The 144,179-nt window shown below is 43.5% G+C and overlaps 1 pseudogene; it reads right to left on the bottom strand.

The window, feature by feature from the left end:
* Positions 1-18,895: 18,895 nt before the first annotated feature.
* Positions 18,896-19,013, bottom strand: LOC126426881 (5S ribosomal RNA; annotated as a pseudogene).
* Positions 19,014-144,179: the final 125,166 nt, after the last annotated feature.

Consider the following 144,179-nt stretch of genomic DNA (forward strand, 5'->3'; position numbering starts at 1 on the left):
GAACAGCACTAACCGTGATTACAGTGTAAAAAGCTAGTTTTTAATCGCTGTAGACAACTGACGCACGACAGAAGCTGTCCGTCAGGTGACTGAAACAACTGTTAGCACTAAACGGCTCGAAATTTTTTCCATTGCCGAACGCGACCCAATTTCGCCGATCACATCCGAAATATTCAGTAGCCTACGTTTGAAGCGATCCCGAATTATTAAAAGTGCCGCGCCGTCGTTTGCTGGTTTTACGGGGTATTACTGTACTGTGATACTAGCAAACTCACTCATTAGAATCTATAGCGCACTTTCCGTTGACCTCGACTTATAAAATTGCGAGGAAGCAATAATTCACAGTACAAGTAAAGGAAGAAATCAGAAAATTATTAATTAGTAATTACGTCACAGGAAAAAAATATCTCTTTTGTTTTTGTTTTTCGATTTCAGACTTAAAATTAAAACATTGGAAGTCTTGGAATCCACGGAACCGATTTCTTGGCAGTATTAATGTTGATAAAAGGCAAAAGTCACCAAGATTCCCGGTTCCCGGGATTGATTAACTGTCTATATCCACAGTTAAGTTTGTGCGTAACTCTCAGCACGTGAGTGCTAATCGCATTTGGACAATTTTACTTTTGTAAACTTAATATTGAAACTGAAGACCAAAAGGTGGACTAAGTAAAGAAATTATGCTACCGTGGAAGTAAAATGCTACAAGATACACTTCCAAGTAGGGCTGAAAAGCAAACTAGCACAGGAAAAGAGGGCATTCTTGGGCGAAGGAAGTTTGCTAGTATCAAACACCGGCCTTATTTTGGGGAAGAAATTTCTGATCATGAACGTTTGGAACACAGCACCAGATGGAAGTGAATCGTGGACATCTACATCTACACTCATGTTCATAAATTAAGGATAATGCTGATATATGGTGAAACAACGCTCTGGTGGGCGGTTTGAGGGTTTAAATAACTTCGGGGTATGACAATGTGGTGCATTTGACCTGCGGTCGTCGCACGGTGGCGCTGGCAGCAGTTCACATACGCAGAGGTGTGTTGGTGCATGTCAGAGTACGGTGCAGCGAGTAAGTGTGCAGACGTTTTCAGACGGGATAATGGTGACTATGTGTTGAAAATGGCTCAAAGAACACATATTGATGACGTTAAGACCGGCAGAATACTAGGGCGACTGGAGGCTGGTCAAACACAGCAGGTTGTAGCATGGGCTCTCCGTGTGCCACAAAATGTGATACAAGATTATGGCAACGATTCCAGCATACAGGAAACGTGTCCAGGCGCTACAGTACGGGACGTCCACAGTGAAGACCGATATATCAGCAACAGTGCCGGCAGAGGGCCACGGAGTACTGCAGGTAGCCTTGCTCGGGACCTTACCGCAGCCACTGGAACAGTTGTCTGCAGACACACAGTCTACAGACGACTGAACAGACATGGTTTATTCGCTCGGAGACCTGCAAGGTGCATTCCACCGAACCCTGGTCGCAGGAGAGCCCGTAAAGCCTGGTGTCAAGAACACAGTACATGGCCATTGGAACAGTGTGTGGTCCCAGGTCATGTTCACGGACGAGTCCAGGTATTGTCTGAACAGTGATTCTCACCGGGTTTTTATCTGGCGTGAATCAGGAACCAGATTTCAACAATGTCCTTGAAAGGGACCTGTATGGAGGTCGTAGTTTGATGGTGTGGGGTGAGATTATGATTGGTGCACGTACAGCCCTGCATGTCTTTGACAGAGGACCTGTAACAGGTCAGGTGTATCGGGACGTCATTTTGCACCAGTATGTCCACCTTTTCAGGGATGCAGTGGGTCCCACCTTCCTCCTGATGGATGATAACGCATGGCCCCACCGAGCTGCCTTCGTGGAGGAGTATCTTGAAACGGAAGACATCAGGCGAATGGAGTGGCCTGTCTGTTCTCCAGACCTAAACCTCATCGAGCATGTCTGGGATGCTCTCGGTCGACGTATCGCTGCACGTTTTCAAACCCCTACGACACTTCAGAAGCTCCGACAGGCACTGGTGCAAGAATGGGAGGCTGTACCCCAGCAGCCGCTCGACCACCTGATCCAGAGTATGCCAACCCGTTGTGAGGCCTGTGTAAGTGTGCATGATTATCATATCCCATACTGATGTCGGCATGCATGTGCAGGAAACAGTGGCGTTTTGTAGCACATGTGTTTCGGGACGGTTTTCTCAACTTATCACCAATACTGTGGGCTTACAGATCTCTGTCGTGTGTGTTCCGTATGTTCCTATGCTATTAGCGCCAGTTTTGTGTAGTGCCACGTTGTGTGGCACCACATTCTGCAATTATCATTAATTTATGAGCATGAGTGTACATCAGTACTCCGCAAGGGTCCTGACGGTGAGGCGGAGAGGGTTACCACTGTCTCATCTTCTCTATTCCTTTCGCGCATGGCGCGTGGGAAGAATTAACTGTCGGTAAGCCACTGTGTTACCCTATGGACTGCGGGAAAACCGGAAATGTAGAGAATCGGAGCGTATCAGATGTGGTGCTGTCGATGGATGTTGAAAATTAGGTGAGGTGATAAGAAGTGACGAGATTCTGCATCTACATCTACATCTACATTGATACTCCGCAAGCCACCCAACGGTGTGTGGCGGAGGGCACTTTACGTGCCACTGTCATTACCTCCCTTTCCTGTTCCAGTCGCGTATGGTTCGCGGGAAGAACGACTGTCTGAAAGCCTCCGTGCGCGCTCTAATCTCTCTAATTTTACATTCGTGATCTCCTCGGGAGGTATAAGTAGGGGGAAGCAATATATTCAATACCTCATCCACAAACGCACCCTCTCGAAATCTGGCGAGCAAGCTACACCGCGATGCAGAGCGCCTCTCTTGCAGAGTCTGCCACTTGAGTTTATTAAACATCTCCGTAACGCTATCACGATTACCAAATAACCCTGTGACGAAACGCGCCGCTCTTCTTTGGATCTTCTCTATCTCCTCCGTCAGACCGATCTGGTACGGATCCCACACTGATGAGCAATACTCAAGTATAGGTCGAACGAGTGTTTTGTAAGCCACCTCCTTTGTTGATGGACTATATTTTCTAAGCACTCTCCCAATGAATCTCAACCTGGTACCCGCCTTACCAACCATTAATTTTATATGATCATTCCACTTCAAATCGTTCCGCACGCATACTCCCAGATATTTTACAGAAGTAACTGCTACCAGTGTTTGTTCCGCTATCATATAATCATACAATAAAGGATCCTTCTTTCTATGTATTCGCAATACATTACATTTGTCTATGTTAAGGGTCAGTTGCCACTCCCTGCACCAAGTGCCTATCCGCTGCAGATCTTCCTGCATTTCGCTACAATTTTCTAATGCTGCAACTTCTCTGTATACTACAGCATCATCCGCGAAAAGCCGCATGGAACTTCCGACACTATCTACTAAGTCATTTATATATATTGTGAAAAGCAATGGTCCCATAACACTCCCCTGTGGCACGCCAGAGGTTACTTTAACGTCTGTAGACGTCTCTCCATTGATAACAACATGCTGTGTTCTGTTTGCTAAAAACTCTTCAATCCAGCCACACAGCTGGTCTGATATTCCGTAGGCTCTTACTTTGTTTATCAGGCGACAGTGCGGAACTGTATCGAACGCCTTCCGGAAGTCAAGAAAAATAGCATCTACCTGGGAGCCTGTATCTAATATTTTCTGGGTCTCATGAACAAATAAGGCGAGTTGGGTCTCACACGATCGCTGTTTCCGGAATCCATGTTGATTCCTACATAGTAGATTCTGGGTTTCCAGAAATGACATGATACGCGAGCAAAAAACATGTTCTAAAATTCTACAAGAGATCGACGTAAGAGATATAGGTCTATAGTTTTGCGCATCTGCTCGACGACCTTTCTTGAAGACTGGGACTATCTGTGCTCTTTTCTAATCATTTGGAACCCTCCGTTCCTCTAGAGACTTGCGGTACACGGCTGTTAGAAGGGAGGCAAGTTCTTTCGCGTACTCTGTGTAGAATCGAATTGGTATCCCGTCAGCTCCAGTGGACTTTCCTCTATTAAGTGATTCCAGTTGCTTTTCTATTCCTTGGACACTTATTTCGATGTCAGCCATTTTTTCGTTTGTGCGAGGATTTAGAGAAGGAACTGCAGTGCGGTCTTCCTCTGTGAAACAGCTTTGGAAAAAGGTGTTTAGTATTTCAGCTTTACGCGTGTCATCCTCTGTTTCAATGCCATCATCATCCCGTAGTGTCTGGATATGCTGTTTCGAGCCACTTACTGATTTAACGTAAGACCAGAACTTCCTAGGATTTTCTGTCAAGTCGGTACATAGAATTTCACTTTCGAATTCAATGAACGCTTCACGCATAGCCCTCCTTACGCTAACTTTGACATCGTTTAGCTTCTGTTTGTCTGAGAGGTTTTGGCTGCGTTTAAACTTGGAGTGGAGCTCTCTTTGCTTTCGCAGTAGTTTCCTAACTTTGTTGTTGTACCACGGTGGGTTTTTCCCGTCCCTCACAGTTTTACTCGGCACGTACCTGTCTAAAACGCATTTTACGATTGCCTTGAACTTTTTCCATAAACACTCAACATTGTCAGTGTCGGAACAGAAATTTTCGTTTTGATCTGTTAAGTAGTCTGAAATCTGCCTTCTATTACTCTTGCTAAACAGATAAACCTTCCTCCCTTTTTTTATATTCCTATTAACTTCCATATTCAGGGATGCTGCAACGGCCTTATGATCACTGATTCCCTGTTCTGTACATACAGAGTCGAAAAGTTCGGGTCTGTTTGTTATCAGTAGGTCCAAGATGTTATCTCCACGAGTCGGTTCTCTGTTTAATTGCTCGAGGTAATTTTCGGATAGTGCACTCAGAATAATGTCACTCGATGCTCTGTCCCTACCACCCGTCCTAAACATCTGAGTGTCCCAGTCTATATCTGGTAAATTGAAATCTCCACCTAAGACTATAACATGTTGAGAAAATTTATGTGAAATGTATTCCAAATTTTCTCTCAGTTGTTCTGCCACTAATGCTGCTGAGTCGGGAGGTCGGTAAAAGGAGCCAATTATTAACCTAGTTCGGTTGTTGAGTGTAACCTCCACCCATAATAATTCACAGGAACCATCCACTTCTACTTCACTACAGGATAAACTACTACTAACAGCGACGAACACTCCACCACCGGTTGCATGCAATCTATCCTTTCTAAACACCGTCTGTTCCTTTGTAAAAATTTCGGCAGAATTTATCTCTGGCTTAAGCCAGCTTTCTGTACCTATAACGGTTTCAGCTTCGGTGCTTTCTATCAGCGCTTGAAGTTCCGGTACTTTACCAACGCAGCTTCGACAGTTGACAATTGCAATACCGATTGCTGCTTGGTCCCCGCATGTCCTGACTTTGCCCCGCACCCGTTGAGGCTGTTGCCCTTTCTGTACTTTCCCAAGGCCATCTAACCTAAAAAACCGCCCAGCCCACGCCACACAACCCCTGCTACCCGTGTAGCCCCATGTTGCGTGTAGTGGACTCCTGACCTATCCAGCGGAACCCGAAACCCCACCACCCTATGGCGCAAGTCGAGGAATCTGCAGCCCACACGGTCGCAGAACCGTCTCAGCCTCTGATTCAGACCCTCCACTCGGCTCTGTACCAAAGGTCCGTAGTCAGTCCTGTCGACGATACTGCAGATGGTGAGCTCTGCTTTCATCCCGCTAGCGAGACTGGCAGTCTTCACCAAATCAGATAGCCGCCGGAAGCCAGAGAGGATTTCCTCCGATCCATAGCGACACACATCATTGGTGCCGACATGAGCGACCACCTGCAGATGGGTGCACCCTGTACCCTTCATGGCATCCGGAAGGACCCTTTCCACATCTGGAATGACTCCCCCCGGTATGCACACGAAGTGCACATTGGTTTTCTTCCCCTCTCTTGCCGCCATTTCCCTAAGGGGCCCCATTACGCGCCTGACGTTGGAGCTCCCAACTACCAGTAAGCCCACCCTCTGCAACTGCCCGGATCTTGCAGACTGAGGGGCAACCTCTGGAACAGGACAAGCAGCCATGTCAGGCCGAAGATCAGTATCAGCCTGAGACAGAGCCTGAAACCGGTTCGTCAGACAAACTGGAGAGGCTTTCCGTTCAGCCCTCCGGAATGTCTTTCGCCCCCTGCCACACCTTGAAACGACCTCCCACTCTACCACAGGTGAGGGATCAGCCTCAAGCCGGGCAGTATCCCGGGCAACCACAGTCGTAGTCCGATCAGGGGATGCGTGGGACGAGCTGGCCGTCCCCGACAAACCCCCATCCGGACCCCCACAGTGATGCCCATTGGCAACAGCCTCAAGCTGTGTGACCGAAGCCAACACTGCTTGAAGCTGGGAGCGAAGGGATGCCAACTCAGCCTGCATCCGAACACAGCAGTTGCAGTCCTTATCCATGCTAAAAACTGTTTTGCAAAGAACGTCGGAACTAATCTACGGAGAGCGCAAACAAATCGACAAAATTTAAACGGTTATTAAAATACAAGATTGCCTAGTAAATGCAGTAATGCTGCTACTTGCGCACTGCTGACACTGCTCGGCGGCGGAAGGAGACTAAGCGAAATTACACTATTCAGGTACTAAAACGCGATGCTACACTCTCAAATACTATAATACGCCCGAAATTTATGAATTAAACAATGCAAGTACCAAAAACACGCAAAGAAATTAAGAATTAAACTATGTAACAAATGAGTGAGCTAGGAGTATACGACTTGCTGCTCAGCTGCTTATCCAACGGTGGCAGGGAGCACATTGACTGTGACCAACCGACACTGGCCATTCAAAACAAAAACAGTAGACAAACGACTACGCGAATTTACAATATTCAGGTACTAAATCGCGATTCTACAACTCTCAAATACTATAATACGCCCGAAATTTATGAATTAAACAATGCAAGTACCAAAAACACGCAAAGAAATTAAGAATTAAACTATGTAACAAATGAGTGAGCTAGGAGTATACGACTTGCTGCTCAGCTGCTTATCCAACGGTGGCAGGGAGCACATTGACTGTGACCAACCGACACTGGCCGTTCAAAACAAAAACAGTAGACAAACGACTACGCGAATTTACACTATTCAGGTACTAAAACGCGATGCTACAACTCTCAAATACTATAATACGCCCGAAATTTATGAATTAAACAATGCAAGTACCAAAAACACGCAACGAAATTAAGAATTAAACTATGTAACAAATGAGTGAGCTAGGAGTATACGACTTGCTGCTCAGCTGCTTATCCAACGGCGGCAGGGAGCACACTCTCCCCAGAATAGGCGAGGAGACGAAGGTGTGGAAAACATTTACAAGAAGAAGGAACACGACGATGGGACATTTGTTTAGACATCAGAAAATAGCTTCCACACTATTTGACGGAACTGTAGAGGGCAAAAAGTGTAAGGGAAGACAGAGATTGGAATATATCAAACAAATAACTGAGGATGTTCGTTGGAACTGTTACTCCGAGATGAGTTTGACACAGGAGAGAATGTGGCAGGCTGCATTAAGCTAGTCAGAAGATTGACGAACTTCTCGCCCCCTTTCTTATTTTTATTTATTTCAAAGCCAGATGTTTTACTCTCCGCTGTCTTATTTCTTTGCTACCTTCGTCTTCTAGTATTTACTTTCCTACACGATTCTTTCAATTTACGTCCAATTAGTACATAACACGAACTTAGCACTTGCTTTTATAGCACTGCATTTAAGCTCCTAAGAACGCGATTCGTAACAGACAAGAAAGGAAAGGCAGGAACTTCCCTTCGACAAGGAGATCATTAGAAATGAACCACGAACTCGAATCGAAGGAAAGATAGAGGAGGAATTCGTCCGTTATTTTTATTCTTTAACCAACGTGGCATTTGTCTTAAGTGATTCAAGGAATGACGGTCTGCTGGGTCCGGTGTGCTAACTACTACGTCCTCTCGCTCCATGTATAGCTGGCCATACACGAATATTAACATTAAGTACATACTGTTTACAACGCAACACAATTAATTATTACAAGCGCTCTGCATTGTGCCTACATTTATTAAAGGTTTAAACAAATACATACACACACACACACAATCGCGCGCGCGGTAACTACTCGTAAGTAGTGATTATAGAAGATTGTTCGATTATCATAAATCTAATACACTTGGGCAAGTAAAATACGTTCTTCCGGGTTTGTATCTGCTCTGTTTCCATCACGGACATTTTAACTGCTGATGAATACCGTTAACGTAAAAATTTTGGTGCTATTCAGATGACTTCCAAATTTCCGCATGTAATTCTTTTTAAAAGCTAGGAAATTCTAATAGTTTTTATTGTTATCATCAACGAGATTATATAGCACGTCGGTGCTGCTATTATCGCAGGGATCTGACAGACAGCTGATAGCTGACAATCAAATGCTAAATCACGCTCGATTTTTGTAGTTAGTTCACTTTGCATTGAACATGCTAATCTCTGTCGCTGATGTTCAAATTACACGTTCTGCGAGTAGTGGACAGTAAACTCATAACACAGATTGCCAGGTATAATTCGTAGCATAAAGGCAGACATTAAATCGAGGACTTTGTTCGAATCTCCAATAATTATTTCCAACAGAACCGAGAGCAGAGAGTTGAAATGTGTAAAGCAGCAAGAGAATTGATCATGAATGGCACTAATCTATTTATATGGAAAAAACATATTTGGCGTGAGGAATGGAGAAAAGGAACTGCATCAGATGAAATTATTGTGTACAGTCGCAACTACCAGTTATTTTTCGTTTATCTAAAAACTGTTTTTTTGGCTATTATTGTGGCTATTTGACTATTATTTGGCTATACTGCTCAGTCTTCGTGCGATATCAGCCATCTTTATGCTGGAGACATTATGATATATAGTTAATTGTTTCATCGTTCTTCTCTTAACGTTTTCTTTACAAAGATTGCACATATGTTCGCAATCTACAACTACAGAGTTCACGGATACTGAATGTATTTCAAAACCATGTCTAGATCCGAGGATGGACTTGAACCATCGCCCGCCACTGTCGAAAGCAAAGATGCTTCCTCGAAATAACACCGAACGAGGTGTACTAATAGTAGTAGTGATAGCAGCAATAGTTTTGTTCACCCGTGGATTACCTTTACAAGGATAGTGTACGTATCGAAATATTACAGTTTACAGTTCAAGAACTAGAAAACGTAACACTTATATACGATCATTTACATCCTCTCAGGTTTAGTTTGACAATCAAGTAGCAAGCAGTCGCCGTGGCATTTTACTAGGAATCATCCTGGAACTGGACTGAAGTAATTAGGGAAACACAGGACACTAAATTAGGATGCCAGGATTGAAATTAAAGCCTTCATCCTTCCGAATAAGAGGCCAGTCCGTCAACAACAGCGCAACTTCATTTGGTTTATTCGTAGTAGACAATACTGTCGTGTTTAAACATTCTTGCAAAGAAATTACTACATTATCTTAAAAACCTGTATTGCTCTGTCCAGACACTTCTCAGTGCCTAACAATGGGTCCGCTACAGACACTATGTACACGTTATTTCATAATGTAGAAAGCTATTGCTACAGTGTTCATTTATTTGTCAGCACCACTCACACCAAACGCGCCACCGTCAGCTAACATCGTGACGATGATGTTCGGCTTCCATTTTGTGTACCACAACTTTCCATTTGCGTCCCGGAGTGAAATGTTGAGCTCAGAAAGAGGATGCAATATTACTGTTAGCCTTTACTGAGCTTCACTGTAGTTGTTTTCTTTTTTTAAACTGTCATAATGCAAAATATACCCTCACGGTATAGTTAAAATCCCTGATGTTTTTAACTTATCTTTACAAGGAACCCTATTACAATTTTTGATTATTATTCTTATGGCGCCATGTCGCATTGATTAAGACGCTATACCTTATTTCGGAAGATCGTAGTTCAAGCCACTGTCTAATCATCCACACTTAGGTATTCCTTGGTTTCCCTATACATATTAACTCGAATGACAGGGTGGTTCCTTTGAAAAGTATACGTACATTTTCTTTCCCCATCATTATCGTGTCCGGGTTTATCCACTTTTTTCGAAGACCTAGTGGTCGATGGACCTTTAAGCTCTGGCCTTCTTTTCTTCCTTCGCTTGAGACTGCGGTGGCCGGCAACTAAAACTTCATGTGAATCTTGCAGAAAATAAACAGACAACGAGTCTGATGGCACACAGCTTAAAGTACTTGTTCAGAGAAATTAACAGATAAATTATGGCCAGTAGTGACTGTGAACAATAAAGCGCGTCACTGGAAGTATGACTGCCGATTTCCACAAAGAAAATTTTAGAAACATGGTTAACTTTGCATATTTCCATTCCTTAAAGTCACAGGTAAGGACAGTATGGGGTAATCTTATTTTTCGCGCAAAATACGTGTTGAGCTTAAAAATGTTGTAATAACGTGTGCACCCTCAAGTCTTCCATAGACAACTACTTAAGAAGTAACGGGAACTAAAACAGTCTGAAAACGTGTTGTCTTACGAAATTTTCTATTAACAAGCCATGACACTTTAAGAAAAAAGATAGTGTTTATAACTTAATAATAAGAAGACAAATGCCGTCCTACCTTCACAATATAATCTTGCTGTAGCCCAACGAGGAGCAAACATTCGACGTTCTGCAGCGAACAGCAAAACTTACAGAAATAAAGAATGCTTTTATTTTCGTGAGCTTCTTCTTTCATGCTTATCGTAGAAAATAACGTCGCTCCACCATGAAACACATCAGTTGCGTGGAGTGGCACAATGGAAGCAAAAGTAGAGATTTCCATGCAGTGTAACACAAAGCCCTTCGCAGTTCACGCATAAAATGGTTCAATTTTATTATATTTAAGAAAAATAATAATCATCTATTAAAAAAGGATCTACGTTTTGAATTTGGTCTGAGATTCTCAAACCTTCATATCTTCCGTCACTCAAGAAGCAAACTCTGCACAAAATCTCAGCAGCGTTATCGAAAATTCAGAAGGTTTGAATAATGAGGTCTGACTGCTCTGAAATTTTGTGCCTTATTGTAATATTGTATATTATTACTAATACTTACATTCAAATCCCTGTTTGACAATGCTTATTACATTCAACTGTTCTAGATATTTTCATTCCGTCACTGCATTGTTGCAAATCCGAGCCAATGAAGAAGACGGTTAACTTCAAAGTAGCAAAGAATGTAGTATGCACAATTTTCTAAGGCGAATGCCCAGAAAAACGTAAGTTTATCTGGAACTCTTTGGTGTCAAAAGCGCAGGCCCACGACTCGGAACTGTTCCCTGTTAACAGTGCATTTCGTAGAGACGTCTGTTACAAAGTACGTGTCTTGGGACGAGGGGTGATGCAAGATATATCCAGAGGCCTCTTAGAACTATCTGGCTTGATCTGGATTTTTAGGATAAATTTTATTAATAAGCCATCAGAAGATGCGAGAGCCATTCTGAAAGTTTTGGCACTTCATGAGCTGCTGTTGATTGTTTCAACATCGAGAAGGTGGTCAATAGTGGTGGTCGTGCAGTTTTCAGCTTGCTACACCTATTGAGTGCGTCACTAGTACTTCATCTGTTTCTCTATGAGCGTCATTTAGTCTGAAGCACTAACCATGTTGATTCAGGTGCAAATGAGTATTTATAACAATTTCAATAGGCTTTTGGCGACCCTCCTCCTTGTAACGTTTCTATAAAAAAATTTGTCTGTATGTGCGATTACTGAATGTTTCGTTTTCCAAAACTTTCACCTCGTGTATGCTGATCGTTTGTTGGTCCTGTATTGCGCTTACGAACAATGACGTGAAGTAAAACTTTAAATTTGATGAAATGCAGAATTTGAAATAATGAAAATGCGTCTAATTAACTGCCAGAAGAAACTAATTGAGTGCTCAATGAAAACTATATATATAATTGAAACTCAGTACGGAAGTACATTATGAAAGTTGCGTGACATGAAGTGCAATGTTTGACTTGGAATAATCACAAAAATAAATTATTCTTTACTCAGAAAACAAATTACTGTATGACATTACCAACACTGTTCAATGAAAATTAATTTGCTTGCTTAACACAGCACCTGATAATTCTGACTACGTATCGTTTCCTCATAAGAATGCAACGTGAGATTCGCGCCGAAATAAAAGTGACTTACCTCTTGCTCAGCATGCTATTTTGTGTCTGATGTACTGCCGTTCTCGAAAGCAAATACAAATCAGCAGATGCGCCAGCTAAAGAAAGAATCTACTCCAATTGGTTTTTGCCGGAAACAGTCTGTTGCTGCGTGTGGCGTAAGGTGCAAAGCAAAATATTCAATATTTTACTAAAAATTATGGAGGTGGGTTTTACTTTAAAGAAAACCGATCTTGAAAAATTCTGACTTTGACAAAATGGACTGCACAACATAAGAAGACTCTAACAATTGCGAAATTCTCTCATTACAAAAATTACAGACATCTCAATCAATTGCGTAATTTGTGAAATAATGGATAAATATTATTAGCTATCTGAGAGATAAAGATTCCCTTCAATTAATAGTTTTTGTCAAACAAACATCCTATTCTTGCTCGTGCATAGGTTACCTTTAAAAATCCCTACAAAAATTTTCTCCAATAGTACAATACGAGTTTCCATCTTCATGATAAAGTATTCCAGACAGTTTCTCCTGGACTCACAAATAACAAATCTCATTCTCATAAAAACTCAACTGTTCCCTACTATGCCTAAAATAAGAGCGCCCCAGCGCTACACAATTGACTGACTAGTAAATCAACTACCGACAAAACTAAACACAGAGTCAAGGTTTATATTCGCTACTGGTACACTGCGGTCGTTCATCCTTGTCTCAGTACAGTAAGGGTGAATTATTTATAATAGTAGAAAACATATTGAAGCCTTCGAACCTTCCAGAGCAACATTCTGCCGCTACTTTAATGAGCTACTTTGAACACGGAAGTCAATTGGGACGACCGTTACTGGCCGCTGCTGAAGAAAACAAACTTCGAGCGATAGTTACAGAGTCCCTTCGCACCTGTCAAGAAACTGAGTGCACTCTTGGGAGCGAATCGGGTTAAAATTCATCTGATTTCACACTTTCTAACGAGTGAAGGGAAAAAATTGCGCATTGGTTTCTTCCAGTCACTATCAGAAATATTCGATTCCCGGCTGTTAGATGAAGCATTTAATATCGTCGTTGCAGATGAAGCTGGCTGTAGCGATTCGACCCTGAGTCGTAATGGTAGTCACGCCCCTGTGTGTTCCCTAACGAGACTCGTCTGGGAACAGTCAGTAAAACTGGGCTTGTGAGGGAAGCAAGGGTGTGCACATTTATTACGGCAAATGATCACTTTGCTAATATCGTTCTGAATGAAGATTTACAGCACTTTCAGTTTTGAGCTCTGTAGTTTGCCTGCTCATATTCTTGGAATAATGTCCGCGTGGAATCATGATCTGTCACGAGAGCACATCAGTTATAATGAAATCTTTGCTTGAGGAGTCCCTTCTTGATGTATTTCATACTTTGTCTTGCTTTTTGCGATTTGTCCCTGTTCCTTAAAGCGAAAAAAGCGATACGATTGTCGATTTGAGTTTCCAGAATCCGCTGTCTCTGTGTGTTTTGTGGAGACCCTTCCAATATGAATTTCGCCAACGGATCGTCAAGTACACAATTTCATCGTAGATTTCGCCATAATATTTGCTCTCATCTAATTCCTTTCCTTCTAATTAACTGGTGTACTTGTTTTAATGTAGATTGATCTTTGATCTGGGAAACTGAGGTAAATGATTAGCATATCTCTCCGTCTAAAGTGTTGCAGAGTCACCTTTCATTGTTTTAACATAGATAAATACTTCATTTGGCTAACTGATTTCGTTAATTTTTTTCACATTTTCTTTCCAATTATTCCAAGTTTTTTTTCCGTTACTTTCCTTTGGGCGTCAGGTTAGGTCTCCACTGGAAATCAACATGAGAGTAAATGCACGGCGAAATTCTACTCCAATTTAAATCACTGCAACTAAGTTGACTGTAAATGCGCATTGAAAATAAAAATAAAAAAAAACTATTTCTGTGAAACAATTTTTTTTAATATGAGAAACATATTTGACGCAGTTTATGACAAAGTTAATTGCGTAACTTGGAACAGTAGTAAATAGTTTAATACAGTTTTGTCAAATGTAGACATGATTGCAAATCGTGAACTTCCGGATTGAAAACCTTCCAAAAGTACGTCCTACCCTCAAAAATAAATATAGTTTGAGTACCTATAGGCAGAGTAAGTAAAAATGATATAATATTGTTTGCATCTACGACAGTCAATAAGTTTAATGATTCTAAACATTATTTAATTTGCAGAATGAAATTTTCACTTTGCGGCGGAGTGTGCGCTGTTATGAAACTTACTGGCAGATTAAAAACTAGGTTGGAAGCGACAAGGTGCTGTTGGAATTGAAGCTGTGAGGAGGGGCCGTGAGTCGTGATTGGGTAGCTCAGTCACAGTCTACAACAGGCACTGGCGCAAATATTATGCGACTTTTATTCCTATACTCAAGTTATAAACTTAATAATAATAAAAAAGTCGAGATAGCACTATCCCGCGATAGGCAAGGTCTCGAGTTCGAGTCTCGGTCCGGTACACAGTTTAAATCTGCAAGGAAGTTACATTATTAATTTTTAATGCAGGGTTCTCAGCATTGTTCAAATATCACACAGGTCTTTTGCGTACTTTCTTATCCACATTTACTTTTCTGCAGTTTTGTAAAACAGGATCAGATTGCTGTAATTCACTAAATATCACTTCTTTCTCTATATTTTAACGCCTTATATTTAATGTAAAATGCATTTTCAGTGTAGCATAACAATGATGTACGCGTTCTTGTCCCTAAATGACATGTCTTTGTATTATGTCACTCTATCGCAGCATCTTGGACAATGATATACTGTGTAACCGGTCTTCATTTCTTTTCATATGTTGTAAGTGAATTAAAACATGTGGTGCCCATTGGTGATTTGTTTTGTGGCCCAACGAAAGTGTGTAATAATGAGAACAAGTACACACGCACGCCGGTATGTGTGTCTGTGTGTGTGTGTTTGTGTGTGTGGGTGGCAGTGAGTGTGAAAAAATGAACAACAAGAAGAATATAATTCGTTAGAGAAAAACTGTAAAAACAAACGATTCAGGCGGACATTTCACATATGTTGCATTCCAACATAAGTCTGTAGTGCAAGCATCATTACTACAGATTTGCAAGTGTGGATTATTGTTTATCCTACGGCATCTCACCTACAAACCGACGTAACATGTATTTTGAGCAAAGGAGGCAGTCTGTCTGATTTTTCTATAAAGTAAACCAAAACCAGTTTGTGGCTGGTTACTGCTGTACACCGTCAACAAACAGTTTAACTTTCAAAATGCGCTGGTAAACTTTTTGAGCGAGATACCGTTCATTCATAAAGGCCGCCGAAATGCTTGGAGCACAAGGTAGAGAAGACGACAGGAGAAATAACTCCCGCTTATGAGCGACAGGAGAATGTGGTTCACGAGTTGCAGCCGCCAAGGTCGCCTCTGTTTGTTGTGAGATGAAACAGCGCCGAGGCCCTGGGTGTAGTCCAGTGTCAAGGCAGACCTGGAGCACCGCACGGCGCTGTTTAAAAGGCGGCCAAAAAGCGCCGGCCCTCAAATAAGAAGGGGAGCTTCCTCGCGGAAAATTTACTCAGCGGCCGCGCAGAAAGGCATTAGCACGGCCCCCTTAAACAAGAACCGGGGCGCCGGAATGTTTATTTACTCGAGCAATAAATTAGTCGGATGGCCGCGGAAACGTGAATGAAATACGCAGCGGGCCGCAGCGCCCATCTCGGGCGGTTTTATTTTTATTTCTGTTGCTTCCGCTGAAAGCGGCGAGGGGACCAATTAAATAAAATATACAAAGGAAGGCCAAGTACCGACAAAGGTACCGAAGTGAACAGTGAATTACTGCTGTGTTCTCGTCGTAAATGTTCTCGCTGCACTTGTCGCGTTAATTCTCTGTGATATCCGAAATTCCGACAGTGTCCACCTTTCTCCTCATAGGGGAAGAAAGTAACTGTCGAAGAGCTTGAGAATCACACAGATGCAAATATCTTTGAAGTGAGCATTTAGATGCGAAGAGCAGGATTTTTGTCGCCAATACACGATGACTCCAAAAGCTGCGTGATTAAGAGGCAGCGCAATGGATGTCATTAAGTGCTCTTCGATTTTTAATTGTCGGCGGTGGCTCGCGTCCGGAGTCGGCATTGCGGTTGACTATAGTTTCGGAGGCGTTTTTTTACAAGCACTGAGTGTTTGTGCACTGCATTATCTTCACTGGGAAAAGGACTGTGCTGGGCTGCTGGAGAGAGGAAGGTTCAAATCAAATGGTTCTGAGCACTATGGGACTTAACATCTGGGGTCATCAGTCCCCTAGAACTTAGAACTACTTAAACCTAAGGACATCACACAGATCCATGCCCGAGGCAGGATTCGAACCTGCGACCGTAGCGATCGCGCGGTTCCAGACTGAAGCTCCTAGAACCGCTCGGCCACAACGGCCGGCGAGGAAGGAGTATACTTTATTTGTTTTGGAACAATTTACTTACGGATGGATTTGACTTAGTATATTTATTACACCGATACAAAACACTCATGTGGCATCGACTCGACTAATGTCTGAACTAGTTCAAATGGCTCTAAGCACTATAGGACTTAACATCTGAGGTCATCAGTCCCCTAGACTTAGAAACTACTTAAACCGAACTAACCTAAGGACATCACACACATCCATGCCCGAGTCATGATTCGAACCTGCGGCCGTAGCAGCAGCGCGGTTCCAGTCTGAAGCGCGTAGAACCGCTCCGCCACAACGGCCCCGGCTCCGAAGTAGTGCTGGAGGCAACTGGCAGCATGAATGCTGCAAGGCTGTCCATAAATCCATAAGAGTACGAGGGGTTGGAGATCTCTTCTGAACATCACTTTGCAAAGCAACGCAGATATACTCAATAATGTTCATGTCTGGGGAGTTTGGTGGTCAACGGAAGTGTTTAAACTCAGAAGAGTGTTACTGGAGCCAGTGTGCAGCAACTCTGGACGCGTGGGATGTCGGATTCCCCTACTGTAATTGCCCTAGTCCGTCGGAATGCGCTATGGACATGAAGGGGTGCAGGTGATCAGACACGTGTCACCAGTCAGAGTCGTATCTAGACATACCAGAGGTCCACATCATTCCAACTGCACACGCCCCACACCATTATAGAGCCTCCACCAGCTTGAACAGTCCCTTGCTGACATGCAGGGTCCATGTATTCATGAGGTTGTCTCCATACCCATGCAATTCCATCCACTCGATACAATTTGAAACCAGACTCGTCCGACCAAGCAACATGTTTCCAGTTATTAACAATCCAATGTCGATGTTGACGGGCTCAAGCGAGGCATAAAGCTTTGTGTCGTTCAGTCATCAAGGGTACACAAGTGGTCCTTCGGCTCCAAAGGCCAACATCGATGATATTTCGTTGAATGGTTCGCACGTTGACACTTGTTGATGGCCCAGCGTTGAAATCTGCAGCAATTTGGGGAAGGGTTGCACTACTGTCAAGTTGAACGATTCTCTTCAGTCGTCACTGGTCCCGTTCTTGAGGGATCTTCTACCGGATTCCTGACATTCACGGTACATTCGTGAAATGGTCGTACGGGAATATCCCCACTTCATCGAATCTCGGCCGCTGATTACCGCGTAGTTGAGCGCCACACAAACGAATCATCATCATCATCATCGCTACCTCGGAGATACTGTGTCCCATTGCTCGTGCGCTGACTTTAACACCACACTCAAACTCACTCAGATCTTGATAATCTGCAATTGTTGCAACAGTAACCGATCTAACAATTGCGCAAGACGTTTGTTATCTTATATAGGCGTTGCCGACCGCAGCGCCGTATCCTGCCTGTTTACATACCTCTGTTTTTAAATACGAATGCCTATGCCAGTTTCTTTGGCGCTTGAGTGCGTATACCCATATATTCTGTGTCGACGCTGTAAATTCATTTTAATATATGCTCTCTATTCAGAGATAGTCGATAGTTACATAGACATAAAGACACAGGCTATCGATAAGGTACCGAGTCTTTGACGACAGTAGAAGATAACTGAATAGTATCACCATTAATTAACTTAAATCAAAAATATTTAACAGATCATTTTTACTGTGAACCAATAAAATGTCATTCACAACATTAGCATCCAGGCGACTTACTCTTAGCTGCACGTTCCAGGGGTTGACGCTGTCTTTGCATGTTCTTTCCAGTACCCAAGAATGTCAGTTTCTGTCTCTGCATCCTTTTCAGCAGCTACGATTGAGAGATACAACAGTATTTCGCGGTCTTCTTCCACATTGTCCTGACATCTCGCATACCTCTAGGATTTCAATGGAGGCGATGGTTTCGATGGACCTGATGTACTTTCGTGTGTACCATGAGTAACCCGATAGAATGGAATCGTAATTTGTAATGGCATTCACTCATAACCATGCTTCAGAACCTTACAACAAAAATCGCATGGAGTTGTTCACTCAAGTGAACTCTTTACACACATAGCACCAACCTCTTTGAGAACATTGTCTGTCCCTTCAGCACTCAGCATCAGCAGCAATCCGTCTTCAGGCCACAAGTAACCCATCGCCACCATCCGACCGGCGTGTCATCCTCAGCGGAGACTGCGGATAGGAGGGGCGTGTGGTCAGCACACCGATCTCCCGGTCGTTATGATGGTTTTCTGTGACCGGAGCCTTACTATTCGGTGGAGTAGCTTCTCAGTTGGCATCGTGAGGCTGAGTGCACCACGAAAAAGGGCAACAGTGCATGGCCGTCCGAATGGCCACCCATGCAAGTGCCGCCCACGCCCAACAGTGCTTAACTTCGGTGATCTGACGGGAACCGGTGCAGCCACTGCGGCAAGGCCGTTGCCACTCAGCATCAAGACATCACGAAAAGAGGGACACAAAAATGTTGAGATCTTGTGGTACAAGTGCAGTTCAAACTTACCATTCTTTCTGTCCATGTAACTTGTGCATCTGATTTTAAGGACTACCATGGCATCACTATCTAATTCATTAAGTCTCAATTGATCGTTCAGTAGTTTACATAGCCAGAGAAGTATCTAATGAAGGGTTGGATAGCAGTCTCGTTCTAGATCATTACAAGCTTCTTTGAATGGGTAGATAAATTTATTTGGGGCCTGCTCATCTGTAATATGAAGTCTACTTATCTGTTTTTGTGGGAGCAACTACTTAACATTAATGAGAGTATCAAGTACTGAAACCATGTCTAACGAAGTGTTCCATTGGACTTCGACCTCGTGTTTGAGTAATTTTGTGAGACTCTTTGAAAGACCAACTTTCTTATAATAAGCCACTAGTTGCTTACACGAGTCTATTGTCTCTCCTACAAGCTAGTCCTGGCTGCGATGATAAACACTTCGACTTCAGAGTAAGTTTGAGCAAAGTGCTAAGACAATGACAGGTGCAAGGGACGTCTAGTGAAATCTTTCACAGCTGCCGCCATATTAGAGCATTGATCTTTTATGAAAGGTGCTGACTTCAGTAAATTCGTAAAAATTCGGGAAGTCTCTAAACGGCGAACAAGCTCCGATAAGACGTTAACTGCCCTTTTTTGCTTATCGGGAAATGGGGTGGTATGCAGTACTTCGCTCTCCATGTTCCTCGTTTCATTAATTGTGTTTACGGTCACTGTAGTGTAAGTTATTTTACGTGCATCACCCACCCCCATATCAGTTTCGGAAGAATTTCTTTTATTATAATTGCAGCAGTAACTCGTGGAAATAGCACCTTTTTAAGAGCATCTGCAATGGATTTTATTCGATTCTTAACCGTAGTCGGATGAGGTCTATGGCCTACATAACAGCTTTACAGCCCACTTCGGCTTCTGCAGGTAAGTGCTTGGACTCTCTTTTTTAAGCTGAGCCATGAACCTTACTGAATGAACTAAATCTTCGCAGCACTTGAGTGACACTTAATCACAAATAACGCACTTTTAATGTGTGATACTTCATTGTCTACCGCAATATCTACGTAAATATCTATTTTTTCAGTGGAATAATGTATTTTTAAAGAGAATCGATTAGACGTTTGTTTTTTTAGTGAGAATGAGATTTCTACATTTGCATCTACATCTACATCTACAGAAATTCTCCGCAAGCCACCGTACAGTACTTGGCGGAGGTTATCTTGTACCACAACTTGTCATTTCCCCTCCTGTTCCTCTGGCAAACGGAGCGATGGAGAAACGACTATCTGTACGCCTCCGTATGAGCCCTAATGTGTAGTATCTTACCTTTGTGGTCCTTCCGCGAAATGTATTTTGGCAACAGTAGAATCGTTCGGCAGTCAGCTTTAAAAGCCGGTTCTCTAAATTTTCTCAGTAGTGTTTCTCGAAATGAAAGTCATAAGCTATTGACTTGACATGTCCATTGGTGCTTTTTTAGTAAAACATTGTTTCATGATTCCGTCGCAATTACAACAGCAATATCATATTAGTGAGATGAATCTTTGAAAACTGTGCTCAGCTTTGGAAAAAAGACGCTAATTTCAACATGGTAACAAGAGAAGTGTAGATGTATTTCAAAACTCACCACAAATGACGCACTTCTGCACGCTTTAGTAAGGGAACGAGACGACGGTCATCTTGCTGGACGTGGCTCGGTTCCTTCTTGTGCGGAGACGTCGTGGCCAATAGGCAAGAGTTACCTCTGCATCATTGGCTCCGAGCCAGTGTGCCCGGATCGTCGTGTTCCCCAGTTCTCGACGGATAGCAGAGACACATGGTTTGAGTGGCAATGACCTTGGTTGGTTGTTGGTCGGCTGTCTGGTCAGACGACGTGTGTTTCGTCACCGACCATCCTTCGGGTTTGTGTGTGTGTGTGTGTGTTCGCCGGTGATTTGTTCTAGTTGTTCAACAGTGATTCGTTTTACGAGTGTTCGAGTTTCTTGTGGCAGTGTTTCGTGCAACACTGTGTATCTTGTGTCAGCTCGAACGAGCAATGCTTTAAATGCTGTAATGCTGTTTGCCGGTTGGAGTGGCCGAGCCGTTCTAGGCGCTTCAAAAAATGGTTCAAATGGCTCTGAGCACTATGGGACTTAACTGCTGAGGTCATCAGTCCCCTAGAACTTAGAACTACTTAAACCTAACTAACCTAAGGACATCACACACATCCATGCCCGAGGCAAGATTCGAACCTGCGACCGTAGCGGTCGCGCGGTTCCAGACTGTAGCGCGTAGAACCGCTCGGCCACTCCGGCCGGCCTAGGCGCTTCAGCCTGGAACAGCGTGACCGCTACGGTCGCAGGTTCGAATCCTGCCTCGGGCATGGTTGTGTGTGATGTCCTTAGGTTAGTTAGGTTTAATGAGTTCTAAGTTCTAGGCGACTGATGATCTCAGAAGTTAAGCCGCATAGTGCTCAGAGCCATTTGAAAGCGACTGCAGTAGCACCTTTCTCAGACTCATCATACCCGAAGACCTGTAGCAGGAAAGAGAGAGCAGACCTAACAGCAGCGCCTCGGTGTTTAAGGTATGCAGCCTTCAACATTGGAATGGTACTTGTTTTCTGATCTTTCAATGGACATCGCTTTCTTGTGTCTGTCCGTCTGCTCTGTACAAATTTTCCAGTTGATTTTAAAGTACCTTGCCAATTACCAAGATATTTGAAATATTACCTCGCTTTCTTGTATGGAGCGTAGTGAAGGGTACTTTGTATACCATTGCTGTTTCTTCCTTTTCTTATCCCCAGTCACGAATGGTTAGCAAAAAGAAGTTCTTCCAATTCATCGGTGGCATGAATCAGCAAACCAGTGTTTAATAGTATTGGTTGAAAACAGTCTCGGTTGCAAATTTGTTTTTTTTTATTTATCAACTACGCGTTTCGCCTTATTTAGGCATCTTCAGGCTGATCTTAATTTGGTATTTCTTAGGACGGTCCTTTAGGCAGTGTAGCTAAAGGGCATCGTCGATTACATCAGGCAAACATCGCCTTCGTTAACCTCAGTAAATACTTTCTAGATGGACGTGAGTGACTCCAAGAGCTGCATAACGCGTACACGTTCACAGGAGCAAAAAGAAGGGCTGCTGGTGAGCTTCAGTATGAACTAGATTCTCAAATTTTTTACCTTCACCTTTTCATGAGATATTCGAGATATATTGGTCGAGTCAGGTGAGAGAAACTGAAATAAACCTGAAATTTACCACATGTCTCTGTTGTAATCTCATCAAAATGTTTGAAATCGAATGAAAAATTTGACACACACACAAGACTAAATAGCAGGAAATAATTATTTAAATAAAAATGAATTGTTATTACACCTAAAATAATTTCTGCTAGCCTCATACAGATTTATAACCCTATACAGGGGTTATGTGTTATTGTGAATTTTTAATAGCTGTGAAAATACTTGTAAGATTTGAAACGAAACAGTTGGGGTAAATATAATACTTAAATGATGTACGAATAGTTAACCTCCTTTGTTTTACCCTACTTACAGAGTGTTTACTGTTATTAGTTCCGTGCGCCCCACGTTTTTCGTTTTAAATCTCACAACTATTTCCATAGCTATTAAAAATTCACAGTCACAAATTTTCAGGACTATCTGCATGAGGTTAGGAATCTGTAAAGAGCCAGGAGAAATTACCTTATACTTTTTTTCCGATTTGAAAATGTAGTATATTAAAAATTCATTTTTATTTAAAAAATTGTTTTTTTAGAGGTAACAGAGGGGTAGCTACCGCTATTCTAGGTTTCGTACTGGAATTTCGTGTATTGCCGAATCTGTATTGTAATGAAATACGCTGTGTTGGATTTGATAAATGGCTCCATAGTAAACCATGCGCATACATAGGGGCAGAAATCCATTCCAGTACGATTATGCCATAGGTGGTAAATCATTGGAAGCGGTAACGACCGTAAAATACTTAGGAGTTACTATCCGGAGCGATCTGAAGTGAAATGATCACATAAAACAAATAGTGGGAAAAGCAGGCGCCAGGTTGAGATTCATAGGAAGAATTCTAAGAAAATGTGACTCATCGACGAAAGAAGTAGCTTACAAAACGCTTGTTCGTCCGATTCTTGAGTATTGCTCATCAGTATGGGACCCTTACCAGGTTGGATTAATAGAAGAGATAGACATGATCCAGCGAAAAGCAGCGCGATTCGTCATGGGGACATTTAGTCAGCGCGAGAGCGTTACGGAGATGCTGAACAAGCTCCAGTGGCGGACACTTCAAGAAAGGCGTTACGCAATACGGAGAGGTTTATTATCGAAATTACGAGAGAGCACATTCCGGGAAGAGATGGGCAACATATTACTACCGCCCACATATATCTCGCGTAATGATCACAACGAAAAGATCCGAGAAATTAGAGCAAATACGGAGACTTACAAGCAGTCGTTCTTCCCACGCACAATTCGTGAATGGAACAGGGAAGGGGGGATCAGATAGTGGTACAATAAGTACCCTCCGCCACACACCGTAAGGTGGCTCGCGGAGTATAGATGTAGATGTAGATGTAGATAGTGAAAATGTCTCGAAAAGCATCCAATTCAGTGGTATTTCATAAAGCAAATTAGCGATTTTTCACACATAGCAAATATTTATATTTTTGTTTCTGGCATAATACTTTAAATGTTTGTTCGTCCTTAGGGGTATTAATCGCGCGTAATCATTCACCACGTCATAGAAACATTATCATCAATATAAAATACGCACAGTTGTTTGGAAAACTGATTGATATGAAAGGAGTGACTCAGACTATCAGGTATAAATGTTGTCTGTACGTACATGAACATTGCTCGCAGCAGACTGGCTGGACACTTGCTCACTGCCGAATTTATCCAACATTTTTCTCATCAACATATAGGCGTATAATCACATTAATTAGCCCGAAGCAGTTACGTCTTCATTGCGTCGTGACTTGATATTAATCAGCAATTGTTAATCTTCTATATTTTGTGACACATCTCTTCTTCTAATGCAAGCTCTCGCTTTCCACATTACAGTAGCGGGTAGCTGCGTATGAGCACTTGTTCAGTAGAAGAGACGTGTTTCACAGTAGCGAAAATGGATTAGTGCTTGTAGCTGTTGAGGTGTGTACTTTAGAGCCTATGTTTATTGGACTTCTTTTCTTGTTTTGGTCCATGCTATCGCCTCTCTAAATATGGAAAGCAAAGAGTTTCCATTAGAAGAGACTTGTGTCACAGCAGTGAAGGTGAACAAATGTTTGTAGCTTTTAACGTATGTACTATAGATCCGGTGTTTAAGAGACGATTTTTCTTGTGTTGGTTTGGTCCAAAGTAACTTCTCCTCCTTCGACGAATTTCTATTTCCACCGAAGAGCAGTGATGCGGGGGGGGGGGGGGGGATGAAACTCATATAGCGACTTCGGTAGCACCACCCTTGTTTGCTTTTCCAGGCCAGCCAGTTCACTTGGGGCGCTTCAAGTTTATCAACCCATCATCGCAACTGCTGATTGGATTATATAGGAGTTTCCATATTTGTCTGGGTTTCGTTCAAAACAGAACATGTTTTCATAGTACTGTGTTCCTGGTTATGACTTCACGTGTGTATTGTACACTTTGAATTGCATTGTGAATATGTTGCTCATATTCTGCTCGATTTTTGCCCGCATCCGTAATACTGTGAAGAGGGAACGATTCCAGACTTTTAAAAATATAAAACATATTCTGGTTTCGTCACATAGCGTTCTGTGGACATTTGTTCCTGCCGACGAATCCATGTATGAACTGATCGATAGAACTACGTTGCAAGTCTATTGCTTATATTCTATTTTAGTTTCGTTGGCATTCGCTTCTCGTACTTTCTTGCATTTAATGGAGAACTCCCATGTCAGCAACTCTTGACAGAATTGGTACTCAACTTTAGCACATATTGTCACGGAATGAGTATGTATTTCTGTTTGGAATGGTGTTGTTTCTTGTCACTGAGTATGCTTTGTAGCAGTAGTGACAGAGTTATTGTGCCAGGGAGTATTATGAAGCAGAATATTCTATACCGATGTGCATATTGGTACATGGGACTGTGTGTTGTAGTGTGAACGTACTTCCACCGTACTGAATGCTGCTGCATTTAGTAAACTCTAGTTGTACATGATTCGCTAGTAGATCCAACGATGAAAACTTGAGAGTGTGCGTTATGTGCTTTTAAAATTTTATTGGAATTTGAGGATGACTGTAGTACACTGATTTCCACTATAATGTGTTGTTTGGAGTACCTGTTAATAACGTGTGAACACATTTGTGTGACTACTGTTACGGTTTTAGTATTTGCAAGGAAGAATGCCTTAGTCACTAAGATTACAAAGCCTACCCAGTGGCAAGAAGGAACACCATTCAAAGCAGAAACACATGCTTATTCCGTGACAAGCTGTAATAAAGTTGAATACCAATTTTTTCAAAAGCTGCTCACATGGAGTTATCCATTAAATACGAGAAAGGAAGAGAAACGAATGGGAACTAAAATAGAGTACGAACAATATACTTACACCACATTTAAATCGAGCAGTTCACACACGAATTCGTAAGCAGGAACAAACGTAGGTGAGCGAACAGAACACTATGCGAGAAAACCAGATTCTTGGTAGAACACTTTCCCACGAAAACCAAAGCTCCCGAGTTCGAGTCTCGGTCCGGCACATAGTCTTAATCTTCCACTACGCTGCAGAGTGAAAATTTCATTCTGGCAGATTCTTGTTTACATGAAACGAAAACAAATATGGAATCATTTGCTCCACCAAATATTTCGGATGTATGCAAAAATAAGGCAATATACTCACTGTGCAATTCAGAGAGTGCAGTGCACACAAGAAATCGTAATCAGGAACACAATGTGATAAAAAAAGCTTCTGTGTCATGTCATGTCAGATGATTTTTAGGTTTTGATATGTGCTAAACCGCAATTATTTCCACTATATAATGGCCAAACGACCGAAATTGCAATTTGTGTTTTAAAAATAAATAATTTCACACTCAGAAGGCACCCACGACGTCATTTACAAAATTTTATGCCAATGTGAACCTCAATGACGAGAAGTTAATATTAGTTTTTGATTGAGATTTCTCGAATATACTGCTTTTCAAGGTCACAAAACCTTTCAGTTTCCAGGCATGTGCTTTACTACTAGACTACAAGGCCCGCTCATAAATTATAAATGAAAAATATCGTCATCTAAATGGCGTGTTTAGAATTAAAAATATGGATTTTTGCGCTAGATTTTCCGGTATTCAAAGTTTATCGCCAGGCCGCCAGGAGCACTGCTGTTGTGATTGGTGTGGTTAATTCATCCAATAATATAAATCTGTACCTAGCATTTGCCTTACCTTCTTACAGTTGGTGTCTTGTGGCGTACACTCGAGTACTCTCACAAGTGGAACGCCGTTACCCACAAGATGTCTATACGTGCCACTGATGAAGTGCCCATTTAGAACGAAAACAGAGGAAACGAGACGTACGGTATTTTTCACGTTTTCTGCCACGACGCTTTGCCGTAAAATCACCTTCCTCAGTGATGTCGCTATTTTCCATAGGGGTGTCTCTGGATTCGTCGCCTGCTATTTGAGTCTCTCCTCCCGTAGTCAAGACACTTTTTTTGGCAAGATACATGGCCTTTCAAGTCCTTTAATGTCACACCAGTAAATGCTGAAATCAAATAAAAGCAAGCAAATATACCGCGTGGTTAGCGTATTTGGCTAGTATCACCAAGGTTCGATTCCTGAGGGTTGCATCAAATTCTTTCCTCGTGATAAATTCTAGGACGTACACTCAGCGCTATAAGGTCAGCTGAAAAGCTGCTTGAATAGAGACACAGCGAAATTGGAAGAACAAGTCAGTGAAATAGCTTGCGTTATGTAAGGTTACACGCGATGTTTATCGATTAGCAGCAAATGCATCGGACCTTATTTTTTCGAGTTAGAGAGCGAGATAATCGGTGTATTCCGACTACGGATCGTAGTTTTCGCGAGATTCCAGCTCACTTGTATAGCATTTAGGTCTCTGATGTTACGACAGCAGTAGGCAGTGAATCATTTTTTTGCAAAGTCTCATCAGTGAATTAAGGGGAGAAGGCTGCTGCTCCTTGATTAATGTCAAAAGTTCGGCTTTCCTTGTTTGCATAGTTTTAATTTTTTCCCATTTTATCATGACTGTAGAAATTGCTGAAATTGCTGCCTAATAACGTACTTATCTGTATCCTCAATGAAATATTTATTTTATGTATCTTACATGTTCTAGTTTGAAGCAGATAAATGAATCCTGCTCCATTCGGTTGATGCGTTTGCTGCTGATAAATAAACATCATGTGTCACCTTGCCTAGTACAAGCCTTTCGACGTAATGCTTCTTTGTTGACTTTGGCATCAATGCGCTGCTTTTACTTTCAGGTACGTGCCTTTCCAATTGGCCTTCAAGGCTGAGTGGACTTACTTCCAGAACTTATCACAAAAAAAATTCAAGTGCTTGTTGGGAATCGAACCCTGAACTTCGGCGTTACTAGTAAAAAACGAAAACTCACTTTTTTTCTTCCTTCCTATATTTTTCTTTGCCGTTTCTCTTCTGCGGTTCTGTACGGGTGTCACATGGCATCTCTCAAATTCGAACGATGAGAACTTCGCTCTTCTTTTCCACAGAAGTGTAGCTAGTCCCCTGAACTAACATACGGGGCTACTGTTTCGGCACGGCTAGGCCACCCTATCACTATTGCTGTAGAAGTACGGACTCTAGCTTTTACTATTATGTTATTAGAAGACTCCGAAGGCCCTGTATTACGTCAAAAGCAGTTTATGATGACTGCAAGAGGAGAAATACTTTGACGGACGACTAAACTGAATTTATAACAGCATCAGCCAGCATCGTATCCTTCTTCCGTAATTTGCACCCGTTTGTCTTACTTAAGTTTCCCCACAAACATTTGCTTGAACCTTCCGTTTCCTTCTCTGTTGGCTCTGTCACACCAATCTCGATCTCATTGTCAATGAAATTAATGACGTTAACTAAAAGTTGTCGTGGCTTCCCACGATGGTGTTTTCCACGATAGCTTTCGTGATCACTTTTCACGCTCTTACTGCGAGGTAACAAAGCGCACTGCTTTGAAATAGAACGTGTCTTTACCTAGTCACAAGACAACGTTAGTTCTTGCAACGGCCGGATTACCACTTCGCCTTGCCCACTAATGTAATATTAAAGTTTCTGCGCAAACTGTAAACAACAGCTTCACACCAGCGTCCACTATTTCTATTTAATCTTGGCGACGTACGTTGAACATTAATGCTCTCTCCACAGACATTCCTACACTGTACTCGCATCTTTTTGGTTCCATCACGGTGTATATAATATGTGGAACATAGTACTGTCGAACCCCTCTTCCCTTCGGGAATAACAGCTGCCTGGGATGCTCTCAGGGTTGAAACTGCAGAGGGAAACGCAACCAGCCGACGCCGTCCGCGCCTTCGCTACTGCAGGCAGGCCTTGCTGCCAGTTATTGTCATCGCCTTCACTGAAAGACGTCGCAATTACTGCCAGCCCTCGTTGTCCGTCATCAACATCGCCTTCGCTACCAGACGTCGCTGTTAGTGTCAGTCCTCACTGCCCACCATGGCCATTGTTGTCAATTCTCGATGCTAGTCATCACATTCGCCATCGGTCCTATCCCTCGCTGCTGGACATCGCCAATGATCACCAAGCCACGTCTTCACTGTCAGTCTTCGCCCCTATCAACTAGTGACCACCGGCGCTACCTCCATTCAGCAATATATCAACCTGCAGATACGACATGCACAGTCATCTACTCGCACCTGTACTCCACCCCCACGTGCACGTTCTCCTTTACCCCCTACTCACTGTCCCCTCCTGCTCTTCTCTCTTTTGCCACCATCTCCGCTACTCGGATGACCCCTATCTGCCTTCCCAATCCCAGACACATTCTACGTCCTCAGAATTAATTAACAGCTGATTTGCAGATGTCATCACTCCAGCATATGCTGCGGCTCCATTCCACTGCCGCTGCCGCCACCACCGCGACAAGCGTCAAAACTGCACCAGCCAGCAGTGCTGTCAGTCCTTACTGCTGCTCAGTTGCCACCACTACCATCATGACACCTTGATCCAGAAGCAGAAGCGTCAGCCACACTTACTCCAGCAACAATCAAATCAGCACAAAAAACATATGCCGCAGATGTGGCTATATCAGCAACATTTGTATCAGCTTCAGCCCCACCAACTATTCGTAAGAAACTTAGAAAAGCTGTACATATTCTCTTCGCACTCCACAGTCAATATCCACTGACACCCCATCCGCAAAAGATCTCTGCAACCCATCTAGCACAGATGCCCCACTTATCTCTGACACCCAGCTACTGCCCCACAAGATCCACACACATTAGAACCTATGGAGCCAGCTCCCATTTCACCCCAGACATATCCTTCAACAGATTCCTTCATCCTATTACATCCTGATGTCAAATCCTCAACACTCAAAATAAAAACGTACCTTCCAAACCTCAACACATCACAACTAATACCCTCCCAAAGACTCTGTAATCATCAAATCCTCTGATCCTGATTTCCACACCCACCTACTGCAATGGGTACCTCCCATCACTTTTGGTCCACATATCTCCCTACACACACTATGTCCACCACGATCCAGATAAACCCAACCCCTCCCCCTACCCCCACCGATCCATACTACTGTGATGAAGGGGGCGGAGCCTGAGATCACAGTGGGGAAGAGGAGCAGGAGCTAAATTTCAATTCTGACTCCCAAATCCGAAAATCCTTCGAATTTATCTTCATTCTGGTCCTACATTCCTCATTTACATCTTTTCCGATGATCCCTTAACGAAAAATCACCTTCAGAATGGAGCCTTCATCTATCACCACAAACACAAAACTGAGCCTTCCCAATCCCAAGCCCAGCCCTACTATTGCCACACATCCCTCATATACAATGATCATTTAATCTCTGACGGCAAAAATTCTCCTACCTGCCCCCACTGAAAAGCCAACCACCTGTACCACACTGTCCCAACCTCCAGCCCGCCCACCTACAACACTTGCAACCAGGCCGATCCCACTTACTGCTATAAGTATACAGCCTTACCAAATCTGCACTGACCGTCCGAGTCCGCCCTGCTGACACACCACTCCACCCACTCATCTCCCTACATCCAACTCCTACTGCTGAGGACATTACCCGCTTTGTCACCACTGTCCTCAGAAACATCCACCCATTCGAGTGTTCATATATCCTCTTTCAGGTCGCAATAGCGCTCTGTATTTCATTTAAATGCCACTCCCACATATTCAGAAAACTACTCCCACTTTCTTTTTTTTCGGAGTAGACACCCTTGTCTATTACATTCTGTCCCGTCATTGAGTAGCTCCTCCAACCACACAGCAGCCTAGATCCCTTCCGTCACCACCCCTTTCACAACCACACTAACAAACTTTCTCCTTCTCCACAACTTCTCTGTGTCCACCTTTTGTTTCACTCTGCACCCCTTACCTGAAGCTGGTCATTAAGCAGGCGCCACATCAGCAGCACCTCCTGAATCTCGTCGCCTCTGAGCAGCTCGCCATGAAACGCCAACTCTACGGCATCAGTGTCATCCAGAAATTTTCAATACTTATATTTTGTTCACCTTTCTATGTTTTAAAACATTACGTTTTTATGCTCAAAACTGTATGCTGAAGAGCGGCTGCTTCGCTGGTTCCAGCCCGCCCCCACATGGGGAAATGAAATGACAATAAAAAAAAAAACTGCTGTACGGTCTCCCGGTTACAAGTCCCCAAATCCAAGCCTGTACGGCTGTTAAATTTGTTGATTCAAATTCTAATTTCCACATTTTCCATGATGTATGAGTACCAAAGCTTGTTGGCCTGCTGAGGCAAATTTTATCCTTATTTGCAAGCCTGTGGAGGCCGCAGCAGGTGTGGTTTCTTTTCTTTTTTTTATTTCTGTACTTGATGTGATAATACTGATGTGTTGTACTGCTTTCTTATTGTATACGTCCCGTCAACATGAATTTCTACGGTATTATCTGATTTCATAAATTCAACTTCGAAACTAACAGCTTTAAGACTGTAATGCCATTTCAGTCAAACTACATCTTAAATACTACTATGTATATATCACGCCCATTTAAACCAAAACGACTGTTTCCGAAGATAGAAATACTACGTCACTTTGTGTTATTGAATACATAAGTGTAAAATCCTCTTAAAATGTTATTATTGGAATCATGGTTTTCTCTGTATAGGGAATTAAATGTTTTTTGAAATCTGGTTTAACCTTGTTAAAAGTGTTTCCCGTTGCTGCTGATTAGACTAATCGTATTTACAAATCAAAACAAGAACTATGTTTACTCTAGTGCTTTTAATTAATTATAATACCTTTCTAGGTCTACAGGGCCATCGTCAGACAATAATTATCAAAGACACTAGCAAACTGGTGAAGGACTTGGTGTAATTTGTTACCAAAGGTTGCTGAGTTCTGAAACTCGCTGAGGAAACTCACCTTTGACATTGCAATGGTGGCGTAGCAGGACACATTACAAGAAAATGTGAAGGGAAATTGGTGTGGAGCGCTAGATTTGCGGAGGGTGATTCGTATCAGAATATGATATGGATTCACAATGTATTGCAATTTTTATGGAACTCGAAAGAAAGCTATTACTTACATGTTATAAATAGTGCATAAATGATCGGTTTATATAGATATTAAGAATCACACGTAAATGCCGAGAAGGTGTACGTATGGTAAAACATCAGAATATCAAACAGTGTAGAATGCGCTGAGAACAACAAAATGGATACAAAATAAAATGCACGAGTAGGTTGGGCTAACAGTCTGAGACGTGCAGAGAAACGAGGGAATTACGTGAGGCTCAAGACAGGGGAAGCACTAATCACTCTAGACATGTAATTTTATTTAATGTTGTTTAGAAGTTTTTCTCTTGATAATTTCAGGAATATAGTTTTTGCTCACCTTATTGGGACATTAGAAAAAGGTGCGGGATGGTACACTACTTCCAAGCTGTCAGAGGAAGTGCAGGGTGAACATACTTTCACTATAACATGATCCTCCGTTACTGCAGTATCATCAACGAGTCTTTTGTTATTTATTTTGAAATTTATATTAACATTTTCTCTACTTGTTGAGTGGATACTAGATTAACTCCTTTTTGTAGATCTTCTTACTTGTTACACTAACTGTGCTATCTGATGACAACGGACCAAATGTGCATATTATGCGTATCACCGACAATGCATCTATCAAGGATATTCGAAATTTACGCATGTAAAATAGTTATAAAAATCATAATCTTGTGAATTTAAATCAATATCTGTCAGACCCATGCATTAAATTGAGAGTCAACGGCCGTGTCAAGGTGGATACACCGGTTCCTGTCAAATCATCGAAGTTTGTCCGACGTAGGCAGTACTTGGATGGGTGACCATCCGGATACGCCGCGCACTGTCTGTTTTCCCTTTTTTCTTTATGGCAGAGGGAACAAGAGAGGTGGTGGCGTGAAGTTCCCGATCCCCAGTCTTTGCGCCAATGTCCTGGATTTAATTCCAAACTTCTCACTGTCCCATGAAGTGAGCACATCCGACACTGCTAATGGTGATCCATCCGTCGGGCAGTATACTACACTACACTACATATACGTTCTTTACAGTGACCCGCACTTAACAGGTGCGCTTAAGTACACAGTTCTTGTACGTCGGGAAATAAAGGTGCCTGCTGGCGCCAAAGATAGGGAAAAACCTTTTAACTTAAGTGGGTGAATCGGCCCTTCGGGGTCTCTCAACCGTTTTTGCCATGCGACATTATTAAAACAGGAAATGTATGTAATAGGTTTCACATTGTAAAGGCAGCAAGACGACTATCTTAATTTTCATACGAAAGACGTATGAAAATATACACAGACCATAAATTGTTCATCGTAAGAAAACTCTCGGTGCGATGGATTATGGCAGTATGTAGCTGTTTAGAGAGAAGTCAGAAGAGCGTCTAAGACGCGGGCCGATATTCGCCTGTTTCTTGCCGCTACCAACATTAGCATCCAATACCGTGTTCGGGAGGACGACGGTTCAAATCCACGTCCGGACATCCTGATTTCCCCAATAGGGTCAGGCAAATGCCAGGATGGTTCCTTTGACAGCGCACGTCCGACTTCCTTGCCCATCATTCCCTAATTCCAATCCGAGCTTGTACTCCGTCTTTTTGACCTCGTTGTCGACGGGATGTTAAATACTAATCTCCTCCTCCGCCGGCACGCTTTGCTAGTACGTTGGCAGTGTTGTCGGCATATGACTTCTGTGTAAACATCGCTCTGTGACTATTAACGCATACACAGGACATCCACTGCCCACTATTTGAAACTAATAACGTAATTTCGTTAACGAACGCGCATACGCACTAAATACAGCATCGCCTGATAGCTAGGGTTGACTAGGTTGGTTGCGGCGAGAACGCTGTCAGTATCGACCGAGGCCATTCGACTCCTATCGAAACAACTACTCCCGTCAGGCTCTGCGCCGAGAGGCTTCTTAGAGTGGAAAATTAGTACATCTTTTATATACAACACGCCAAACAACAAAATTATCAGGTATAAATGTAAACAGTGTATGGATATCTTGGCTCGGATGTCACACGGAGTAGGTTCACATGCCTGTTAGTTAGTAACATGTTGCATTAATCATTCTTCTGTCGAAACGATGTGAAAAGACCCATTTCGTAATACGTATATACACACTTAGTGTTAACATTAATGAACACATTATTTTTTAGTTATACTCAAACAACTGCACGTGAAAATAAGGTCATTATCGTTATTTAAAAATGTTTTACAGGCTACCAGTTTTTAAATGTAAATTTGCCCATAGAATAGAAGGGATGTCCAAAAGAAACGATTTTTGATTAGAGTTTCAACTTGCTTATCAACTTGTCAGACATTTTATGTTATTGGACAGATGATAAAAAAGTATTATCGCTGTTTATTGGCCTCCTTTCTGAGCTACTGATAGCTTTAATAACGGGTAATAAAGGTCATTTTTCCCTCTAGCGTTGAATGTATGGACATGACCGTTCGCATCAATTTGTATTGGATTATTTATGTCGAATATCGTTTGAGAATATGTGTATTGCGGCGACGCAGTTAAAATGCCTAACTCCTTGTAGAGGTACCTACCTGACGACCGCGGGTGAACACACATTATTCTTCCTGCTCTGAAAGAGTGTTCTTCCTCCCCGCACGCTGCTTCCTTTCCTTGCGCTCGTGTGAAAGTACTGTAGTATGTTTATTTTCGGAGGCCACACCTCTCGTATAACACCAAGGGAGACACCGAACTTAACGTCCCAGTCCGACGGATTACCATCTTCACTGTTACATGACCTCGCTTGATCAGATACTGTGGCGTGATTTGAAGTTTAATCCAGGCCATTGGCGCAAAGACTGATGATCAGGAACTTTACAGCGCCACCTCTCCTTCCCATGCTGGTCAAATACTGGCAGTGAAAATTCCGTTATTCACCAGCAGAGCTTGAAGGGGTGTACCTCCGAGCCGAGTGCCAACGCATGAGCGTGCATTGTAAGTAGCCTGTTTATATGTTTGTATGTTGGCAGCGCTATGCAGCGCTATAGACTGCATTAATATCATTGACAGCGCTGTTAGCCCCCGTGAGAGACTCTGTGGTTGGAAGTAGTCTCAGTCAGAAGTTAATAGTTAGCAGTGATGGAGGTTTGTAGTGTTAGCGCGAGCAGACGGTCTGGAGGTGTGTCCGTCATGGAGACTTAACATTGGTTAGGCATGGATTGTAAAATGTGGGTAATGGAATTATTGTCGATTATATAATTTTTGGAACTGGTTGTCACGGAAGATTATTTAATTTTTGGAACTGGATGTCACATGATTGAGATAAAATCTGCTAAATACATTGTTCGCTCTGCAAGAATATCTTTCCTTTGCTAACCACATGCCTATTAGTAGTTAGAGCCTACACTAGTTAGAATCTTTGTATTTAGTTGGCTGTATACTTGCTGTATCTGCTGTAGTTTGCGCCATGAAGATTTTCTGTGAGGTAAGTGTGTTATGAAAAAGAGTAGATTGTGTTAGGATTTCTCTTAATTCAGGCCATTCTTTTGTGTTAATTGTTTGAGCAGTCATATTGCATTATCTTTGTATATGTGGGTAATAAATGAACAAGATAAGTTTGAGTTGTATTTGGCAGGGTAAATTCTCTAGGTCAGTGTTTGAAAAGAAATGATAGAAACAAGTAAAGTATTCAGCAGTTTAAGTAAAAACGCAGAAGTTTCACCTTCTCAGTTATTTCAATTTAAGTAAAAATTTATATTTAGAAGTTTCAGCGTTAGCGACCTCGGCTACGGAAGCGGGTGAAGTATAACGAAATAAGCTTTGCGACTTTGTAGGGTAAACTATCATGAAGTAAGCCTTCAGACCTTGTAGGCAATTCGTAATGCAAAGACCGGCTAAACCCACGACAATTGACACAAACCAGTGGACAGGACGTGCAATATGACGGGCCGCTTCGTGACATACGTACGAGTCTTACACTACATTGCGCCTCTTGCAGTGGGGGACTAATGATACGTTATTGTGATGTAGGGTTCATGAAAGTAAACAGGGTAAGAAAATGAACTGCTGACGCATGTACTTAATTCTTCCAAAGCTAATTGTTCGGAAGCACAACAGGTGCATAAAATAAAGAAAAAACAGCCGTCAGGAGTTTTAAATAACATAGAAACGATTCTTTATATGAAGACGTACAGAAGAAAAAATGTAATAAGGACGAGGCTACACGTGCCTTAATGAATGTTTTAAACTTGAAGAACGAAATTACATCAACGATTTTATGACAGGGATACAAGATATAACTGGATCTTTGACTTATCACAACAGATTAAGTTCTTGCACTATGACGTAAGCAGTTTGAAGTGCTATCCTATTATCCATCTTCCGTATTACAGGAAACGGAGGGACTGATGACCCTGTAGTTCGGTTCCTTTATACCCCAAACCACCCAGCCAGGAATCGGTTATTAAATCAGTCATTATATTTATTCGCCATACGGCCACGTTAAACAATGAAAGCAAGCAACAATGTGTACTGAGATTCACACTCTCATCAGTTGACTTAACCGTAGATGAAGACTGTAGTAACCGCATTCAAGTTTTCGACCTAGGTGTAATAAGGAACGATAATTTTCTTGACTTGGACGTCTTCAGAAAGCCTACTACAGCAAATGTAATGATTTCAAACGAATCGTGACACCCGCGAACATATGGAAAAGATGCGTTCAGGGCGGCAAACGTAGCAATGTATGTAGAGAAGAGATTAAATGAATGATAAAAGTTAGACAACAGTGAATGACAGTTGCGGTATAAATGATGTGAATCGGCTTATAAAAAGGAGAAGGGGTTAAAAGCGGACTGTTACTGCGCCATTTTATGGTAAAAACTGAGAAATTGGCAAATATATTCAAAACTTACAAAATTAGATTTGCGTTCCAAGTGAGAAACTTGGTGAGACAGCTTGACCGGCCGAAGTGGCCGTGCGGTTAAAGGCGCTGCAGTCTGGAACCGCAAGACCGCTACGGTCGCAGGTTCGAATCCTGCCTCGGGCATGGATGTTTGTGATGTCCTTAGGTTAGTTAGGTTTAACTAGTTGTAAGTTCTAGGGGACTGATGACCTCAGCAGTTGAGTCCCATAGTGCTCAGAGCCATTTGAACCATTTTTGAACACAGCTTCAAACTCGAAATTTGTAAGGAGTACTGGTAACTTTAGTGTTATGACGTAGTGTTATTGTATTTCGTACTTACCTTTGGTTTTTGTAATTTACGAAGCTGAGCACGCTTTTTGGCGGGCGCACTCTCTTGCTTTCAACGTCAACAATGCTCGGGCGCTGCTGGTCATGCGTGGAGTTTAGCGCGTATGCCGCGTCGCGAGTAAGTCGTTAGCAGAATTTACTATGAAGTATGATTGTAAGTCTGAGAATATTGCTTTGTTTCGTAGGATAAAAGTATTTCAGTGATTTGATTTATGCGCAGGCAGGTGCGGGCGGTTGTTTGTGAAATTGGTGGTTGAAACAGTATTGTGTTTGTTAATTAGTAACTTCCACGGCGGAACATATTGCTATCAGTATATAATCGGAAAGGCTTCCGTGAAGAGTGATTACCTGTTCAACTAATGTAGAAACGCAAAATAGAAATGGTTTCTTCAGAATGGGTGTGAAGTAAGCTGAACTGTTGACACAAGAGTGGATAGGCCTAGACATAGTTTGGGAGTGTGTTACGTGGCAAGAGGATAATAAAACGAAATAACATTAATTTGTACTGTTATTACTTCAAAGTGACACTATTTCCATTATTAGTTGAGAATATTTTGCATGTAAAAAGAGATGTGTAGTCGTATAAGGCACACAGTCAGGTTTATTTGGTAACGAATCATGCTCCCATACTCGAGACCGATAGTCGCAATGTGGGACGGCGGGTTCATAATAAATAATAATTATGATATATATATATATATATATATATATATATATATATATATATATATAAAACCAGTCATAAGAAAACGGAGAAAATATTATTTGAAATATTAGAATATTGTTGAATTGCTGTAAATATTGGAATATTGTTCGCTGCCTTTTACGAGAGCCTGGGAACTATTTCTGACGTCATTCAGAAAGCGGTGGAGAACATACTGACCATAGTTCCCAGTCTGCAAGTCCACATTCTTGTCCAGCCCACTGAAAGAAATGTTTCTATTCTCTATTTTCTCAGCGGGATCAGGACTACGATTATGAATGAAGATTTTGAGCTCTAATTGATAGACATAGTTGTTAAAGTTTCACACGCTGAACATTGTAATATTCATTATGGTTATACTGACAATAAATCACTCTATCCTAAACAGCACTATGAGCAATTCAGAGGCAACCTCTACGGTAAGTTCCTATTAAATTGTCTTTCGGCCTGACTTCTGATAATCAAAGTAATTGCTCGCCACAAAAGTGGAAAATGATTGTCACAACTTGCCATGCAGATCTGTTAATATTACGGGCGGCATACTGACTGGTTTTAGTAACAGCCTGTCTCTGACGCCATCCGAGGCACAGCGGATCGTACAGTAGCTGGGTGCGCAGTGAAGGCTAGTCTTGCCTCTCGGGCTGTATTTATATAGCTATGTGGCGCAGTGGACGGCAAAGGGAACACCTGCAGTCATCCGCCTTATGCACACGGTAGCAGCCCCTAAATTGCCACTTTCTCGGACACATAATATTTTATAACACTGTTCTGTATTGATTTAGAATCTTCATAATTTTTGTGTGCATGTAGTTAAATTGGTTAAAATCACGTAAAAAGTATTAGCTCGCCTGCATTTAAACTTTGCCGTCTAAAATTTTCAGAACGGAACTGACGGTAGAACCTGACCTCTGAACTACAACTTTAAGAGACTTTGTATTTGTTATTATTTACATCGAGACCTTGAACCTTGTTATAGCTCCATTATTTAATAGGTATCAGCACGTGCTGTAACCAAAATTTTCTAGCATTAATATAATAGATACTTAATATACTACAAACAAGGGTGTTTTAGTTCCAAATTTAGTTTTCTGCAAATTACTCGAAAACTATTAGAGGTAGCTCAGTGGGGTTACATAATTAACGTTTTTATGTTGAACTGAAGCTTCAAACAGATTTCTAAGTGTAATATTAAGCGTCTTCAATATTTCTTTAAAACACAGATTCTGACCAGAATATTTTTTTAATCACGATGAGACTTGTACCAGTTAATTTTGACGTACATCTGCACATTATGACCAATTTTTGGGTTTCTAGCTTTGTTATTTAGCGCCACTTATTTTTTTCTTAAAACGATGTATTTAGGAAAAATATTGACCTTTTCATTCTGAGATTTGACAGTTTACAAATTAATATACTAAAGCATATGCTAACAAAGTTCGGAAAAGCAACTTCAACTTTTAATTCCATTCTTAAATTATGGTGCAATACTTGTGTGCTACGCACAGCCGCGTTGTGGTGACGTGGCGCTACTAGCAGTGAGCTAGGGTAAGTCCCGGCACATGCACTCGCCTCTCTTATCTCTCCCGTGATGCAGCGCTTGTTTCGCCACAGCAAGAGTAACTTAAATAATGCAAAAGGAGCGTTACGCATTGTGAAAGAGAAGAGCAGATTAGGACATGGGGCAGTCTATGACATACAATGCACATCATGCGACGCAAGATCCATTGGCCAGACTGGGAGAACATTTTCGAGGAGATTAAGGCTGCCATATCTAGGTGGAACCTGCTCGGGACACTCTGAGATGTAAGTAAAAATATATTTATTGTAATTACTTCAAACATTACTGACTTCGTATCATGTTTAGAAAGAACCGTCTTATCAGATCGTTATTCAAATGGGAAAAAATGGTTCAAATGGCTCTGAGCACTATGGGACTTAACAGCAGAGGTCATCAGTCCCATAGAACTTAGAACTACTTAAACCTAACTAACCTAAGGACATCACACACATCCATGCTCGAGGCAGGATTCGAACCTGCGACCGTAGCAGACGCGCGGTTCCAGACTGAAGCGCCTAGAACCGCTCGGTCACCACGGCCGGCTCAAATGGGAGCTACCCGATTCTTCCGTATGGTGTTGCTTAAATAATCTTGTCGGCATGTCGGGACAAAAAGGTCTATAAAAGTGACGGTCCGTAGATATCGTAACGGATGGAAAACCTAGTCGAGATATAAAAACACCGAGATACTTTTACGCTAGCTAGAACGCCAATTTCGAGAAAATGTCATAGACGAGGATGAAGAGGAACTCGATTGAAACGAACGTAAAGAGGAAAGACAACTAGCCCGGAAGTTCCAGCAGAGAATGGTCACCTTCTTCGAGACAGTCAGTGAGAGGACAGTCAGTGCAATTACCAGGCGAATCGGCAATGCTAAAGCCCTCGGTCCCGGCAGCATAAAACCTCTCTTCCTGAAAAACCTTTCCCAACCTGCCATCTCTCATCTTTCCGCCATCCTCAACAACTGCCTTAGAATAAATTACTTCCCTTCAGCCAGGAAGGTTGCTAAAGTCATTTCGATCCGCAAACCGAACAAAAATCACCTATTTCCCCAGAACTATAGGCCCATCTCCCTACTCAGTCATCTCTCCAAACTCCTAGAACTCCTAATCCAGAGCCCACTACAGCAATTCCTTGCAGCCAACAACATCCCAACTCCTGCACAGTTCGGATTTCGTGCTGGAGGTAGCACAATACAGCAAGGCCATTCGCCTGGTAGAGCACAAATGCACGCAGAAACACCAGGGCAGCAGAACCGGCGCTATTTTCCTCGACATCGAAAAGGCGTTCGACCTTGTTTGGCATGGCCGCCTATTGTATAAGATGTCTAAGTACAACTGGCCACTACGCATCCTAAAAATCGTCAAGTCCTTTCTGACCAAAAGGACGTTCTGCTCATCGATGGACGGAGCAGATAGCTCCAGAAACATTGCAGCTGGAGTGCTCCAAGGATACGTGCTTGGTCCCCTCCTGTATCTTCTATATAGCAATGATATACCCAAAGAATCTGATGGACAGATAGCCCTTTATGCAGACGACACTGCTAGGTGTAACAGTGGTCGAAACATCAATTATATAGTAGCCAGACTACAGCGCCATATGAACGGCGTTGTCAAATGGCGTAACAAATGGAAAGTGAAAATAAACGCAGAAAAATGCAAGGCAGTCCTCTTCACTACAAAGAGGAAGCCACCAATCAGAAGCATCCAAATAAATGACCAGGATCTGCCATGGAGATCAGTTACCTACTTAGGATTAAAAACTGACAGCGCATTAACGTTCAAGCAACACGTCTCACAGGCTTCCAACAAAGCACGTGCCAGATTGATTCAGTTATATCCACTAATAAAGGAGATTTTTCTATTAATTGAGGATTTTTGGTAATTCTTCTTTCTTGCTGCGCGTAGCTGTCGCTTGCTTGCGCATTGGAGGGAAACTGTCAAATTTGTGTATGCATACAGGAGAAAGTAACACTCATATCTTTGTTGTGACCAGACCCGTGACTATTGATTAAAGACATTGTGAAGTAATTAATTTTTGCTAATCAAACTATCCAAGGAAAAGAAATGTCTGAGTAAAGTTCATCAGTGTGTGAATCGTCAATTTTCAGAATACAGTAAATTAAAAGTTTTTATTGATTTCTTTCATTTTTTAAACCGCTTTAGGTTTGTTGACTAAACTCCTCCTGATCATTTAATTGCTATAAAAAAGACGAAGCGCAGCAGTTGTGTCAGTAGCTGCGACCGTGCCTTACACTCTGCATGGGCTGCAGTATTTATTTCTAATTATTTTATCATACTTCTGGATGCTGAATTTTTATGGACTTGCAGAGGCAAGACGAGGAAAGTTGTCTGTTGCGTGCAGAAGATTACACTATAATTGTCAGGAGATGTTAGAGAACATTTTAAAAATCGGATTGAGGTACAAGAGAACTGACTTTTCATGATTTAAAGTGAGAGTAATTAATTTCTGTTTTTTGTTCTCTATCAGAATACTAACATGTCCGTTAGTAGGAAGTTCCAGAAAATATTTAAATACTGACATGTCGCGATAACGGTTTTCATAATACAAGCTGTACAGCTACGTATCAGATTTTATGATAACAGTGATGAAGTTTCACTAGATATTCTAGCACTTTCTGGAGAAAGTAAGGATAACGATTATATTGTCAGAGACAGAGCTTTACACGTTTCCGTACGTCTTTTGCCATAATAACAGTTTTTGATAGGAAAACTTTTACCACCCTAAATAATAATAATTACCGATAATAAAACTTTCAAACTGGGCTCTCATTCGGAGAAATGTGTCCATCGCTAGTGTGATTTTGTTGAGAAGTAAATGCGAATGCATGAAGAATGAAGCTGTAGAATGTTAATAACGTTTGTTTTGTTAGTAAAGCTTTCAAGAGAGGTATTACTTTTCAGCACGCCATTGTAGCGTGTTGGTCCACCTTTGAAACGGAGTAAGCAGCGATTTCACTTTGCATGAATTACGACAAGTGGCTCAAATGGCTCTGAGCACTATGGGACTTAACATCTGAGTTCATCAGGCCCCTAGAACTTAGAATTACTTAAACCTAACTAACGTAAGGAGTTCACACACATCCATGCCCGAGGCAGGATTCGAATCTGCGACCGTAGCAGTCGCGCGGTTCCGGACTGAAGCGCCTAGAACCGAGTGGCCACCGCGGTCGGGTTTCGACAAGTCCTTGGTAGCTTTCAGAGGTATGTGGCAACAGATGACTACGCAAAAGTCACACAATCCCGGTAAATTAGGTGCCGGTGGTTTGGAGGCGCGGAACTGACCCCTGGTAGCATTTCATGTGTGTCCCATTGCATTCAGAAAAGTCGGATTTGGTGTCCAAGACGTCCACGTGAGTGCACAATCATACTTTTTAAGACAAGGTAGCACAATTCCGGACTTGTGTCACGCAGAGTTACCCTGCTGGAAGATGCTATCGTCAGCGGTCAAGACATCAAGCATGAAGGGAACGCAGGGTGGTCCGCAATAATGCTCACGTAGTCCACAACTGTCATGTGTCTCCCAGTACAACCACAGGTCCTGTGGAAGCCCAGGTGAACATCCCTCTTTCCACAACACTGTACATCGTGGCAGCCAATCAAGAAATTTTTTAGGGAACTGGTGTAAAAGAAAAAATTTGTTTCAAAGACCATAGTCAAGTCCTTACACGTTTTCCCCGAGATTAACTTCAGCTGTGCCTACGTGACTAAATCTGTATGTCTTTCATAACCGTTGCAGTTATGTTCTATTAAAGCTGTTGACAAGAGACGCCTTCAGGCCTCTGCTGAAATTGCTAGCGAATTCACGCTGTTGGCTTAGCCGGTAGTGCGTGTGGGAGGCAGGTCACGTGTGTGGACGTTGCCGGGTTCTGGAGAGCGGAACTCAGTTGCTCCCCTCTCTTGTGATCGAGACCTCGTGTAGAACAGATGTTTTTTTTCTTTTTTTTTTTGGGGGGGGGGGGGGGGGAGAGGGCGGCAGAGTCTCTGACTCTGCGCACCATGAGCGATCACAAACAGATTTTAACGTGAACCACCTCCCCTCCCGTTGCCCACTTTATTTAGTTTGTTCGTCCTAAACTGGTATACACCTGGTAACTTCCCACCATAGCTGCGCCTCGTGTATCCCGTACATTGAAATATATTCTCTTTATTTAACCCAATTTCCTGTTTATCATTTAACGTCAGTCATGGACGCCCACTCCCAAGTACCAACTGCGTGACCACCTGTATAATATCGCCGCCCCCCCCCCCCCCATGCATGCGTCCGTGGCACGCTGTGTTTTTCGAGCAGGCGTTCGTCTGGATGACGCGTATCCGGATACCAGCATCGACCTTGTGTGGCAAAAAACCGTAATTCACCTGACAAGACGATGCGTTTCCGTAGGTCCACAGCGAAAAAACGTGCAATATACAAGTACCAAAACGTTCAAGTCAAAACAAAGCACACTCTAATACAACATATCCTAGCCAACTGCAGGACCATATCAGCATTGCGTTGTGGTGCCGCTCTTAGACTACATTCAGCGAACCGATAGACGAGCTGCATATCGGCTAACTCTTCATCAGTGAACCTATGCATTATGCTGCGTCTTAAATTTGGAAATTTGTGGTAAGTCCTATGGGACCAAACTGCTCAGGTCATCGGTCCCTAGGATTACACACTACTTAATCTAACTTAAAGTAACTTACGCTAAAGACAACACACACACACACACATGCCAGAGGGAGGACTCGAACCTCATACGGGAGCAGCCGCTCCAACCGTGACAAGGCGCCCTCTAACCGCACGGCTGCCCCGCGCGGCTGCCTCGTCTTACAAATAACGCTGCCAGAAGAGACATTTATGACCAGAACTGAATGCAAGCTTGAGGGTGAAGGGTAAACATCAAGTACTGTGAGCAGAGATGCACTCTGCCAAAACTATGAGGCGGTAGTTTTGGTACACTAAATGAATGACGTGGTACACAGTAGAATTACGGATAGCATTGATAAAATTGGTAGGGTAAATGATTGTGTAAGAGAGAACATGGGAGTCAACGACTTATCTTTTTTTTCACATAGATGGAGCCATACATCCATCATTGTTAGCCGACTGTGTATTTTATTTCCTTACAGAATACAAATTAGGTCTTATATGCAATGAGAAATAGGCGATAGCATATCTTCTGTGCTTTTGTGTAACCATAGAAGCAAATACAGTTTACATGCACAAATATACAAAAATATGTATATAAGTATTTTTATTATTTTGTACTCGATAGAACGTTCTTCATCATGACCAAAGACAAGAGTTTTCGTGTTATTACCGATAAATACGAAAGTTGCTTATGAATAACAGAAGCATGTTTTACTTAAGTTCGGCAAAGTACTGAAGGGATGTTTGACATCTTTTTGTTTTGCGGTTCTTATATTTTACCTTTTTGTTGAGAAAATTACATTTTATAGCGCTGTTAATAAATCTGTATTGTTTTCTTTATTTTTACTACAACATACCTCTGTTTCACGTTAGAAATAAACAGTTTTCGAATAAAACGTGAACTGAACGTTGACAGTTGCAATTTTACTGCAAATACGGTTTACCTTGAGATAAGAGACAGGAGGATAGCTATATGGAATAAAAAAAGGTTCCTTACATTACCTGTCCCTTTATACATCCTCACTCAGTTTCTAGACGGTTCACCATTTCCAGTTTTTAGCGGTATCTAGTAAGCTACTGATCGCATATGTAAAGAAAGCGATCGTTACGAGGGAACGCCCGATCTGTATACAACACACACAACATACGAGTAAAGCGGGTACGACCTTAACTGAACAAAGCTACTGGGAGAGCTACTATAGTCTACGCTTATTTAGGGGAGTCTAAGGTAGCCTACGGTAGTTTGACAACTCTAGCCGTGAGTGAATGGAACAAGTTTATTTACAAGCGAGGCACACGCCGTATACCGTCAACATTTGCACTGTTGTACAGGCATTTTCAGGGCAGTACATGTTTAAAAATAAATTGGACGTTAGGAAGTCAAACGAAAAGCAAGCACTCTGTAACGAGCCGGCAGCGACCACGGGTCCCTTAGACCAAACATAGTCCTGGGGTAATCTTAAGCGCCAGAACGAAGAGGACGAACGCAAGACCAGAGAAGGCAGCGAGGAAACGTCAGCCAATAACCCGCTGGCAAGGACCGCGCCACGACAGGAGCTCCCTCAAGACGAAGTGAGTGTAACTGCCACTCCTGCTGGCCTCAGCTGGACACTAGTGCTCAGTAGCGGACGTTAGTGCTCAGGTCGTCTCAGTATACGGACATTAGTGGAATGTACTCGCGTAGCATAGAGCGGCGTAGTAGAGTGCTTAGTGATCCATATTCATTGCTTGTTTGGACTTTGTCTGTAGCGAAGACTATTACTGTTTGCATGTCACTTGCGTCACCGATGTAACTCCAAAGTCAACTATTGTCAAATCTGCTTTATTGAAATAAAACTATTAATGTTATTTGTTTGAATTGTGGTATAGAATTCCGGGAACGCAGCATCCTTCACGCACCCTATACGATACGAGTGGGCAGGATCCAACAAAAATACTCAGAAAATATTCTCGAACAGGCTCCGAAATTCTGTCGGTAGAACTCGGGTCCACCCTGTACTAGCTGTGTTGGAAGGAATCTAAAGCGTCTCCACGAAAGGAGGAACACATTAAAAATTACAAAATGTAATCTGCTGGCGGTATTTCTAAGAGATTCTTCTTGGAGAGAACAGATATTGCGAGCGGTAATTGCGGCCCTCTAAAAGCGTCTGCTAAGTTCAGAAGAAAGTCTTGCTCGGTGCCTCGTAAAGCAGACGTGAAAATAACAGAAAGCGGGAGAAAGTTTGTTAATTTAAAAATATTGCAGCGCAAGTTGGCGCAGCGCGGTCCTAGCGCGGCAGACTGCCGCCCGCAACTACCGACCGCAACCACGAGCTGTTGCACGAATATTTCTTTCTCGCGGGCTCTAAACGCTGTGTAAATTTCCCTCCAATTACCGCTCGAGCAGGGAATAACTTAAACGCTAAGTTTCGGGCCGCCAAGTGCGTACGTTTTCCGCTGGTTAATGAGTTTTCGACGAATGAAATAATTAGTGAGGTAAGAACTTTATACTCCATTACCAGTGGAATTTATGGGTACACGTAACACTTTTCGCACCGTTCAAACTACTTCTCGATAGTTTGGGTGTATTAATCAGCGCAACGGACTTGGAAATCTACTGTGTGTAAGGGATTATCGAGAACGGGAATTTGCCAGAATTAATGAAATATACCTACGAGAAGCACTGGCTGATACAGGTAGGGTTACTAATACGTTCAGGGACTGCGTTGATGGCCGGCCGAAGTGGCCGAGCGGTTGAAGGCGCTACAGTCTGGAACCGCACGACCGCTACTGTCGCAGGTTCGAATCCTGCCTCGGGCATGGGTGTGTGTGATGTCCTTAGGTTAGTTAGGTTTAAGTAGTTCTAAGTTCTAGGGGACTTATGACCACAGCAGTTGCGTCCCATAGTGCTCAGAGCCATTTGAACCATTTGAACTGCGTTGATGATATCGTTCCTTGTAGAAGAAGTAATCACTGAGCAATTGATCTCCGTTCAGAATGCACTAGGAAAGTATGAATTACCGTTGGTGCTTGGCAGAACCTGGTAATGATGGTCACAGAAAAGGAGAAAGCTTTCTCGTTGGTATGAACTAATCTTTTTCCTTCACGAATCTGTTTCCGGCAGAGCATCAGGTAAGAACGCGGATGAAATTAACGTATGGCAGACATCAATAGTAGTTATAGCTACGACTTTTAGGATAGAAGCATGATCTTTCAGATTTTATGGAGACAGAAATACGTAAATTGTAAAATCAGAACTGATCTTACAATTTGAATTATCCATTATATATGCAGCGGTGCCTTAGAGCCCAACCGACACCAGCGGCTGCTTGAGGCACTAAGTAAGATGCGGTATTTATACAGGATGTTTCCGTAAGAGCGTGCAAAATTGTAACAGGACATACAGAATGCTCCACTGAATAGTTTGAGGGAGAGAACCTGGGGTCGGAGATATAGCTTAAGCCGGCCACTGTGGCAAAGCTGTTCTAGGCGCTTCAGTCCGGAACCGCACTGCTGCTACGGTCTGAGGTTCGAATCCTGCCTCGGCCATGGTTTGTGTGATGTCCTTAGTTTAGTTAGGTTTAAGTAGTTCTAAGTCTAGGGGAGTGATCACCTCAGATGTTAAGTCCCACAGTGCTTAGAGCCATTTGAACCATTTGAATCCAGCTTAAGGAGATATGGAAGTAAACTTGTCTGCCGCTTTGTCTAGCATTACTGTTTCCAAGCCTTTTTACAACTAACATGCGTACAACAGCCCACCCGCTTACCCGAGCGGTCTAACGCACGGCTTTCCGGAGTGGGAAGGAGCGCCTGGTCCCCGGCACGAAGACGCCCGGCGGACTTGTGTCGAGGTCCGGTGAGCTGGCCAGTCTGTGGATGGTTTTTAGGTGGTTTTCCATCTGCCTCGGAGAATGCGGGCTGGTTCCTCTTATTCCGCCTAAGCTACACTATGTCGACGATTGCTGCGCAAACAAGTTCTCCACGTACGCGTACACCACCGTTACTCTACCACGCAAACATAGGGGTTACACTCGTCTGGTGTGAGACGTTCCTTGGGGGTCCACCGGGGGCCGAACCGCACAAAAACCCTGGGTTCGGTGTGGGGCGGCGGAAGGGTGAAGTGGACTACGGTAGTCGTCGTGGGGTTCTGGACCACAGCGGCTGCGTCGGGAACGGAGCCTCTGTCGTTTCTAGGTCCCCAGTTAACATACAATACAATACAACATGTGTACAAGTTTACACGTACTGTGCTGTTTATTTACATGTACATTCCTTATCTCCTGCAAGAAAACAAGAAGGACGAGCCTGATTACCAGGAAGTCATGATGTAGGTTTTGTTTACTTTACTTGTCCATAAGGTGACTATGTTGTATCGTATTTACATTCTCCCATGACAGAATGTGCTATGAATCAACGACAGACGTTGCAGCGGCCCACTTCAGCGTGGATTTCCGCAACGATCGCAGTGCTGTATTTCCTGGTCGCTAGATTAGAAGAGGAAGTCTATTACATGGCCTGCGAGATCACCTGACCTGAATCCCCTTGATTATTTCCTATGAGGATATCTAAAGTCACATGTCACATGAGGTCCCAGTCGATATGGAATTAGATGCCAGAATTGTAGCTGTCCGTGATGTCATTCTGAAAATGTCAGGGATATTTGTACGGGTGCATCACATGTCATGCTTGCATTGACGTTGATTGCAGTCAGTTTCAGCTGATTTTGTGAGGTACAGTATAAAAATGGTACATTCATGGTATGTGGGATTAACTGTAATCAATGTAAATGAAAAAGTACACAGTAATGTGATTTTATTCCTATTACCTGTTTAAGATGGCTGCTCTGGCCCCAGGTTCCCCCAGTGGAGCACCCTCTGTGTGCTGTTAAATTTTTGCGCGCTCTTGCGGAAACACCCTTTATACAGGGTGTCTCGGAAATGTTGCGACAAACATCGCGGGGTTGTAGAGGGTGTCGTGAGGAATAAATTGAGGATCGGAACACGTTTCCAGAAACCTCATCCAAGGACGTTACAGAGCGTCGAATGTATAGGCTCCGTCTGCCAGTGGCCCACCCCTTCGGCAGCAAACGTGACTTTGAACGCTGACGGACCGTAAGTGGAACGTCTCGCAGTATTATTTGTTGCTCAGTGATCTAGTTTGAGTGCCACGATCGCCAGTGGAGAAGATGGAGCTGGCTGCTGTGTAGAAAGGCCTTGTGCCACACTAATGCGATGCTCTGTTGCCTTGATGGATGACGGTTTTGGACACGGTTTTCCATCCACAGTTTGTTTTCCTATTCTATATCGAAAAGCATTGAAGATTTTTGAGAGTTCCAGGAGAAAAATAAACTGTATATGGAAACCTGTGTCCAAGGGCGTTATCCATCGAGGCAACAGAGCATCGCATTCATTGGGGACAAAACCTTTCTAAGCAGTAACTAGCTCTATCTTCTCAATAAATGGTCTCGAACTATTAACTCATTCTGACTAATAGTGTTGTAAATTACTAGAATGTAGACGTTCACGGCCGGAAATGTCATGTCCATTATAATTATCCAGGCTGTTATGCAGTGGTCGGTTGATGAATTCTGTGTCAATTCCCAACGTTTCGTCCCCGTCTGCGGAGGACATCTTCAAGGGGGTCTGTAGCTCGATGGAAGGTCCAACACACCCACTGGCTCGCTACTGACTGCCGCTAAATTCCGTGTCCGCGCGCTCCCGCGCCGAGGCCTGACGTCACATGTTTTGAAAACGTCAGTGCAATTGGCCGCTGTCCTCTGCCGTCGATCTCCGTTGCCATCACCCAGTAGCAATCCATATACCGTTTAATTTTCACGCCCTCCTCCTTTAGATTGAAATTATTAGGGTGTTTGGCGATTTCGATTGCCTCCCTGTAGAGACTTTCGTAAATCCGCTTGTGGCCGCTAGTACTTGTGTCTCCTCGAAACGAATATGTTGGTTACCTGGCTGGAAAGCATGCTCCGCAGCAGCTGATCGTTCCGTTTCTCCTCTTCTACAATTGCCGTTGGGCTCTTCCAAACGTTTTGAAACAGTTCTTTTAGTGGTACCCACATAAACATCTCCATAGCTGCATGGGATCCTATACACTCCAGCTTTTTCCAATGGTTTGCGAGCGTCTTTGGCAGGCTTAAGGTATTCCTGTATCTTCCTGGTGGGCTTGTAAATTACGGTAATATTCCGCTTCGTCAAGATCCTCCCTAGTCTTTCCGTTACATTTTTAACAAACGGCAAGAAAACTTTAGATTTTGCAGTAGCCTGTACGTCACTATGGTTTCTGCGTGGCTGTCTCAACTCACGTTTTATTTCGGCGGATGAATATCCGTTCTTCATTAGTGCATTGAGGAGATGTTCCATCTCAGCTTCAAGCAACTCAGGTTCACAAATATTTCTAGCTCTGTCCGCTAACGTCTTGATAACACCCAGCTTCTGTTGTGGGTGGTAGTTCGAATCGCGGTGCAAATAACGGTCTGTGTGCGTGGGTTTGCGGTATACTGACTGGCCCAAACTACCATTTTCTTTCTAAAAACAAGCACATCGAGAAAATGTAATTTGCTGTCTACCTCCTCCTCCATTGTAAACTGAATTCTCGAGTTTATGCTATTCAGATGTTCGTGGAAGCGGCTTCGTTCCTCCTTGCCATGTCTCCACAGCACAAACGTCTCATCCACGTATCGGAACCATACATTTGGTTTTTTGCTGGCAGTGCCTAAGGCCTGGTCTTCGAATTTCTCCATAAAGAAGTTTGCAATTACGGGACTTAGGGGGCTTCCTATAGCCACGCCATCCGTTTGTTCACAAAACTGTTCATTCCACTTGACGTATGTGGTCGTCAAACAACACTTAAACAGTTCTGAAATGTCGGCAGGAAAAATTCGATCCAGCTGTTCCAATACATCATTAACTGGAACAATGGTAAACAGCGATACCACATCGAAGCTGACCAATATGTCGTCCGGCTGGACCACTATGCCATTCAATCTGCGGATGAAATGTGTCGAATTCTTTATATAAGAGCCCGAACGGCCCACATGTGGTTTTAACTGCGTAGTCAAAAGCTTGGCTAACGAATAGGTGGGCGAACCAATGACACTTACAAGGGAACCTCCCCATCGCACCCCCCTCAGATTTTGTTATAAGCTGGCACAGTGGATAGGCCTTGAAAAACTGAACACAGATCAATCGAGAACACAAGAAGAAGTTGTGTGGAACTATGAAAAAAATAAGCAAAATACACGAACTGAGTAGTCCATGAGCAAGATAGGCAACATTACGGATATTGCGAGCTTAGGGGCGCCGTGGTCCCGTGGTTAGCGTGAGCAGTTCCGGAATAAGAGGCCCTTGGTTCAAGTCTTCCCTCGCGTGAAAAGTTTATTTTCGCAAAGTTATGATCCGTCCGTTCGTTCATTGACGTCTCTGTTCACTGCAATAAGTTTAGTGTATGTGTTTTGCGACCGCACCGCAAAACCGTGCGATTAGTAGACGAAAGGACGTGCCTCTCCAATGGACACCGAAAACATTTGCTCGCAAGGTCATAGGTCAACCGATTCCTCCACAGGAAAACACGTCTGATATATTCTATACGACACTTGTGACGGCATGTGCGTCACCTGACAGGAATATGTTGTCGACCCATCTAACTTGTACACTTGGGGAATGGGTAAAAACATTCTTCTACCTTGCCCGATTTTAGGTTTTCTTATGGATGTGATAATCACTCCCAAAAAAGTGATTAAAACATAAGAGTTTGTCACATAAACTGCAACAAATGAATGCAACAGTTTCACAGTCGCACAGTTTTCCCTGTGCTCTGTCAAAACATACGTTTTTCGCGTTTTCTAATTTTTCCGTGTGTAGACTGTCCAATCCTTCATGTGTCCAAGCAAATCTGAACGTGTCCTGGAATTTTGGAGAGCGAAGTTGATCATGTTTGAGTGCATGAACTTTGATAATTGTCTGAAAATAAAAAATTAAATTTCTCACTCGAGGGGGGATTGAACCACAGACCTCTCGCTCCCTAGCTGCTCACGCTCTCCATGGGACCAAGGCGCTCCTCAGTCCGCAAGTTCCTTGATGTTGCCTACCTTGCGCATGGCCTACTCAGTTTGTATATTTTGCTTATTTTTCTCATAGTTCCACACAACTTCTTCCTGTTTTCTCGATTGATCTGTGTTCAGTTTTTCAAGGCCCATCCACTGTGCCAACTTATAACTAAATCTGAGGGGGGTGCGTTGAGGAGGTTCCCTTGTTAGTATCGGTCTTAACGGCACATTTTCTTTATGAGTTTTGGGCAATCCATAAAGCCTCGGTGGTAGCGCAACCGAATTGCAGAGACCTTTCTGTACACTCTCTTCAATGGAGGACTTTTATATTAACCGCGACACAGTTCTAAGAACGTTGTTAGTGGGGTCCTTATTCAGCTTCCCATATGATTGCGGATCCAGGAGATCAGTAATTTTACTCTGACAGTCGGCCACATCCATAACCACGATTGTGCTTCCTTTGTCAGCTGGTAGAATCAAAATACTATCGTCGTCATTCAGGAGTTTTAAAGCTCTTCTCTCACCCACAGTTATATTACTCTTCGGCGGTTTTGCATTGGCTAATATTCTCACAGTTTCTATACGGATTTCTTTAGCTGTTACAGAATCCACACTGCGAATTCCTGCTTCTACACTGGCTATAATTTCTTCCGTGGGCACAAAACGCGGACTAATAGCAAAATTTTCTCCCTTGGCAAGCACAGATGTCTCATCGTCAGATAACGAACGTTTGAATAAATTGATAACGGTCCGGGAAACATCTAAATGCCGAACAGTCTGATTAGGTAGCAAATTATCAAACTTCTTCTTGTGACTACTAGATTTTGTCAACATCGCTTCCCCATGGTATCATGCAGTAGTCTATCAATTTTATCCCAGTTACCGCTGCACAGTTTATTACTGATAGTAATATGGAGAGACATTAACTTAAAGTTTGTGCTTGCCAAGTCCCGTCGGGTCTGCTGAATGCGCTCTCGTAGTAAGGCCTCCTCAGTCGGTTTGAAAATGCGTTGTGCCTTTCCCGAATAGAACAGTCGCTTTATCTTCAGAAACTTCGGTATAACGCCGACGGCTCTATATTTAAGTATCAGACGCCTCTACGGGGAGGAGATGTCAAGAGAAGTGCGGCGCCTGGAAGGACTCCAGGAGAAGGGAGTGTAGCTTTTTTGTTTCCTCACATTCCTGTCTCGTTGCAGAGAGGAAGAGATCAAATTAACAATAATCATAAATATTATTAGTTATCTGAGGGACAAAGAGTTCCTTCAATTAGTAGTTCTTACAAACAAATATTTCCTTCAAAATCTTCTGCATGAACATAAAAGAACGAGGAAGTATTATAAAAGAGTTTTCATATCCGTAATAAAGGTTTCCAGACAGCTTCCCCCAGATTCACAAAAAACAGATCTCAGTCTTTGTAAAACTCAGCTGCTCGATATTAAGCCTCAAATAAGAATGCCGCAACGCTGCACAACTGACTGACAAGCAAGTCAAACACAGATAAAGCTAAACAAAGAGTCAAGGATCATCACTACTCATGTTGTGCGCTCATTCATCTCTGTCACAGTACACTAAAGGCGAAATAACATGTGAGAACCTTGCAGCGTATTTACAGCGGAAACCTTAACGGTCCTATCACGTTTCTGCAAGGCACACTTTGTCTCTAATGAGTTGTTGATATCCAGATTTTCCGTACTAGATTTCCTCCGCCAAGAACATATTTGATATAGTGTTGGTTTGGTATAGTGTCGAACTCCTTTTGACAACGTGGATGAGACTTGGCTAGCGACCAGGGTTCTCGATTTGCAATGCAGATGAGGAAAATACACCCGTTCAGCTGTTACCGGAGGTTTTGCCGTGTACTACGCGCTTAACGATTTATTTGAGTGTCTACAGTTTGGCGATCGGCCCAACTCGGCGACAGCGCGGACAGGGAGCGAGGGGATTCCTCTCGCACTCAGACGGGGCGTTTCTCAGCGTCTGCTGATCCAGTTTGCATGCGAAATCTGAATCGGGAGTCAACGCGCTCGTCTACCGGGACCTCAGTATTCATGACATTCAGCGCTTCGGTCCAAATGAGGGTGATCTGAATTTCTTATGCTAAGCGAATTGAGCCACAAGATCTCGCCGGCCTAAACTGCGGGCAAGGACTATCCTTTTTTAATGGCGCTAGAGTCACTTCGGATCGACGCGCGTTTGTCTTCACGAGCCGCGGGTATCTGGGGCTATTTGTACTGCCTGGGAAAGAATAACAATGGCAATTTGTACCAGCCGGCATACATTTAAGGGAAAATAAAACATGAAGTACAGCCAAAGCACAGTCGCAGATGTGTACATTGATGTGTATTCTCAGACACGGGTCAAGAATTTATTTATTATACGTTTCCTTTCCTTTCTGGTGATATCACAGCGCGGGGTAGCCGCGCGGTCTCTGGCGCCTTGCTGAGGTTTGCGCGACTCCCCCCATCGGAGGTATGACTCCTCCCTCGGGCTTGCGTTTGTGCGTTGCGCTTAGCGTAAGTTAGCTTAAGTTAGATTAAGTTGTGTGTAAGCCTAGGGACCGATGTGCAGCTTGGTCCCATAGGAACTTACCACAAATTTCCCAATTTCCAATTTCTGGTGTTATCCCCTTAGTAGGCGTCCTCGAGTTATAAACCTTATCTTGTTTCTGTTGTTGGATGCACTTCCTACTGACCATGACGTGTCGCCCTTGCCTAAAGGACAGACTGTCGTGCACTTTGTTTTCTTATCTTGTTTTGTGTTTTTTGTATTGGTTTCCTGGACGTGAAATAGCGAATCAGACTAATTGAAAAGTGCGGTGCAAGCTGCCCAAAATGTACACTGAAGATGGTTGATATGAAAGACCGAAGGCCTTTCACATTTTATTTATTTTTTTAAAAACAGTACAAATGGCTCTGAGCACTATGGGACTTAACATCTGAGTCATCAGTCCCTTAGACTTAGAAACTACTTAAACCTAACTAACGTAAGAATATCACACACATCCAAGCCCGAGGCAGGATTCGAATCTGCGACCGTAGCAGCATCGCGGTTCCGGACTGAAACGCCTAGAACCGTCACAACGGCCGGCTTTGAAAACAGTTACATCAGTTCGAATTGTCCTTTAAGATTATTTATTTTCCGTTTTTCTTAATGTACTGAAAATGCATCTTATCTCTTTATCTCATAGCCTTTCTATTTACTTTGTTCCAATAATATACGAAACCAATACAGTGCCGGCTGGGGTGGCCGAGCGGTTCTAGGCGCTACAGTCTGGATCCGCGCGACCGCTACGGTCGCAGGTTCGAATCCTGCCTCGGGCATGGATGTATTTGATGTCCTTAGGTTAGTTAGGTTTACGGAGTTCGAAGTCTAGGGGACTGATGACCTCAGATGTTAAGTCCCATAGTGCTCAGAGCCATTTGAGTCAATACAGTACTCACTTGAATCGTCGTGTAAAACCATGTAAAACTCGGAAGTGTGGGAAGACCCTCATGCATATCAGCCCGCAATGCATCTAGATTCTAATGTATCCCAGTGATGCTTGGTACAAGACCCACATAAAACGATGTCGTGTCGTACTGTACTATTCGCTGCGTTCGCTGCGGTATCCCTCTCGGGATGAGTCGCTTAATTCGGAAGGACTTGCTTATTCGTGGTCCTGGAGCACCTCACCTTTACAATGTTTGAGTTTCTCAAGTATGACTGGAGATGACTGTGCGAGGTGTGTTTGGAATGTAGTGCCGTCTTGTTGCTGTTGTTGTTGTTGCTGATGATGATGATAATGAAAGGGAAGGGAAGGGTGAAATCTAGTGCTGCCACATAGGTTACCATACTTATAGAAGCAAACCGCCAATAAGTATTTCAATTACATCTAAAGTTGTTACATATTAGATTATTATGTGTATAATCCGATTGCCCTGTACATCAAAACGCAAGAAAATGGGGCAAACAAAAGGGAGTGCACAGTCTAAAAATGTGACTGAGAAAAATCCCAAAATGATAAAGCAAGAATACCTGGAGGACAAATGTTAGACTGAAAAAGCACGCCTGATTAGGGGTGTGATAGATGTCACCTGTGGGAAAATTAAAGAGACCTTTGTAGTAAAGAGCACTCAGTAACTGCATGATGATTAGACGGGTGGATCGAATGACTAATGAAGAGGTACTGAATAAACCTGGGGAAAAATGTATTTACGGCACAATCTGACTAAAAGAAGTGATTGGGTGACAGGTCAACCTCTGATGTACCAAGAAATAGACAGATAATGGAAGCAAGTGTGTGATGCGGGGCGGGGCAGAAGGTGGTGGCGCAAACAGGTAGAAGGAAACCAAATTTCGAATTTAGGAAGCAGGTTCAAATAGATATGGGTTGCTGTTGTTATCCAAAGATAGAGAGACTTGCACATTACAGATTCGCGTGAGGAGTTGCCTCAGACCAGTCTTCGAAACACACAACGCAAACCAACTTTCACGCAAGAACATCTAAGTCGTGTCTCGGCAACTGTTCTAAAGAATGGTGTTTATTTTTTGATGCAGCTATTTTAGACTTACCGTTCTCATTCAACATAATCCTACAGTTGAGAAAGTTTCGGCAAGTGCAGTTACTTTAGAAATAAGTATGATGCCACCGTGCTTGAATCTTCCATATGAGAACCAACGGTACAGCAGTCAGCCTGCATTGTCTAGACCCAGCAGATAGTCACGTATGGAACAGCACGAATGCCGTTTGGTACCGCGACAATGAGAGAAGACGAGTGGGATACTCAAATGTCGATATGGCTTGGAGGTATTATTTAGCAGACGACTTGCGACGGAGAGTCATGTGAAGATCCCAAACAAATTAAACACAAAGGTAGCTGGCTGAGGAAGACTTCGTTCTTCTGCTTTTCATGTCACCAACTTCAAGGTCGACTTGAAGGAAGAGCAGAAGCTACCGGGTGGTTATAATTAAAGTGCAGCTACTCGCAGAGGTCCAGTGTGGGTTGTAATTATCGTGTGGCATCAAAAATTGGTAAATATTCTAATGCGTTAATGCGGAACCGATATGCGCTGGAAGAAATTAGTTCCAGTTTTGGCCACCAGGTGCAAATCTGCTGAGAATTCAAACTGGACGTAGACAAATGTTTCCATATGTAATGGATCAAGAATGGGATGCGGGCAAAAAAGGTCAAACAAGTGAAAAAGGCATAACAGTGATTCTGTTATTAACCGATGTTTACACAGTTTTTCAACACGGGCAGCGGAGACATCGACGAGATTCTGTATAGCGGCAGATTTGCACATGGTGGCCAAAATTGGAACTAATTTTTTTTCAGCGTAAATCGGATCTGCATTAACGCATTATCATATCTACCACTGCCATACGATAATTACAACTCATTCTGGACCTCTGTGAGTAGCAGCATTTCCATTACAAGCACCCGATATGATGCACCCCCAGGGCAGTACTTGTTGTTATGCACTGAAATTAATACACTTTCGGTCAATAAAATTACAGCGCCAGAAAGACAGCATGCAACAAACGTCATATTGGCATGAAGACTTTTGGATAAGCAAATGATTATCTTTTCAGCTCAAACTCAGAGAGTAGATAGGAGTCACCCCATCTATATTCAGTATGAAGGGAAAGGGGCCGGCCGGTGTAGCCGAGCAGTTCCTGGCGCTTCACTCTGGAACCGCGCGACCGCTACGGTCGCAGGTTCGAATCCTGCCTCGGGCAAGAATGTGTGTGATGTCCTTAGGTTAGTTAGGTTTAAGTAGTTCTAAGTGTAGGGGACTAATGACCTCAGATGTTAATTCCCATAGTGCTTAGAGCCATTTGAACCATTCGACACATGTTCGATGATCTCAATACATCGCAAGTGCCAGTCGCGGTCAGAAAAGCGTTCAGTGTAGTTGTGAATGCTTTCTGTCGAAGCAATTGGGCAAATTATTGAACGTGGGCAAATTGTTGGTGCTCTTATGATGGATCCTTCCGTAACCAATGTAGCCGATGTGTTTGGTGTTTCAAGACACAACGTATCTAAGATTACACCACGTACAAGGAAATAGGAATAAACGTCATCTGTTAAGTCACAAGGCGGACGAAAATATGTGTTGATTGATTGTGACGGACTCTCACTGAAGAGGGCTCTGACGAAAAATAACAGGACGCAGCTGCAAAAGTCACTGCAGGACTGAATATTGCACTCGCGGACTCTGTCGGCAGAACAACACGAAGGGAGCTACATGAGAAGGGAATTGCCATCAAAGCCACACAGTCTGGACTACGGAGCACTGGAAGAAAATAATTTGGTCGGATGAGTTTTGTTTCGCATTGTTTCCAACTCCTGGTCGAGTTGAAGTGCCAAGATTGGAACAAGGCGGGGGTCGGTGATGATTTGGGCAGCTGTATAGTTGTATTCCATCGGCCTCAAGGTTGCTCTGCTTCGTTGCATTACTGCCAGGGATTGTGTGACAATTTTGTCTTATCAGGTTCATCTCACGGTACAATGTTTGTTGCCCAATAGTGAGGCTGTGTTCCACGACGCCAGGGTCCCTGTTCACACAGCTCACATTGTCCAGTACTGGTTTCGTGAGCATGAGAACGAATTTTCGCATTTCCCCTTGCCACCAGAGTCACCAGATCGCAAAATGATTGAGCCTTTGTTGTCTACCATACTTTGAAGATAAGTGTACATGAAAGTTGCCCACCTCCATCATAGTTATCTGAATATGCCGCTATACTGCAGGAAATATGGTAGAAGATTCCCTTGAAAACCATACAGGACCTGTATTTATTCACTCTGGGACGATTGGAAGCTGTTCTAAATACCGTGTTAGGCACGGTTATGTCTTTTGTTTGTGCTGTTTCCATATTTTTGTCCGCTCCTTGTATTATTAGCTCTGTTGTACGGTATCGCACTGCCACCTCATGTACTTGTTTGTAGAAAACAGTATATCCTTATGGAGTACGCGGCAACGTCTGGAGAACCACGGACTGTCAGTACGGCGACCACTGTTGCAGCATAGCTTGATGAGGTCGAAGAGACAGGAGTGCCAACAGTGGTGCGCGGAACAACTAGGATGCGGGAGTGACACTATGTCATCATATCAGATGAGCTCCAGTTTCGCGTATAGCACCACGAAGGACATATTCCTGTGTGGAGGCCCCGAGAAGGAATGTTGCCAGATTCCATTTGTCATCGTCATACGGGATCAATACCTGGCGTGATAGTATGAGATGTTACTGAGTGGACAACACGATCACCTATGGCAGCTTACGGAAGGTGTTCGTCTGTTGTTTTCGCCAGCACTTTCTCCAGACGTGACACCCATCGAAAACATAATGCGTTGCTGAGAAAACGGCACACCGCCATTCGCAAGTCACTATGATTGAAGATCTCTTGCACAGACTTGAAGCAACGCGGAATAACGCACTGCTATTTCTCATCCGAGGTCGCCCAGATTAGAGCTGTTGTGACAGCCTGTGCACTAAATTTCACATGATGTGTACCACCAAATTATAAATTAAATAATAAATGCTCCCTAACATACTGTAGACATACTATAAGTAAAATTCCGCTCTCTACTTTCTTTCCTGGTGTGTAATTTTAACAACCAGCAGTGTAGCTCTGTGCCCCACCCAACCATGGCCTGCTCTTGCTGCAGCCGCTGGAAGGGTGACGTCATTTTGCACTGGATGCACATCGCTTCTTGGGGGCGGTCTGTGTAGTAAGGCAACCAGCACTGATGTACACCGATGTGACAAAAGTCATGGGATAGCGATATGATCACATTCAGAAGGCGGGAGAATAGCGTACCGGTATAAAAGGGCAGTGTATTGGCGAAGCTGACATTTGTACTCAGATGAGTCACATAAAAATTTTTCCGACGTGATTGTGGCCGCGCGATGTCAATTAACAGTCTCTGAACGTGGAATGATAGTTGGAGCTAGAAGCATGACACATTACATGTCGGAAATCGTTAGGGAGTTCAATAATCCGAGATGCACAGTGTCAAGAGAGTACCGAGAATACTAAAATTCAGGCCTCTCACCATGGACAACGCGCGGCCGATGGTCTTCATTTAACGGCGGAGAGCACTGGCGTTTGTGTAGAGTTGTCAGTGATAACAAACAACATGCGTGAATAAATATAGAAATCGATGTGGGACGTACGACGAACGTATCCGTTACGACAGTGCCACGAAACTTGGTATTAATGGCCTATGGCAGCAGACGATTAATTGGGTGCCTTTGCTAATAACACGACATCGTATGTAGTGCTCCTCCAGGGCTCGCGACCATATCGGTTGAGCCCTAGACGACTGGAAAACCATGGCCTAGTCAGAGGAGTCCCGATTTCATTTGGTAAGAGCTGGTAGTAAGGTTCGAGTGCGGTGCAGTCCTCACGAAGCCACGGACCCAAATGGTCAAGAATGCAGTGTGAAAGCTGGTGATGGTTCCATGATGCTGTGTGGAATGGACTGGGTGCTCTGTTGAAGCTGAACCGATCATTGACTGAAAGTGCTTATGTTCGGCTGCTTGGAGACCATCTGAAGCCATTCATGGACTTCATGTTCCCATACAACGATGGAATTTTTATGGATGACAATGTGCCATGTCACGGGGTCGTAATAGTTCGCGCATGGTTGAACAACATCCTGGACAATCTGAGCGAATGATTTGGCCACCCAGATCGCCCGACATGAATCCCATGGAACATAATGACGGGTCAGTTCGTCCATAAAATCCTGCACGGTCAACACGTTTGCAATTGTGGACGGCTGTAGAGGCAGCATGGCTGAGTATTTCTGTAGGGGACTGCTAACAAGTTGTTGAGTCCATGACGCGTCGAGTTGCTGAACTGAACCGGGCAAAAGCAGGACTGACACGACATGAGAGGCATCCCATGAGCTTTGTCACCCCACTGTGTCGCTAACATCTCGTTACAAGAGGCAGCAATCGTAGCGGTCACACTGACAAGTACATCGGAGGGCAGGTCACGAATGAGTCCCGACTGAGATAGAAAAGCGACATCAGGCGACAAGCAAGAAACCATTAGCATCCATCAAATATCTGTGAAACATACGCTTTCAGTTTTGGCAGTGTCATCTTGGAGTGAGCGATAGTTGTTCTTTCGATTACCGGACGGATGTGATAACTTCCTATGTAAAACCGTGACGATGCAGGTCTGTACAGGAGAAATCCTTACAGCTTGTGCACATCATTAGATTTTAACCCACTGTCCGATAACGCTTGACAGTTCAGGTGTCACCATACAAAAGAATTCAGCAAACTAATCAAAAACACAATTCAGCGCTTGGGGTTATAAGCTAGACCTCCCGATGTGAATTTTATAGGAAATGTTCGAAACGTGCTCAAATGGCGTTCGCAGTTCTAATCGTAGCGTATGGTGCAAGAGGTATCCCCTGCCATGCACGTGAAAGTGATTTGCAGACTTTAATTATCGAGATAGATTTAATTTTCATTTATTGTTGTCGTATAAGATCCTTGGGGTCATCCTGAAGCACGTCGTTTCCCAGATGTGCAGTGAGAGATTGCAGCAGCTCTCCAGACTTTAATGTAGCAACGAATCAGTTAGCTAATTAGTGTTGTAATGTGACACAGGGGAATTAATGAGTGTTGAATGACGTGCCTCTTAATCCCTGTAAATTTTAGAAATAGGTCTCAGTAATGAAGCTCATAACTTGAAGCAGTTAATCATGTTTGATATTGATAATTAGTAAACTCCCTTTGTAAGTAGTCTGTTTATATCCAGAATGAGATTTTCACTCTGCAGCGGAGTGTGCGCTGATATGAAACTTCCTGGCAGATTAAAACTGTGTGCCGGGCCGAGACTCGAGCTCGGGACCTTTGCCTTTCGCGAGCAAGCCAGGAAGTTTCATATGAGCGCACACTCCGCTGCAGAGTGAAAATCTCATTCTGGAAACATCCCCCAGGCTGTGGCTAAGCCATGTCTCCGCAATATCCTTTCTTTCAGGAGTGCTAGTTCTGCAAGGTTCGCAGGAGAGCTTCTGTAAAGTTTGGAAGGTAGGAGACGAAGTACTGGCAGAAGTAAAGCTGTGAGGACGGGGCGTGAGTCGTGCTTGGGCAGCTCAGTTGGTAGAGCACTTGCCCGCGAAAGGCAAAGGTCCCGAGTTCGAGTCTCGGCCCGGCACACAGTTTTAATCTGCCAGGAAGTTTCAGCCTGTTTATATGTTTGTATGTTGGTAGCGCTATACACTGCATTAATATTACTGACAGCGCTCTGAGCCTTCGGTAACAGACTCTGTGGTCAGAAGGACTTGCAGTTAGAAGTTAATAGCAGTGATGAAGGTTAGGAGTGTGAGCGCGAGCGGACGGTTTGGACGCGTGTCCTTCATGGAGATTTAGTGTTGATTGGAAAGGGATTCTAAAATGATGATTGATGCATCTGCTAATGTTTCGGAAATGGAATTATTGACGATTATATAATTTTGGAACTGGATGCCACATGATTAAGGTAAAATCTGATCAATACATTTTTTGCTCTGCAGCAAAATCTTTCCTTTGCTAACCACATGTCTATTAGTAGTTAGAGATTACAGTAGTTAGAAATTTTTTATTTAGCTGGCTGTAGTTGCTGCTTGCTGTTATTGCTGTAGTCCGTGTAATGAAGATTTTCTGTGAGGTAAGTGAGTCATGAAAAAATGTAGGTTATTGTCAGGATTTCATCTAATTCAGGGCCATTCTTTTGTGTTAATTATTTGCAGTCAGACTGCGTTGCGTTTGTATATTGTGGGCTATAAATGAACAGGATAAGTTTGACTTGTATTTGTCAGGGAAAATTCTGTAGGTCTGTGACGTGACAAAATCAAGCAAAGAGACGGTAGGTTCTGTTTCACTCAGTAGGTTCAATTTAACTCAGCAATTTCATCTCGTGGCAAAGAGTAGAATTAAAGCATTCAGTAGGTTCAGTTACATTCAGAGGTTTAAGTAAAAACATAGAAGTTTCACCTTGATTGCCCCCTATCACAACTGCCGTGCCAGTTAAGTTGAGACTGATTGCATCAGTATTTGATTTAATGTAATAAAATGACATAATCAAGGATTGCTAGATTGTGCGTTCTTATGGTACAGTTTTCCAGAACTGTTCTATAGTATATGCAAATTTACATAACCCCATATTGGATTCACCCATGATCTGAATAATTAATTGCAATCGGAGAAATTATTTGAATACAAATTTGTAAGCGAATCTTACCTTTAGAAATAACCTAAAACAGATCAGCGTGTTAGGTGAAAGGAAGAGAAATGATTTGGAGGCAGCCTAGCCAAGCTGAACAGTGGAGCAGTTAGGCACGCTGCTGCAACCTTCTGAAAAGGCCGGTGATAGGAAGCGGTCGTGCCGTAAAAACAAATCTGCTCCCCTGAAAAGAACTCTTTCATTTGAATGTACGAGCCACATTGGCCGGCAAAAAAACACGGGCAGTAGAAGAAGTCTTTGGTGAGGCAGTTCATTATTACTGCTGTGATCCTACGTCGATACACTTTATCAGAGAGCCAATAATGCTGACGTTTCTCAAGTGCCAGTTAGGAAGTCTGTAGGCCTAAGCTTGATGGAGCACCATTAAAAGTTTGAATTAAGTTTGTGATCCAATTTCTTGTTTCACCATTATCCATTAACCGAAAGCGGAATCAAGGAAGCTGTTCTGGTCGGGATCCATAATAATTTTTCATCTTCGAGCTCCTTGTTTAAGCCGTCGTAAACAAATTCTGGTTACAATATCCGAGTCGTAATGCTCGCTGCTGCAGTTAGGTGCAACATCTATGGCATATATAGCAGAATTGGTGAAGTTGCAGTGATTCTTTTGAGTTTGAAGAAGTCAACAGAGTCGATAAGATATCTGCGGAGTTATTAAAACCAGTGGACGGTAAAGGAAATAGCACAAAAATCTGTGGAATAGGAGATTCACACTCAGATTTCCAGAAAACACTTCATCATTTCAATATAAAAAAGGCACTACTGAATAAATCTGGAAACTATCAATCGGTCTCGCGATAGAAACTGAAGAGGTAGTGGCCGAAATTAATTTGATCTCAGGAAAGGAAAACACACAGAGGAAGAAATTCTGAATTTGCGGTTAGTACTGGAAGAAAGCTCAAAGAAAACACAGGATACTTTCATTGCAATTACAGATTTAGAGGAATAAAGTGGAATAAAGAATCACTATTCCGTGATGAATGGGGATAAATAAAGAGTAATATAGAGTATCTAAGAAAGAGTAAATGGAAGGGAAAATCAAGAAGAGCAAGATCTCGGTAGTAAAAAGGCATGGTACAATAGGTACTCTTTGTCGTTGTTGTCTAACTTGAACGTTGTGGAAGTGACACAAGACGTGCAAGAAACTTTTAGAAGATGATCGAAGGGGTAGATGATGGTATACCATTTACAGGGTCGACATACGTCAAAAGAAAGGAAGGCTTGAATCACGTGTTCAATTGAACTGACTTCATACTTAGAACGGAATACGAGTTACGGCCGCATGAAAGTGGTGTTGGGCAGTAGAGTGGGGAGTAGTGACTTAGTAAATATTGACAATGGAGCGGACATAACAATATGAAAAGTGAATCAATTGTATCAACTACGAAATAAAACACAGAACGACCGAAGTACGAAAGAGTTTAGAAGTAGATTGACACAGTGGAATGAAATTTATACAAGTGAAAGGTGTCTTTTGGTATCAAGTTATGGAATATGGATTCGAAGTTGAGGGAGAAGCTCGGAAAATATATGCCTGGAACACATAATTATACGCAAACACTCTTAGTTAACCTTAGTAAACAAGAGAAGTAGAAATTAAATGTATTTAAAATTTGGTGCCACAGAAAGGTATTAAAATTAAGTGAAAGATAAAATGCTAAACGAAAAGGTTATAGAAAGAATCAGCGAGGAAATAAGTCTATTGAAAGCACTAGAAGAAACCCTAGTGTATTCAATACTCTTGGCATCGGAAGGCACGCTAGAAATTTTCATAAGAAAGTGACGAACAAAGTAAGGAAATGTTTAGGAATTACGGTGCTAATTACCAAATCGCCAGGTATCCTGCAACGAATTCAAAATCTCTTGACGGGATCTTATAGTGAGAGAACTAATGACTTGGTAACTGAAGGCCCTACGGCTGACCTAGTACTTTTAGGGAGTACGTACCATATTGTGTGCAGGCAATGTGTTCAATATTTTCTCTCTCCCCCTCCACAAAAAATTGCGCAAAGCCGGCACTACACGCCTTACGCAATTACAGTGATGTACACTCATCCTTTACAACAAGGAAAGGAAACGTATTGTTGGTTTTTATGAAAATATTTCCATCCCACACGTCCTTCTCAGTATTTAGTCAGCAATGTTGCAATAGCAGTCGGCAAATGAAGACCCCTGACTGCTGGCAGCAATATTGTCAGGCAAGCACCGGCAATTGAAACAGCAGTCTCTGCGACAACATTGTAACATTATCATAGAGACTTATACAAAATCACTTTACGTGGCTGGTTGACACAGGCCTTTGAAGCAACCGCGCCAAGCTCACTGCAAATGTCAGGAATTTTCTTTCGCCGTCTCTTTTATAGACAGTCGATTTTTCGAAGACTGGAAACGGAACTGAGCGTTTGGCGTCATTGGCCGGGAGGCCCCTTATGAGGCAGGTCCGGCCGCCTTGGTGCAGGTCTTATTACATTCGACGCCACGTTGGGCGACCTGCGCGCCGGATGCGTATGAAATGATGATGAAGACAACACAACACCCAGTCCCTGAGCGGAGAAAATCCCCGACCCAGCCGGGAATAGAACCCGGGCCCGCAGGACTGCAATCCGTCACGCTGACCACTCAGCTATCGGGGCGAACTTTTCAAATAATAAAAACAAATATAATAATGCATTTTAGAGAATCCGCGTGACAGTCGTTTTAAAGATTCATTAAATATGTCCGTTATACTGTGATAACTGATTCGGCGTGAGCTGCATTGAAATTATTTGGAATCGAATTCTGCTGTCAGACAAGGGAAACACACAAGCACTAGCTGCTAAAGGCATGTAAAATTAATTTTAAACAGAGAGATGTTTCTGTTTTATTATTTCTAAAAACTCTACATTAGTGTACAATCTCTGTGTAGTAGCACAATAGAATAATTTTATGGTACATGCACAAATTTTTCAAAAGTTATAGTGGGCGAGCTCAGAACAGGGAATGTTAGCTCTGGGCCAATGTGCCATTTGGAATGTCAATAAAGGCGAACCGCCAATGTAACAGACGTCAGGGAAAGAGACGGGCACTGCCACGCGACCTCAGAGCGCGTCAAGCAGAAACGCAAACATTAACCTGCCACATGGCAGAGAACTGTAAAATTACGTTAATTCAACGCCCAAGCACAACTGAAAAATCAGACGTAGGCAAAAAGAACCAAGCGTGGTGACCCAGAATAGTCACTGAACTACAACGGCTAGACAAGGAGCACTGACGCGTCTGATAAATGAGGGCAAATGCATTCATACACCCAGAACCATCAGGTTATAGGCGGGGGCTGAGCCCTTTAAATTAAGAGGCTTTCGGAGCTCAGACACACATTCGGTCATGCTGGTACTCTGTCCATCTCAGTAGAAGTAGGGTAAATGTCAGTCATTTGAGTTTCAGTGAAACGACGATAAGCTGATCGAGGATGGTGTGCCTGCTACCTGCTTGCTGATTTAAACACAGAGGTGCAGCCACCCTGATGTGTGCCCCAACCGTCTTCTGCTGTTGCTGCCTACTGGGTCATCAATTGATTTGAAGACTGGGGTGCGGCCAGCCCTCCTCCACTACAGGTCACCTCGTTATCACGGATGATCTGCAACCTGCCGTCTTCACACCAACCAGGCGTGGCGTATTCGTGTAGCCTCCTAGCCGGTTAGTGAACATTTAACATAAGTTCCACATTTTTACTGCTCTTCTTATGATATATTTTTATTCTAAGTTCCAAATGTTTCTAAATTATTTGTAGCAGATCATTTCCTCTTGTGAACAGATTACCCACAATAACATAATGTTGCTAAACTGGCGCCACTTCTGTGAACTAGGCCTCTTTTATATTTGGTGATTGATATTGGCCTCCAGTGTTATACAAGCGTTAAGTACATCTTCAACAACTGACAGACATATCAACCTGGATGTCTTCATGAAACGGCGTCCTAATACGTTATTACAGGCACCAATAGAAGGCACTAATACTCAACGAGACATTTAGTTTTTTGTAGTGTTTTTAAGACTTTAAATAACTGAGTACCAATACAAATAAGTCGATATGTATAAGTTCCGTTTTAGTACGCCATGCGTTTGGTTTTATTACGAATAAATAGCAGTAACTATAAAATTATTGATCTTCTAATGCTAATTATTTCCTCCAGGCGACGCTCTGGCCCTCAGTTAACGAATCACACTAAATTTTAATGCATTTTATGAGGCTGACTGTAACAGAGATTTCGTCTTCCTTCCTTTTGCTACCGCCTTTATCCCGCACTGTGCGCAGGGTCGGCAGGTTTAAGTACGGAATTGGCATGGTTAATTGGAGGGGGTGGCCGGATTCCCTTCCTGCCGCCACCCCATACCCCCAGGACAGAATTAGTGTACACCAGCTGTCTGTGTCTAGTGTAAATCGTGAAATCGTGTGAATGTGTTTCAGATGACTGCGAGTCGTGTAACTGAGGCGGGACGTGGGGACCAGCCCGGTATTCACCTAGTAGGATGTGGAAAACCGCCTAAAAACCACATCCAGGCTGGCCGGCACACCGGCCGCCGTCGTTAATCCGCCGGGCGGATTCGATCCGGGTCGGCGCGCCTGCCCGTGTCCAGGAAGCAGCGCGTTAGCGCTCTCTGCTACCCCGGCGGGTCTAGCTGTAACATAGATTATGAATCACAAATTAATATCAACTCATTTCTTGATTAGTTAAATTTAAAAGATAAATATTTAAAAATGAAAACGATATGTAAGTCATTCCTCATTGACTGACGGCGATGCCTTAGGCTCTGGAGCGCCCTCTCTCTACCCTATATAACTCGTGGCTGCTTAGCCATCAGGAACAGGTACAGTGACTGAGGCCTCCACAGAGGGTCATGCGTGATCACCGCCATCCAGGTGAGTAATTATGCATTGTTTTAGAGTATATTTTTACATCATTGACTTCTCTATGTAATACAGTACTTTTAGTTTTGTTATTGCAGTGCAAACTCTGATGATGGCCTGTAATCAAAAGGCCGAAACCGGTCAGAAGTTAAAATCCACTTCGATCAAGACTGTTTTTAAATAAATTTCTGACAAAAGTTCATCGTTCTCCAACAATGTTGTATAAAATTATAGTGAACATCTGCTGTAGTCTTGATAGATCGACGACGGATGACCAGGACCAAATCTTCACCACAACCGACTTCCTAGACCACCTGAGCGCGCCCTGGGCTGCCTTCTAGTGCGCTGAGATAAAAGTTGCAATGTACCTGGGAACGTTCGACGGTCGACGCCTCCTCGTTGCTATGCTGCTACCAGTACATCACACGGCCGTTGCACTGTGCGGGGTAATGTCCCGACTTGCTAACAAGGCATCAGCAGTTCTTCGCAGCATGCCTTTCTGAAGACACTTATAACTCTGTACAGTTTAGACGATTAGTATATGTTATTGCAAATATCACTGTGTCACTGACGTCTCCGGGTGTGGACTAAACCACTCACCCGCACCTTGTGCTCGGTCTCCTGTTCACAACACGACCCTAGCTCCCCTTGTCGCAACAGTTTGATGGTTAAGAAAACTGGGGTCTGCAGAAGCACAAGTCGCTCAAGAAAACACACTACTGGCCATTAAAATTGCTACACCACGAAGATGCCGTGCTACAGACGCGAAATGTAACCGACACGAAGAAGATGCCGTGATATGCAAATGATTAGCTTTTTAGAGCATTCACACAAGGTTGGCGCCGGTGGCGACACCTACAACATGCTGACATGAGGAAAGTTTCCAACCGGTTTCTCATACACAAACAGCAATTGACCGGCGTTGCCTGTTGAAATGTTGTTGTGATGCCTCGTTTAAGGAGGAGAAATGCGTACCATCAGGTTTCCGACTTTGATAAAGGCCGGACTGTAGCCTATCGCGATTGCGGTTTATTGTATCGCGACATTGCTGCTCGCGTTGGTCGAGTTCCAATGACTGTTAGCAGAATATGGAATCGATGGGTAGAGGAGGGTAATACGGAACGCCGTGCAGGATCCCAATGGCTTCGTATCACTAGCGGTCGAGATGACAGGCATCTTATCCGCATGGCTGTAACGGATCGTGCAGTCACGTCTCGATCCCTGAGTCAACAGTTGGGGACGTTTGCAAGACAACAACCATCTGCACGAACAGTTCGACGACGTTTGCATCAGCATGGACTATCAGCTCGGAGACCATGGCTACGGTTACCCTTGACGCTGCATCATAGACAGGAGCGCCTGCGATGGTGTACTCAACGACGAATCTGGGTGCACGAATGGTAAAACGTCATTTTTTTCGGATGAATCCAGGTTCTTTTTACAGCATCATGATGAACGTATCCATGTTTGGCGACATCGCGGTGAACGCGCATTGGAAGCGTGTATTCGACATCGCCATACTGGCGTATCACCTGGCGTGACGGTATGGGGTGCCACTGGTTACACGTCTCGGTCACCTCTTGTTCACATTGATGGCCCTTTGAACAGTGGACGTTACATTTCAGATGTGTTACGACCCATGGCTCTACCCTCCATTCGATCCCTGCGAAACACAACTTTCAGCAGGATAATGCACGACCGCGTGTTGCAGGTCCTGTACGGGCCTTTCTGGATACAGAAAATGTTCGACTGCTGCCCTGGCCAGCACATTCTCCAGATCTCTCACCAACTGAAAATGTCTGGTCAATGGTGGCCGAGAAACTGGCTCGTCACAATTCGCCAGTCACTACTCTTGATGAACTGTGGTATCGTGTTGAAGCTGCATGGGCAGCTGTAACTGTGCACTCCATCCAAGCCCTGTTTGAGTCAATGCCCTGGCGTATCAAGGCCGTTATTACGGTCAGAGGTGGTTGTTCTGGGTACTGATTTCTGGAGGCACCCAAATTGCGTGAAAATGTAATCCTATGTCAGTTCTAGTATAATATATTTGTCCAATGGATACCCGCGTGTTATATGCATTTCTTCTTGGTGAAGCAATTTTAATGGCCAGTAGTGTAATAACCTTGACGAGAACTAGAGCTACTGATAAAAATTAACTTTGGTACCTGTCAGGCATTTTATGTAATTGGGCGAATGATCAAAAATTACTATATGCTGAGTTCCTTTCTGAGCCACTGACTGCCTTAATGATAGGGAATGGAGGTACTTTTATCCTCTAGTGTTGTAGTATTGACGTAAGCATACTTCTCAAATTATGATAGATTCTTTACAGCGAATTTCATTTGCGGAAACATGTTTTGTGACGATGCAGTTAAAATACCTCGCTACTTGGCGATATACCTACATGACGAGCACCACATGTTATTCTTATTGTTCTACGGTCGCAGGTTCGAATCCTGCCTCGGGCATGGATGTGTGTGATGTCCTTAGGTTAGTTAGGTTTAACTAGTTCTAAGTTCTAGGGGACTAATGACCTCAGCAGTTGAGTCCCATAGTGCTCAGAGCCATTTTTATTCTTATTGTTCGCATTTGTGCAATCAGTACTTTCTAAGTGTTAAGTTACCCAGAACATTATTCAATAAGGCATTATTGAGTGGTATTTTGCAGAATGTGCCACAAGGCTGACTGGTTTGTTTTCAAGACTAACAATTACACAAGTCGTGCACAACAATTTTCTCCCTGCGTTTTATCCCTGGTACCATTAGAATTTCAAAGACTGTATTCCAGCCAAAAGCTATCTCTGAATTTACACAAGCTATAAACGTAGGTTTGGCGTTCTCCAGTCTATCTTCAAGATAAGTCATAGGGTCAGTACTGCTCCGTATGCTCCCAAACTGATCTTCCCGAGGCCGGCTGCTACCAGTTTTTCCATTCTTCTATAAATAATTCGTGTCACTATAAGCATGACTTATTAATCTGATAGTTCAGTGTCAACATATATTGTTCCAAGCAAACGTTTAGCTCTTCCCAAAATGATGCATTTGTGTCACTTGTGACGGTACTGTTTCTTCAGCAACTCGTTCTTTTAATTTAGTATGACATAAGGAAATTTGAGTCGTTCCTGCATACTTGCTCGGATGGCTGCAATGGATAAGGCGCTGCATTTTGTTTATTAGAAAAAACGAAATCACGGAAAGAAGAAGTGGACAGTAGCGAGGAGCTCTCATTTTTGAAGTGAATGTGCGTCATATTTAAAAATGTTAGCAGTGCCTGAAGTCGGGGTCGTTTGGTGTCCCCCGTAAGGCCTACGTGGGACGTGACATGACACCCCAAAATGCGTGGACATCCCGCGAAAATCGGGACGTGTGGTTCAAATGATTCAAATGGATCTAATTACTATGGGACTTAACATCTGAGGGCATCAGTCCCCTAGAGTTATAACTACTTAAACCTAACTAACCTAAAGACATCACACACATCCATGCCCGAGGCAGGATGGGACGTCTGGCAACGCGAAGAGTACTCCACACTTTAAATACATTTTTTTGGTCTTGACAGACGCACAGTTTTGCCAGCGCTTCGTGTGATTGATTTCTCAGTTTGCCATTTTTCAGCCCAGTTGACATTAGTTAATTGGAAGAACACATTCTGTTGGTTGAACAGAAGCACGTGGCTAAGCGTGTCGCGGCAGAACAGGGGCAGTACCAGAAATCAGTATAAATGCAGGGTTCCACGAAAGTAACAGTACAATGTCTGAAGCATGTATGTATCGAATTTACTATGAAACTAGTAGGCACATATAAGGCATAAACACTCATGATGGAATTACATTCTTTCATAACACGAGTAACAAAATTAGGTGTTTGCATTTCATAGATGGAAATTGGTATAAAGGCACTCACGGTCCTGTTTTTTTCTGAATTGTCAAAAATCTCTTTGGCATTGATTTTCTTAGGGTCTGTAGTTATTGCAGTGAAATTGTAGACCAATTTTCTTGTATTACTCTTTTCAGCTCACATACGGCCTCAGATTGCCTTCCATTGCGATAAACATATCTTGCTAATATTACCGGAAGGTTTTCCACGTGGTTCAAATCCCGGCTACGTTAGGCCAGGGCAAGACATCGGTATGTTTATCTTCAAATCACTTTTTGGTTGTAGCAGTAACGTACAAAAATGCATTATCTCGTTGAGACTTAACTTTCTTCCCCTAGGTTCTCATACATTCTAATAATTTCTGTCTGTACTATCTGAGTATTGATGTCAGAGTTCATTCTAGTGTTCAGCCAAGCAAAGCGTTAACTTACTTTTAGCGCAGAAGCTGCCCAAATCATACCACTTCCCCCATCAAAATTTCTGCTCATCCGTACCTGCTGCTCTGTTCGCAGATCATGCCAATAATACTGAAATTCATCCTGCCCATCTAAATTAAACTTCTTCTCATCACTGAAGATAACTTTTCCGATTCTGAAGTCCATAGCATGTGGTTTTCAGCAAACGCCAATCCAGAATGTTTTTGTTTGGGTGTTAGAGTAGGTTCCTGCAGTCGTTTCTTGAATGCAAGATGTTTGCCTTGTCCCACAATTTGTAGTACACATCTGACAGTTACTGGCAACTTTTTATGCCTCAGATAATTTTCTACTTTGCTCATATATTCCGTTCTGTCGGTATCGTGCGCTCAACCCAACGAAATTATCAATTAGTGTACTTGAAAAGTTCTACTTCTTGGGGATTTGACGATTACAGTCGTGGCTTATGTACACAGTATGTCACTGTCAATGCTCATGTCAGTTTGCTATCTGCAGTAAAGGCACGTAGGCACACACTAGCACTGCACAGAGCCGACAGCCTTTGTACCAAGTTACATCCTCCACCACCTGAATCGTTGATATCTTGTTATATACCGTACTACTGACATCAAATACTATACCATTTGATTGCATTTGCCCACATACGTAATTTCATAATACTGCATGTACACTGTGCACAACTGTTGCAACCAACAATGTTAATTTTCCTGCAAATATTCATGTCTTTATACTGATCTGCACTAGCGTATACGTCATGCTTAAAGGAACCGGTCAACGGTGTTCGTCGACACAGTGTAAATCTACACGAGGCCAACTATCTCTGTTTCTGCTGGGCCGCTTACAAATGCTTAGTAAGGAACATAACGGATGGGAGAAATAATGGTCGGGCACATATGAGTCGTTGCTGGAAGGTGTGCCTGAAGCGATGGTTAGAGGAAAGATTAGCAGATGAAGACCTACATGTGAGTATGTAATGCAGAACGTTAATTGATTTACGACGCAGCATGAGAAAAGGTGAAACCGCACTCCCAGCTGTGTGACGTGGAAACGAGCACCAACTACCCGGCTCACTGCCCCCATCCTGCATGAAACATCGAATTCATCTCCTGCCATAATGGTGATTCGCTCTTGTCTTCACAGTGACAGTGAGATAGATCAGACGTGATGATATTTAAGGTTGGAAGGGTTTAGCACAATTTTAAAGTGAGAAGGGACTACAAACTCAGTTAAATATACAGGGTGGTCCACTGATAGTGACTGGGCCAAATGTCTCACGAAATAAGCGTCAAACGAAAAAACTACAAAGAACGAAACTTGTGTAGCTTGAAGGGGGAAACCAGATGGCGCTATGGTTGGCCCGCTAGATGGCGGTGCCATAGGTCAAACCGATATCAACTGCGTTTTTTTTAAATAGGAACCCCCATTTTTATTACATATTCGTGTAGTACGTAACGAAACATGAATTTTTTAGTTGGACCAGTTTTTTTCGCTTTGTGATAGATGGCGCTGTGATAGTCAGAAACATATGGCTCACAATTTTAGACGAACAGTTGGTAAAAGGTAGGTTTTTTAAAATTAAATTAAAATACAGAACGTAGGTACGTTTGAACATTTTATTTCGGTTGTTCCAATGTGATACATGTACCTTTGTGAACTTATCATTTCTGAGATCGTATGATGTTACAGCGCGATTACCTGTAAATACCACATTAATGCAATAAATGCTCAAAATGATGTCCGTCAACCTCAATGCATTTGGCAATACGTGTAACGACATTCCTCTCAATAGCGAGTAGTTCGTCTTCCGTAATGTTCGCACATGCATTGACAATGCGCTGACGCATGTTGTCAGGCGTTGTCGGTGGATCACGACAGCAAATATACTTCAACTTTCCCCACAGAAAGAAATCCGGATGCGACAGATCCGGTGAACGTGCGGGCCATGGTATGGTGCTTCGACGACCAATCCACCTGTCATGAAATATGCTATTCAATACAGCTTCAACCGCACGCGAGCTAGGTGCCGGACATCCATCATGTTGGAAGTACATCGTCATTCTGTCATGCAGTGAAACATCTTGTAGTAACATCGGTAGAACATTACGAAGGACGCAGCCATCGTGGATTTTCCGTTGCCCAATAGTGCATATTATGCCGGTTTACGTTACCGCTGTTGGTGAATGACAGCTTCGTCGCTAAATAGAACGCGTGCAAAAAAATTTGCCATCGTCCCGTAATTCCTCTTGTGCCCAGTGGCAGAATTGTGCACGACGTTCAAAGTCGTCGCCATGCAATTCCTCGTGCATAGAAATATGGTACGGGTGCAATCGATGTTGATGTAGCATTCTCAACACGGACGTTTTTGAGATTCTCGATTCTCGCGCAGTTTGTCCGCTACTGATGTGCGGATTACCCGCGACATCAGCCAAAACACCTACTTGGGCATCATCATTTGTTGCAGGTCGTGGTTGACGTTTCACATATGACTGAACACTTCCTCTTTCCTTAAATAACTTAACTATCCGGCGAACGGTCCAGACACTTGGATGATGTCGTCCAGGATACCAAGCAGCATACATAGCACACGCCCGTTGGGCATTTTGATCACAATAGCCATACATCGACACGATATCGACCTTTTCCGCAATTGGTAAACGGTCCATTTTAACACGGGTAATATATCACGAAGCAAATACCGTCCGCACTGGCGGAATGTTACGTGATACCACGTACTTATACGTTTGTGACTATTACAGCGCCATCTGTCACAAAGTGAAAAAAGTGGTCCAACTAAAACATTCATGTTTCTTTACGTACTACACGAATATCTAATAAAAATGGGGGTTCCTATTTTTTAAAAACGCAGTTCATATCCGTTTGACCTATGGCAGAGACGTCTAGCGGGCCAACCATAGCGCCATCAGGTTTCTCCCTTCAAGCTAGACAAGTTTCGTTCTTTGTAGTTTTTTCGTTTGACGCTTATTTCGTGAAATATTTGGCCCGGTCACGATCAATGGACCACCCTGTGTATATGTGTTAGTGATGATCCACAAATATGTTATTTATGAAGCTCACCCGCTTGAACAAGGTAAAAGAGCTGAAATAGGTGACAATGGTGCCTGGGTACGAGACAGTTATTACTAGACCGGGAGACAACGTTATGTCAATCAGTAACACGTACACAGATAAGCTACCACAGGACAATGCAAAATGAAGAAGTAAAACATGTAATAGAGAGCGAGCGACAACGATATCGTCTAATAATGGGCCATGGCAGAAGAACGTGGCAGATTGCCTCAGCAGCGGCATGGAGACGTAGGTGGTCCGGGTGTAATCGAAATTACGAGTTATCATCGTGATTACGGATGAACTGTTTGTCGCAACTAACGAGCGAGGAGATCATTGTTTCTGCGACTAACCAGAAATCTTTTATCGACCTTTCTGCTGCCGTAGCACTCATGTGAACTATTTCAGTAAGGTGTCTAAGTGGCAGGAGAATGTGGTCTGGAGACTGACTTTACCACCGGCAGAATTCGGGTCCCAATGCCGAGGTTGTTATAAGACCTCAGTTTTCGAAGAAAGCGGCCGACTGCGCAGAGTGCTCCGTTTTTTAGAGCCAACCTAACTGTGCTGATCTGCACAGTTTTGGGCAGACTGATATGTTACGTTAGGTTGCCACACATTATCTTCCTCATACGACCAGAACCATTTCTCTGGTGTACTGATGCGCGAAGAACCGTTCAGACTTCGCACAAAGAGCTGCCTCACAACAGGAAACTCTACCTTTGTGAAATTAATAGCTTCTGAATTAATTCAAATTACAACCAGCAAGAATTATGGACAATACCTGTATATCGGGACATCATTACTGTCTATTTGGTATCTCTATATCTACATCTACATACATATTCCTTAAAGCAACCGTACAGTGCTTGGTGGACAATACCACATACCATTAGTAGCCATTTACGTTCCTGTTACACTTGCCAATAGAGCGAGGGAAAAACGACTGTCTATAAGCCACCATACGATCCCTAATTTCTTATCTTCGTTGTCCTCACACATTGGCGGTAGTAGAATCGATTTGCAGTCGGTTTCAAATACCAGGTCTCTAAATTTTCTCAATTGTATTTCACGAAGAGGACGTCGTTTTCCCTCCAGGGACTCTCATTTGAGTCCGCAAAGCATTTCCATAATATTTGCGTGCCGATCGAATCTACCGATAACAAATCTAACACCACGCCTGTTTATTGCTTCGATGTCCTCCTTTCAAGAATAAGTCGCACACGTGTTCAATGGGCGGTCTCCATCATAGATAATCTATACTTCCTTACAATTCTCCCAGTTAACCGAAGTCGACCATTCGCCTTCTCTACTATCGTGCTTACGTGCTCGTTCCATTTCACATCGATTCGCAGCGTTACGTCTAGAAATTTAATCGGCGTCAATTTGTCAGTTAGCACACTACTAATGCTGTATTCGAACATTGCGGGATTGTTTTTCCTATTTCATTAATTTGTATTTTTCTATGTTTAGAGCAAGCTTTCATTCTTCACACCAAGTAGAAATGTTTTCTAAGTCACCTTGTATCCTCTACAGTCACTGAACGATGTTACCTTCGCCTTCACCACAATATTACCAACAAACAGGCGCAGATTGCTGCTCAGCCACTTCGTCAGATCATTTATGCATGTAACAGAGGTCCTATCATACTTTCCTGGGGCAATCCTGACTATATCCATGCCTCTGAAGAACACTCGACGTCAAGGACATAGTACTGGGTGCTGTTATTGAAAAAGTCTTCGAGCCACTCACTTACCTGGGAACCTAATTCTTATGTTCGGACCTTCGTCAAGAGTAGAATGGGGAATCGTGTCAAACGCTCTCCGGAAATCTAGGAACAAGGAATTTATTTATTGCCCTCCCCATCCATGGTTTGTAGGTCATGGTGTGAAAAAATGTGAGGTTGAGTTTCGCACGAGCGATGCTTTCTAAATCGTGCTCATCTGTGGACAGAAGCTTTTCTGTCTCAAGGATATTTATTATTTTCTAACTCAGGATTTGTTCAAGAAATCTGCAGCTAACCTTTGTTTGTAATTATGCGGAACTGTTTTTTACCTGTCTTATAAGAGTCACCTGCGCTTTTCTTCAGCTGGACTAGAGAATGGCAATAATTGCAAGCCCCAAGTAAGGGACCAATGCTGCAGAGCGTCTCTGTAAAACCGAACTGAGATTCCATCCGGACCTGGTGGTTATTTATTTTTCATCTATCTCAGTTGCTTATCTAAGCCATTGACACCTAGTTCTGTGTGCTCCATGCGGGAGTCTGTTTGACAGCGAGTGTGTGTGTGTGTGTGTGTGTGTGTGTGTGTGTGTGCGTGTGTGTGCGTGTGTGTGTGTGTGTGTGTGTGTGTGAATGCCTAAGGGACTAAACTACTGAGGTCATTGCTCCCTAGACTTTCACACTACTTAAACTAACTGTTGCTAACAACAACACACACACCCATGCCCGAGGGAGGACTCGAATCTCCGGCGGGAGGGGCCGCGCAATCCGTGACGTGGCGCCTCAAACCGCGCTGCTGTTAGACAGTCAAACGACGGTATGATTGCACGATCTTCCTGTGTGAACGATTTCTTAAACGCAAAATTTAAAACTTCAGCTTAGTGACTTTACGTACGACCAGAATATTTTCTCCTTCGCCCGAGAACCACATACGAAATCACCAATCTAGTAAAAGTGAAAATTAATTATTCATATAGAACAACTACCGCTAGCCTCAAAGGCTTGTGAATCTTTAGTTATCGTAATTATGATGTGGCGATAATTTTTTGTCCTTGTACACTGTGGCGTTAGAAACATTTACGCAGAAATGAAGTGTACAGTAGGCAAGATACAGTAATGGAGAGCCGCATTCAATCAGCTTTAGAATTGCTGACTCAAAAAACTAGACATTGTCTTATTGCAAGTGATACCCTATTGCCTACTTCTTTGGTAAGTAGTTTTTCGAGTCAGTTATGTGACGAGGATGGGTCAGAAGACCCCCTCAGTTTAACCTAGAATCCAAATGGTGGCCCACATTGGCATTCTTTTACGCAATTAAGAAGGTTAAATCCACATCACCTCCGAGAACGACATGCAAATAAACCCTTTGTCTATTGGTAATTGCGTTGCGAGTGCTCGGAGTGGCCGTGAGACACCACTTCGAGCCGCTACGCAACACTGTTATCACATATGGCTTAGAAATAACCACATTCGAAGTTTTGTCCTTACGAAACCAGAGTGCCGGTGTTTGTCGCAGAGACAGGTGCGCGGCGCCAACCTTGACCGCGGCGGTCACGGCTGACGTGACACGTGGCATAGCGTGACGCTTGCTGCCGGGCCGTTCCGTCACGCGGCCCAGCCATTCACGACACTCTGTCGCCCTACTCGCCATTCTTGCGAAAAATCTATAGCCGTAAAAAGCGCCGTCCAACGTGCAGTCATCTTGTTAATGAGTTCTTCTGCGTCACTACTACTCTCGTGTCCATAAAGTAAGGGCTCTTCGTGATCCGGAAAAAAAGTAACATTGTATCACGGTAACAAAGTGCAAATCAAACAGTGGCGAGGCAACACGGAAGCACGTGACGTCAGTACAGGACCGCTATCTTTTAAAAGTCAACAGTCATTCAACTGATCTGTTATTATTCTGCATTTTTCCCTAACTTTTATTCTCTGCCAATCTCCTACGCCCAACTTCTTTCCTCGCCTCTTCTATTTAGTAGTTATTCATTACGAATTGCCCCCCCCCCTCGTACTTCCCCCCCTCCGCCCCAGTAACTGAGTGGTCTGATGGTCTGATTGCCACACAGCGGGCTCAGGTTCGATTCCTGGCAGGGTCGAAGATTTCGCTCGGGCACTGGGTGTTGTGCTGTCTTCATCACCATTTTATCAACACAGACAGGCAAGTCGCCCAAAGTGGCGTCAACTAAAAGACTTGCAACTCGGCAGCCGAACTTCTCCAGATGGGAACTACCGGCTATCAATGCCGAACGATTATTTTATTTCATTTCGAACTCTTTTTTTCCACTTAATTTTTAAAATGTTTATACAGCTTTCTTCTTTCTTTCTTTCTTTGTCTGAGCCTTGTCCCGCAGTTACGCAGGGTCGACCATGGTTAATCGGATGTGGCATGGTAAGTTTAAGGGGTGGCCAGATGCCCTTCCTGCCGCCACCCTGTACGCCCTGGGAAGGAATTAGTGTACCCCAGCTGTCTGTGTCTAATGTAAGCCATGGAACAATGCGAATGTGTTGCAGATGTCTGCGAGTCGTGTAACTGAGGCGGAAGGTGAGGACCAGCCCGGTATTCACCTAGGGGGATGTGGAAAACCGCCTAAAAACCACATCCAGGCTGGCTGGTACACCGGCCCGACGTCGTTAATCCACCGGGAGGATTCGATCCGGGGCCGGCGCGCCTACCCGAGTCCAGGAAGCAGCGCGTCAGCGCTCTCGGCTACCCTGGCGGGTAAAATTCTTATACAGCGATAGGTATCAACTATTTCCAATTTCTTTTTCTCCGTGTTTCGGTGGTCCACGTTTCATTTTCATTCAACACCGTTCTTCAGACGTATTTTTAGGAACTTCTTCCTCATTCACATATCAGTAGAGTCAATGTTTGTCAGTTCTACTATCGGTAAGCTGGAGTTTCCTCATACATTTGCATCCACAATGAAGCGCTAAAGAAACTGTTATAGGCAAGTGTATTAAAATACAGAGATAGTAAACAGACGGAATACGGTGCTGCGGTCGGCAACGGCTGTATAAGTTAGCAAGTGTCTGCGCAGCTGTTATATCGGTTACTGCTGGTACAATGGCAGTTTATCAAGATTTAAGTGAGTTGGAACGTGGTGTTATAGTCGGCGCACGAGCGATGGGACATAGCATTTCCGAGGTAGCGATGAAGTGGGCATTTTCCCATATGACCATTTCACGAGTGTACCGTAATATCAGGAATCCGGTAAAACATCAAATCTCCGACATCGCTGCGGCCGAAAAACGTGATAGAAGTGCAACCCCTCCGCAAATTGCTGCAGATTTCAATGCTGGGCCAACAGCAAGTGTCAGCGTGCGAACCATTCCACGGAACATGATCAACTTGGGCTTTCGGAGCCGAAGGCACACTAGTGTACCCTTGATGACTGCACGACACAGAGCTTTACGCCTCGCCTGGGCCTGTCAACACCGACAGAGGACTATTGATGACTGGAAACATGTTGCCTGGTCGGATGAGTCTCGTTTCAAACTGTATCGGGTAGTTGTAAGTGTACAGGTGTGGAGACAACCTCATGAATCCATGGACCCTGCATATCAGCAGGGTACTGTTGAAGCTGGTGGAGGCTCTGTAATGGTGTCAGGCGTGTGCAGTTGGAGTGATATGGGACCTCTCATACGTCTAGATACAACTCTCACAGGTGACACGTACGTAAGCATCCTGTGTGATCACCTGCATCCTTTCATGTCCAGTGTGCATTCCGACGGACTTGGGCAATTCCCGCAGGACAATGCGACACCCCACAAGTGCAAAATTGCTACAGAATGGCTCCAGGAACACTCTTCTGAATTTAAACTTCCCAGACATGAACATTATTGCGCATATTGGGGGGGGGGGGGGGGGGGCTTTGGAACGTGCTGTGCAGAGGAGGTCTCCACCCCCCTCGTACTCTTTACGGATTTATGGACAAACCTGCACGATTCACGTTGTCAATTCCCTCCAGCACTAGTTCAGACATTAGTCGAGTCCATGCCACGTCGTGTTGCGGCACTTCTGCGTGCTCGCGTGGCCTTGCATGATATTAGTCAGGTGTACCGGTTTCTTTGGCTCTTCAGTGTATATACTGTAAACTAGCGTCGCTGTCTTAACCGGTGGCGTTGGCAGTATCAAGCGCGCGCCGCGAGAGGGCGCGAGTTGACGCACAAGCGTTGTAAGGAGGATGGGCTTTGGGCGCACATTGTCCACGGAATTTCGTGGCAGTGATGAGCACCTTAACATGTCCACTACATAGCGACCACTACCAACTTGGAAAGGTGATTGGCTGCTGGTTATGTGATTGGTAGCCTCATATAAATACTTCGGTTGCTGTGTGGCGAAGGAGCCACACTGAGGTGTACCTGCGGTGAGATCGTTGTGGCCGTAATTATGACCATATAACGGAAATTAATGGCGAGCTCCCGCCTGCTGAGTTATATCATTATGGGGCTTAGTTGTACCACAGCGAGTGAACTTGCCACTTGCGTGGGTAAATCTTGATAGGGCTCGTGCAAGATCGGCTCCCCATCATTTACTTGCCGATGAAAACTGGATCTGTGTTTAATGTTAGAAATCAGGTGCCAACTATTGTGGAACAATATGTTAAATTTATACATTCCTTTTATTTAAGACTCCAAAGGGAGTGCCAACAGTTAACTTGTGAGCTCTTGTGATTTAATTCAATCTGGGTAGTATCTTGGGCAAACTTCACTTTGTTTTGAACTGGCTGCGGTGACCGTTGACTGTGATAAAGCTTTTTATCATCGTGTCTTTTGTGGATGTGGGATTTGACTGGGGTTGAATTTATTTAACGACACCGGTTATGAGTAAATTCTCCAAGTGTGGTTCCTACGTAGTAGCGGCTTCTCGGTTTAAATGTACGCGACTGGGCAATGGGATCCGTGTCAATCACTTTTTCATTTACACTCTTAACGCGATCATTTTTGGTTAGGCTTTATCGTGATTTTTGGTGATATCGAGTGATACAACATGTTTACTGTTACGTCACAATTTACTAATTTACACGACGGGTTTCGGAAGTTTGAATCTCCATGAGACCGATTTATATGAATTAATAGGACAGGTATGTGTTGTGTTCATGACTATGGAGTAGCCTGAGGCATTGTCCAGTAGAGGAAAACACAAAATACTGTTTGAATACATGGCTCATAATTTTGTGGAGGTATCTGACTGAAAATATCAACTAAAATGTAAATTTGGCAGTAAAGATGAAAGCAAAAATACGTCCAGTGGATAAAATCTCCATTTTCTGTGCTGTTACATCACATGTACCATTACAATTTTTAAGCATTGAATGGGGCAAAGACGGAGTCTACAAATTAATAATGGGTGTTAACGTTTTTCTGCAATAACATACCTATACTCTTCGGTGCATGTAAGGTTTCTATTGCGACAGTTGCCTCTAATGTTTCGCCGTCGCTGGAAACAAGGAATCGAATTCGAAGATCAATGCTTATAGATACAATACAGGTAGTTACAACCTGATCGCTATCGCACGAGTCCAGCAACTACGTACAACAATCGAAATATAAAAAAAATGTTAATAAATAAAAATCTCACTGTAACTAACCGTAATTTCGAATGCCAGAATTTAATTTTAAAGAATTTAGACTATAAAATAAGACATTCGTCAGCTCCAAAACGAGCATAAATTTAAATTTTTAAATGGCTGTAATGACTTCAAAATCACGCGAATATCGTTTGGCAAAGACAAAACAGCAACTTGACAAAATCCACAAGCGATTGCTTGCAAGTAAAAGCCACGTGTACCATGGACGCAAAACGTTAAATTGGAATGCAGTGATGTTCAAAATGGCTCTGAGCACTATGGGACTCAACTGCTGAGGTCATTAGTCCCCTAGAACTTAGAACTAGTTAAACCTAACTAACCTAAGGACATCACAAACATCCATGCCCGAGGCAGGATTCGAACCTGCGACCGTAGCGGTCTTGCGGTTCCAGACTGCAGCGCCTTCAACCGCACGGCCACTTCGGCCGGCTTGCAGTGATGTTAGTTACCTTCATGATCACCAGTAATAACCAACAAATCGCGCGATTTCATGGACACTGTATTGTGTTAGTAACTCATGATAGTACTGCCTGATTGAAAATATGCTTAATCGTGACAAAAACTGAATATTATTCCTTACTTATCACTCTGCAACTGACTGCTTTCCAAACAGAAGCAGTAAAAACTGCCATTCACTGGAACAACTATTTTTCAGCAATAATGCTATGTACATATGCACGTAATGTCATTTACAAAATAGAACATAAAATTCTAGAGCTACTATGACTACAGGAAAGCCAACTTGCTTTTGTAATGGAATGTGAGTTTCACTTCAAATCATTTTTAATTTCAACTGATTGTCTGCAGTAGTAGTGCAATACTGTATGAACAATTATAGTTACTATGGATTATATTACAATACTCACTCGATTGAAAATGAACTGTAAATTTAAGTAGATTTCTCTTTTTGTGACTATCAGTTTCACTTGTGACTTTCTCGGAATTTATGGTGAACCTGCTAATAGTTAGCGACTTGGGTTAATGACGTTTCTCTCGATAGGTTCGTTCTTTAACAAAACGCACTGTAACGTTCCAAAAAGCTATCATGACGCTGGTATGCCTATCACGCAGCTACAAAATAGTGGCTGGATCTTACTTTGCGATGTGCTGCTTTGGTACGAAGTAGTACTTATTATGAGATCCATTATTGGCAATAGGCTTTTCTTGATCAGTGAATGGCTTGAATAAATTTGGGCTACATAGTATTCTTCATTACTTAGAAAATTTTCTTGCGTGCATATACTGCGCCCACATACTTGCTTCCCATTTATAATTTGCCTGGCCGTATATTACAACATTTTCGATGCAAAATACTCTGGTATTTGTCTGTTGCACACCACCGACGCTTCGAAACTGCTTCTCTGCCTTCAACTCTACGATTGAGCGCACTGGCAGCAGCGATGTGATTGTTACATGAAATATGTTCACTCTGCTTTATACAATAAAAACTCCCCTGACATAGCCAGAGTGTTTACTACAATGATTTGACATAGGTAATCCTTACTAATCATATCAACATACATTGCAAACTCATAAACACTAACTACTGACAAAATACACTTATACATATACATTGAAGCGCCAAAGAAACTGGTATAGGCATGTGTATTCAAATACAGAGTAACGTAAACAAGCAGAATACGGCGCTGCGGTCAGCAACGCCTATATAAGACAAATGTCTGGTGCAGTTATTAGATCGGTTACTACTGTTACACTGGCAGGTTGTTAGGATTTAAGTGAGTCTGAACGTGGTGTTGTAGTCGGCGCACGAGAGATGGGACACAGCATCTCCGAGGTAGCGATGAAGTGGGGATTTTCCCGTACGATCATTTTACGAGTGTACCATGAATATCAGGAATCCGGTAAATCATCAAATCTCAGACATAGCTGCGACCGAAAAAAGATCCTGCTAGAATGGAACCGACGACAACTGAAGAGACTCGTTCAACGTGACAGAAGTGCAACCCTTCCGCAAATTGCTGCAGATTTCAGTGCTGGGCCATCAACAAGTGTCAGCGTGCGAACCATTGAACAAAACATCATCGATTTGGGTTTTCGGAGCCAAAGGCCCACTCGTGTACCCTTGATGACTGCACGACACGGAGCTTTACGCCTCGCCTGAGCCCGTCAACACCGACATTGGACTACTGACGACTGTAAGCACTTAGCCTGGTCGGATGAGCCTCCTTTCACATTGTATCGAGCGGATGGACGTGTACGGGTATGGAGACATGGACACTGCACATCAGCAGGGATCTGTTAAAGCTGGTGGAGGCTCTGTAATTGCGTGGGGCGTGTGCAGCTGGAGTGATGTGGGACTCCTGATACGTCTAGATATGACTCTCAGAGGTGACGCGTACGTAAGCATCCTATCACCTGCATCCATTCACGTCCATTGTGCATTCCGACGGACTTGGGCAATTCCAGCAGAATAATGTGATACCCCCACTCGTCCCGAATTAACACTTTCGCTGGCCACCAAACTCCCCAGACATCAACATTATTGAGCATATCTGAGATGCCTTGCATCGTGCTGTTCAGAAGAGATCTCCGACCTCTCGTACTTTTACGGATTTATGGACAGCGCTGGAGGATTCTTGGTGTCAATTCCCTCCAGCGCTACTTCAGACATTAGTCGAGTCCATGCCACGTCGTACCACGGCACTTCCGCGTACTCGCAGAGCTCTACATTATTAGGCAGGTGTGCCAGTTTCTTTGGCTCTTCAGTGCATTATACATATACACTCCTGGAAATTGAAATAAGAACACCGTGAATTCATTGTCCCAGGAAGGGGAAACTTTATTGACACATTCCTGGGGTCAGTTACATCACATGATCACACTGACAGAACCACAGGCACATAGACACAGGCAACAGAGCATGCACGATGTCGGCTCTAGTAGAGTGTATATCCACCTTTCGCAGCAATGCAGGCTGCTATTCTCCCATGGAGACGATCGTAGAGATGCTGTATGTAGTCCTGTGGAACGGCTTGCCATGCCATTTCCACCTGGCGCCTCAGTTGGACCAGCGTTCGTGCTGGACGTGCAGACCGCGTGAGACGACGCTTCATCCAGTCCCAAACATGCTCAATGGGGGACAGATCCGGAGATCTTGCTGGCCAGGGTAGTTGACTTACACCTTCTAGAGCACGTTGGGTGGCACGGGATACATGCGGATGTGCATTGTCCTGTTGGAACAGCAAGTTCCTTTGCCGGTCTAGGAATGGTAGAACGATGGGTTCGATGACGGTTTGGATGTACCGTGCACTATTCAGTGTCCCCTCGACGATCACCAGTGGTGCACGGCCAGTGTAGGAGATCGCTCCCCACACCATGATGCCGGGTGTTGGCCCTGTGTGCCTCGGTCGTATGCAGTCCTGATTGTGGCGCTCACCTGCACGGCGCCAAACACGCATACGACCATCATTGGCACCAAGGCAGAAGCGACTCTCATCGCTGAAGACGACACGTCTCCATTCGTCCCTCCATTCACGCCTGTCGCGACACCACTGGAGGCGGGCTGCACGATGTTGGGGCGTGAGCGGAAGACGGCCTAACGGTGTGCGGGACCGTAGCCCAGCTTCATGGAGACGGTTGCGAATGGTCCTCGCCGACGCCCCAGGAGCAACAGTGTCCCTAATTTGCTGGGAAGTGGCGGTGCGGTCCCCTACGGCACTGCGTATGATCCTGCGGTCTTGGCGTGCATCCGTGTATCGCTGCGGTCCGGTCCCAGGTCGACGGCCACGTGCACCTTCCGCCGACCACTGGCGACAACATCGATGTACTGTGGAGACCTCACGCCCCACGTGTTGAGCAATTCGGCGGTACGTCCACCCGGCCTCCCGCATGCCCACTATACGCCCTCGCTCAAAGTCCGTCAACTGCACTTACGGTTCACGTCCACGCTGTCGCGGCATGCTACCAGTGTTAAAGACTGCGATGGAGCTCCGTATGCCACGGCAAACTGGCTGACACTGACGGCGGCGGTGCACAAATGCTGCGCAGCTAGCGCCATTCGACGGCCAACACCGCGGTTCCTGGTGTGTCCGCTGTGCCGTGCGTGTGATCGTTGCTTGTACAGCCCTCTCGCAGTGTCCGGAGCAAGTATGGTGGGTCTGACACACCGGCGTCAATGTGTTCTTTTTTCCATTTCCAGGAGTGTATTTAAAAAATGCTATAAGCTCGAGAAATCGAGTAGCTGAAGAATACATAAGGCACTGCGGTGTAGTGTTGTACCACTTCTCGCCATATGAGGCTACGTCCAGAATCACAACACAGACAGAATCCGCTTCCATCAGGGAACAGCACGCGATCCCACTCCTCTTCGGTCCAGTCTCTATGCACCTGGCACCATCGCAGACAGTGAGGGTGTCAACGAAACACAGTGTACTGGTCGTCGGGCGAAGAACCCAGCCCAATGCAGTCGCCGTGCTACTGTGCAGCGTGGGGTTGCATGCCTTGCGACCTGTAAAATGTGATTGCAATTGCATCCGCTGTTTGACCCGGATCCCTTGTTGCCTGTTACACAATGTAGCGGTCATCTGCTGCTGTAGACGACTGTGGTCGACAACCTCATCTCGTTCGAGCAGCAGCGCCTGTGATTCGGAGGGCCCCCCAAGCACGTGATAGAACGCTTTGAGCTGTACTAAAACTCCTGGGCTACACTCATCACACTTTGTCCTTCATCCAGTTTCCCGAAGATTCTTCCTCGTGTGAAACCATCGAAATGTTTTCTCCGGGCTATGTTGTGATGACGAATACTGCTACAGTGCACCGTAACTGCTCGCTGATTGACACACAGTGCCTTTTCCCGTTCCTTCAAGTGCTCCTGTTGCGGGGTGCTACAGTCGGGCCGACCTCACGCCATGAGACGAACAGCTTTCTGTGCACGACTCGAAGACCTCTGGCAAAATGTTCCAGCTCTTTCATTCGTTTCCGCCAAGTTGTCAATATGTTACGTTACTTTATCGCGTCCTCACGTTCTGTAGAGCAGTGTAATACTCGAAAATAAGTTACCAGTGCGTATGAAACCGAAAGTCTATAAACCACGTGCACTGTCATATCTAAGATATGATGTTGACGTGTTGAAACTAATTGCGTAATCTAAAAAAAATTAATACATTGATTGACACAAAAATATGAAGCACTCAGAAGGAGAGAACGAAACGAAATGAAACTTCTGGGATTGGGATGATACCAAAAGTTATTTCAGTGACTACAGAATCTAGTCAAATTCACAAAGAACTTGGCTGTATGACCACAGTTATCAGTGTGACTTTGCACGCCCTCTACCCTGGACACTACCAATGAGTCGGTTCGGAATGATGTCATAAAGCCGTTGTTTTCTCTCCTGAGGGAACTGGCCCACAACTGGTACTTGAGATCCTGGAGCTGAGCTGGTTCCACACACGTTCTGTCGACGACAGATCGTGGGATCTTGCTGGCCACAGGAGTACTACAGGGTGTTTCAAAAATGACCGGTATATTTGAAACGGCAATAAAAACTAAACGAGCAGCGATAGAAATACACCGTTTGTTGCAATATGCTTGGGACAACAGTACATTTTCAGGCGGACAAACTTTCGAAATTACAGTAGTTACAATGTTCAACAACAGATGGCGCTGCAAGTGATGTGAAAGATATAGAAGACAACGCAGTCTGTGGGTGCGCCATTCTGTACGTCGTCTTTCTGCTGTTAGCGTGTGCTGTTCACAACGTGCAAGTGTGCTGTAGACAACATGGTTTATTCCTTAGAACAGAGGATTTTTCTGGTGTTGAAATTCCACCGCCTAGAACACAGTGTTGTTGCAAGAAGACGAAGTTTTCAACGGAGGTTTAATGTAACCAAAGGACCGAAAAGCGATACAATAAAGGATCTGTTTGAAAAATTTCAACGGACTGGGAACGTGACGAATGAACGTGCTGGAAAGGTAGGGCGACCGCCTACGGCAACCACAGAGGGCAACGCGCAGCTAGTGCAGCAGGTGATCCAACAGCGGCCTTGGGTTTCCGTTCGCCGTGTTGCAGCTGCTGTCCTAATGACGCCAACGTCCACGTATCGTCTCATGCGCCAGAGTTTACTCCTCTATCCGTACAAAATTCAAACGTGGCAACCCCTCAGCGCCGCTACCATTGCTGCACGAGAGACATTCGCTAACGATATAGTGCACAGGATTGATGACTGCGATATGCATGTGGGCAGCATTTGGTTTACTGACGAAGCTTATTTTTACCTGGACGGCTTCGTCAATAAACAGAACTGGCGCATATGGGGAAACGAAAAGCCCCATGTTGCAGTCCCATCGTCCCTGCATCCTCAAAAAGTACTGGTCTGGGCCGCCATTTCTTCCAAAGGAATCATTGGCCCATTTTTCATATCCGAAACGATTACTGCATCACGCTATCTGGACATTCTTCGTGAATTTGTGGCGGTACAAACTGCCTTAGACGACACTGCGAACACCTCGTGGTTTATGCAAGATGGTGCCCGGCCACATCGCACGGCCGACGTCTTTAATTTCCTGAATGAATATTTCGATGATCGTGTGATTGCTTTGGGCTATCCGAAACATACAGGAGGCGGCGTGGATTGGCCTCCCTATTCGCCAGACATGAACCCCTGTGACTTCTTTCTGTGGGGACACTTGAAAGACCAGGTGTACCGCCAGAATCCAGAAACAATTGAACAGCTGAAGCAGCACATTTCATCTGCATGTGAAGCCATTCCGCTAGACACGTTGTCAAAGGTTTCGGGTAATTTCATTCAGAGACTACGCCATATTATTGCTACGCATGGTGGATATGTGGAAAATATCGTACTATAGAGTTTCCCAGACCGCAGCGTCATCTGTTGTTGAAAATTGTAACTACTGTAATTTCGAAAGTGTGTCTGCCTGAAAATGTACTGTTGTCCCAAGCATATTGCAACAAACGGTGTATTTCTATCGCTGCTCGTTTAGTTTTTATTGCCGTTTCAAATATACCGGTCTTTTTTGAAACACCCTGTATGTCGTCAAGCTGAGACTTCATAGAGACACGTGCCATCTGTAGACGAGCATTATCCTGTTGAAAAATGGCACCACGATACTGTCGATGGAGAAATAACGCGTGAGGACACGGGATGTCCGTCACGTACTGACGTGCCGTCAGAGTACTATCGATCACTACTAGTCGTGACTTGAAGCAATACCTGACGGCTTCCCATACAACGACGCCAGGAGTAACACCGCTGTGCCTCTTCAAAACATCCGATTTTGTGTTTTGGGTACTTCACTCTTTTGTCGGGCAGTATAATTGTGTAAGGAGTAACGCAAAGAAATGTCGGGAACAACGAAAAAGAATAGTTTGCTGTATTTAGAACCCAAGTTTCTTTCAGCGTTCTTCACACGTGTGCTGTATTTTTAGAGCCCTCTGTGCAAAATTTGAACACTTCTGTAGAATTTCGCGAAAAAATTGTCACAATTCTGAATTTCTCCCCAAGAGTTCTACAGAAAACCCTATGACAGTTTTTGTGAAGATAATTGTTTATGAGGTAATTGTAATAACTTGGGACCCATTTCACTGACATGAAGCGTTTCGATCGGGAGCTGTGCTTCGATGCTCTAGTTGTAATCAGTGCATGTCAGCACAAGACTACACAGTTACTGTCGACTGTCTTATTTAACCAACTGCTGACAACTTCAGCAATCTGCAGTAAGTTGCCATTTCTTTATCTACTTATTGTGGTGTACAACAAGTTTAATTTTATGTTCTTTGCTGCAGTTAAGTACAGAAATTGAAGATAACTATCTTTATAATGTTCTTTCGCGAACTCCGATTACTTCATTGTTTACTGCGTACTGGGATTTGACAACATTTAGCAAAACATATACTAATTCTTTTTCAGAGAGGAGCTCTGATGTGTCATACAACTCAAGCATCTTTTATGCCTTGATACGTTCATTGTCATAGGAATTGGGGTAGGATCTTCTTCGGTTTGAGGAGGTAGGCGAATAACTGACTCACGCAGTTAAATCAATTAATTTACGTTGGTTCAAAATGCATACATTTACCTCTCATCAATTGTCAGAAGTGACCTCTTAGATAAGAGGGTGAACGCTGTCCTGCACCCCGCTTATGATGCTGCAGCTGCCGAGACTGTCGTTTGGTGAAGACAGTTGTGAACAGGATTTGTTGGAGGCGAAGAGAGAGAGAGAGAGGGAGAGAGAGAGAGAGAGAGAGAGAGAGAGAGAGAGCGGAACAAAATGGGCCACTGAGAGCTTGGAACTTGGAGCTGTCTGCTGTCTCTCTTTACTGGAAGGAGTCCTGGCATATGCTTAACACCCTAAAATATAAGTGTATTTGTAGACATAAATAACATTTTAAACAGCTTAATTAATGTATTTAAACAACGTCTATTACAGCACAGGAACCGTATTTACAGTGTCACAATTATTGAACCTGCGGGCTTTCAAATAAAAAACATAATGTGGTGATGGCCCTCAGCTACGTACCCACAGACTCAGAGATGAAATATTAAAAGTTTTGGCTGGTTTCGTTGTCTTGGGTCTGGGATACGATGTTGCCGCATTACAAGCCAAATACTGGTGAGTCTACAGTATACAATATGAATACACACAAGAATCGAATGGTCGAAGGTTCCTATCACTCTGTAATTGCGAATTTTGAACGTAAAATAAACATTTATACATAAAAGATTGCAATTAAATAAAATCTACAGGTACTATTTTAACGACTGATGAGTACGATAGCAGAAGTACCTTTAAGAATGCCACTTATTCCTGCAAAACACTTACTGATGTTGATTGTACAGGAATTACATAAAATATAAGTTGAATAACAGGGAGACAATAGATTCCTACTTCACCTAATTAGTTATGAGCAACAAAATAGCTCGCGAGATATTCACTTCTAAACGCATACTACGTCTTCACTGCAGAAGCCACGGCAATCTCACAAGTGCACAAGTCGGCACTGCGAAATATTTCTATCTAAGTCGACATTACGAAATATTTCTATCTCTCGCGACCACACGCAAACTGCTCCACTTTCCAAGTTTTTCCCACTACCGCCCAGCACTTCCCGTGTTCTCTCCCGTACAGACCCTCGCACCGCACTGTTCAGACTCCCCTTCCATTCACTTTGGTAGTCGCCTCCCTTAGTAACGACCGCTGTGATTGGCGATAGCGCTCCCGTCATGTCTCCAAGCCAATGCACACTCACAAACATTTTGAAACACTTTCGAAATACTGCATTTACATTTAAATAACTTGAAGTTAAATAAATATTCCCACGGCTGGACTATAAACACGCTCTAACATACATTATTAAATATATAAACTAATTAAATAAACATAGATCAAAGGAATAGAAACAAAATTAAGCCAGTAGCCTAATGTCTCTCTGTTTTCTAAAACACAGTAAATATTTGACCAGTCTCTTCATGAATAGTATATATCGGATATAAACAAAGACATAGATGAATAAATATGTTTATAAGCATGCTGATACCGTTTTTTCGTGTAACTGTGGAGTACTTATGGCCTGACGCGATCAATAGTAATTGGTCACTTTGACCTCCAATAACTCATGTACTATTCAAGTTACATGCCTGTAATGTATACCAATTTAGGTTCACACTAATAGCTTTCTAAAGACACGTCGATCGACAAAATCGGATGAACCGTTTAAATTTTGGAAATTCGTTGCTGGTTGTCACTAGTATAATTTATCGTCAGATACTAAACTTTAAACTAATGAATATATTGAAAATCTGATTACGCCATCAGAATCGTCATGCAAATAATGGTAATGTACATGTTTCTTTTTAAGGTATCATGATTCCTCTGGCTATTATTAATTTCTACATGAGCTGTGAAACGTCTGCCATTATGGTTTCACAAAGTCCGCCATCTTTGGCACTCTCGGGATACAAGTCTCTTTCATCGACCCAGTGTCACCATGGAATTCCCAGCCACGCGATCGCTGGACTACGTGCTGGGACTACCCCTCTTGTCCGGCACCATGCGGTCGGCCTGCCGAGCGGCCCGCATAGGCGCGCCAACTCCGAACTTAGAATATTTTCAGGGCGCCACAACTCGCCCGCTACCTCTCAAACCATATGAAATAAAATCGTCATAACTTCTGAACGGTTTGCGTTAGGACACTGAAACAGCACGGTTGGCCGCGGGGCATCATGGGAATTAGTATGAGCATGTATGGTTTGGTTCAGCGACGAAGCCCACTTTCATTTGGATGGCTTCGTCAGTAACCAAAATTGGCACATTTGGGGACTGAGAATCCGCATTTCGCTATAGGGAAGTCTCTTCACCATCTACAGGTGACTGAGTGGTGTGCAGTGTCCAGTCACGGAATAATCGGTGCGATATCCGTTGATGGCACGGTAACTACCAAATGGTACATGAAGGTTGTGGAATATGATTTCATCCCCATTATCCATAGTGACCCTGATACCGACAAGGTGTGGTTCATGCGAGACGAAGCTCGACCTCATCGAAGCAGGCGAGTGTTTGATGTCCCGGAGGAGCACTTTGGGGACCGCATTCTGGCTCTGGGGTAACGAGATGCCACTCGCATGGGCCTCGATTAGCAGCCATATTTTTCGGATCTGAACACACGCGACTTCTTTTCGTGGGGCTACATATACCGGGTGATCAGAAAGTCAGTATAAATTTGAAAACTGAATATATCACGTAATAATGTAGATAGAGAGGTACAAATTGACACACATGCTTGGAATGACATGGGGTTTTATTAGAACCAAAAAAATACAAAAGTTCAAAGAACGTCCGACAGATGGCGCTTCATCTGATCAGAATAGCAATAATTAGCATAACAAAGTAAGACAAAGCAAAGATGATGTTCTTTACAGGAAATGCTCAATATGTTACCATCATTCCTCAACAATAGTTGTAGTTGAGGAATAATGTTGTGAACAGCACTGTAAAGCATGTCCGGAGTTATGGTGAGGCATTGGCGTCGGATATTGTCTTTCAGCATCCCTAGAGATGTCGGTCGATCACGATACACTTGCGACCTCAGGTAACCCCAAAGCCAATAATCGCACGGACTGAGGTCTGGGGACCTGGGAGGTCAAGCATGACGAAAGTGGCGGCTGAGCACACGATCATCACCGAACGACGTGCGCAAGAGATCTTTCACGCGCCATCTGTCGGACATTTTGTGACCTTTTTTTATTTTCTAATAAAACCCCATGTCATACCAAGCATGTGTGTCAATTTTTACCTCTCTATCTACATTATTACGTGGTTTATTAATTTTTCAAATTTATACTGACTTTTTAATCACCCTGTATATTAAAGAGAAGGTGTACAACATTGACCCCAAGCCCATTGCTGAGCTGAAAACAGCCTTTCAGGCGATCATCGACAGCACTGATGTTCCGATACTTCAGCGTGTTATGTAGAATTTCGCTATTTGTGTACACCACATCATCGCCAATAATGATTGGCATATCGAACATGTCATAACCTAAATCCGAATATGTGTAGTTCCGTTTATATGTTGAATAATGTGTGGCCACACCGTAGTTTGTAACTAATTTTCGTTTTTTCGTACAGTTCAATAATTGTCAGCTTGTAACATTTACGTGTGGGAACGCCGTAGTTTGTAACTAATTTTCGATTCTTCGTACAGTTCAGTAATTGTCATCCTGTAACATTAATTTGACTGAGATGTTCGTGAAATTATTACGACGTTATAACTCGTTTAATAATTTCCATGGATGAAAAGCCTTGCATCAATCTGTATGTTGTCTCAAAAATGTTGTTGTTGTTGTGGTCTTCAGTCCTGAGACTGGTTTGATGCAGCTCTCCATGCTACTCTATCCTGTGCAAGCTTTTTCATCTCCCAGTACCTACTGCAACCTACATCCTTCTGAATCTGCTTAGTGTATTCATCTCTTGGTCTCCCTCTACGATTTTTTCCCTCCACGCTGCCCTCCAATACTAAATTGGTGATTCCTTGATGCCTCAGAACATGTCCTACCAACCGATCTCTTCTTCTGGTCAAGTTGTGCCACAAACTTCTCTTCTCCCCAATCCTATTCAATACCTCCTCATTAGTTATGTGATCTACCCATCTAATCTTCAGCATTCTTCTGTAGCACCACATTTCGAAAGCTTCTATTCTCTTCTTGTCCAAACTATTTATCGTCCATGTTTCACTTCCATACATGGCTACACTCCATACGAATACTTTCAGAAATGACTTCCTGACACTTAAATCAATACTGGATGTTAACAAATTTCTCTTCTTCAGAAACGCTTTCCTTGCCATTACCAGCCTACATTTTATATCCTCTCTACTTCGACCATCATCAGTTATTTTGCTCCCCAAATAGCAAAACTCCTTTACTACTTTAAGTGCCTCATTTCCTAATCTAATTCCCTCAGCATCACCCGACTTAATTAGACTACATTCCATTATCCTCGTTTTGCTTTTGTTGATGTTCATCTTATATCCTCCTTTCAAGACACTGTCCATTCCATTCAACTGCTCTTCCAAGTCCTTTGCTGTCTCCGACAGAATTACAATGTCATCGGCGAACCTCAAAGTTTTTATTTCTTCTCCATGAATTTTAATACCTACTCCTAATTTTTCTTTTGTTTCCTTTACTGCTTGCTCAATATACAGATTGAACAACATCGGGGAGAGGCTACAACCCTGTCTTACTCCCTTCCCAACCACTGCTTCCCTTTCATGTCCCTCGACTCTTATAACTGCCATCTGGTTTCTGTACAAATTGTAAATAGCCTTTCGCTCCCTGTATTTTACCCCTGCCACCTTCAGAATTTGAAAGAGAGTATTCCAGTCAACATTGTCAAAAGCTTTCTCTAAGTCTACAAATGCTAGAAACGTAGGTTTGCCTTTCCTTAATCTTTTTTCTAAGATAAGTCGTAAGGTCAGTATTGCCTCACGTGTTCCAGTGTTTCTACGGAATCCAAACTGATCTTCCCCAAGGTTGGCTTCTACTAGTTTTTCCATTCGTCTGTAAAGAATTCGTGTTAGTATTTTGCAGGTGTGACTTATTAAGCTGATAGTTCGGTAATTTTCACATCTGTCAACACCTGCTTTCTTTGGGATTGGAATTATTATATTCTTCTTGAAGTCTGAGGGTATTTCGCCTGTTTCATACATCTTGCTCACCAGATGGTAGAGTTTTGTCAGGACTGGCTCTCCCACGACCGTCAGTAGTTCCAATGGAATATTGTCTACTCCGGGGGCCTTGTTTCGACTCAGGTCTTTCAGTGCTCTGTCAAACTCTTCACGCAGTATCATATCTCCCATTTCATCTTCATCTACATCCTCTTCCATTTCCATAATATTGTCCTCAAGTACATCGCCCCTGTATAGACCCTCTATATACTCCTTCCACCTTTCTGCTTTCCCTTCTTTGCTTAGAACTGGGTTTCCTTCTGAGCTCTTGATATTCATACAAGTCGTTCTCTTATCTCCAAAGGTCTCTTTAATTTTCCTGTAGGCGGTATCTATCTTACCCCTAGTGAGATAGGCCTCTACATCCTTACATTTGTCCTCTAGCCATCCCTGCTTAGCCATTTTGCACTTCCTGTCGATCTCATTTTTGAGACGTTTGTATTCCTTTTTGCCTGTTTCACTTACTGCATTTTTATATTTTCTCCTTTCATCAATTAAATTCAATATTTCTTCTGTTACCCAAGGATTTCTACTAGCCCTCGTTTTTTTACCTACTTGATCCTTTGCTGCCTTCACTACTTCATCCCTCAAAGCTACCCATTCTTCTTCTACTGTATTTATTTCCCCCATTCCTGTCAATTGCTCTCTTATGCTCTCCCTGAATCTCTGTACAACCTCTGGTTCTTTTGGTTTATCTAGGTCCCATCTCCTTAAATTCCTACCTTTTTGCAGTTTCTTCAGTTTTAATCTACAGGTCATAACCAATAGATTGTGGTCAGAGTCCACATCTGCCCCTGGAAATGTCTTACAATTTAAAACCTGGTTCCTAAATCTCTGTCTTACCATTATATAATCTATCTGATACCTTTTAGTATCTCCAGGGTTCTTCCATGTATACAACCTTCTTTCATGATTCTTAAACCAAGTGTTAGTTATGATTATGTTGTGCTCTGTGCAAAATTCTACAAGGCGGCTTCCTCTTTCATTTCTGTCCCCCAATCCATATTCACCTACTATGTTTCCTTCTCTCCCTTTTCCTACACTCGAATTCCAGTCACCCATGACTATTAAATTTTCGTCTCCCTTCACAATCTGAATAATTTCTTTTATTTCATCATACATTTCTTCAATTTCTTCGTCATCTGCAGAGCTAGTTGGCATATAAACTTGTACTACTGTAGTAGGTGTGGGCTTCGTATCTATCTTGGCCACAATAATGCGTTCACTATACTGTTTGTAGTAGCTTACCCGCATTCCTATTTTCCTATTCATTATTAAACCTACTCCTGCATTACCCCTATTTGATTTTGTGTTTATAACCCTGTAGTCACCTGACCAGAAGTCTTGTTCCTCCTGCCACCGAACTTCACTAATTCCCACTATATCTAACTTCAACCTATCCATTTCCCTTTTTAAATTTTCTAACCTACCTGCCCGATTAAGGGATCTGACATTCCACGCTCCGATCCGTAGAACGCCAGTTTTCTTTCTCCTGATAACGACATCCTCTTGAGTAGTCCCCGCCCGGAGATCCGAATGGGGGACTATTTTACCTCCGGAATATTTTACCCAAGAGGACGCCATCATCGTGTAATCATACAGTAAAGCTGTATGCCCTCGGGAAAAATTACGGCTGTAGTTTCCCCTTGCTTTCAGCCGTTCGCAGTACCAGCACAGCAAGGCCGTTTTGGTTATTGTTACAAGGCCAGATCAGTCAATCATCCAGACTGTTGCCCTTGCAACTACTGAAAAGGCTGCTGCCCCTCTTCAGGAACCACACGTTTGTCTGGCCTCTCAACAGATACCCCTCCGTTGTGGTTGCACCTACGGTACGGCTATCTGTATCGCTGAGGCACGCAAGCCTCCCCACCAACGGCAAGGTCCATGGTTCATGGGGGGGGGTCTCAAAAATATTTAGGCCTAAATAATTATGTTAAAATGTTCTTAGCTCTATGAAGCTGGTGTGATTTTGTGATGTAGTGAAAATGTATCCGTCGTTATTGCAATAACCTCATGAGCTATTATCCGCACAAAAAATGATATTAGGGTTTCCTGTAGGAATTTTGAGAAGTTATTCATAATTGTGTTCACATTTTCTTCCGCAAACTGGCAAATAATTTTTTTACAAGATGAAAATTTTCCTGAGCACTGTTGTTTTCTTCGCGGAATTTTGCAGAACAACTCAAATTTTGTACAGAGAACACTATAACTATAGCATATCTATAACAACGCTGAAAAATGGATGTTTCACTAATGTTGGATAACAACTTCACATAACTAAAAAGAACAGAAAAATGAATAAGGGGGAAAGACTTGAGAATGTTATACACAGTGCTGTGAAACTGAAATGGAGACGGGTGGATATAGCTAGACGGACTAACGGATGATCAGCTGAATATATTCTTTGCTGGAGTCCACGGGGTAGTGAACAACATAGAAGACAGCAGAAAACAGGAGTGACAAAATTGTGTGCATCAATATTAAGTCTGAAAAAGGCATAGCCCAGGTTCAAATGGTTCTGGCTCTGAGCACTATCGGACTTAACTTCCGAGGTCATCAGTCACCTAGAACTTAGAACTACTTAAACCTAACTAACCCTAGGACATCACACACATTCATGCCCGAGGCAGGATTCGAACCTGCGACCGTAGCGATCGCGCCGTTCCAGGCTGTAGCGCCTAGAACCGCTCAGCCAATTAGGACGGCTACTGGGCCGACGCATAGTTTTAATCTTCCGGGTATTTTCTCATAAGCGTACATTCCACTGAAAAGTGAAAGAGTCATTCAAGAATTTATTTTATCTTTTGTAAGATTATGGTCATGAGTGGGCTATTTGCTTATGTTTTATAAAATTTGATCTTTAGTGTGAAGACTGTTAGAAAACGAACTTGCTGGATATGAGTCGATGAAACAATAAAGAGAAATAAAAATTCGGAAGAGAAATAAAAGTGCCCGCCAGAGGAACAAATAGCAGTGCTAAAGTTGACAGACAATATAATCAATCCTACTGAGTGTAGGACACCTGTTGAGCGAAATATACGACGTACTTAGCACAGAATACAGCTTAAAGATAAAAGAAACAATTACGAAAATGATGCAGAGGAGCAGAAAGAGGAAGAATGACTTGCTAAGAGGAAGAATGACTTGCTTAACAACAAAAGTAGAAACGACAAATGAGTGGTTGAGTTAGCAAAATTTTGATGTCCAGGAAGCAAGATTACTCAGCATGACAGAAGCGAAAAAGGTTTCTTCGGATACTGATACTGGAAGGAGGACAGAGGCGGTGTGCAGCATTATGTGAAAGTGAAATGTAGATCATCCTGGATCCCGAGAAGTAGAAACTAGAATCGTTTGAAATGCCACCCCCCCCGAAAAATGTTAAAAATTAAATAGGTCAATAGACTACGACATGAAGAAGTACAAAAAAATACATGGACTTCAAGAAGTCTATGAACATCCTTACCAGAGACGTTAAATCAGGAACAGTGAACGTGGCCCAGGAAGTAGCAGCAGAGATGGAGGGAGGGGAAGGGGATACTAAGGGAAGACAATGACTAGAGGGTAAAATCGATGGGATGCCAGGAGGAAGACTAATCAAAAAATATAAGTGGAAATCACAGGAAAACGAGAGCACAGGATACCACAAGGGAGCTGACTAATCTGAAGAGCCTGAACCTTGAAGTGAAAAAGACAATGAATAGGTTAATAGTATAATGAAGCAAGTGTTTGCTACTCTTGAAAATATTTGGTAGAGAGACTGTCATCAACGTAGTTGCTAGTTTCATCTCTGAAAATCTCCCCTGCAGAAGGGGGCGACACGCCAGTGAATAGTTTTTTACGCCGACCACGCCCTCTTAGCCCTGAAATTTTAACAAAAATGGCTTGGTAATTCAGTATCAACTGTAGAGTTTGTTGAATGTGGTAGTTACGTAAAGTTGAAAGTATTAAGAGAACATAGGAAAAGATAGCTGACGGCAGCCAAGCAGTTGAAAGATTCTTCTTAACTCTCAGTCCGAAGACTGTTTGGCAGCAGTTCTTCTTTTCCACTCCTCCCTGTTCCCATTTGTCTCTCCACTTCCTGATTTGGTCTTGGTCCTGCATAATATCCGATCTGTTGGACTGCTGCAGACTGGGTCTTCCTCTTCCTGTTCAACCCAGAATAACTCCTCCCATTAAATGAACTGGAAAGCTATTGTGCCGGTAGAGATGGCCAAGTGACTCGTCATTTCTTCCACACTGCTGGTAACAGAGTTTCTTTAGCCTACTCTTGTAGCAGTTTCTCCATTTGTGAGATTTTTCTTCCACGAGATCTTTCCCAAATCCCTCCAGCACCAGCTATCAAAGACCTCAAAAAATTTTTTTCTCCACATTTACGTTCCTTGATGAAAGCAGCATCTTTTTATTGGAACAGGTTGCCATCGCCTGTGCATTTTTGCTCTTTATCTCTGATGATGTTTGGACATCTAAGGTGATTTTACTTCTTCTTTCTTTAAGCGTTAGTTATTTGCGTGTTACATCCTCTTCTTCAGTGCCTCTATTACTGGTGGATAATTACTATTCTATGTCTACCTTTCTTTGTTAGATTTCCTATCGATCTTTTCCCTATTTGATCGATAGGGGTGAGAACGTGCGCAGCTGGATGAGAACGTGTCGTCGACTGATTTGACGCTTGCGTGCCATCTAGTGGTTTTTCTGCAGGAGTAGGGGGTTCTATCTGGTCACTGAAGTTTGTTAGTGTCGTTAAAGTTCACGTTGAACTCGTTGCCTTGTCTATTTGAATGCATCACAGCTATTAGTATTTATTCAGATTGGTGGCTGATTCGCCAGTTTTACTGATACCTGGAATACAGTCTTGTGTATGCACTGTAGTGTAACTTAAATCGCGGAAAGTTGAGTTAGTACACCAGTGCTGTAACTATTGTAGAAGATAACCGTGTAGGGACGTTTTTATGAATTGAATAGTTTCCGTACAATATATGGAGTTCTGAGGAGTCAGGCCTTTTGGGGATGAGTGAGTGTCACTAATTTTTTCCCATTTTTCCTTTGTTATTGATAGGTATGAACTGTAGGTACACGAAAAATGTCGGAGGACGGTGGTATCGCCATTGGACAGATGAACAGTTATGCCTATCAGTGGAGGAAATAAAGGAAGGAAGGTTTTCATTAGGGAAACTGCTAGAAAGTGAGTTCAGACGATATCTTAACTTCATTTTCTCATTGGGATCCTTGTTATTATTTCTGAAACATATTTGTAGGTGCCTAGGTACCTATTTAGATGGTACCTACTTTGTTAGATGGCAGGCAATATCAGGTATGTTCCACTTTCATCTTAAGATTTGCTGGCAGATGCCTATTGCCACTGACAGAAATGATTGTTATGTGTGTTGCAGGTATGGCGTGCATCGCAACACACTTAACATCAAAGTGAAATGGGGTTTTACTAAAATTTCAGGGGGACAAACTGTAGTTTCTGTCGGTGACGAGAGAGTGGTTGTTTCTCATTTGATATGCTCGTCAACATATGGTTTCCCGATACCATTATTTGAACTGTACATGCTGATAAAAAGCTATTTGACATTAAGAGATGTCAGGAAGGGATTGCGGCACAGTTTTTCACAAACGGCACTCAAACAAACTCAATAATTGAATGTCACACAGTGCAAGTCACACAGCTGCTCTGGATGCCACATCGATTAATTCGTTTTTGGACAAACTGGAACAAGAACTCGAGGGTGTTCCAAAACACATTGGCACTATGGTGAGTCCAATCTATAGAACGATCCTGGAGTTTGTAAAGCCATTGTTACATCCTAATATCAAAAACATGCCACAAAGGTGGCGATTTTTATCGCGATACGTGAAAGTGCTAATGGGAAGACGGCTTCTGTGTACGTTACCTACAAGGCAGATGGAATGTATCGTACCGGGTGGAGGAGGGACCACCTGGAACCCGTTTCAACAGCTGAAAGAGTAGGTGGTTTGACAAAATTGTGTTTGTACATTGGTTTGAGTTTTTAGTGCTTCCAATTCTTTAAAAAATTATTGTTTTCCCTATCTCACTCTACACATCTTCTACTGACACTGGAAGTGGCTTTTTTCGTTCAATGAAAGGGCTGTGGTGAAAAGACCTTAATAATTGGAGGGAAACTTCTAAAAGGGGAAAAGTGATGAAACTTCCCAAGACAATTTTCCCACCTTAATGAAAAAAAAAATGGTGGGTGAGTTTGATCCAAACATTGCTGCCAATATGTGCGCTGGATTCAAAGTTTTCAAAGTGACCATGGTGTTGAGTAAACTGTGTGATAATTTAAAGGAGTCAATGAATTATCACATCCGATATGTCACTGGAGCCTTTCTTGATGAACTTCGAGGAAAACGAGAGGAAATCTGCAGACCGGAAATCAATAGGCCCAAAACACTTAATGTGACACATTGCAATGGCATAACACTTGATGATTTGCCAGAAACGTCTGACACTGCCCAATAAGCAAAAAAAAAAAACACGCGACCCTAAACGAAAGGACTAATTAGAAAAGAAGGGGAAACTCTCCAAACAATGTACTGTATTGTCTTCAAGTGGTGAGGAGTTACATGAACATGATTTTGTTTACGCGAACAGTGATGACAGTTTGGGATCCTCATTCGATGAAATAAACACGAGGAAAGAAAGGTCAATGGTAAAGTAGGCCAACACCCTGTGATGGGAGCTGAAGACGAAAACACATCGGACATGGATTCAGGAAAGCATTCAGGAGGAGAAAAGGAATCTGGAGAGGGAGCTGAAAATACGGCAAAAGATGGCAGTACCAGCCAAAGATTCATGGTTTTTCGGATGTACTATGCAAAGGGAAACTGTACCCTGGGCAGATGCTCATGTCCTTTGACAAAACTGATGAAACATCCGTATCGGCTATGTCCAAGAAGGGAGGAGTGGGGGGGCGGGAGGGGGAATTGGGTATGTCCTGATCCACCTGATGTACTTTAGTACAAAAGAAGAAATATTACCACACTCGGAAAATCCTCCACTTGGCGGTGGTTTTAAAAAGGTAGGCAAACACGAAACAGATGCATTAATTTTTTGTAGGTATCCGTTAGACTATTTGTCATATTTTGAAATACCTGCCTAAGTTGGAAAATTTGTTACCTACTTAATTTTAACAAGATAAGTTTCTCTGGGACTTTTAAAATAAGGACCAATTGGTTACCTTCCACGGGTCGTAAAGATTTTCTTACACTGCCTGTGATTAACAAAGTGTTTTTGTATATTCTAACATGCAACTCAACCACTAAATTGTGTTTGTTTTATGGTTCAGTCTTATTCTGAAATAAATGTGATTTTTGTTCCCGAAATTAAGTAGAAAATGTATTATCTTCCTCAATAATTGTGAATTTGTAGCAAATGTTCAAATGAAAATTGTTTCAGGCTGAAATGAGTAGTGGCACAGTCTACTCCACATGTGTGTTGAGAATTTTCCACCACGGAAGCTGTATCCCCCCCCCCCCCCCCTCATCTCGCCAGATAAAAATTTCGTTGACCTATATTCTGCAAGAGGATATGTGTAGCGACATTCTAACAAAATGTGAAAGCGATACAATCGTTTGTTTGGAATCTTTGTAAGCAAAATCAAAAGAAAACTGGCTCATTCTCAAACCAGTATTATAAAGTCCCTCGGCGCGTTTTTTATCTCTGTATGTGAAGGCTAACGCTAGGAACTACTGCAGGGAGCCTGTAGGGTTGCATGTTTGTCCGTTACTGGTCACACTCGCCACATCTAATATGTGTATTATTTTATGTTTGACAAAGCCAGGCGGCTATTTTTACGATTGTCAACTTTAATTACGACTAAACCTATTGGCAGCACATCGTGATCATCACGTAAAACGTAGTAAGAATTCTGAAGAAGGCCCATTTTTATGGGTTGAAACCTAGGTCAAGAGCATTTGCCTACTATTTTTCGCAACTGATGGCTGTTTTTATTGCACATATTGTTTCTGATGCAGTTATCACTAATAGAGAGATTGATTCACGAGGATGGTGTGTGTTTATAGTTAATTACCTCTACACCAAACAAGTCGTCTGGACGTACATACTTAGTCCCACGCGTGCAATGCCAGGGGTGATCACTAGTTCATTACTATTTCAGGCACGCTATTGTCATTCTTTATTGGACACGATATTCCGTTTATTACAATAATGATTAATCTGTTCATTTGTGCTTTTGAGTCCTAGTTCTTGTCTGACTACAGTACTCCTGATCGCATCAGTTTGTTCACATTCAGCTGCTCTTCTTCAAAACTTCATTTCTGCAGCTTTTATTCTTCGTTCATTTCCATCCCTTATAGTCCAAATCTCACTGCCAGTTAAAGCTATTTTCTTGTCTGAGTGGTATATCATTGACTCAAATGTCTACTGCGATATATTGATGGTCACATACCGTAATTTTGATTTTTGTATTAATTTTCGTGTTGTATTTCTCTTTTTAATATGTTGTTCATTCTTGTTACAGTTTTATTCGCAATATTTTTACGTTCTCCTTGCTCACAGCTACGTTGTCAACAGATCTTATTATTTTGAATTTTCGCTGTATTAATTTTGATTCATTCTACGAAGGCTGTTTGGAAAGTAAGGTCCATCGGTCGTGAAATGGAAGCCACTGTGAAAATCAAAAATGCCATGTTTGCAACCGTTAGCTGTACCTTCCAGCTACTTCTCGTAGGATTGTACCAGCTTTCTGATACCGTCGTCATAAAAGGTAGCCTCCTGCGCTTTCCCGCAATTATCCACAGCTCGTTATCTGTGCCAAAATGTTGTCTTCATAGCCAGCAGCTCATGTGAGCAGAGATGAAACTTAGGGGAAACCAATTTAAGGGTGTATTGTGGGTGATCAAACACTTCCCACAGAAAACGCTGCAAGACCATCGACATTGCCCCTGCAGAGTGCGGGCGAGAATTGTCATGAAACAGGAAACAGATAACAGTTACGTTATGTGGGATGCATGACATCAGGCGTAATCTCTCACGAGGCCCTCATACTTGGCGGGAGACACTATTTACAATGCATTTTCACGTGTTCACTGTGCGCTCAGAACCGACGAGAGCGACGTGACGCGATTGACGGGCACATTAGAGACAGTGTTCAACACATCCGTGCAAAGCTTCATCGGAGTTTCTATTTCACACCCGATCGCTCCTTACTTTCCGTATAGTTCTCCTCGTATATTCTCTTAATATTCCTTAAAGTCTTTCTCAAAATATGGGTTGAACAACACTGACGAAAAGCTACATCCTTGTCGCATTCCCCTTTATGTGTTTGTATATCGAAAGACTCGACGGAAATACGCTGGCCGATGGCAAAGAGCAACTCCGTTCGGCGTCTCGGGATCGAAAGGCAGCCCGTCTCCCGGCGCGGCAGCCTCTGCACGTACTCGCGCTTCGCTTCTCCCCACCGCGGCCGACAACCTTTCAGACGGGCCAGGCGGTGGGATGGTGGGTTTGGTGTCGCGCGGCTGTGCAAACAAACCTCTGCGGCGCTGCGCGGCTCGGCACAAGGAGCGGCCGAGAGGTTCCTCTTCTGTTTTGAGGTCGTGTTTGTCACGGCTGACATCACGCTCGAAAGCGCGTGCTTACAGACGCAGCACAGGGTGCCGTTCCTCGACCGACGTCACCGGCTTCCAACCTCTTGTCTGGCGCAGCGCACACCTGCTCTGCAGCGCACCACTTGCTCTTATGACAGCATTTGCTTAGGGCCGATCACTTCCGGAGTCACTAACACCAACTACGTTCTGCAGATACACAATTTACCGCCTACTGGCTGATTCAGACAAGATGTTTTTATCTAGAAGTCACAAAATAATAAGTGAAATTAATATTTATTTAGATAGGTCGAAATGAGAAATGTTATTCTTTCTGCGAAGTTATAAAGAAACACTGTCGGATCAGAAATATCCTGACACTTACTAGTGAACATTAATATGGGGTGTGTTCACGCTTTATCTTCATGGCGAGTTGAACTATGGTTCAAATGGCTCTGAGCACTATGCGACTTAACTTCTGAGGTCATCAGTCGCCTAGAACTTATAACTAATTAAATCTAACTAACCTAAGGACATCACACACATCCATGCCCGAGGGAGGATTCGAACCTGCGACCGGAGCGGTCGCTCGGCTCCAGACTGTAGCGCCTAGAACCGAGTTGAACTCTGCTGGGACACTTTCAGTGAGGTGTCTCAATGGCTGGAGAGGAATGACAGGCCAGTGCTCCTCAAGAGTCGAAATCAGAGAAAAGACAGTGATGCTGCAAGCTGGAATCTGGTTCGAAGTCGACTTTCTAACTTATCACAACTGTCAATGTAAAGACAGCTTTAGACATAAGTTTTTACTGTCTTGAACGTATGTAAGTACACTGGATCTTTAGTTTCGACAGGACTAAGCTGCCATCTTCAGATCTGCAAAGTTACAAAAATTACAAAAATATTTACACTGCTGTAGCTGCAATCGTAAATTAACGATTTTACATAAGTTCTTTCAGGCGTACGCACAGTGTACAGCTTATGAAATCACATTGTGCAATAAACCACACGTTTGTTTTTGTTCCATCGTAACGGACTGCGAATTTCAAATGAAACAAAATTACCTTTACATAAGTTATTACAGTAAACATACAAATTCCAGTACATCCTTAAGATAACATTACCTCATAACAAAAACAGAACAGAACATTAAAAAATATAACTGTCTTCTCGTGGCAAGACGGAGCCATACAAGTGTGGCACTTCAAGAGGTGGCGCATGTTTCTCGCTTGGCTGCTGGCTACATTCTGCCGGATACCAGCCAGGCTGAGAGAGTAATACAGATGAGTACCATCAGATGGCAGCAATCTCATGAAATGTTTTCTAGGTTTTTTGTAAACGTGTGTATAACAGTATACGAGAGAATGCAATGTGAATCATTTAAAATGGAAAATAGTACAATGTCAGTCGTATAAAATGGAAAATACAAAATGTAAAAATATTTCGTCAGTTTTTAAGATCGGAAAAACTGTTTCGAACAGGGCGGTTAACATTAAACATTTGTTGCAGGCTGACTGAACGAGGTAAATGGGACACATTATAGGCAACAGAATAAATGCCTTTCACGTAATAGGACTATTGCACAAAGTCTACTTTTACAGCTTGTAGTATCTTACGTCATACTTTCCGTCTCACGAAAGACATGATTTTAAAATTTCCAGTTAATAGCGCCGTTTTACACGATTCTTTAGTTGTAACGCATTTATCGAACACAAACCATAGCATAAAAGTAATAGCATCTTGGCAAATTAATGAATATCGGAAGGAACATGCCATAAACGAGCTCTAGGATAGTAATTTAAGGTGGACACTTACATATTTCACAATGAATGCAGACATATACGTTTTCTTATGCAGTGATAATACTATCGGATCTAGATTGAGGAAATAATGGAAAACAATTTTCAACTGGTATTAATTTTATTTTTCGATGACAACGATGTCACTCGACGTCTAGCTAATAACTGAACAGTGTGATTTTCGAGATATGATGCTGTAATATTTTACAGAGATGCTATGGCACTTGCCGGCTTTGTAGGGCAATACGCAGATTAAGTACACAAGGAAGTGCGAAAAATGGCAGGTACAAAACTACTAACGTACAATGTATTTTATATTCCAGGGTTATGACATCAATATTTTGGTAAAACATAAGGGCACTGTCCAACGTAGAATACAGTGTTTTGTGGTTTTAGCTGGAGATAGGCACTTATAGCAGTGGGCCATACTGAATTCATTTGCGCTCTCCAGCCAACAATGTCAGGTATTTATAACCTATCAAAGTTGTTCCAGTGGGTTCGGATTGGGACTCTGGGCAGCCCAGTACATCTCAGGAATGTTATTGTCCCCAAACCATTGCCTCACAGACGCTGCTTCATGACTTCTGCTGCAGTAGAAAATGCTGTAAAATGTCTTCATATCCCTTCGAATTTAGCGTTTCGTTAAGCGCAGTAAGGGAACCACATCCCCATACCGTAACGCCACCAACTTCACTGTTGGCACTACACATAATGGTGTGTAACGTTCCCGAGGCATTCGTCAAACCAAAAACCTTCCATTGGGCTACCACATTGGGTACAGCGTGAGTCATCACCTAAGTTACTCATTTCTAGTGGAGCTGCCCCACGCTGTGCAAGCCTCTTCACCTCTGGTGCAAATTTCGTCCATCTGAACTTGCTTACTGTACTTCCCGGCGCCCCTCCCCCTCCCTTACCCCTTCCCCAAACGTCCCTCAATTACAAAATGACGATTTCTTGGTACCACGGGATTTGTTCCATCAACCGAACCCTTGTCTTAGTCAACTTGTGCAATAAAATGTTTTCTCCGCAATTCAACTGAACATATCCTTATTGCTTAGCCAATCTAACCATTCATCCTACGTTTCAAAAGCTATTCTCGTGTTGCCGTTCGCAAGTGTTACAGGACGACTGTTGCATTTCGAAATACACTATGTGATCAAAAGTATCCAGACTCCTGGCTGAAAATGAATTACAAGTTCGTGCCGCCCTCCACCGGTAATGCTGGAATTCAATATGGTATTGGCCCACCCTCAGCCTTGAAGACAGCTTCCACTCTCGCAGGCATACGTTCAATCAGGTGCTGGGAGGTTTCTTGGGGAATGGCCGTCCATTCTTCACGGAGTGCTGCACTGAGGAGAGGTATTAATGTCCAGGCTAGTCCATTACAGGAATGTTACTGACGTGTAACCACTCCGCCACAGGCCGTGCATTATGAACAAGTGCTCGATCGTGTTGAAAGATGCAGTCGCCATCCCCGAATTGCTCTTCAACAGTGGTAAACAAGAAGGTGTTCAGAACATTAATGTAGGCCTGTGCTGTGATAGCGTCGCACAAAACAACAAGGACTGCAAGCACCCCCCATGAAAAACACGACCACACCATAATACCACCACCTCCGAATTTTACTGTTGACACTACACACGCTGGCAGATAACGTTTACCGGTCATTCGTCATACCCACACCTTGCCACCGGATCGCCACATTGTGTACCGTGATTCGTCACTCCACACAACGTTTTTCCACTGTTCATTCGTCCAACGTCTAAATTCCTTACACCAAGCGAGGCATCGTTCGGCATTTACCGGCGCGATGTGTGGCTTATCAGCTGTCGCTCGACCATGAAATTCAAGCTATGACACCATAACGGCGTGGGCTGTGTTTACATGGAATGGACTGGGTCTTCTAGTCCAACTGAACCAATCATTGACTGGAAATTGTTATGTTCGCCTACTTGCAGGCCATCTGCAGCCATTCGTGGACATCATGTTCCCAAACAACGATGGAATTTTTATGGATGATAATGCGCCATGTCACCAGGCCACAATTGTTAGCGATTGGTTTGAACAACATTCAGGACAATTCGAGCAAATGATTTGGCCGCCAGATCACCCGACATGAATCACATCGAACATTTATGGTACGTAATAGAGAGATTAGTTCGTGCACAAAATCCTGTACCGTTGGCTCCTTTGCAATTACGGACGGCTATAGAGGCAGCGTGGTTAAGTATTATTGCAGGGGACTACCAATGACTTGTTGGGTCCATGTTGCGTCAAGCTGCTGCACTGTGCCGGATGAAAGGAGGTCCAACACAATATTAGGAAGTATCGCATAACTTGTGTCACCTCAGCGTATTCCACATATATGGGCGAAAAGATGCACCACTGTTCTAGAGAACTATTAGCGATAATTTACTGTTAAATATCTAGGAGTAACCATCTGGTGCGGCCTGGAAAGGTGTATCAACATAAAAATGAATAGTAGTGAAAACAGATGCTAGAATGAGGTTCAACGGAAATGTACCATGAAGAGCCAAAGAAAGTGATACACCTGACTAATATCGTGTAGGGTCCGCGCGAGCACGTAGAAGTGCCGCACCACGGCGTGGCATGGACTCGACTAACGTCTGAAGTAGTGCTGGGGGAATATACACCATGAATCCTGCATGGCTGTACATACATCCGTAACAGTACGAGGGGTCGGAGATCTATTCTGAATAGCACGTTGCAAGGCATCCCAGATATGCTCAATAATGCTCATGTCTGGGTATTTTGGTGACTAGCGGAAGTGTTTAAACTTAGAAGTGTTCCTGGAGCCACTCTGTAGCAATTCTGGACGTGTGGGGTGTCACATTGTCCTGCTGGAATTGCCCACCAGTTTGAATGCACCTGGACATGGATGCAGGTGATCAGACAGGAAGCTTACGTACGTGTCACCTGTCAGAGTCGTATCTAGACGTATCAAGGGGCCGCGTATCACTCGAACTACAAACGCCCCACACCCTTACAGAGCCTCCAGCAGCTTGAACAATCCGCTGCTGACGTGCAGGGTCCATGGATTCATGAGCTTGTCTCCACATCCATACACGTCCATCCACTCAAAACAATTTGAAACGAGAGTCGTCGGACCAGGCGACATGTTTCCAGTCATCAACAGTCCAATGTCGGTGTTGGCGGAACCAGGCGAGGCGAAACCTTTGTATCGTGCAGTCATCAACTGTACACGAAGTGGACCTTCGGCTCCGAAAGCCGATATCGGTGCTGTTTCGTTGAATAGCTCGCACGCTGTTCAAAAATGGTTCAAATGGCTCTGGGCACTATGGGACTTAACATCTGTGGTCATCAGTCCCCTAGAACTTGGAACTACTTAAACCTAACTAACCTAAAGACATCACACACATCCATGCCCGAGGCAGGATTCGAACCTACGACCGTAGCGGTCACGCGGTTCCAGACTGAAGCGCCTAGAACCGCGCGGCCACACCGGCCGGCTCGCACGCTGTCTCTTGTTGATTGCCCAGCACTGAAATCTGTAGCAATATGCGGAAGTGTTGCATTTCTGTCACGTTCAACGATTCTCTTCAGTCATTGTTGGTCCCGTTCCTGCAGGATTTTCTCCGTTCGCAACTATTTCGTAGATGTGATGGTTACCTGATTCCTGATATTCTCGGTACACTCGTGAAACTGTCGTACAGGAAAATCCCCGCTTCATCGCTATCTCGGAGATGCTGTGTCCCATCGCTCGTGTGCCTACTACAACACCACGTTCAAACTCACTTAAATCTTGATAACCTGCCAGTGTATCAGCAGTAACCGATGTAACAACTGCGCCAGGTACTTGTTCTCCTATAGAGGCGTTGCTGGCAGCAGCGCCGTATTCTGCCTGTTTATATATCTCTGTATTTTAATATGCATGCCTGTACTAGTTTCTTTCGCACTTCAGTGTATAAAGGAAAATGATCCATCTACGGAAGAAACATTCTGTCTGAATAAAAGAAGCCCTCAGAAGGAGAGGGGAAAGGGAGTGAAATTTCATGGATTGAGAGTGTATGTTACGTGATTTCAGTGGTTACAGAATGGAGACATGTTTACAAAGAACTTGGCAATATGTGCATACTATCATTATATGATAGCGGAACAAACACTGGTAGCAGTTACTTCTGTAAAATATCTGGGAGTATGCGTACGGAACGATTTGAAGTGGAATGATCATATAAAACTAATTGTTGGTAAGGCGGGTACCAGGTTGAGATTCATTGGGAGAGTGCTTAGAAAATGTAGTCCATCAACAAAGGAGGTGGCTTACAAAACACTCGTTCGACCTATACTTGAGTATTGCTCATCAGTGTGGGATCCGTACCAGGTCGGGTTGACGGAGGAGATAGAGAAGATCCAAAGAAGAGCGGCGCGTTTCGTCACTGGGTTATTTGGTAACCGTGATAGCGCTACGGAGATGTTTAATAAACTCAAGTGGCAGACTCTGCAAGAGAGGCGCTCTGCATCGCGGTGTAGCTTGCTCGCCAGGTTTCGAGAGGGTGCGTTTCTGGATGAGGTATCGAATATATTGCTTCCCCCTACTTATACTTCCCGAGGAGATCACGAACGTAAAATTAGAGAGATTAGAGCGCGCACGGAGGCTTTCAGACAGTCGTTCTTCCCGCGAACCATACGCGACTGGAACAGGAAAGGGAGGTAATGACAGTGGCACGTAAAGTGCCCTCCGCCACACACCGTTGGGTGGGTTGCGGAGTATCAATGTAGATGTAGATGTAGATGACGGTGCACCCGCTTCTGGTCGGGATGCACACACTCATTCGGTTGGGAAACGCGTCCTAAAACAGTAGTATCGTCTCCTGAAATAAGCTTTTCCACAACCGTTGCAACAGTCCTCGATGTCCTTGATACTGCCACTGGAAGGGAGTTGACCTCCGAAATGGTCTCTTTGTTGTCCAGTACCGTAATATCCAAGCAGAAACTTCACAGTCAAACATGCCATGTGTGGACGAGCATTATCCTGTTGAAAACTGACACCACGATACGCATGAGAAAACAGGATGCCCGTGGCGTACCGTTGCGCCCTCAGAATTCCCTCAATCGCTACCAGCGGTGACCCGATGTCCTGAGCGATGGCTCCCCACACCATGACGGCAGGAGTAACACAATTTTGGAAGAATGGGAAAGTTTTGGAAGAATGGGAACTCTCCCCATCTCGCCACCCTACTCGCCGACGATGGCGACGCTATTCGTCAGCAGCCCACGGCTCTCAGTCACAGTACTACTCCAAACGCAGCCGTTCGTCTTGTGGTGTTGACGACAGTCTAGTGCGGCTGTTGAATGTCTCCGACCAAAGGTGCTGTATGACACAGAATGTTGTGGGGAGTCCGTCACTTGTTCTCTCCGTCACTTGTTCTCGGATGGCGGGCGCAGATGTGAAGGGGCTGCTGCATGCTTAATGCAGAATTCAGCTGTCCAACTCCCTTGTGGTGGTCAGACGAGCACATCGGAAATTGTGGCGACAAGGAAGCCTGCTCTCACGTTCCCATGCAATCCAACATTGTCACAGCTGAATTCCCCAGGCATCTGGATACTGGACTATTAACCTAAGCGGCCAAAAGCAGATCCACAATGAGGCCCATCAACATTGTGCTAGGTGCTCACAACACTGTCTCACGAGAGTATGCAGCATCTCCTTATCCTTCATCTTCTTCACTCAAGATCTGGCGCTGATCACACACTTTATGTACACTGCCAGGCCTGTAAGCAACAGTAAACAAAAACAACATCACAATAAATATGCATAGATCTGTAGCTGAGCTGGCTAGGCGGCATAAAAAGTGATAGTGAAGAACGACTTGATTGATCAAGACGTATGCATGACTCGTTTCGGAATTACTTCCGTCTTCAAAAAAGAGACATTCCATGTTACGTACACACCTAGTAACCCTCATGTCCTTGCGCTGCCTTTGCACCTGGATTTCTTAAGACGGAAATAATTCCGAAACAAAGTGGTTCAAAGTGGTTCAAATTGCTTTGAGCGCAATGGGACTTAACATCTGAGGTCATCAGTCCCCTAGAACTTAGAACTACTTAAACCTAACTAACCTAAGGACATCACACACATCCACGCCCGAGTCAGGATTCGAACCTGCGACCGTAGCAGTCGCGCGGTTCCGGACTGAAGCGCCTAGAACCGCTCGGCCACCACGATTGGCAATTCCGAAACACGTCATACATACTTTGTGATCAGTAAAGTCATTTTTGACGTGCTGTATGAGCTGCTTCGGAGGTCTGTCGACAGCTATGCTTCTCCTGTTGCATTTCTGAATGGAAGGTGGGAGGAGGTGGTGGTGCCAGAAGTGTTTTCGGCACGTACCATAAAGTGGTTTGCGGGGTATGTATGTAGACACAGATGCAGAAGTAAAGCTACGAGAGCTCGGCTTGAGTCGTGTCTGGATAGCTTAGACAGTAAGAACGTTACACACGGAAGGGAAGGTTACTGGTGCCCGTCAGGCACGCAAATATGCCACGAACGTTTTGAAACAGCAGAGTCAGAGCAATAGGATATTAAGAGATCTCATGCATCGCGGACAATGTAGTGCCCTTTTCCTTCAAAATGAGTTAAGTTACTCATGAACGGTTATAGAGGAACGGAGGAACGAATTTAGATACAGTTTCGGTCATCAAAGGCAGATGAACAAAAAGGAGCCATTGTTGCCGCGTATGGTGTTACCACGAAAGAGAAGTATCTTGAGAAAGCTGTCTTACGTGCTGGAAGCCTTGATGCGTCTGTTAGTGCGCCATTGAAGGAGCTGTTACTGGCGAAGAGCGCTCTTAGGCGGCCACGTCGCCTTGCACCATGCTCGTAAACAGGTGAATACGAGGCGCTCTGCACTGAACCTCGTGCGCCGGCCTTTTAGCCCTGTAATAGCGCCTTTACTGCACTGTTTAATGCGACGCCACGGGCCGCTTGCTGCACGCGCTCACCCATCGTAGCGACGTAGTGCGCTCGACCTCTTAATACCTCATAACGCTGCATACTCTTCCTCGCTGTATCTCACAAGTGCAACGCAACATGCGGCGCAATCTCTCTCTCTCTCTCTCTCTCTCTCTCTCTCTCTCTCTCACACACACACACACACACACACACACACACACTGTGAGCTTCCACCTGCTACCTTTGCTGTTAGTATTTACAAAAGTTCTTGAGAAAAGCACTGCATAAGAGTGGTGGCACATTTCAGTACACATAATTCGTTGGCAGAGTCGCTGGCTGGATTCAGGAGCTCAGGAAAGGAGAGTCAGCAGAGTAATGCGTGGAGCCCTGTCAGAGCTAAATTGTAGGTTAAGTACAGTAGGTATTTTATTTGATTTAACAAAATCATTTTATTGTGTGGGCCATAAACACTTTCGCGTAAGTTGAAACATTATGGGATTAAGGAAAAAGCTCGACAATGGTCCACTTCATATCGGAAAAGTAGGAAACACAGGTGATTGCTCCAGTGACAACAAACAGCGAAAGGGTATGAATCTGGAGTCATGTAAAGTGAGTAGTGTCACAGAGATGGGTCCATCGTTTTTCTTGGTACACATCAATGATCTGCCACTGAACATGACGGAAAACACAAAAAAAATCTATTTTTAGATGGCAAAAGCGTTATTTTGGAAGATGAGCTACATAATAAAAATGAAATAGATAACAGGGTTCCGGCCGCGGTGGCCGTGCGGTTCTGGCGCTGCAGTCCGGAGCCGCAAGGCTGCTACGGTCGCAGGTTCGAATCCTGCCTCGGGCATGGGTGTGTGTGATGTCCTTAGGTTAGTTAGGTTTAAGTAGTTCTAAGTTCTAGGGGACTTATGACCTAAGATGTTGAGTCCCATAGTGCTCAGAGCCATTTGAACCATTTATTTAGATAACAGGGTAGTCAGTAACATCAATAGTGGCTTTCAGATTACATATTAACACTTAACTGCAACAAAACGTACTGCATATAGTTTCTGACACGAAACCCTTGTCAAAGCTAACTTTTATTCGAATGAAACAACACGTTTCTTTGCATGTAGGGATGTTATCTTCCTCTATGCTATTGCGTCATCTAATAGTCTAACAGATACTGTTAAGAACAATGCTCGCCAAAGGCTAGGTTTCTCTTCTGTGCTATGGTCCAGCACCCAATTTATTTTTGTACCTCTGTACAGACTTTCTATAACGTTTATTACGTGCTGAAGAAATCCATTCTTGTGTGATACGCCCATTTCTCCGGATAATCTGCTTGCTCAAAGACTAACTACACAGCGGTCATACCTATTATTCAAATTCTTGTGAAGTTTGCCACTGTTTTGTTCCGACAAATTGGGTACTCTACATCAAAACGTTGCTTCAAATGGTTCAAATGGCTCTGAGCACTATGGGACTTAACTTCTGAGGTCATCAGTCCACTAGAACTTAGAACTACTTTAACTAACCTAAGGACATCACACACACTCATGCCCGAGGCAGGATTCGAACCTGCTACCGTAGTGGTCGCGCGGTTCCAGACTGTAGCACCTAGAACCGCACAACCACCCTGGCCGGCAAACGTTGCTTCAGACAAGCATCAAGTGCACCAGCCATCTTGTCGGAATGCTACGACAGCTTGACTCACATAAACAGATGTTAAATTTGAACAGAAACGGGAAGTATGTTTCTATGACCTCCGTGAATAGGAAAGTTGTATTTTGGGAAAAAGTATTGTGCCTTTCTTTTGGACTGACTCTCCTATATCTGCAAGTGTAACTCTCTTTAGGGGCTGATTGTCAAGTGGGCGAAAGATGACGTAACAAGTGGAGTAATTCACAACATAATTATTTCTTACGCCTATAACACCAGGAATAAATGTGTAATTTAATACTTAAAAGAAGAGCACAATGGTTTAGTGCCAGACTAAGGATCCAATGGTCCTGGGTTCGACTGCTGCTAAGACTAGAATTTTTATGCGCTTTTCCCCCTTTGGCAGTGTTGGTTGACGTGAAAAATGCCGAAATGCTGCGTTGTTTGGAGACGAAATTGAACTGTAGCTCTGCCTGTAATTGGCTGTGTAAGTTAATTCAGGGGACGGACGAAGGCAACAGCGTACCACCTGCAATATCACCATCCCTAATAAAGCACTGGTGTTCCCACCAACCTGCAGGTTGATTACAGCATTACCGTACTGCGACCTGCACAGTCGGAGGGTTCGGCGGTCCTTCGCTGTTGCAGGTAACTGTATCATCCAGACTGTAGCGCCTAGAACCGCTCGGCCACCCCGGCCGGCTATCGACAGGTACTCAATCCCTTAACTTAGTTTCTATCTTTGGCAGATACCATATGTTGATAGCTGACGTAGAAGCACTTCCGCGCTAGGAATTTGACAGTCTTCATTGTACTCGACATAGTAGTCTTGAGAGGTTCAGCAACTATATAGATAACTAAGATAATTCTCATTTATTGTTCCGTCTCAGTTGTAAACTTTTAATTAGATTACATGTTTCGATCACTCTGGATCATCTTCAGATCCAAGCAGTTGCGTCAGAAACCCGTCTTGTATGCTCAGAACCACATATCATAGCACTCTGACATGTGGTTCTGAATAGAGAAGACAGGTTGCTGACGCAACTACTTAGATCTAAAGTGGTTCTGAGAAGACAGACCGAGCTGCTGGTTCAACTGCTTGCATCTGAAGATGGTCCAGAATGACTGAAACATGTAATCTAATTAAAAATATGCAACTAAAACGGAACAATAATTGAGAACGAAGCCTGGTAGTCAAGGGAAGGCAGGATTCGGTTACGATTGTGGACGGGGCCGTAATCAGTTACTGTTGGTTGCCTTTTACAGTTACACACAATTTATTTTAAATCAGTAATTCCAGACTCAACAATAAATAAATAAAACAATACCACACGTTATTAATGAAGGAATAAACAAGTGTAAAAAATAATGTTTTCAGTGGGTTACAATTTAGCAAATCACCATTAAATACAGATACAACAGGTAATGTTTTAAAAGCAAGCCACTGTGATCTGGGCAGAAGGCCTTACACGCCAGGAATGGCAATAAATTAAGAATTGTTTAGAACTCGCTGCAACTTGCAAATTACAGGTATTGAAATATTAAAGGCAAGTCGCCACAAACGCAGCAGAAAGCATCAGACCCCAGGAATGGCAGTAAATAAGGTTCTAAAGGCTTACTGCGTAAATACAAATACCAAATCAGAATTTTAAGGCAAGCGACCACAATCACGGCCGAAGGCCTTACACGCCAAGAATGGCAATAAATTAAGAATTGTTTAATAACTCGCTGCAATTTACAACTTACAGGTATTAAAATATTAAGGTAAGTCGCTAAAAACACAGCAGAAGGCATCAGACGCCAGGAATGGCAGTAAATAAGTTTTTAAGGCTTACTGCTAAAATACAAATACCAAATTAGAATTTTAAAGCGAATGACCACAATCACGGCTGAAGGCCTTACACGCCAGGAACGGCAATAATATAAAAAATTTTGAAACCTGCTGTAAAACAGTAAATACAATAGCAAAAGTTAATTAAAAAACAAGCAACTGATCCAGATGGTGCTCCAGGAATCGACCACTGGGAAGGTCCGGCAACAAACACTTTCGCGAGCGATGAGATAGGCAGCCAAGAGTTGCATTCACTTCACAAGGTGGTGACTCAGACTAGTGGTAGTCTAACGAATAACTAATGATAATCTTGCTGACGTTACCTGACGTCCGAGAAAGCAAATGAAACGATGGAACAATACGCCAAAGCCGGAACTGGTGGTCTGCACTGCGTCCAGAATACTGTGTTTCGAACCCCCGGAACGAGAAAGGAATCATTACCACCAGAGTAGAAGAATCACCAACCGGTCTACAATCAAGAAAGCTGTCAAAACTACACGCCTTATCGGACAGCAGCGGCAAGGTGAGGAAATGTACACTGCCGTTCATACACTAACCCCCAGGGCAGGCAACTGGGGCGTTGGCAGCCGCCAGCCAAGAAAAATTACCGCTGGTTGAAATTAACAAATTGTAACAAGTTGTACGCAGTAAATAGTAATAAGAAGTCTAGGAAAGCTAATGAGATTCGCCTTCCCCAAGCACTCCACTCGCTGCTCTTCGCCTCGGCGACACTACGAACAGCAACACGAACCCAAGTCACTGGAGAATTGCGAGATATCACAATGGCGGAGGTTTCTCTAGTTGAATTGAAATGCACGTATCTTAAAGCTTGCTGGATCCGGTTTACGACGAGGTCGTGCACCCTCGTGACCACAGCCCTTCCATCCGGCAGTCCATGCGTGCCGCAAGCGCTCTTGGCGTGTTCTCGCACTGCGAGGACCTGGGCTCTGCTCGGTCCCCAACCGAACTCGCACACTCACACTGCCCGGCAAAACAAATACGTCGCCCCAAAGTTAGGGCAATAGTTACTACATACCGATAATTGTCAATGCTGCCACTAGCGGACAGACAACGCTTCCGAAACCGAGTGGCGCCAGTCAACACGAGAAGAAAACAAACAACTGCAACCATGCCAACTAAACAATACCGTCTGGCCTCCAACAGAGGGCGGAAACCTACAAACAGCACCAAAGCGAGCCGCAGCACGGCTCAGAGAATGATCTTGAAGCTTGAGAATAATTGCCAGTGACCCGAAAATCCTTCTGCGTCTCGGCGGGGGGGGGGGGGGGGGGGGGGGGGGGGGGGGGGGAAAGAAAAAACGTAATATACTTTTTCATCTGGAGTGGAGCTGCATGTGGATACTAAGTCTGCACTATGAAGAGATTTCAGAGGAGACAATGCAGTACCGAGTGACGCTGCAAGAAATAACACCAGCTACTTTAGGAAAGTTCGCTAAAGAATATTCCCTCGAGTTTCTGTACCATTAGGTGACAAGTGAAACTTATTGGCTGGCGATTTAAATTTATTTCTTTTCTCAGTAAAAGTCACGAACTAACTCATGGCGCACCATTACCGCATTAGTGAATACATTTAAACCACAACAAACCTTGCAGCAATGGCACCACAGCAATCTTCGTTGCATTCCATATCGGAAAGCTACCGCAATGGATATTACGAATTATTGCAATGTACTATCCAGCAGAATTATCTGTCTGTGAAAATTGCAACATGTGGGAATAATCGTCACAATGAATATAAACATGAAGGATGTGGGGAACAATGTACCACCAACAAGTAACTTACAATTAGACTGTCGACAATGCTCAGCTTTCACAGCATTACGATTTTCAGTTTTCTTGTGATGTTTATTTGTTCTCCACTACTACCACTCGACAATAAATTCTGTCGGAAGCTAATAAAACTTCCACTCTCAGACATGTGAAAAATTCTTCAGTTGCTCCCAACTGCTCCGGGTTTAGCCTTCTCGCATGTGCTGCTTTGGCTGCACTCCCGGAACTTTCGACTTAGGCTTGTAGGGAAAAGAGAAGCAGAAAGCTTCCGGATGGAGCAATAATGTAGATTCTGCTCTGGTGGGTGCAGGAGGAAGTTGAGAATGAATCACTGCTCTGACGCATTCTAACATTTCAGTATTGATTACCTGTGATGGTCCACAAAGGAAAACAATGTAATAACCATCAACGTTAGCAGTACCGTAACTCAGTGACCTCTGTCAAAATTGCAGTGTGTAGAAGTAGTGGCCCCATGAATTAAAGTAGAAGGATGTGTACAACAGTGAACCAGCAATAGGTAACTTGTAACTGGACTGTCGAGATGGCGCAAACGTAGATCCAGAAGCGCCCCGTCTTGTGTGATCCGAAGCGTCTACGTGACAAGTGAAGACTCGTCACCGAAGTAAGAAACTAAGTGGCAGTGTGCCTTATCGACGTCAAAGGGAAAGGGATCATATCTGTGAGTTCGAACTAGAGAACAGGGTTTGTTGTACTGAGACTGTTAGGCTTATGCTGCAGATACTGCTATGACAGCAATGCGTGGATGGAACAGGGGGTGGATGAGGACAGTATCAGGAATAAGAGTGTACTGTGTCACTGAATGTGAGCACAGTACCATGCTTCCTCCATGTTGCATGCGTGGCCGTAACGGCCGGTACAGCTTCCATCCAAAATGTCGTCTGGAGCACAGCAACTGATGTACAGAAGTCTGCGTCGACGGTTCGACACTGTCTACTGCGGAATGAATTGATTTCGCCGAAGACACTGTCTCAGGTTCCATTGGCAAAAGTTACAAATGCCTCAGACGGCACTGGGTATGTGAATCCCATCGCTAACAAGTAGAGCCACAAAAAGTGTTTTTCTTTTTCTTTTTTTTTTTTTTTTTTTTTTACAAGTCTTGCTTCAACCTGCTCTACTTTGACAGCCACGCATATCTAGCGTCTAGATCGGGTACAACAAGCGATTTCGAGTCCTTCTTACTGAAAGTAATTATAGGAGCACACGTTACAACAGCGTGGCAGTGCAGACCAAGATACTGCTACTTCTTGATACAACTCCAAACGTTATAGCCGGCCGAAGTGGCCGTGCGGTTAAAGGCGCTGCAGTCTGGAACCGCGAGACCGCTACGGTCGCAGGTTCGAATCCTGCCTCGGGCATGGATGTTTGTGATGTCCTTAGGTTAGTTAGGTTTAACTAGTTCTAAGTTCTAGGGGACTAATGACCTCAGCAGTTGAGTCCCATAGTGCTCAGAGCCATTTGAACCATTTTGAACCAAACGTTATATTTCAGAAGAACAGCACTCTGGTTAAATGTGGTGCACTCTGGTTAAATGTGGTGCGGCATAAAGACGGGTATCACCGTTTTCTGATCTGTACGTTCATATGTCACTGATAGAACACTTCTAGCATATTATTGAGCGTTAATTTGTTTTCTCGAAGTGCTCCAGCAAGCATTGCCGATGTAATACGGAGTCGCATACAAACCATGTGGAGGGTGTGCAGTGGCAAATGGAGACAATCTCTCATGAGGCTTATTCTTGAGTACTGCTGGAGTATTTGAAACTGGACTAATGGAAAGATCAAAGCAGATCAGAGGCATGGCACTGTATTTGAAAGCATCCATTTCAGCCAGTACGAAAGTGTTTCAGGGGTACTCAGAGATCTTACATAGGAATCATGGGAGAAAGAAGATGTGGTCCTCAGGAAACGTTGTTTGATAAAGACCGTAACAACAAGGTAAGGGAAGTGCAGGAATGTTCGTCGAAAACACGATTCGGAGAAAGAAAAAAATAGTTGTACGTAGCTTCAGGGCAGTGTTATGCTGATTACAGAGTTTACGTAAATGTAGAAAATAATTAAATCCGTCCGCACTTACCCTGTGCTAAACAACAATAAGAGAGCTATCAGCTTTCTCGCTGTCTCTCTAATAATGAACTAACTAACTGTGCTGAGTGTGACCTTCCAGAGAATGAGTCGGGCTGGAAAATCTAATGAGTTCATACGGTGAAGAGCAACTCTACTACTGGATGACTTAATTAAGTGTTAACGTCAGTCGCCAATTAAATCAGCGAGCAGATTATAACAACCCCCGAACAACAGAGCCCAACAAGCAATTATTTTTTCGAGCAGCACTGGGTAATGGAAATTCAAAGTGGCTGGTGCTGAAGCATCCTTACAGCTTTAAATGAGAGTGCGAGGGATAATAAATGAAAATGGCTTACTAAGTAAGCTTCATTGGTTTTCTGACTCACTTCGCTCCAGTTTCACAAGCGGGGTACCCAGAGTACTTTCGGTGTCGCGCAACCACAGGTGGCCTTGTTAGCATTACATGGACAGCAAATGAAGGGATGGGGTGATCCAAAGCTCTTGACTGTTGTAAATGCACCAAGGTCTTGCTTTCAAGCGTAAACGTCTTCACAAAGTCTTATGTTACACCACTGGTGACGGTTCAGCCATGGCATGATGATTTAAGGGGAGGTTTATTGTCTTTGGCACCAAAAAAAGCATGTTCTTTGAGAATTTTTTTCTCTGGATTCGTTATAGATATCAATGTAAAATCTGTTCAAAATGTTTACTGATATTTCCTTTACAAACTGGAATTTTTTCGACCGGAAATGTCGAAGAGCAAAGGCGGAAGTGCCATCGGAACGAAACAAAATTTCGATATAGTCCTCCACGCGTGGTATGTCACAGGTCATCCGGCTCGTCTGAAATCAAAATTGAGTTGACGTTAGCGAAGTATATAAGATTCTCGCTTAAGTTATTTGGACCACAGGAAACAAAATGGCGGCCATTAAAAAAAAAACAGGTTTGTTTTCATCGATTTTTCGACTTCGTCGGCCAAGTAAAAATATTTATAGTTGATGGATTGGAATAAAAGTGGTACAACTCCTAGACAATTTAGTTATCTTCCTCGGAAACAAAGAATCATGCCTATCGGTTCACTACATTTGAAGTTACCATACGGCGCGGTAAAGAAAACGTCATTTCGAGAAAAACGCGTTTGAAGTTTTGACTACATATAAATGCAATATTATGCAACGTACGTCCAATCTGCTATTCCGGGTCCATAAACTAGTCCTTCCTCTTCCTCATAGAGGACGTTCTGCTCGATCTGGGCCATCTTGCGCTGCTCCAGAGCCGCTCGTATGGCCGGCGACAAGCAGTTTTCGGTCGCTTGAATCCGGTGGTCGTCCGAATGCTTGGCTCCAATGCTTGGTTCGACGCAGTCGTCGAATAGAGTCCCAGGGTGACGTCCATCGTTGCCATGGTCTTCAGAATTGCTGAATACCCTTCGTTGAAGCTGCTCACTGCCAGGAAAGTCGTAATCTCCACAGTCTTCGCACCAGAACGCAAATGCTTGAGGGCTAACTTCCAAACATAAGCGTTAATTTCAGTTTTGTGTGTTTCCTCCCAAGCACCGCTACAATAACTCGTCCTCCAAAAGAAAAAAACTAGTGCGTGAAAACGGCCGATTTCAGGCAGGTGAATTTTTTTTCGTTCAACCGCGAATAACAAACATTTCCGTTCCGTATTCGGAATAACAGTTTCAGGAGTGGATTCTATACGCTTTTATGGATCCAAAAACGCAATTTAAAAAAATCGATTTTTTGAACTAAAAGATAGTAAACCTCCCTTTAAGCTTAGCACACCCGTGAGTACCACGTGGCTATACAAGTTTATGACCTTCCCTGGTTTTTACTCACACACATACACAATAGGACGTTGCACAAGCAGTCGGCAAAGTGATTTTTTTTCTCAGAATGAAGGATGGGGCTAGTCAATAGTCGTTCTGGTCAAGTCCAAGCTTGTATTTCGTTTTCAGTGAGATCGGCATGTGCTGCGGTTTTTCGTCGCTTTGATGATCTTATATGGAATGTAATAAATATCTTATCCTTGAGTACTTGCAGATTACAAATATTGCTAACTGTTGGAGTGTTTTTTTACCACGAAGGTGATCAGAGGAAAAAAATGGGGAGGAGGCAGTGCATCTGTTGATAGAAGGAGTCAGTTTGTGTTGTACTTGCATCTGTAAGGCTTGTGTTCCGTCTCTGACTTTTTCGTCTTCGAGTCATTAAAAATTTCTTTTCATATCGTCATCATCCTTAGAACAAGGACAGAGGTACTCAGTTTTTTGTCAGTCTGGGGAACAGCGACTAGATGGTTATGTGCGTCGTGAAACAACATGTATTAATGTTTTCATATTATCATGCCATGGCTGAATCATTACTGAAGTTGAAACTCTGACCGCATGCAGCGCCCATAGATAAACTCCTGTAACTAGAAATGCTTTGCAGGTGTGTATGGTACACAGCAATTTTTGTGACTGCCGGCTGTTCTATGATTTAAAATGTGTTCTTACAATTAACAGAAAGTCATTAAAGATTACAGAGTCAGTATGGTGTTAAATACTTCCCGGTTCCTAACGTACGTTATCTTTACCGCAGACAGCCAGAGATCGGCCCTAATGGCCTCTTTTATCTTAGAAAAGGGGCCAACTCTGACTTTCCATGCTCCTTTACCACTATCGACTTAGAAAACATTACACCGTCTCAAAGAAGAAAAAACTCTGGAGCTACGTTGCAGGAATTCCCATTCACTATATAAGATTTGCGGATGACTGATGCTGCTGCCTTGACAGCTGATTGTGGGAGACATATACGGAGCGCAGTTTCTAAATTTGCAACAATAATGAAAAAGTCTTAAGAATGAGATTTTCACTCTGCAGCGGAGTGTGCGCTGATATGAAACTTCCTGGCAGATTAAAACTGTGTGCCGGACCGAGATTTGAACTGGTGACCTTTGCCTTTCGCGGGTAAGTGCTCTACCAACTTTTCTTTTTTTAATTGGGTCTCCTTCCTCCCCTTCAACCCGTCCTTTACGCTCGCCAATTTTTGCTTTCTCGGCCCAGCTACTCCGCTTTTAAAGAGATAATGTAACTTTTTGATGTGGAAACTCGCTTCTTCTGAACGTCAAACTAACTATGCCCCTTCTGTTGCATTTGTTTGCAACATGGCCTGAATAAAAATAAATGTAAATTCCATTGAGAAGGCATTCACATAATTGTTGTGGAAACGTAACTGCATCTACAGGGTTATTACAAATGATTGAAGCGATTTCACAGCTCTACAATAACTTTATCATTTGAGATATTTTCACAATGCTTTGCACACACATACAAAAACTCAAAAAGTTTTTTTAGGCATTCACAAATGTTCGATATGTGCCCCTTTAGTGATTCGGCAGACATCAAGCCGATAATCAAGTTCCTCCCACACTCGGCGCAGCATGTCCCCATCAATGAGTTCGAAAGCATCGTTGATGCGAGCTCGCAGTTCTGGTACGTTTCTTGGTAGAGGAGGTTTAAACACTGAATCTTTCACATAACCCCACAGAAAGAAATTGCATGGGGTTAAGTCGGGCGAGCGTGGAGGCCATGACATGAATTGCTGATCATGATCTCCACCACGACCGATCCATCGGTTTTCCAATCTCCTGTTTAAGAAATGCCGAACATCATGATGGAAGTGCGGTGGAGCACCATCCTGTTGAAAGATGAAGTCGGCGCGCTGTCGGTCTCCAGTTGTGGCATGAGCCAATTTTCCAGCATGTCCAGATACACGTGTCCTGTAACTTTTTTTCGCAGAAGAAAAAGGGGCCGTAAACTTTAAACCGTGAGATTGCACAAAACACGTTAACTTTTGGTGAATTGCGAATTTGCTGCACGAATGCGTGAGGATTCTCTACCGCCCAGATTCGCACACTGTGTCTGTTCACTTCACCATTAAGAAAAAATGTTGCTTCATCACTGAAAACAAGTTTCGCACTGAACGCATCCTCTTCCATGAGCTGTTGCAACCGCGCCGAAAATTCAAACCGTTTGACTTTGTCATCGGGTGTCAGGGCTTGTAGCAATAGTAAACGGTAAGGCTTCTGCTTTAGCCTTTTCCGTAAGATTTTCCAAACCGTCGGCTGTGGTACGTTTAGCTCCCTGCTTGCTTTATTCGTCGACTTCCGCGGGCTACGCGTGAAACTTGCCCGCACGCGTTCAACCGTTTCTTCGCTCACAGCAGGCCGACCCGTTGATTTCCCCTTACAGAGGCATCCAGAAGCTTTAAACTGCGCATATCATTGCCGAATGGAGTTAGCAGTTGGTGGATCTTTGTTGAACTTCGTCCTGAAGTGTCGTTGCACTGTTATGACTGACTGATGTGAGTGCATTTCAAGCACGACATACGCTTTCTCGGCTCCTGTCGCCATTTTGTCTCACTGCGCTCTCGAGCGCTCTGGCGGCAGAAACCTGAAGTGCGGCTTCAGCCGAACAAAACTTTATGAGTTTTTCTACGTATCTGTAGTGTGTCGTGACCATATGTCAATGAATGGGGCTACAATGAATTTATGAAATCGCTTCAATCATAGCCCTGTATAAATTTCTTTATCCCTGCGTGGAAAATCGGAAAGAAGCAAACTCATGATTGCTGATATGTAAAATTTTCTTCTTCAGAAAGGTAATGAAGTAAAGTAAGCTTCTGTTATTTGATTTTACACATAATTAACGTAAATGTGTCTTCTTGTGAGAAGAAAAGGAAAGAAAGAAACTAAATAAAAGGTATTTACCAGTTTCATCACTGTGTTGTTGCCGGCCGAAGTGGCCGTGCGGTTAAAGGCGCTGCAGTCTGGAACCGCAAGACCGCTACGGTCGCAGGTTCGAATCCTGCCTCGGGCTTGGATGTTTGTGATGTCCTTAGGTTAGTTAGGTTTAACTAGTTCTAAGTTCTAGGGGACTAATGACCTCAGCAGTTGAGTCCCATAGTGCTCAGAGCCATTTGAACCATCACTGTGTTGTATGCTTCCCTCAAAACACAGTAATATGTACACTTAGGCTTCACTGGTCTATACTGATGATCTTCTCTGATTACTTGCTGTTGGAGGACCTATGTGAAGTATAAACTTTAACGAAAAATCATTCGTCTAATATACGAAATGTTTGGGTGTATAATGTAAATTACTCACTTCTATTGTTTACGGTATAGTTTTAGTTAAAAAATTTGCATAATTTTCTTTGTATTTTTTAGTACACATCAACTTGTGGTGCTCAGTTGTAAGGTATACCCAGAAGTCCTCCCTACTGCTTGATACCAACTGAGCTACCCAAGCACGACTCATGCCCCTCCCTCACAGCTTTACTTCCGCTTCCCACGCCCGGGTTCCCGGGTTCGATTCCCGGCGGGGTCAGGGATTTTCTCTGCCTCGTGATGGCTGGGTGTTGTGTGCTGTCCTTAGGTTAGTTAGGTTTAAGTAGTTCTAAGTTCTAGGGGACTGATGACCATAGCTGTTAAGTCCCATAGTGCTCAGAGCCATTTGAACCATTTTTACTTCCGCCAGTACCTCGCATCCTACTTTCCAAACTTCACAGGAAGTTTCATATCAGCGCACACTCAGCTGCAGAGTGAAAATCTCATTCTGGAAACATCCCCCAGGCTGTGGCTAAGCCATGTCTCCGCAATATCTTTTCTTCCAGGAGTGCTAGTTTCGCAGGAGAGCTTCTGTGAAGATTGGAAAGTAGGAGGCGAGGTACTGGCAGAAGTAAAGCTGTGAGGACGGGCGTGAGTCGTGCTTGGGTAGCTCAGTTGGTAGAGCACTTGCCCACGAAAAGCAAAGTTCCCGAGTTCGAGTCTCGGTCCGGCACACAGTTTTAATCTGCCAGGAAGTTTCAAAAAGTCTTAACTTTAAATTCGAAGTAAAAAACGAAAATTACGGCCGTAAGCAAGTAAATAGTAATAAAAAAAGAACTAAAACTAAACTCCATCCGAACAGACCTCGAAAGGCCCTTACGGAACTGACCGATCGCCGTGTCATCCTTAGCCTATAGGCGTCACTGGACGGGGCGTGTGGTCAGCACACCGCTCTCCCGGCCGTTGTCAGTTTTCGTCACTGGAGCCGCTACTTCTCAATCAAGTAGCTCCTCAATTGCCTCACACGGTACTGAGTGCACCCTGCTTGCCAACAGCCCTCGGCAGACTGAACGGTCACACATCCAAATGATAACCAAGCCCGACAGCACTTAACTTCGTGAAGGCCGTTGGCAAATTGTAATCAGGAAACCTGAAACTGAATTAAATAAAATAGAAAAATCGATAAATTTCGTTATTCACTCACAAATACTGTAGCATAGGAATCAGAAAAGAATTGCAGCAGCAATATGTACTTTCAGTGAACAAAGACAACTACTACTACTAGTGAACAAGTCGTTTAGTAAGAAGAAGAAAAATCAATGTGTCACGATCTCCGTCTGTCGCGTGCTCTGCGTGGCTGCAAAAGCTGAACGCTGTTGAAGGAGGACAGGAAGCTCTTAGAAGCAAAGGATGTGTGGCTATGGGGAAGGCTCAGTGAGGACCAGGTGCACAGAAAGAATGTCCAGTAAAGGGCAAATCTCATAGCAACTATCCGAAAATGCGAAAAGAAATTTCTGGACTTTTTTTGAGGCGTAACAACTTTTAAGAAGTACAACGGCCGGCTTTTAAGTTTTAATAAAGCTATCCAGTGTGTGGAAAACATAGTTTTGGTACAAATAATTTTATTATGCCTCAAAATATTCGCTTTCAGAATTAATACACTTTTGTGAATCAATTCTGGAAACATTTTTTCCACTCTGATGTTAGCACCTCAAAAAACTGTTTTGGATGCATTCAACGGCTACTTGAAGTGGCGAACTGATGTGCACGTATTTTTCTTCAACGCTAGGAAAAAAACTGAAGTTTTTAGGCGATAAATCAAGTAAATTAGGGCAATGAGACTTTGATTTGTTGCTTTTCTCCTACAAATAATCAATAGTTCAATGTGATGTATGTAGCTGCGTGTACAGGTTATGAGGAGAAAGAACGCTGCCACATTGGGTTCGTCGTTGTAAAACTGTCCCTGCACATGGTCTGATGTTGTGTCATACTACTGTGTACACAACAGGAGCGCTTTCGGTTTGCATAGTCGGTAATTTCGACTGCAGGCGTTACAGTTATGACGTGCACAGTCCATTGTTTGTGCCCTATCTGCGTTACTACTGTGACGTTTCCTTTCAACAGGATAAAACAAGACAGCATGTTGTCTATGCTATCTTGACATTGCCCGGCAAGCAGCAAACACCTTCCCCTTACAATCGCACAAGTGCAAACTTAACGCAAAATTTCTGTGCATGGACATGAGATTATTAGGAATTATCGATAGTCGAAAATTATATACTGCTTCTCAAACAACCATGCCCAGCAGATCGCCGAAACAACTTAATTTAACGTAGTTACAAGTTACTGTCGTGACGAGGACATGGTGCTTTCATCTCGACAAAACACAAAATATTCAGATGTGTGTGAATTCCTGAGGGACCAAACTGCTTAGGTTTGGTAAGTTCTTACCATACACACACACACCTATGCCCGAGGGAGGACACGAAACTCCGGCGGGAGGGGACAAAACTCAATTGCATAGTGCCACAGTCTATTTGTACCGAGTGGCAGGGGAACATGCAACGCTGAACGTGTACAGTTGTTGCAGGCTGGTTGCAAGCAAGGCAAGAGACATAGCCCAACAAAAAATAAAGGGAATATAAAAATAAAAAGCGAATCCACACGATCATATGGATTAGCGTGGGAGGGGATAAAATACAGAAGAGTGGTTGGAGCGATAATGCATACCGTTTTGGTGACGCCATTTTACAGAAAATCCACAGTCGGGAAAGATTTGTTGTGTGCCAATATAACATGGAAGTACGTAATTGGAATTAGATGGTTTCCAGATGCTGGAGATGTGACGTCAAAGCTGCGCTTGGAGGACATGGGTGCGCGCCCGCGACCGCCGTAATGAAAAGGGCAGGGCAGCCAACACAACAGAACGCACGGGGCGCGGCGGCACGGTTTCATTTTCGGTCGAGTAAACAGCTGCTCAGGCAGCAATTAATAACAAGCCAATTTGGAGAATTGTGCGCGCCTGCCGGCCGCTGTCTGCCGTCACGGTTACTGGCTACGCTTGTTTTTGCTTTTCCAGGTTTTGTTTCCGCTTTCAGCCTGCGAAGCGAGGCACATTCCCCACGAGGCAGCGTCAATATCGAGTGGGCCTATTGTTTACGTATTTTTGCAGAACATGTGATTCTCGTACATTCACGTGTAGTGTCAAATATTTGGTCCTCTTCTTTATCAGCTAAGTTTCACTCGTTTTTTTCACCTCGCACCTCTTCACAGTGCGCGTGTACCGATGCCAGATGGGTTTCCTTCGCGCTAAGATGTGTGGGAAGAGTACCGGTAGTTGCTCAGGAACGCTAACTTCTTTGAGGTGAGGGCCACACGATGGCCCAGGAACGTTAGATGACGTGTTTCTGGCTGCGGCCGAAGGGGAAACTGGGATCGTTCTGAGATGACTGGCTGGCCATCAACCATAAAGCACAGCACAAGGAAGTTGCAAGTAGATCCTGGAAAGCAACTTTACTTTGTTCATTTTACTGTTTCACTGCTAGCGCAAAGCAATTTATTCAGTCATAATATTTTGGACTAATTGGCCCTTCGGTGAAATCTGCCAAATCTTAAACATTAGGTTGGTTTATTGGGAAACAGTCATTCCAGCCAAATGATTCGGTATCTGGATACTAATGTTGTATCACATGGAATGAGCTCAACTGGGCGACAGCTATTGCGTAGTGATCACTTATTGAATACGTGGGTCCGTCTGAACAATACGTTTCTCGTACCTCGTTCACTGTCACGAGCACGCCCTCATAAGGAAGCGTTCGTTTTCTGGCATCTGATTGGCTAGCATTCGAGATCAGACACTCCAGAATAAGCTGACGCCAAGCGATGGCTGGTCAGTACGAAGCTGAAAGTGCGTGGAGAAAGATGTTCGTAATGAAGGCTTGTGCTCATGCTCATAAATTAAGGATAACTGCAGAATGTGGTGCCACACAACGTGGCACTACACAAAACTGGCGCTGTTAGCATAGGCACATAGGGAACACAAATGACACAGATCTGTAAGGCCACGGTATTGGTGATAAGTTGAGAAAACCATCCCGAAACACATGTGCTACAAAACGCCACTGTTTCCTGCGTATGTATCCCGACATCAATGTGGGATATGATCACCATGTACAAGTATACAGGTCTCACAACGGGTTGGCATAGTCTGGATAAGTTGGTCGAGCGACTGCTGGGGTATAGCCTCCCATTCTTGCACCAGTGCCTGTCGGAGCTTCTGAAGAGTCCTAGGGGTTTGAAGATGGGCAGCGATACGTCGACCGAGAGCATCCCAGACGTCCTCGGTGGGGTTTAGGTCTGGAGAACAGGAAGGCCACTCCATTCGCCTGATATCTTCTGTTTCAAGGTACTCCTCGAAGATGGTAGCTCGGTGGAGCCGTGCATTATCATCCATCAGGAGGAAGGTGGGAACCACTGCATCCCTGAACATGCGGACATACTGGTGCAAAACGATGTCCCGATACACTTGACCTGTTAGAGCTACCCTGTCAAAGGGGTGTACGTGCGCCAATCATAATCCCACCCCACACCATGAAACCACTACCTCCATACAGGTCCCTTTCAAGGACAGTAAGGGATCGGTATCTGGTTCCTGGTTCACGCCAGATGAAAATCCGTCGAGAATCACTGCTCAGACTATACCTGGACTCGTCTGGTACCACTGTTTCAATGACCATGTACTGTGTTCTTGACACCAGACTTTACGGGCTCTCCTGTGACCAGGGTTCAGTGGAACGCACCTTGCAGGTCTCCGGGCGAATAAACCATGTCTGTTCAGTCGTCTGTAAACTGTGTGTCTGGAGTCAACTGTTCCAGTGGCTGCGGTAAGGTCCCGAGCAAGGCTACCTGCAGGACTCCGTGGCCGTCTGCGGGCACTGATGGTGAGATATCGGTCTTATTGTGGAAGTCCCGTACTGTAGCGCCTGGACACGTTTCCTGTCTGCTGGAATCGTTGCCATAATCTTGAGATCACACTTTGTGGCACACGGAGGGCCCGTGCTACGATCTGCTGTGTTTGACCAGCCTCCAGTCGCCCTAGTATTCTACCCATCATAACGGCATCAATATGTGTTCTTGGAGCCGTTTTCAACAAACAGTCACCATTAGCCCGTGTGCAAACGTCTGCACACTTACTCGCTGCACTGTACTCTGACATGCATTAACACACCTCTGCGTATGTGGACTGCTGCCAGCGCCACCGTGCGACGACCGCAGGTCAAATACACCGCATGGTCATACACCGAGGTGATTTAAACCCGCAAACCGCCCACCAGAGCGTTGTTTCACCATGTATCAGCGTTATCCTTAATTTATGAGCATGAGTGTAGTACTGATTTTAATTATGTTTTGCAGCGACTGTTTACGACGGCTCTTCAAAGTTATGGCCGTACACATTACGTAAGGACAGTTCACGTGATAAATAAAGTGTGTGTTGGCATCCTCAAAAAATATTGAAGTAGTCATCGTCAGTAGCGAAGTAGCCTATTAACCACAGTAACAATCGTCATCGCAGTCAAGACCAATACTGTCAACGGACCTACGACCTCGCGATATCTTCTGCAGAAGAAGGGACACATCTAATAGAAGATGAAACGAAAGAACATTTGCAACATGCGCCGAACTGAAAATGTTGTCAGGTTTCAGGATCCTCACAAGTCGAGTTACGCGAGTTTTCATTTGATTTTTTATTTTATATTTTCGGTTATTTGCAACTCAGGTGATTTCAGTGGCGTATCTCTCAGATCATTGTCTAACAATAATGGAGTGTGGGTCGACAATGACGAGCGCAAGTGGCGAGAGAATAGCAGCGTCTCGCAGTGCAATTCAGTATCAGGCTGTTCGAGCAAGTGATAGGGTTCACTATGGAATGACGATGATTACTGATATGTCGATAATGAAGTAGATGAATATGTTCTGATGTGTTACTATCTTTATGGGGAATACATTCGAAGTGCATCATCTGTAAAACCACTTTGAATTTAAAGAAAATAAGTCTGTCATTTGTCGAATCTTAGAGGAGTAGAGTTTCGATAATTAATGGTAAATAGCGTCACTTTGGTTAGCTGTGAAAGGGAAGGAGTTAATATGGCGCTATGCAGCTTGTAATAAGGACGTGCAATGCCCATCTGCAACGCTGGCGTGAAATACCTGTGTCATTACGCTTACGGCAGTATCGAGTGGATATGCTGTAGCAGCTTTGCTAAAACATCTGAAACAAATAACATTGTCCGTGAACCTAACTGGGGAATGAAGAGGGCTACACAGTATTAAGAAGAAAGCTGTAGGCAACGAGCCGTATTGGGCTTAGAGCTTTTCCTGCTTGGGTTGGGGGTTCTTTGGGGGAGGAGACCAGACAGCGAGGTCATCGGTCTCAACGGATTATGGAAGGAAGGGGAAGGAAGTCGGCCGTGCCCTTTCAAGGGAACCATCCCGGCATTTGCCTGGAGCGATTTAGGGAAATCACGGAAAACCTAAATCAGGATGGCCGGACGCGGGATTGAATCGTCGTCCTCCCGAATGCGAGTCCAGTGTGCTAGCCACTGCGCCACCTCGCTCGGTCCTCCTTGGGTCTGATGCTTTTATAAACGAGTAAATCAATAAATCAATACTGGCACCTCACACTACTTTTGCTCACAATAGTCTGTTACTACTCTTTTTTTTTTCCAGGCCGAGCGGCACGTGGCTCGAACACTTATATTCGAGCTTTCAGCTGCTGTAGTTATAGATTTAATCTGCGTGTACATTTTAGGTAATACTGAGATACAGGCCTGTCCGATATGCAATTTCTTCTCACTTTTGTCAGTTACTCGTCGCAAACTCGTGGTTGCTACGTCCATCTGTAAGATAATGCAATAAACATATCTTCAATGTATTTTGTGATTCAAATCATCTGACGATCCGAATTGCATGTTTGCCATCAGCTGTAAAAAATTGTTATTTATTTTCTAACGGTTTCGGTGGTAGCGGCCATCATCACAAGATGAAAAAAACCTGTAAGCTAGGTGGATATGCATTTCAGATTCCTGCTGGATGAATTGAAAACCATCGGAGTCATAAAATGTTTAGAGAATCACGTATAACAGGCCACGATTTCGATTCCAGCACAAAATTGACGTCAGTATGATTAAACAGAACGAACATTAAGGCGGTAACAAGAGGAATGACCTCCGTGAATCATTAAGAGAGGTCAGTCGTATTGTTAACATCTTAATGATCGTTCTGTTTAATGATTTTCCTGTTAATGATTAACAGAGGTCAGCCCTCGTGACACCACCTTAGTGAACGTTCTGTGTAACCACAGTGAATTTCGTACTAGTATGGAAATCACGGTTTGTTATACGTGATTCAGTAAACATTTTATGAATCTGATGGCTTTCAGTTTATCCAAAGGAACGTTGATTTGCACATCCATCCAACGTACAGAGTTTTTCCATGCTGTGATGAAGGTCGCTATGACCGAAATCAGTAGAAAATAAATAACAAATTTATTCAATTGATGGAAACATGCTATTCTTCAAATTACTGACAGGTATATGAAGCAGTCTCATTAAACCGATTCACTATATGTACGTACATTTACTTATTCACTCAACTTTTCATCCTGTCCACTTGAGCTGTCTAGGGGAGTATAACCAAAACTAGAGGGTGTATCCTGATTAACAGTTTAAACTGACACGTATGAAAGTATACGATAATAAAAACAAAAATTTTCCAGAAAGCATGGTTCCAGAAATTATTCATTTGTGAGATAATTGAGAATATTTGGATATGAGTCGTTAGTGAATTCATTGCCAAGTACTATCGTAGTCAGTAGAAATGTATTTAAAATGGGTGAAATCTGAGCCCAGTTAGATTAAACGGAAAGCTTACACTTGAAATACACTTCTCGTATCCACGCCAATTCTTCGTACTGAAGTCAGTGGCGACTAATAACCGGAAATTCCATATTGTCTCGAAAACAGCTCGACTGCAGAACCGTGTCTATTGAAACGTTTTGAGTTATAATATCGTACACTCTCACCCAAGTCTGTTTCTGCCTAGCCCTAGAATACTAAAGGGAGGAAAATGTTAAATTGTTACTAAACCATCGTAAATTTTAATACTCCATATTTTATACAATGGAAATAATAGTTTATAATTTATGCATTAGATATTTACAACTATAAGGTTTGCAACGGTATGCCACACACCAAATTAGTAAAAATTGTCCTGTTTTACACCCTATCTTCTTTCTTTCTTTCACTTGCGCCTGTGTCCCGCAACGTTCGCAGGGTCGGCATGGTTACAACAGATTTGGCAAGGTTAACTGAAAGGGGTGGCCGGATGTCCTTCCTGCCGACACCCCATACCCCACAGGACGGAATCAGTGTACTCCAGCCGTCTGCGTCCAGTGTAAACCATGAAATAGTGCGGAAGTGTTACAAATGTCTGCGCGTCGTGTAACTGAGGCGGCATGTGGGGACCAGCCCGGTATTCACCTAGCGGGACGTGGGAAAACCGCCTAAAAACCACATCCAGGCTGGCCGACACACCGGCCCACGTCGTTAATCCGCCAGGCGGATTCGATCCGGGGCCGGCGCGCCTACCCGAGTCCAGGAAGCAGCGCATTAGCGCTCTCGGCAAACCTGGCGTGTCCTGTTTGACACCCTATACTGATAATATAAGATTTCCGGGAACCGCGAACTGATACCAACTGCAATCGTACATTTTACGAGAGTTTAGTAACCTGGGGTTAGTTATGAACCAACATAACACGAAGCACCTAAATAGCCACAGAGGTAATCTTTCAAGTGTACTGATGTATTTTCAGCAAACACTCATCAGATGTAAATATACCTGTCCAGAATCATCAGTGTCGAACATCGCGAACGTAACTGAGGTTGCTGGTGCTACTAATGCCTCATGCTGTAGTAGCCGTGTCCAATTATAGCTGTTATGTTGAAGAGAGAATGCTCCATGCGCCGTGGAAAATTGAATAGTTCGTTGTATCTCGTGATGGAACGTCGCTAGAGCCGGCAAGCGTCACGTGAAGAGGCAAGCTGAAGCTCGGCAGGTCGTGGGAACACGTCGCACTCCGAGGTTGTACGGGAACGGCGGTCTGCCTGCGCCATCGGGTCGAGCGGAAACTGAGAGTATCGCGACTCGGAGAAAAAGCGCTCCCACAATAGCAGACTGCCATGGCCGATTACATATTCCAGACAGGGGTTGCCGTCGACTAATACACTATGTGATCAAAAGTATCCGGACACCTGGCTGAAAATGACTTACAAGTTCGTGGTGCCCTCCCTCGGTAATGCTGGAATTCAATGTGGTGTTGGCCCACCCTTAGTCTTTCTGACAGCTTCCACTCTTGCAGGCATACGTTCAATCAGGTGCTGGAAGGTTTCTTGGGGAATGGCAGCCCATTCTTCACGGAGTGCTAAACTGAGGAGAAGTATCGATGTCGGTCAGTGAGACCTGGCAAGAAGTCAGCTCTCGAAAATATCGCAGAGGTGTTCTATAGCCATAGGATTCAGGTCAGGACTCTGTGCAGGTCAGTCCATTACGGTGATGTTAATGTCGTGTAACTACTCCGCCACAGGCCGTGCGTTATGAACAGATGCTCGATTGTGTTTAAAGATGCAATCGCCATTCCCGAACTGCTCTGCAACAGTGGGAAGCAAGAAGGTGCAATGTGGGCCTCTTCTGTGATAGCGCCACGCAAAACAACAAGGGGTGCCAGCCCCCTCCATGATAAACACCACACCATAACACCATCGCCTCCGAATTTTACTGTTGGCACTGCACACGCTGGAAGATGACGTTCACCGAGCATTCGGCATACCCACACCCTGCCATCAGATCTCCACATTGTGTACCGCGATTCGTACTCCACACAACGTTTTTCCACAATTCAATCGTCCAATGTTTAGTCTCCTTACACCAAACGAGGCATCGTTTGGCATTTACTGGCGTGATGTGTGGCTTATGAGCAGCCGCCTGACCTTAAAATCCCAGTTTTCTCACCTCCCGCCTAACTGTCTTAGTACTTGCAGTGGATCGTGATGCAGCTTGGAATTCCTGTGTGATGGTCGGGATAGATGTCTGCCTATTACACATTACGACCCTCTTCAACTGTCGGCGGGCCGGCTGGGGTGGCCGAGCGGTCCTAGGCGCTACAGTCTGGAACCGCGCGACCGCTACGGTCGCAGGTTCGAATCCTGCCTCGTGCACGGATGTGTGTGACGTCCTTAGGTTCGTTAGGTTTAAGTAGTTCTAAGTTTTAGGCGACTGATGACCTCAGATGTTAAGTCCGATAGTGCTCAGAGCCATTTGATTTGAACTGTCGGCGGTCTCCGTCAGTCAACAGACGAGGTCGGCCTGTACGCTTTTGTGCTGTACGTGTCCCTTCACGTTTCCACTTCACTATCACATCAGAAACAGTGGACCTAGGGATGTTTAGGAGTGTGGAAATCTCGTGTAGAGATGTATGACACAAGTAACACCCAACCACCTGACCACGTTCGAAGTCCGTGAGTTTCGCGGTACGTCCCATTCTGCTCTCTCACTATGTCTAATGACTACTGAGGTCGCTGGTATGGAACACCTTTCACTAGGTGGCAACACATTGCACCTAATATGAAAAACGTATATTTTTGGTGCTGTCCGGATACTTTTGATCGTATAATGCAGTTGCCACAGTGTACAATATGGTACTTCATCAATAGAGCAGAGGAACGGGTCAACAAACATGCCATCCAGAAGAATCTCCTGAAACGTTTACCTCTGCTCGTCGCTGTTGGCAGGGCACAGACGTCAGTATAGGTTCAGTACACTGTCATTGAAGGCACGAAGTTTATAGTATCCTTCATACTGTATGAACTATACCTTCAGCAGCACAGTGCGTGTCCCTATGGCTCACAAACTGTCTCACAATCGTTTGAAAACACTCTACGGCCATTAGGACGATCAGTCAAATATTGTGTTGTTGTTCTGATGTTCAGCTCCATGACTGATTTGATCGAGCTCTCCCAGATAGTCTGTCCTGCGCAAACCTCTTTATTCGTAACAGCTGCAACCTACATTTATCTGGTCCCGCTTGCTGTATTCACGCACACATCTTCCTCCACAATTCTTACCCTACACTTCCCGGCATTACTGGAATGACAGTTCCGTAATGCCCCAGGATGCGTCCTATCAACCGATCCATTATTGCACTCAAGTTGTGCCACAAAATACTTTTTTCCTCACTTCGATTCAGTACCTCCGCATTAGTTACGCGATATGCCCACATAATCTTCAGCATTCTTCTGTAGCATCACACTTGAGAAGTCTGTTATCTTCTTGTCTGAAAATAGGGTTGGTAGACGAGTGCGGAATAATATGGTGTGTTGGAATCCTAATTAAAACCAACCTGTTTTCAGAAACAAATTGTGTTGCGTTACCCATTGAACTCCCCTCGTATTAGAAAGCGCCGTGGCTCACTGTCGATTCAATACCGCAACTGCCCATTCACTGTTGTCTGTGCAGATCCGAATTAAACGAGAATACAGCTCAGCGAACGCGTTGCGAATAATTACATTGAAACTGTAACTTCTGGAAACTCACATTTCCCGCGGGCACATGTAGCGAGGTCGTATGACGATTGCAGGCTCCGTACTGAACAGCCAATCTGCAACGTCAAGCGTACGCTCAAAGCAGCAATCACTATTTCAGTGAAACATTGTCGGCAGGCTACGATTACTCGAAAATGCTGGGCAGGAGAAACCTAGTGGTAGCTGCAGTCACATAATCGGAAGATGAAGCCCAACTATAAACTTACGACACATGTCGCAAAGAATAACAAATCTATCGATGTGGGAGGCTATAGAGTCCTCATAATGTCCTACTCTAATTCCTTTAACACCACATAATTTATTTCTACTACATTCCATTACCTTTGTTTTACTTTTAATGATATTCTTCTCCCTGAACTTTGTTCCTTTTTCTAGTTTTCGCCTTTGTTTCCTTTAACGCTAGCTCATTGTACGGACTGAATGAAATGGGTGATAAGCAAAAACCTTGTCTCACTCCCTTTTCAACTACTGCCTTCTTTATACGCACTTCGACTCTTATAATAGTAATCTCGTTTCTGTACAAGTTGTAAATATTAGCTTTCAGTTTTTGTCTCTGGTGTCTTCAGAATTCAAAACATGTGTTTCAGTGAACACTACCAAATGGTATGAACGTGGGTTTATGTTTTTTCATTCTATCTTCTAAGATAAATCTTAGGGTTAGAAATGCCCGCGTGTTCCTGCATTTTTTCGGAATCCAAACTGACTTCGCTCGATGTCGGCCTCCATCAGTGTTTCCATTCTTGTGTAAACAATTCGTGTCAGAATTTATTAAACTGATGGGTAGGTAGTATTCGCACCCGTCACCACCAGCCTTCTTTGGAATTGCAATTACCACGTTAATCCTGAAGTCTGAGGGTGTTTCGCCTGTCTCACGAATCTTGCACACTAAGTGGAATAGTTTTGCCATGGTTGGTTCTCCGAAGGATCTCAATTATTCAATAAGTCAAGTGTAGTACCTGTAAAACGTTTTTGCGACTTTGATTGAAAATAAAACTGCCGTCATAATCGAAAAATTGCTGACGCTGCGAAATCAAATGAGTAATTCAAGTGAACGATCTTAGGGTGGTTTCTGACGTAATGGAAATATATTATCACGCGACTGACATGGTATACATCATAAAACACACACACACACACACACACACACACACACACACAGAGAGAGAGAGAGAGAGAGAGAGAGAGAGAGAGAGAGAGAGAGAGTTCGCATCTGTCTTCAAGCGTCTGCCAGGTGAGATTTCTTTACCATCCCTGTGATGCTATCCCACGAGTCGAACAAATCTGTCACTACTCGTGCTGCTGTCTTTCCGTCTATATCTTCAATATCTACTATTAGTGCTATCTGATACGAGTCCCATGTATTCCGCTATATTCTAGGACAGGTGACACGACTATTTTGTAATCAATCTCCTTTGTAGTTTCATTGCGTTCTCCCGGTATCTTATTGCTGAACTAAAGTCTGCCACTTGTTATACCTACGACTTTGGCTACGTCATCATGCCATCACATATTCATTCAAATTCTTACACGCAGGTCGTTGCCAAGTACTTTAAACCATATTTAAAGGAAGTTACCAGTTTTTACACCACTTTGCACCACCACTCAGTTAATCTGTTCATTTCCTTGTACCTTTCGTAATACTGAACTAGTATTTAGGACAAATATAAGTTGCTTTAACGAAATCAGTAGATAACACTGTTAAAAAATGGGAATTTTTGTTTTTTGGAAATAATTGTATTTATTCGCCTTCATCACTGTTTTCTGCTTCAGAATAGTTCCCATTAGATATTATACATTTACCATACAAAGAGATTCTTTCCAATCCGCAAAACACTTCCGGAACTCGATTTTTGAGGTATCCTTTAGCTCTCTCAATGATGTGCTTTTAATCTCCTTATGTTCGTAAAATGACGGGCCTTTAATGTGTTCTTTATTTTGGGAACATAAAAGATTCATATGCGGCTACATCTGGCGAATATGAAGGCTTGGGCATCATTACAGTATTCTTTTTGACCAAAAGTTCACGACTAAGAAGTGATCGGTGTGCAGGTGCGTTATTGTGGTGCAAAAGCGGTGAACTGTTTCAGCACAAATTAGGGCTCTTTTTGGATTGCTCCATGTAACGGTATTGAATTTCTAAATATTAGTGCTCACTGATCGTTCAATCTTGTGGCAAGGACTCATGGTGATCTATGCCGTTGAGATCGAAGAATAAAGTGAGCACAACCTTCGCATCCGAGCGCACTTCTTGAGCTTTTCTCGGCCTTTGCGATCGAAAATGATTCTACTATGACGATTGAGCCTTATTTTCGTCATCTGTTATGTCATGTTTAAATAGTTCTGCAGCGTTGTTGACTTCCTCTATGGCCTCCTGAGTAACTTGAGTTCGTCGATATATTTGCTTCAGAATTTCTCACTGGTATATGCGCAGGGATCAACAGTGTATTATATAGGCAATTTCCCAGACCTCACATTATTTAGAAATTCCATTTACGTTATCAATCACCGATAACGTCGCGAGGGAACAGTGGCGCTGATAGCAGGTACACGAACCCAGCACGGAAATACAACATGTTTCGCGTTGAGAACGAATCTTATTATGGTGCACTGCATTTGTTGTAAGTTGTGTGATAAGTTAAAGGTTTGTGTTGGACCGAATTCAAACCTGGAATCAGACCTTTTGTATGTGGTATACCACCAGTTACGACATCGGAGCACGGCTGACGAATCAAGCACAAGATCACCTCATTTGTTGTGTCCGGAGGGCGCGAACACTAGTGGCAGCAAAGCTTAAAGACAGGGAACAAGATTCGAGTCCCTGCACGGTACTCATACTGCCATTCATCAGATTCATGTTGCAGACTGCATGAAATTTTCTACGAAGTGCTTCCATATCGACTTATTCGCCAGAATGCGTTTCAAGTGACGTAGTGATTTACAAGGTACTAAAGTGAGAAATAATAATGAAAAAATTTTCTGTCATGTTTTTTTTTGTGAAGCCTCCACGCCCCGTAGCGGACGTCGCTAACGGCTCGCAGGTAGCCGGATCGAATCCTGATGGCGGATTATTTTTCACACCAGTATCTGGCTGGTAGAAGCAAGTTCCTGATTACCAGACTCTGCGCCACTCTCCTGGATTACATTCTAAACCTACTCGTAGTGCCTTGGTAAGTCATGGTCTATGACATTGTTGATGGTCATTCGACCTTCGGTTGGGGACGCTTAACTAGATGGCACCCACGGTGCTATTCCGGAGGAGTGAACTGTGTTCCGTTACCGGGTTTTAGTCTCTCTCTTCTCATCATGCAACAAAAATATGACACTATGCTATATAGACACCCATTACAGACATAAAATGCCTGATTAAAAAAATCAGGACGCTTGTTAGTGGACATTAATGTGGGGTGTGTGTCTGTTCTCTCTCAACCTTCATGAGAAGTTGAACTTTCTGTGAGGTAATCATCTTCGGGTTGAAGCTCTTTCTTCCGTGTTTGATTTAACAATACATATGTTTTTGGATAGGGTCCGCCTTTAGCAAAACACAATTTTGTTTTTTAACCCAAACATGTTTCACTGCAGTTGCAGCATCTTCAGTGGGCTTTTATTTTATGGCTGTTACAGATAAAGAATGTTCTTTACTGTTTGTATACATGTAACTATTAGTTTTTAAATTGTCATTACAGATATCTGAAAAAACACATAAAATTATGAATTTTTACCACATGGTAATTACATATATTTGAAAAAACACATAAAATTATGAATTTTTACCACATGGTAATTACAGATATTTGAAAAAATATAAAATTATTAATTTTTACCACATAGTGTGGTGTTTCTGATGTATTGTGTTTCTACAGTGACTGTTTTGTTTCCCAGTTTGTCATCTGCAACCACTTACACCATAAAGTAGATAAATTGTTTAAGCCAAAACTACGGTTTGAAAATTGTTATTCCTATGCCTGAAATTAATTAATTCTATGTGTGTGTGTGTGTGTGTGTGTGTGTGTGTGTGTGTGTGTGTGTGTGGGCGGGCGGGAGGATGAGAGTCCTATAGGTTGGTCTTTTCTAATAATTCTTTGAGGGCAGATAACAGAGTTCCATTGCAGAGAGCTGTGTATTCATTTATCACTTCCATTATTGCTTTTTGAATCTGATAATTTTCTTCAATTATTAGTTATTGTTGGGCGCTGTTGCTGCATTTGAGAACTTTCAAATCAGTATTGATGTTTGTTTCAAATCAGTATTGATGTTTGTTGGGTTATGTTTCTTGTCCATAAGGTGTTCAGCAAATGTGGAATGAGTGCTGTTTCTGTGAGGTGTCTGTATGTCTGTCAAGGAACGGCAGCACATTCTCCCTCCAGAACTGAAATCGGAGAAGGTAGTGAAGTCGGACGCTGGAGTCTGGAGCTAAGTGAACCTTCTAAGTGATCCCAAAGGTGTTCCGTTAGGTTCAGACTTGGAGTCTGGACATGGCAGAGCATTTCAGGGATGTTATTGTCCTCAGATTATTGCCTTACAGATGCTGCTTTGTGACAGGGTGCATTGTCGTGCTGATAACAACGATCACCATCTCCGAACTCTCCATCTGCTATACGCCTTACACAATGGCGTAAAAATGAGATCGTATTCTTCCACATTTAACCTTTTCTTAAACTCATTAAAGGGATCACACTCTAACAACAAAAAACAACCGTAATCCTTAACGCCATCTCCTCCACGCTTCACTGTTGACATTAGACGTGATGTCGGTAACGTTTCCCAGGTATTCAGCAAATGCAAACCCTTCCAACAGGTTGCCATGGGGTAAAGCTTGATTAATCACTCCAACTCACTCGTTTGCAATCATCTACTGTCAAGGCGCATCGCTCTTTGCACCACGGCAAGCGTCGCTTAGAATTGTCTAAAGGCATGTTTGGCTTACGAGATGCAGCTCGACAACTGTCCACACTCTATTTAACTCCCTGCGCTCAGTCATTTTGCTACCTGGACTTTGTAACTCACGAGTAATTCCTATGGTTGATTTCATGCGTTTTCTTACAATCGAACTATGCGGTGCCTGCCGGTCTCTGTCAGTGTAAGCGATCTCTCTGGTCTTGGTTTCGTGAGCTTGTTCCTCCGCATTGCCACTTCACAATCATATCACTAACGGTGGACTCAGGTAGATTTACAAGTTTGTTTCAAAGGTCATATCCAGGCTTTATACACTGAAAACGTAGCTCTCGCACGCCTCCAGGAAACAGGCCATTGAACGCGCAGGAAGAAAAACTTTTACAGAAGGAAGGGAGATAAGAGTTTAACGAGCCGTTGACATCGACTCATTGGAGATGGAGCACAAGCTCGGAACGTTTCAAGCATGGGGAAGGAAATCGACCATGACTTTCAAAGTAACCATCCCGACATTTACCTGGAGCGAGTTAGGAAAATCACGAAAAATGTAAATACGAACAATCTGAAGTGGATTTGAACCATCGTCCTTCCGAATGTTCAGTGTGCTAATCACTGCGCCACCTAGCTCGGAAAAAAAAAAAATCTCGTTTAGGTGACGGGACTCGCCCGTCGCGGTCTCCTAACTAACAGTGTCATATGGCTCTTTCGTTATTCTTTCAGCCGAGGACTTTTACAACGTCTCTTTTATTGACCTGGATTTGAACCTCTTAGCACTCTTGACATTATACTGACCGAGGTGGTGCAGTGTTAAGACACTGGTTTCGAATTCGGTAGGATAGAGATTCAAAACCACGTCGGTCGTTCATTTTCTATGCTTTCCGTAAATCGCTTAAGGCAAGAGCGGGAAACGTTTATTCGTCGATGAATCGGCCGATATGCTCGCCCTCTCTTCCAGAA

This window comes from Schistocerca serialis, chromosome 1 (genome assembly GCF_023864345.2).
Source record: "Schistocerca serialis cubense isolate TAMUIC-IGC-003099 chromosome 1, iqSchSeri2.2, whole genome shotgun sequence".
Lineage (NCBI taxonomy): Eukaryota > Metazoa > Arthropoda > Insecta > Orthoptera > Acrididae > Schistocerca > Schistocerca serialis.